Genomic DNA, 117,726 nt, shown 5'->3' with positions numbered 1-117,726 from the left:
TTTCTGACAAACAGTGGGTGGAATGATGACTCAGTGGTTAGCACAGCTGCCTCACAGTGTTGAAGACCTGGGTTCAATTCTAGCCTTGGGTGAGTGTGTGAAGTTTGCATGTTCTCTACATGGGTTTCCTCCAGATGCTCCGATTTCCTCCCATAGTCCAAAGAGTGCATGATAGGTGGATTGGCACTGCTACAATGCCGAGGGATGTGTAAGTTAGGTGAATTAGCCATGGGAAATGTAGGGTAGTGGGGTTGAGTCTGGGTGGGATGCTCTTTGGAGAGTTGACATGGGCTTGTTAGGCCAAATGGCCTGTTCCTACGCTGTAGGGATTCTATGAAATATTTACCAGGGGAACTGAGACAGCAGCTGCGATAAGTGAGGTTTTATTCAGTTGGGGCAATGACAAGTGTAAATCCCCATCTAATCTGCTGCTCAAAGTCAACTCCAGTCAGTTTCCCAAGTTTCAGGAAACTCATATTGCTACAGATATATCTAAAGCAATTTTAATTTTAAACAATGTTCCACAAGATGCGTAAAATGTTTTATGCCCAAAATTCTTTATTTAATTTGGATGAAATCAAAGTGACATGAATATGGAAAGCTGAAAATATTACCTATTCTAACATTCCCTTTTCATTTTAAAAATTGCATGCACCATAGTTTAAGTTACTCTCTGTACATTTTCTTGAATTAAAATCACATATGAAAACAAATCTTGTTTCTTTCATGTCTTTCCAACTTTGTCAGCCACCAAGCAGCGCGCACACAATTTTTAAAGTGTTCAGATCTTCTTATGTTATATGTGAGCTGTTACACATTCAGCTGATGTCTGCTGGTTCCTGAGGTAATATTGTTGTTCTGGGAAATGTTGTTGACATAATAATATTACACTTCTTGAGGAACAAATGATTTCTGAGGCCGATGGTCATTCAGTTCCTGACTTGGTTAGTGAAATCAAGTAGACTTCATCAGCTGTTGGCTGCAAAGGAGCAGATTCTTCAGTTGCAACATTCACTTACACCACGCATGATGGAGGTGACAACTTCTTGACACAGGCCCATGTTTCCAAGTGGACTAATTTTCAATGAGTATGTTGAATGTCCCCATTTTGACTAGTTTCCAAATTCTGAGTCCTGGCAAATATTTTGTAGATTTATCAAAGTTAAATACGGATTTTTGTTGTTTCATTTGATTTTGTCACACATTCATGTTGTTATTTCTGGCCTCAACAATATTTTAGTTTTTGAAGGGGTGGTATGGGTCTGTATGACCTTTAGTTACTGGACTGGACAACTTGCCCAGCCTTTAGTCAGTGTGTTTCTCACTCCAAAATTGCCTTGTACAAATCTCTTACGGATTTGTAGGCTTTTTTTGATGATGCCTTTGCAATTTCCACCCCTTCCATTTGAATGGGGACAATGTGGAAATTATGTGTAGTGCTGAATTTTCCAATCATGCAGGAAGTGGCCAAATTCTTCACTTATGAATTCAGGTCACTGTCACTGATCCCAATGTTAGGAATATCATGATGACTGAACTGTGTTTTCAGACACTCTACGATCCCACTGAGAGTCAGTGACATCAGCTGCTGTATTTTCCCACTGTCTGATTAGTAGTCAACTATGATGAGAAAATCGTTCCACTGAGTTTGAAGACTCTACTCCCACCTTCATCCATGGGTTTCTGAGATGTCATGAGCCATGAGCAACTTTTTGTCTTGTTTAGGATGATGTTCATGACAAGCACTGCCCTGGCTATGTCATCCTTCATTTCATTGCTCATGATTGGCAAGTAGATCACTTCTCCTATCTTTCTCAGATTGGACTGGATTATTTGATGGTTTATGTGGAATGTGTTTCAGCATTTCATTTCTCATCTCTTCAGAGATTATTAGCCTGCTCCCTTTGTACAAGATGACATCTTGGGCTATTATCTCATTTCTGTCCAATACTCTTTTACAGTCACAGGAGTGTCCTTGATGGTTTCAGTCCATCCTTTCATCAAAACTTCCTGTAACACCTGAACAGTTGCACATCATTATAAAATTTGTTTGATGTGAGAAAGATGCCTACCTGTCAGATTAAATTTCTCCACTGAGTTAATGATTTCCAGAGCAGGTTGAGCTGCTGCTTATTGAATTTCACACACTGTATCAGCAAGAAACCTGTTCAAGGAAAGTGCAGCTTTTGACATCATGTTATTTGATTCCTGTGCAAAAACTTTAGAGCAGATAAAAAATGACTTGAAAAAGATGCACTGAATTGTCTTGTAGTCAGACTCTTATTTCTTTCTCTCTCTTAAACAGGTACTGGTAGTAAAGTTCACAATCAAAGACATTACGCAGACCATCTTTCTCAATGTGTGTACAGTGTTGTTCAGTTTGTGTTAATGTTCTGGATACAAACACAACGGGTTGTCCTCATTGCATGGGGGTTAGTTCAAGTCCTGTTTCACTGACACCACACTGCAGTGACTCCATTGCTGACATCATAATCCCTCAGCACTGGTGATGTCATCACTAGTTGTTTGATGGGAGTGAAAGCTGCTTCTTGTTCTGTGTCCCAGTCCCACTGAACATCCTGCAGAATGAGAACTGCGTACAGGTTCACACACCAGGACAGATTGGGAAGAACCTGACAAGGTAGTCCCCAAGTGAGTTTGTTCCGCTCCTTTGTGAGCACAACGATTAATCAGCAGACATGCTGACTGTATAAAAACCTTGTCACTAATGTTAACAGTTTCTCCCCTGTGTGAATGCATTGGTATTTGTGGAGATTAGTGAGAAGAAAGAATTCTCACATATGCCACATGTGAAAGGTTTCTATCCTCTGAATGTGTTAGTGCACAAGGAGTGTGGATGACGAGGATAATGATTTATCACACACTTCACAGGTGAATAGCTTCCTCTCTGTGAATTCTCTGGTGGGCTAGGAGGTTTGATAACCTTGAGAATGATTTATCACACACCTCACACATGAATGGTTTCTCCCCTGTGTGAATCCTCTGATGGACCAGGAGGTTTGATAACATTGAGAAGGATTTGTCGCATACCTCACATGTGAATGGTTTTTCTCCTGTATGAATACGTTTGTGTCTTCGAAGGTTTGATAGCCTTGAGAACCATTTCTCACATACATCGCAGGTGAATGGTTTCTCCCCTGTGTGAATCCTCTGATGGAACAGCAGGTCTGAAGACCTTGAGAATGATTTGCCACAAAGATCACACATGAATGGTCTCTCTGCTGTGTGAATACGTTGGTGAACATGAAGATGTGATGATGATGAGAATGATTTCTCACAAACATCACAAATGAACAGTTTCTCCCCTGTGTGAATGTGTTGGTGTTTGTGGAGGTTTGATGACTGCGCAAATGATTTGTTGCAAACCTTACATATGAATGGCTTCTCTCCTGTGTGTATGCGTTGGTGAGTGCGGAGTGTTGATGACTGTGAGAATGATTTGTTGCATACTTTGCACGTGAATGGTTTCTCCCCTGTGTGAACGCGTTGGTGCTCAAGAAGGGTTGATGACTGTGAGAATGACTTGTTGCACACCTCACACAGGAATGGTTTCTTAATTGTTTGGATACATTGGTGATTTCCCAATCCCAATAACTGTGCACAGCCCTGGTTGGACACCTCACACTTGTAAGGCTTCTCCCGACTATGTATGTATCGGTGGCTCACGAGCATTGATTTGTGTTTGAAAACTTGGTTGCACACTTCACACTTGTACTGCTTCTCTTCCATGAAGATGGTCTTGTGTAAACAGTTGGACAACAGATGCACTTTGTATGTTCAGAAAATTTACAAGCCTGTGACGTCCTTCTCACACCTCACACTTCAATAGACTCTCCCCAATAGGAATAGTGGTTCATGAGGCTCAATGAAATGACTGAAACTCTTACCAGACTTGCAGCCACTCACACTTCTTCTCAGCCCTACCTTGACGGATCACCCACAGCCAGACCTTGAGAAAGATTGGTTCTGATGGAAGGCTCCGCATCTCTGACCAGTTGCAGCTCTGATGACATGTCAGAGCTCCCTGACCCAACTGATTTGCAGATGATGGTTTCACTGCCAAACCTTCTCTGTGTTGAGCAATGCTGTGAAGGAATTGGATGTCTTCCCACAGTTGAGTTCTTCCTTGGGTGATAGTCAGGATCTATCTGCAGTGTCTGTCCATTCTGCAACCTTTGGTGTAGTCCTTCTGTGAAACAGGAAAAGGAAACATGATTTTCTTCACCTTCTCTCCTCCTTTACAAAAGGGGTTGATTCCTCAGTTCAAAAAAATTCCACAGTGAGTGTCAATCTGCTATCTCTTTGCTTTTCCTCACTTGTCACACACAGCAGGGTCACAGGATAGTAACCAAGAACAGACAATATGGCTAGTTTTGTTCTTGATGCAGACCCCCATCTTCCCAAGCACCATGAGGCAATGGAAAAGATAATCATGCAGAGTATGAACAAGCTATCAATTTACAATAAGCTGGTATCACTGATTCATATCAATCTGGAATCATCCCAGACCCCTCCCCCCATCACCACCACCGTCATCTGACTGAAAGATGGGGGATGTCCTCAACATTGACTGCGTGGAGTCTCATGGTGTCAGGTAAAACGACTTCAAGGAAACCTACCACTTCCCTCCCAACTGATGAATGAGTCCTTCACCATGTTAATCATCACGAGGGAAGTAGACTAAGGACAGATATGAAAAATGGGTGTCCGTGAGCCATCAGCAGCAGCAGGATTGTATTCCATCACAATCTCACAGCCTTCCACAGACCTCATTCCAGGATTGTCATCAAACCAGTAGATAGGCAGGGAAGGAACAGAACTGGGAACTTTAGAGTTCAGGTTTTAAACAAGTCAGTGTACTACTGAGGGCTATATGCAAACTAAGCACAGAGTGTAAGAAGTGATAAACGGCAAACCAGCCAGTCAACCAACAGATGAGAGAAAATGTCTGTTATCCTTTCACGTTTTATTGAGAATTGTGAATAATCAGCTCAGGGTTGGCTCCCTCATTACATCCATTCTCAATCCCGTCAGAGCCAGTGCAGGATACAATGCTGACTTCAATGAACAGTCGTGAATACACGATCAAACTGAATGTCCTCCTTTGGTGCTGGGTGAACCCATTTCAAATACACAAATTCTCCTACTATCAAGCAAGCTGAGGTCAGGTGTGACTTACTGGTTAGAGATTTGTAAAATTGTTATATTTTAAATTGCAGTTAAGAAAAACAAGATCATGAGGGTTGCTATGAGATTGTATAGGCAAAAGTGAGGACTGCAAATGCTGGAAATTAGAGTTTACATTAGAGTGGTGCTGGAAAAACACAGCAGGTCAGGCAGCAACCGAGGAGCAGGAAAATCGACGTTTCGGGCAAAAGCCCTTCATCAGGAATCTATTCCTGAAGGGCTTTTGCCCAAAACGTCGATTTTCCTGCTTTTCGGATGCTGCCTGACCTGCTGTGCTTTTCCAGCACCACTCTAATCTAAACACATGAGATTGTATAGCTCTTCCCAGCAACAGGCTAAGTGGGTTGGTTACCACGGGGACAGGTTGGAACTTGCTGAGCAAGATGACAAGTTATCACAACTGAAAACAAAAGCAAGAACAGCTGGAACTGAGTGGACAGACTTTCTGTCACTGAGATTATGGACAAAGAAAGACAGAACATGAGCAAGAGACAGGTCTGAGAGAGAGAGAGAGAGAGAGAGAGAGACAGCACGTACTGTAGCCAGTGTCGTCAGCAGAGATGAAAGGATGTCCTTTTTGTGGTCTGCTAGGCAGAATGTGAGAGGGAACACATTAAAGAGACACAACCTAAAGACTCCAGATGATTTGTCCTGACGAGGCTGGAGAGCAGACAGTGTTGGCAGTCACTTCAGAACTTCTCTGGAAAGTGACAGGAGTGCCTTTTGATGGTCACTCAAATTCAGTAAAACAGTGTGAAGCAAACCTCCTTATAGCTGAGATTGGCATTGGGCAAGTTCCTCAAAACTACATGCTTCTGGAGAAAATGAAACCTAAGTTATGTGTGTGGTATAGAGTGTTCAGTTGTGTTGTCCACATTACTTACACTACAGATGGTAGTAGAACTTGGAGAAATTTGAAAAGACCAGGAAACATCCAGATTCCAACACAAATAGAGAACTGACCATTTACAGTCCACCGGATAACAATCAGCTCCCAAACACATACAATTCAACAACAGAAAATCAATAAGAATCCTTAGACACTCTGCATCTCCCGGATAATTACACCTCACCTTCTCATATTCAGGAATGAACCATCAACAAAGCTCAGTCTGGAAATCAGAGGGAAATGCTTCCAATAAACACACTCAATATCCAACACAAAGCACCGAGTAAACAGCTCTCTCAGCTGGATCTTCTCACACAGCATAAGGGACATTTCCACCCCTGATTACCCACAGGATAGTCAGACTGCCGGAAGATTGGTGTGGATATCATGGGATACAATTTGTATAAAAGCTGCTCCTTCACTCACCATCTCCTCACTTGGTTTTCAGTCCCTATAGGAAGTGAACCAGCTCTGGAAGAGGAAGAGGAGACAATGTGCAGAGTGGGTGGACTCTCTGATTGACGTCTCTCACAGTCAATCCAAATATTTCTGGAGCAACATGAGTTTCCTGAAACTTGGGAAACTGACCGGGGAAATGGAGGTGACTTTGAGCAGCAGATCAGGTGGGGATTCAAACTTGTCATTGTCCCATCTGAAAAAAACCTCACTTATTGCAGCTGCTGTCTCAGTTCGTCTGGTAAATGTTTGACAGAGATTTCGAGTGTCGGAATAGCATTCTTCATCCTTGAAAGCGTTCAAACTGACAACATCAGTGTGGAATGTGTAGCCTCGGAAGTGTTTGACAGTAAATCAGAAGAGGAAGACCTACAGCACTCTTAGGAGACAGATACCATACGTTTAGATACCATACGTTTAAACACAGGAGGGAACAGGTTCAAGGAGTACCTCTGTGCTTGGGGCACGCCTGTAATTGGAAATGACTACACCAGAGGTTTAATCTGTGACTTGGGGAGTTAACCCTCATTCTCACCAGACCTTTCTGTTGACTCTCATCCTTTGACGGACACCACACACTGCTTAACCCCTCACTCTCCGCGCGCGCATCTCCCCCATTCCAATTGCAATTTCAGGATTTGGGAGGTGACAACACATTCAAGGTCATTGCTCAGGAATGATTTAGAGATGCCGGTGTACAAAGTTAAAAATCACACAACACCAGGTTTATTTGGAAGCACGACTCCACCTGATGAAGGAGCAGTGCTCCGAAAGTTAGTGTTTCCAAATAAACCTGTTAGACTATAATCCGATGTTGTGTGATTTTTAACATTGCTGAGGAAAGGGAGGTTGGAGTTAGAATTGGCACATAGAATCTCTGCAACCTGGTAAGAGGACATTGGTCTGTGCAATCCTCTGAACATCTCACGGAGCCCTCTATTCTAGTGCTATAACCCCATTCATGGCTAACCCACCAAGCTTGCACATTCTGGACAATTTAGCATGGCCATTCTACCTTACCTGCACATTTTTGGACGGTGTGAGGAAACCAGAGCACCCGGCGGAAACCCACACAGACATGGAGAGAACGCATAAATGCCACACGACACCCGATGCAGGAATCGAACCCGGATCTGTGGTACTGTGAAGCAGCAGTGCTAGTCACTGAGCCACAGTTTCCAGGAATCAAGTTTTTTTTAGGTGGGCCAGTGAGAAGGAAAGAAGTGGCAGGGGCAGCTGATAGAATTGTTTCAACCTTATTTCCCTGAGCAGAAAAGAATAACCTGGGAACAGAGGTTTAAAGTCACTGATGGAAGAATTAGAAGGGAGTTAAGGAGTAACATTTTCAACAGTATATGGGGAAGTTCTGGAATACACTGTCTGAAAAGGCAGAAACCTTCATCACATTAAAACAATCTGATGTAAACTTGAAAGAGTAATTTATCCACATTTAAAATGAAGATTGAAATAACTTCTCCATATTGGCACTATCCAATCAAACACTCAGAAACAGGTACATAGAGTAGTGGGTTTGGGAGCAGGACCGGGGTAAATAGGGAGTTCTGTGGGCAGGGTACACTGCAGCTTAGACCCATTGACGAATACCAGGGATTTTCAGATAAGAGGAGTCTTTTGTCAAGTGACTGTGCTTGAACCAGTAGGCATGATTGCAGGTGCAGGTGTTGGATTGGAGAGTACAATGTTAAAAATAACAAAACACTACGTTATAGTCCCAACAGGTTTATTTAGAGTCATAGAAATGTACAGCACAGAAACAGACCCTTCATCCATGCCGACCAGATATCCTAACCCAATCTAGTCCCACCTCCCAGCACACGGCCCATTTCCCTTCACCCCCTTCTTATTCATATAACCAACTAGATGCCTTTCAAATGTTGTAATTGTACTAGCCTCCACCACTTTCTCTGGTAACTCATTCTATACATGTACCACCTTCTGAATGAAAAAGTTTCCCCTCAGGTATCTATAATACCTTTTTCCTCTCAACCTAAACCTATACCCTCTTGTTCTGGACTCTCCAATCCCAGGGAAAGACTTTGTCTATTTATCCTATCCATGCCCCTCATGATTTTACAAAGCTCTATAAGGTCGCCCCTCAGCCTCCGACACTCCAGGGAAAACAGCCCCAGCCTGTTCAGCCCCTCCCTATAGCTCAGATCCTCCAACCCTGGCAACATCCTTGTAAATCTTTTCTGAAGCCTTTCAAGTTTCACAACATCTTTCCGAAAGGAAGGAGACCAGAATTGCATGCAATATTTCAAAAATAGCCTAACCAATGTCCTGTACAGCCGTAACATGACCTCCCAACTCCTATACTCAATATTCTGACCAATAAAGGAAAGCATACCAAACGCCTTCTTCACTATCCTATCTACCTGCAACTCCACTTTCAAGGAGTTGTGAACCTGCACTCCAAGGTCTCTTTGTTCAGCAACACCTTATCATGAAGTCTAAGTCTTGCTAAGATTTACTTTCCCAAAAGGCAGCACCTCGCATTTATTTAAATTAAACTCTACCTGCTACTTCTCAGCCCATTGGCCCATCTGATCAAGACCCTTTTGTAATCTGAGGTAACCTTCTTCACTCTCCACTACACCTCCAATTTTGGTGTCACCAGCAAACTTACTAACTATATGTCTTATGCTCACATCAAAATCATATATTTAAATTATGAAAAATAGTAGACCCAACACCAATCCCTGTGGCATTCCCCTGGTCACAGGCCTCCAGTCTGAAAAACAACTTTCCACCACCACTCTGTCTTCTACCTTTAAGCCAGTTCTGTGTCCAAATGGCTAGTTCTCCCTGTATTCCATGAGATCTAACCTTGCTAACCAGTCTCCTATGGGGAATGTTGTTGAATGCCTTACTGAAGTCCATATAGATCACGTCAACCATTCTGCCCTCATCAATCCTCCTTATTACTTCCTCAAAAAACTCAATCAAGTTTGTGGGACATGATTTCCCACGCACAAAGCCATGCTGACTATCCTCAATCAGTCCTTGCCTTTCCAAATACATTTACATCCTGTCCCTCAGGATTCGCTCCAACAACTTGCCCATCACCAATGCCAGACTCACTGGTCTATAGTTCCTTGGCCTGTCCCTACCACCCTTCCTAAACAGTGGCACCATGTTAGCCAACCTCCAGTCTTCCGGCACCTCACCTGTGACTATTGACAATACAAATAATTCAGCAAGGGGCCCAGCAATCACTTCCCTAGCTTCCTACTAAGTTTCAGGATACACCTGATCATGTCCCAGGGACCCATCCACTTTTATGTGTTTCAAGACATCCAGCACTTCTTCCTCTGTAGTATGGACATTTTTCAAGATGTCACCATCTATTTTCCTACATTCTATATGTTCCATGTCCTTTTCCACAGTAAACACTGATGCAAAATACCCACCTCGTCTCTTCCCCCATCTCATGTGGCTCCACACAAAGGCAGCCTTGCTGATCTTTGAGGGCCCTATTCTCTCCCTAGCTAACCCCACCACGCCCCCCTCCACCCTGTCTGAGCTCCCAGAGGAAGTGGTGGAGGCTGCTACAATTGCAACATTTAAAAGGCAATTGGATGGGTATATGAATAGAAAGGGTTTGGAGGGATATGGGCCGGGTGCTGACAGGTGGGACTAGATCGGGTTGGGATATCTGGTCAGCGTGGACCGAAGAGTCTGTGTCCATGCTGTTCATCTCTATGACTCTATGACCTGTAAAAACCCTTTGGAATCTCCCCAATTCAATTCGCCAAAGCTATCTCATGTCTCCCTTTTGCCCTCCTGACTTCCCTCTTAAGTATACTCCTACCGCCTACATACCCTTCCAATGATTCATTCAATCTATCTTGTCGAGCACTAGCTTTCAGAGCGCTGCTCCTTCATCAGGTGGTTCTGGAGTATAAGATTGTAAGACACAAAATTTATAGCAAAAGTTTACAGTGTAATGCAATTTAAATTATATATTGAAAAAGACCTGGATTCTTTGTTAAGTCTCTCATCTTTTAGAATGACCATGTTGGTTTCAGTTCTTTCATATGTAAATCCCAGAACTTTCTTAAAGTTATAAAGTTACATTCTCAAGTGAACTTTACCAATAGGTGTCATGTCGGTCCAGATAATGCATTGAAGGTGTGAGGTGCACTGTGTAAGGCTGTCTGTGCCCCAATGTTTAGACTGATTTTATTTCTAAAAAAGGGATTTACAGAATCTTACATTGATTCACGCAGTTTTTGAGCAAAATAAAATGTAACCCTGCAAGTACAAATTAACTCCACAAACTTATATGTATGTGTGTGCATGTGGGTGTGTGTGGGGGGGGATATGACTGTCTGTGAGAGACTACGTGCATGTGTGTGAGTGTAAAGTGGTACAAGTCTGTGAGTGGGTGTATGTGTGGATGAGAGTGTGGGAGTGTATATGTGAGTGTATGAGAGAGAGCTTGTGTATGAAAGAGAGTGTCTGTGAGAGTGTATGGATCTGTAAGAGTGTGTGTGTGTATGAGATTGTGTGATTTAGTGTCTGTGTGTGTAGTGCAGTGGAGTTACCTGAACCCAAGATCCCGGTTGAGACCATCCCCATAGGTACCGAACCTGGCTATCAGCCTCTGTTCGACCACTTTGCATTATTGCCTGTCCTGAAGTCCGCCTTGAAGGATGGTCACCCGAAGGTCTGAGGTCGAATATCCCGGGATGCTGAAGTGTTCTCTGACTGGAGGGAACACTCCTGTCTGTTGACTGTTGTGTAGTGTCCATTCATCCATTGCTGTAGTCTCTGCTCAGTCTCATCAACGTACCATTCCTCAGGGCATCCTTGCCTGCAGTGTATCAGGTAGACAACGTTGGCCGAGTCATGAGTACCTGCCGCATACAAGATGGATGGCCTCCCCACCTGTAAAGGTGGTATCCGTGTTGACCGGATATCGTGGGTTTTCGGATGTTTGGGTCTTTTTGCTGTACAGATCTTTTATCACTCCTGGAGGTAAAAACAATGACTGCAGATGCTGGAAACCAGATTCTGGATTAGTGGTGCTGGAAGAGCACAGCAGTTCAGGCAGCATCCAACGAGCAGCGAAATCGATGTTTCGGGCAAAAGCCCTTCATCAGGAATAAAGGCAGTGAGCCTGAAGCGTGGAGAGATAATCTAGAGGAGGGTGGGGGTGGGGAGAAAGTAGCATAGAGTACAATGGGTGAGTGGGGGAGGAGATGAAGGTGATAGGTCAAGGAGGAGAGGGTGGAGTGGATAGGTGGAAAAGAAGATAGGCAGGTCGGACAAGTCCGGACAAGTCATGGAGACAGTTGCTGAGCTGGAAGTTTAGAACTCGGGTGAGGTGGGGGAAGGGGAAATGAGGAAACTGTTCAAGTCCAGCCTTCCACATCCATCAAAGTTTTACTTGCACATCCACTAATATCATTTATTGTATCCGTTGCTCCCGATGCGGTCTCCTCTACATTGGGGAGACTGGGCGCCTCCTAGCAGAGCGCTTTAGGGAACATCTCCGGGACACCTGCACCAATCAACCACACCGCCCCCATGGCCCAACATTTCAACTCCCCCTCCCACTATGCCGAGGACATGGAGGTCCTGGGCCTCCTTCACCGCCGCTCCCTCACACCAGACGCCTGGAGGAAGAACGCCTCATCTTCTGCCTCGGAACACTTCAACCCCAGGGCATCAATGTGGACTTCAACAGTTTCCTCATTTCCCCTTCCCCCACCTCACCCTAGTTCCAAACTTCCAGCTCAGCAACTGTCTCCATGACTTGTCCACTTGTCAAGGAGGAGGAGAGGGTGGAGTGGATAGGTGGAAAAGATGGATGGCCTCCCCACCTGTAAAGGTGGTATCCGTGTTGACCGGATATCGTGGGTTTTCGGATGTTTGGGTCTTTTTGCTGTACAGATCCTCTATCACTCCTGGAGGTAAAAACAATGACTGCAGATGCTGGAAACCAGATTCTGGATTAGTGGTGCTGGAAGAGCACAGCAGTTCAGGCAGCATCCAAGTAGCTTCGAAATCGACGTTTCGGGCAAAAGCCCTTCATCAGGAGGGCAACCTCCACCCCACTATCCACTCCACCCTCTCCTCCTTGACCTATCACCTTCATCCCCTCCCCCACTCACCCATTGTACTCTATGCTACTTTCTCCCGACCCCTACCCTCCTCTAGCTTATCACTCCTGGAGTCAACCCACTTTTCTCCATCAGTTTTACTTCTCCTTATAGCAAGAAATTTACCACCTTTCACAGCCTCAAGAACCCAAATACAAAGACAACACTGAAATCTACAGCTCTAACCAGTTACCACTTCAACTTAAATCAAACTTTCAGGCTGCCAGTTTATAGTGGGAAAAGTACTCTGTACACAGCCTTGGGACCTAGCCCCTTAGAAACTGGATTAATACACAGAAATATTGTCCTTTATTATCAAGTCATGGCTTAGTTATCATTCTTATCTCTGAGTCGCTCCAGAGACCTGAGCAATGAGGCTGTCATGTCACTCTCTGTGTGAGCAAACAATTTATGACATTCAGACATTCACAAATGGAACTTTATTTGCTATGGAGGACTTTTTATGGCCTGGGATTTAACACATGATGTAAAAATGTGAATCATTCTTTCTTTCTTTGGAAAATGCTCTGACTCTTGTGATTTGGAAAATGCAAACTCAACCCATTTCAACCCACAATGACATTGACCAATATACTATATGTAGGACATTCTTACTGTGGAATCCAGGATGATATGTCACTTCTCTGATACCATTGTCAAGTATGTCGCTGAACAGCTGCATGAGTCAGTGGCAGAACATTTTTAGACAGTGATCATTTTATTATTATGGTCATTTGTTAAAATGCATTCATAGAATGTGAGCATCTCTGGCTGAGTAAGCATTGATTACCAATCCCTAAACGCCTTTGAGAAGGTGGTGGGGAGCTGTCTTTTTGAACTTTGCAATGCATGTGCTGTCGGTAGACCACAAGGTTGCGAGGGAGGAAATTCCAGGATTTTGACCCAGGGCCAGGGAAGGAATGGCGACATATTTCCAAGACAGGATGGTGAATGGCTTGGAGGGGATTTTGCAGATGGTGATGTTCCCTTGTATCTACTACCCTTGTCCTTCCAGATGAAAGTGGTCGTGTGTTTGGAAAAGATATTCAAGGATCTTTAGTGAATTTCTGCAGTGAGTCTTGTCAATAGTATGCAGTGCTGCTACTGACTGTTGGTGGTGGAGGGAATGAATGTTTATAGACATGGTGCCAATCAAGCAGGATGCTTTGTCCTGGATGGTGTCAAGCTTCTTGAGCTTATCCAGATAAGTGATGAATATTCTGTTACACTCCTGACTTATCCTTGTCTGTGGTAGACAGGCTTTATGGAGTCAGGAGATGAGTTACTCATTGCAGCATACCTAGACTCTGGCCTGCTGTTGTAGTCATTGTACTGAAGTGGTTAGTTCAGGTTCTGGTCAATGGTAACAGAATTTTGATAGTGAGGGATTCAGTGATGGTAACACTGTTGAATCTCAAGGGGCAGTGGTTAGATTGCATTTTACTGGAGATGGTCATTGCCTGGCATTTTGTATAAAGTGAATGGTAATTGCTAAATTTTGACCCAAGGCTGGATATTGTCAGATTTTGCTGAACACTGCGCAGCCATCAGTAAACATCCCATTTCTGACCTTATGACATAGAGGTCACTGATGAAGCAGCAGAAGATGGCTGAGTCTAGGACACTACCCTGAGGAACTTCTGCATAAATACCGTGCAGCTTGGGTGACTGATCTTCAACAATCTTGACCATCTTCCCCTGTGATGACTCCAGTCAACAGAGGATTTTGCCCTAGGCCAAGCCATGAGGTTGTAGATTGTGTTGGAGTACAATTTTGCTGCTGCTAATGGCCCACAGTACCTCATGGATGTCCAGTCTTGAATTGTCAGATTTGTTTGAAGTCCATCCTACGTTAGCACAACAATAGAGAGTATTCTCTTTGGGTCTCAAGCTCCACAAGAACTGTGTGGTATGCACTCTTACCAACATTGTCACGTACAGATGTATCTGCAGGTAGATTGGTGAGGATGAGCTCAAATATGTTTCTGTCTCTTGTTGGTTCCCTCACTACCTGTTGCAGACCCAGTCTAACAGCAGTTGTTTAGTTCTTGAATAACTCAATAAGTAGTGGAGCAGCACAGTGATTAGCACTGCTGCCTCACAGCACCAGGGACCCGGGTTCAATTCCCGCCTCAGGCAACTGTCTGTGTGGAGTTTGCACATTCTCCCCGTGTCTGCGTGGGTTTCCTCCGGGTGCTCCGGTTTCCTCCCACAGTCCAAAGATGTGCAGGTTAGGTGAATTGGCCATGTAGTGCTAGGTGCAGGGGTAAATGTAGGGGAATGGGTCTGGATGGGTTGCTCTTCGGAGGGTCGGTGTGGACTTGGTGGGCTGAAGGGCCTGTTTCCACACTGAAGGGAATCTAATCTAAAAAAAAATCTAATCTAGTGCTTGTGCTGAGCCACTCTCGGTGGTGTACATTCAAATACCTCGCTCAAGGTACATTCTGTGACCTTCCTACACCTCAGTGCTTCCTCCAAATGTTGCCGACTGAGTATAGTCTGTGGTGACCAGCAGGAAGTTTTCTTTGCAGTCACCTCTATTGGATCAGGGATAGTGATGGTGGTAGTTCTCCCATTGTCTGTAAGGTATGAATCTGATAAGTGTGACTATGTCAGGCTGGTGCTTGACTAGTTTGTGAGACAGCTTTCCCAATTTTAGCACTAACCCCTGATATTAGTAAGGAAACTTTGCAGAGTCGACAGGACTATTTATGCCATTTTCATTTCTGATGCCTAAGTTGATGTCAGGTGATCCATCCAGTTTCATTCCTCATTTAGACTTTCTACATTATTACAACTGGGTGGCTTGCTATGCCATTTCAGAGGGCTGTTAAGAGTCAACCACATATAGGCCAGACTAGGATAGGACTGCAGTTTCTTTCCATTCAGGGGATTCATGAAACAACTTTTTTTCCTGATAATTGATACTGGTGATCACTAGATTCCTCACTCCAGGTTTCCATGAATTCAATGTTCACTGTCTGCCATGGCGACATTCAAACTAGGATTCCCAGAACATTTGCTGGATCTCTGGACTCAATCTTGTGATATACCTTTAGACCATACACCCCTCTTTCATTTTATTGAAAATTAACAATTTGGAGTAAGAATATTTAATTTATTGAAACTCACCCATGGATCGTCCCAGAAAAATTTAAAAATCCAAGGTTGTCAGGCAACACAGTCACTGTACAATCTGATGCCTTTAAAGAGATTGTTCAGGTACAGTAGGAGTACTGAGAGTGGAAACTGCAGAGGCATTAGCCATAATTTTCAATCGTCCTTGAATTCAGGATGATGCCAGAGGACTGGAGAATTGTAAATATTTCTCCTCATACATACTGCCAGACCTACTGGGTTTCTCCAGGTTTATTTGTTCCTATTGCAAACACAGCCTTGCTCAAAACAAGACAAGCCTAGCAACTACAGGCCAGTCAGTTTAATATTGAAGTGGCAGTTTCTAGAAACAATAGTTCAGGATAAAATTAAGTCACTTGGTCAGATGTGTGTTAATTAAGGACAGGCAACATTGATTTGGAAAGAGCAATGCACGTTTAACTCATTTTCCTAAGTTTCTTGAGGTCACAGAGGGGATTGATGAGGGGAACTTTGATGATGTGACACACATGGACTTCCAAAAGGCTTTTGACAATGTGCCATACAATAGATTTGCTGAATACTTAGAACTCATGGAATCAAAGGGAAAATAGTTTCATAGATACAAAGTTGACTGAGTGACAAAGAACAGCGAGGAATGGATAATGAATGTTTCTCAAGCTGGAGGAAGGTTTATAGTGAATTTCTCCAGGGGTCAGTGTTACAACACAGCTCTTCCTGAGAGATAATTAATGACCTTGGTGTTATGGCACATTAAAACATTTACACTATATTCGGAGGTGTTGTGAACTGTGAGGAGAATGATATGGCATTTCAAAAGGAGATAAGATTTGTGAAATGGATGAACACGTAGCAGATTAAATTTAATGCAGAGAAGTTTGAAGTGATTATGTTGTTGGAAAACCTCGGACAGACAATATAAACTAAAGATACAATTCTAAAAGGGTGCAGAGAAAGAGGGATCTTGATGTATCTCTGCAAAATCAGCAAAGGTAACAAGGCATGTTGCAAGTGAGGTTATTAAAATTAAGGTATCCTGGACTCTATCAGTAAGGGGACAGACTACAAAAGCAGGACAATTATACCAAAAATCTGATAAAATACTAGCTTATCCTCAGCTCTGCATCCAGCTCTAGCAGCACTATTGCCATTGGCGGGAGGCTGGCAAGGCTGGGACATTTTTCACTGGAGCCTAGGAGGTTGAGAGGTGACCTTATAGAGGTTTATAAAGTCATGAGAGGTATAGATAAAGTCAATGGAAGGTGTCTTTTCCTTAGGATGGGGGATTTCAAGACTAGGAGGCATATTTTTAAGGTGAGAGGAGAAAGATTTAAAAAAGACTTGGGGGCGATTTATTTTACGTAGAGTGGTTCATGTGTGGAATGAACTTTCAGAGGAAGCAGTGGATGTGTGCATAGTTACACATCTGAAAGGCATTTGGATAAGTACATGAATAAGAAATGTTTGGAAAGATACAAGCAAACGCAGGTAGGTGGGTCTAGTTTAGTTTGGGATTATGGGCAGCATGGACTGGTTGGACCAAAGGGTCTGGTTCCATGCTGTATGATTCTATTCAGCCTCTTGCTTTAACTCAAACTCTCCAGTGCTGGCAACATCCTAGTATCTCTCTTCTGAACCCTCTCCAGCTTTTTAATAATATCCTTCCTGGACAACCATTATGGACACAGTACTTTAAGACAGGCCTCATCAACATTCCAACTTCTAAACTCAAAGGACTAAGCAATGAAGGCAAGTGTGCTAAACATCTTTTTTTTTAAACCAGCCGATCTATACAGTATATGACACAAACTTCAAATAATTATATTCCTGAATCCTGAGGTCTCTCTGTTCTACAACACTGCCCAAGACCTTACTTTGAATTGTATAAGTCCTGCCCTTGTTTACTTTACCTTACGTTTATCCAAATTAAACTCCATCTTCCAACCTTCAGCCCATTGACCCAGTTGATCAAGATCTCTTTGTAATCTTAAATAATCTTCTTTATTGACCATTATACCACTAATTTTGGTGTCATTCGCAAACTTACTCACCATGCCTTCTCTATTCTCATCTAAATAATTTATACAAATGCTCAGTTATCTGTAAAATAATAGGGTAGTTATGGTCGGGGATTTGAACTTTTCAAACATCGACTGGGACTGCCATAGTGTTAAAGGCTTAGATGGAGAGGAATTTCTTTAGTGCATACAAAACAATTTTCTGATTCAGTATGTGGATGTACCTACTAGAAAAGGTGCAAAACTTGACCTACTCTTGGGAAATAAGGCAGGGCAGGTGACTGAGGTGTCAGTGGGGGAGCACTTTGGGGCCAGCGACCATAATTCTATTCATTTTAAAGTAGTGATGGAAAAGGATAGAGCAGATCTAAAAGTTGAAGTTCTAAATTAGAGAAAGGCCAATTTTGACGGTATTAGGCAAGAACTGTCGAAAGCTGATTGGAGGCATATGTTTGCAGGTAAAGGGACGGCTGGAAAATGGGAAGCCTTCAGAAATGAGATAACAAGAATCCAGAGAAAGTATATTCCTGTTAGGGTGAAAGGGAAGGCTGATAGGTATAGGGAATGCTGGATGACTAAAGAAATTGAGGGTTTGGTTAAGAAAAAGAAGGAAGCATATGTCAGGTATAGACAGGGTAGATCGAGTGAATCTTTCAAAGAGTATAAAGGAAGTAGGAGTATTCTTAAGAGGGAAATCAGGAGGGCAAAAAGGGGACATGAGATAGCTTTGGCAAATAGAAGTAAGGAGAATCCAAAGGGTTTTTACAAATATATTAAGGACAAAAGGGTAACTAGGGAGAGAATACGGCCCCTCAAAGATCAGCAAGGCGGCCTTTGTGTGGAGCCACAGAAAATAGGGGAGATACTAAATGAATATTTTGCATCAGTATTTACTGTAAAAAAGGATATGGAAGATATAGACTATAGGGAAATAGATGGTGACATCTTGCAAAATGTCCAGATTACAGAGGAGGAAGTGCTGGATGTCTTGAAATGGTTAAAAGTGGATAAATCCCCAGGACCTGATCAGGTGTATCCGAGAACTCTGTGGGAAGCTAGAGAAGTAATTGCTGGGCCTCTTGCTGAGATATTTGTATCATCAATAGTCACAGGTGAGGTGCGAGAAGACTGGAGGCTGGCTAACGCGGTGCCATTGTTTAAGAAGGGCGGTAAAGACAAGCCAGGGAACTATTAGAACAGTGAGCCTGACCTCAGTGGTGGGCAGGTTGTTGGAGGGAATCCTGAGGGACAGGATGTACATGTATTTGGAAAGACAAGGACTGATTAGGGATAGTCAACATGGCTTTGTGCGTGGGAAATCATGTCTCACCAACTTGATTGAGTTTTCCGAAGAAATAACAAAGAGGATTGATGAGGGCAGAGCAGTAGATGTGATCTATATGGACTTCATTAAGGTGTTCAACAAGGTTCCCCATGGGAGACTGATTAGCAAGGTTAGATCTCATGGAATACAGGGAGAACTAGCCATTTGGATATAGAACTGGCTCAAAGGTAGAAGGTGGTGGTGGAGGGTTGTTTTTCAGACTGGAGACCTGTGACCACTGGAGTGCCACAAGGATCGGTGCTAAGCCCTCTACTTTTTGTCTTTTACATAAATGATTTGGATGCGAGCATAAGACGTATGGTTCGTAAGTTTTCAGATGACACCAAAATTGGAGGTATAGTGGACAGCGAAGAGGGTTACCTCAGATTACAACAGGATCTGGACCAGATGGGCCAATGGGCTGAGAAATGGCAGACGGAGTTTAATTCAGATAAATGCGAGGTGCTGTATTTTGGGAAAGCAAATCTGAGCTGGACTTATACACTTAATGGTCAGGTCCTAGAGAGTGTTGCTGAACAAAGAGACCTTGGAGTGCAGGTTCATAGCTCCTTGAAAGTGGAATCGCAGGTAGATAGGATAGTGAAGGCGGCGTTGGTATGCTTTCCTTTATTGGTCAGAGTATTGAGTTCAGGAGTTGGGAGGTCATGTTGCAGCTGTACAGGACGTTGGTTAGGCCACTGTTGGAATATTGCGTGCAATTCCGGTCTCCTTCCTTTTGCAAAGATGTTGTGAAAATTGAAAGGGTTCAGAAAAGATTTACAAGGACGTTGCCAGGGTTGAAGGATTTGAGCTATAGGGAGAGGCTGAACAGGCTGGGGCTGTTTTCCCTGGAGTGTCGGAGGCTGAGGGGTGAACTTTATAGAGGTATACAAAATTATGAGGGGCATGGATAGGATAAATCGACAAAGTCTTTTCCCTGGGGTCAGGGAGGCAAGAATTAGAGGGGAAAGGTTTCGGGTGAGAGGGGAAAGATATAAGAGGGACCTAAGGGGCCACTTGTTCACCCAAACGGTGGTACGTGTATGGAATGAGCTGCCAGAGGATGTGGTGGAGGCTGGTACAATTGCAACATTTAAGAGGCATTTGGATGGGTAAATGAATAGGAAGGGTTTGGAGGGATATGGGCCACGTGCTGGCAGGTGGGACTAGATTGGGTTGAGATATCTGGTTGGACCGAAGGGTCTGTTTCCATGCTGTACATCTCTATGACTCTATGTCAAACAAAAGTAGACACAGTACAGATTCTGTAGAACACATCTGGTCACAGGCATCCAGTCTGAAGAACAACCCTCTATAATCACTTTCTGTCTCTTGTCATTAGGCTAATTTTGTACCCAATTGGCAAGCTTATCCTAAATCTTATGTGGTCTATCTTTACTAATTAGTCTCTCCATGCAGAACCTTGTCAAAGGCTTTACTAAAGTCCAATTCAACAATGTCTATTGCTCTTCTCTCATCAATTCTCTTGGTTACTTCCTCAAAAAACTCAATCAGATTTGTTAGGCACAACTTTACTCGACCAAAACCATGCTGACTATCCCTGATCATTCCTTGCTTCTCCAAATGCATATAAGTCCCTTCCTTCTGAATCACTTCCAATAGCTTACCCATGACCCATGACCAAAGAAAGAAGTCAAAAGTTTACTCAGAAGTTTGAAAATCGTGTGAACTCTATTTTTCAATTCTGTGCTATAAAAAGCTTGTTGTCAAAATATGTAGATAAGCTGCACTGTGGAAGGCATCTGATTTAAACCCAGAAGGAGAAATATTTTGTTCATATATTTGCATTATTTATTGAATGTAATCTTAAAAACAATTTATAAGATTTTCTTTAAGACATTAAAAATTAAAATGTCAGTTTGAAATTCAGAAGATTTCAATAGTTTCTTCAAACTAAACATGTAAAAGTACAACATCTTCTTCCAGTGCCATGGTAAATATTTGTTTTTGCATTTTTAACAGGTTTCAAGAATATTGTGAGACCCCCAACAAACTGGCTGAGACAAAGTGAAAGAGAACAGGAGAACCCTAATCTGACTGAGATCACTCCTGTCTCCAATACAGTATAAAAACACTCTTTAAAATTACCAATCCAGCACATAATTAGTGAAATTATGAAATCTGAATTTGGAATTGATAGAATATATTGATACAAGTTGCTCTTTCAAGATCATGATGGGCCATTTAATTAATGTTTAAAGGGACAAATACATTTTCATTTCAACATTTTAATTTAAAACAAGAGCCAGTAGAAACAGCTGAGGTGATTTTAATTTGTATTTTAAAAAATGGAAAATATTGTTTGGGAAGAAATTAATTGACCACCAACAAAACTTATCAGCCCATTGAATACGGGTGAACACAAAAGAAACCCTCATGTCTGTTGTGGCCATATTTGAATTTGTGATTTTTTAATATAAAAAGAAACATTAAGCATAAACTGGCAAACTACTTTTGAGAAAATTGTAGGTATTTTTGTAAGAACGAACAAACAAGTAGAATTTGGTAATGCTTGAAATTATACAGTAATGTTTGATTTTCATTTTAAAGATACTACAAAAACAACTTTTTTTTTAAACGGGACAGTTAGGTTTCTCCAGTGCTCTTGAATCACTTAGAACATCAAAAGAAGAGTGATTCAGAAAAAGTGACACATCATCAAATGGGAATTGGAATAAGGTGCAGTTAAATGAATATATCAACTGAAAGGAAAGTGTAGATGAAATTAATTACTTGATCACTTTCTTTGCCTTTCTCATTGTACTTTGTCCTCTCATATTTCTTCCAAACTTCAAGATACTGACCTGGACTCTAGTGCTCTGGTCGAGTGGCCGTTCAGCACGTGGACAGTCAGACAGTGAATGTGGCGAGTCAATTGAAACTGTCACAGCTGAGACACATTCTGCCAATTGTTATGATCCCAGCTGATGTTCATATTGGATGTGTCAGATCCAAGACTGAAACCTGGCTTTAGAGATCATATTTTCATTTTTTTTGGTTTTAACAAAATGGTCTCTTGCTAAAGCATAAGCATACATTGCAGATTTGGCTTTAACAATAAAGCAGATGTTAATTAACAAATGAAATGAAATTAAAATAGAATAAACCAAATTATCCAATTATAACATATGTGCAAAGACTTTTAAACAGACAGCAAAAGTATAATCCCACAAATCACAAAATATTCCTTTATAAACTAAGAAAATAAAGGAACAGCTTTTGTATCGCACTCAAAAGACACCCCAGTACAGTACCCAAATGCCCCACTTGTACAGGACTCACACTAGAGTTCTTGTTTCTAACACCTCAATGATTTTAAGTCACTTTCAACTTTGGTATATAAACCATAATGGCAGATAGCTTCTCCCTGGATCCATTATGGATGTTTTCCATATTAGCTTGTTCAGAGATCTATTACACCTCTGGAGCAAGTGGGAATTTAACCTGGCTCAGAGGTGGAGACACCAGCATAAGAGCCCTTCTGGAGCTTTATATATACCTGCGTTTGAACATAACTCACTTTAAATAACATGTTCAGGGTTTATCCTAACACTACAGATCTGGGACAAACATGAACTGTTCACTCTCAGGTAATCACTACAGGTATACCCATTTCTTCTCAGGAACACTGGGCTATATAGCCATGTTCATCCAAGAGCATTACATAACTGCTCAAAACTCAAAGTAAAAAATTCTCTTTCCAAGCTACGGGGTGTTTCCTTTAAGTGCAAGAAACAAATAAGTTCTAGAAATTTATAACAAACATGAAGGTCCTATTCTTTACCTTACAGGGTGGCAAAACAATCTAAAATCAATGAAAGTCCCTTAGTGGTGCAGATACATCCATTAACTCCAAAGCTAGACCACAAAAACTGTTTTAACAGAAATTACCATGGCGACAGAAATACTTCCAAATTAATTATTAACAGAAAATCCACATTACTAATTCAAAAAGCAACAATCCAAATTCACAATAGATGACATTAAAAGTAATTATAAATCATACCCTCCCCCTGACTTCCCAGCCAGGCTTACTGATGAGGAACAGGACTCCTGGCTGATTCTCACCCTCCATTAACTAGACACTGAGGCTAATTGAAGTACCTCCATTACTACCCCAGGAACCTGTGCTAATAGATCAGAAGCTGAAGCTTTTCCAACCACGAAGAATGTGATTGTCTTCTTGGTCAGAGTAAGAGCCAATGAGTGACTTTTATCAGATGCTGAGTTTATACAAGGGGTTCTGTACATATAGATGTTTTCCTTTAATGGTGTTTTGTGATCAGGATTAAAGATTAAATTGGCCTTCTTGAAATGATGGGACTGAATGTGTGAGATGTTTGAGACAGCAAGTGCTTTGGAATGACTGCTCTCCTTTGTGAACACTGGAGAGTGAAAAGAGAGATAGCTCTCAATGCAAAAGCAGCAGCTGAGTCCTTGTGGAGATGTCAGTGTTTGGTGAGGGAGGAGGAGATGAAATAATTCTGTCAGACATCACACTGGATGGATTTGTTTCCTATGTGGGTTCACTGACGTTCCAGGATATGCAACAATAATGTGAATAATGTGTAATATTACAGAAATCAGAGTGTTTCTCTCCTGTGCGAATGCTCTGATGAACCAGATGCTCACACTTGGATTTTTTTTATTATATTCATTCATGGAATGAATGCATCACTGGCTGGGCCAGCATTTTTTGCCAGCTCCTAATTGCCCACTGTGAGATTTGTATGATGTGTTTCAGAGGTTAGCTACATTGCTGTAGGTCTGGAATCATATGCGGCCAGACATGGAGAGGACAACAAATTTCCTTCCCTAAGGGTAAGGAAGGGGAAGTACTCAGCATGATGTTTCCTTCCCTAAAGGTGAACCATTAATGAACCAGAAAATATTTTCACAAAAATCAACAGCAGCTAGTTTTTAATTCAGTTTTTTACCAATTGAATTCAAAATTCACTATCTGCATTGGTGGGATATGAACGCAGAATATCAACCTGTGGCTCTGGATTGCTAGTCCAGTAAATTTAGTAGTGTGCCACTATCTCCCCACCTGTGTGAATGCACACGAAGGTTCATGACTACCTGAAGAATTTGTGAAGCATCTCATAGGTGAATAGTTGCTTCTATGCTAATGTATTGTTGTACACAGAAAGTTGATGACTCCAAGACTGATGTACCACACCAGTCACACATGAGTAGGTTTTCATGGGTTCAACAAATGTCCACAATCCCTCAGTAAACACTTCGCATTTGAAGGGTTTCTCCTGTGTGGATTGTCTGATGCCTCAGGAGGCTAGATGACTGTGTGAATGCTCGGTCACATACCTCACAATTGAAGGGTTTCTCCCCTGTGTGGACTGTCTGATGTCGCAGGAGGCTTGATGAATAAGTGAAAGCTCGGTCACACATTTCACACTTGAAGGGTTTCTCCCCAGTGTGGATTATCTGATGTTGTATCAGGTTCGATGAATGTGTGAAGGCTCGGTCACACAGCTCACACTTGAAGGATTTCTCTCCTGTGTGAAGTGCCTGATGTCGCAGGAGGTGTGATGATTGTATGAAGGCTCGATTGCACACCTCACATTTAAAAGGTTTCTCTCCTGTGTGGATTCGTTGATGTCTGCGGAGGTCTGTTAACTTTGAAAATGATTTCTCACACACTTTGCATGTGAATGGTTTCTCCCCTGTGTGAATGCGCTGGTGAGCACGTAGGCTTGATGATTTTGAGAATGGTTTGTCACACACATCACAGCAGATAAGTTTCTCCTCAGTGTGGGTGCTTTTGTGTCTCAGGAGTGTTGACGATTGGTTGAATGCTCGGTTGCACAATTCACATTTGAAGGGTTTCTCCCCTGTGTGAATTGTCTGGTGTCGCAGAAGGCTTGATGAATGCGTGAAGGCTCGACTGCACACTTCACACCTGAAGGGTTTCTCCCCCGTGTGAAGTGCCTGATGCTGCAGAAGACTAGAGGAATGTGTGAAGGCTCGATCACACACCTCACACTTGAAGGGTTTCTCCCCTGTGTGAGTTGTCTGATGTTGTAAGAGGTGCGAAGACTGTGTAAAAGCTCGGTCACACACTTCACACTTGAAGGGTTTCTCCCCAGTGTGGATACGTTGGTGCCTGCAGAGGTTCGTTAACTTCGAAAATGATTTGTCACAAACCTCACAGGTGAACGGTTTCTCCCCTGTGTGAATGCGCTGGTGAGTACGGAGGCTTGATGACTGTGAAAATGATTTATCACACACTTCACACGTGAATGGTTTTTCCCCTGTGTGAATACGCTGGTGAGTTCTGAGGTTTGATAACTGTGAGAATGATTTATCACACACTTCACATGAGATAGGTTTCTCTCCAGTTTGGGTGCCTTTTTGGCTCAGGACTGTCGATGACAGTGTGAAATCCTGGTCCCATACCGCAACTGTAAAGGGTTTCACTTCCATGTGGCTCTTCAAAAGATAAGCCCTGTGTATTAGCAGTTGTCATGAGCCTATGGAGTCCTCCTCACACATGAGCAGCCACCAACCTGCAGGAATGAATCAGTGGTTCATGAGGCTTGATGAACAAGGAAGCTCTTACCGCACTTGAAGCAAAACACACTTCTTCCCAGTCTCACCCTGAATAATCACCCATGGCTAAACCTTCAGAAAGGCTGGTTCTGATGGAAGGCACCACACGACTGACTGATTTCCAGATGATAGCTTCACTGCCCAACCTACCCTGTATTGAACAATGCTGTTAAGGGATTGGATGTCTTCCTACAGTTGTGCAGTTGTTCCTTGGGGAACAGTCTGGATCTATCAGTAATGTCTATTTTCTCCATATTCTCTGGTGTAGCAAGGTACAATCATTCTGTAAAACAAATAAAGTAAACATAATTTCCTCCAACTACCTCTCCTCCTTTGCTGAAGGAGCTGACTGTCACATACTTGACTGTCACAGTCTCTGTTTCCAGCAGGGACTCTGGATAGTGACCAGGATCAAACAATGATGCTACTTTCTTTCCTTCACCTTGACTCCATCTCCCCAGACACTGTGAGGGCAACGCGAAAGACAGCTGGGCACAGTGTAAAACAGGCTATCGATTCACTAGTTGCTCAACTCATTCTGGCGAATTCCAGTTTTTCCCTTTAAGACTGTGTGTAAATAAATCACTCAGGAAAAATGTTAATTGAATGGACATTTTGAAATTTATTTGAGGTAAACAAACTGGGCAGGAAGCAAGGAAAACATCATTTCAGTGTAGTTAACTGAAGGTTTATTTGAAGGCCAAGGCTTTCAGGGCACATATTAAAAGAAAGCTTTCCAAAACATTTCAAGATTTTAGCCTTTCTGCAACAGGCAAACTACATATACACCCTTTTAACAAGGCTCCGTCTACAAATTAACACACTTTATAGTTCCACAATACAAATGAATCACCAGGAAACAAGACAAACAGCGCGTCAGACATTTCTCTCCATCAGATTCCATTCGCTTCCTCCCTACACATTCAAGTCAAAGGACAACCTCAGTTCTGAGCACTGACCCAGCTTTTCAACCAGTCACAATGATTTTCGAGCATTAACTGCTGAGGCAGCTGCTGCAAAACCTGAAGTAATTCTGCACCTCCCACATAAATACACCTCACCTTCTCACATTCAGGAATGGGCCATCAACAAAACTCAGTCTGGAAATCAGAGGGAAATGCTTCCAATAAACACACTCATTATCCAACACTCAGCTCCAGTCAAACAGTTCAGCACAAAGCACCGAGTAAACAGCTCACTCAGCTGGATCTTCTCACAGCATAAGGGACATTTCCACCCCTGATTACCCACAGGATAGTCAGACTGCCTGAAGATTGGTGTGGATATTATGGGATACAATTTGTATAAAAGCTGCTCCTTCACTCACCATCTCCTCACTTGGTTTTCAGTCCCAATAGGAAGTGAACCAGCTCTGGAAGAGGAAGAGGAGACAATGGGCAGAGTGGGTGGGCTCTCTGATTGACGTCTCTCACAGTCAATCCAAATATTTCTGGAGCAACATGAGTTTCCTGAAACTTGGGAAACCGACAAGTGTAATGGAGATGACTTTGAGCAGCAGTCAGGTGGAGATTTAAACTGGTCATTGTAGCATCTAAATAAACTCTCACTCCTTGGGATATGTAACCTTTGACGTATTTGACAATTATGTCCCTTGGCAGTTTGGTTAAAAATAGGAGCTTAAAAGTTAATCTCTTGTCTTCTTAAAATTAATTGCTGGCATTTCCTTGTTAAGATCAACTGTTTAATTTGGATTAATTTGAAAGGTAGACATTTAAGTATCTTATCGGCCGACAGGGAATTTTTAAAAAAATCTCCCAATGGGGGTTGGTGCTGCCGAAGCTTGGGTAGTTCATTGGATTACCAATTGAAAGCTGGGTAAAATTGATCTTGAAACATTAGAGGCAGACTATAAAAACAATGCTTTGAGTGCAATCATCTTGGAATGAAGCTACAAAGATGTAAAACTTGAGAGTTTCATAAAAATGAGAGTTCAGCAACTTGGTGATGGGGGTATTGTTATGTTCTGTTTTCCAAACTTCTTCCACAGGTCAGTGGGGGCTAGAGTAGATCAAGATCTGAGAGATGGGAGATAAACCACAGCAGTTCTGCAACATAAGGTGAACATGCCAAGGGACATCACATGTAGGTGGTTCGTAGTTGAGTATTTCTTTCTGCTACCTATTCTGACTAGTTTTCAGATCAAAGGCCAAATAGGAGAAATATATCCAGATTGAAAACTAAAGATTAGTTGTAAAAGAAAAAATAAATTAAAAATCTAATTAAATAAAGATACAGGGCCAGGTAATGTGTTGCAGCTGCAACCAGAGTGTGATGTACTCTTGCTCTTTGTAAATGAGTACTGTGAATAGCCAGTCAGCACCAAGCACTACAACTTTCACAAGATGTTTCAGTACGTTAACAATGAATGTGATTAGCTACTTTTAGAATACTGCGTACAATTCTGGTCACCCTTCTTTTGTTTTACTATTCATTCACAGCATGAGGGCATCACTGGCCAGGCAACATTTATTACTCATCCCTAATTGCCCAGAGGGCGGTTAAGAGTCAACCACTTTGCTGGGGGCCTGGAGTCACACGTAGGCCAAACCGGATCAGGATGGCAGTTTCCTTCTCTAAAGGACATTAGTGAACCAAAAGGGTTTTTTTCTGAGCAATCAGCAATGGATTCATGGACATCATTAGACTCTTAATTCCAGATATTTACTCAATTCAAATTCTGCTATCTGCCATGGCGGGATTCAAACCCACATCTCCAGAACATTATCTGATTCTCTAGGTTAGCCGACAAGTGATAATACCACGAGGTGACCACCTCCCCTGTAGGAAGGATGTTGTTAAATGTGAGAGGATGCAGAGAGGATTTACAGCAACGTTGTCGTGACTGGAGGGTTTGAGTTATACAGAGAGGCTGAAGAGGCTGGGGCTATTTTCCCTGGAGTGTCAAAGGTTGAGGGGTGACCTTACAGAAGTTTATAAAATCAGGAGGGGCATGAATAGCGTGAATTGCCAAGGTCTTCTTCCTAGGCTAGAGGAATCCAAAACTAGAGAGCATAGGTTTAACATGTGGAAATGCCAGTGTTGGACTAGGGTGGACAAGGTCAGAAGTTACACGACACCAGATTATAGTCCAACAGATTTATTTGATATCACAAGCATTTAGAGCGCTGCCCCTTCGTCAAGTTGGAATGTACAGCTGGTATGGATGGGTTGGATCAAAGGATCTGTTTCCATGCTGTATGATGCTATGACTTGATGGAGGTGGTGGACCCTATTGTCGTTCATAATGACCATATCAAATGTTGGTTGTCTGACAAAGTTCAGCTCAGTTGGAAAAAGTGAGCACTGCAGATGCTGGAGATCAGAGTCAAGAGTGTGGTGCTGGAAAAGCACAGTAGGTCAGGCAGCATCTGAGGAGCAGGAGAGTCGATGTTTCAGGCAAAAGCCCTTCATCAGGCTTGTGAGCCAAGGAGATGGAGATAAATGGGAGTGGGGGTGGGGCAGGGGGAAGATAGCTGAGAGTGTGATAGGTAAATGAAGGTGAGTGTAATGGTGATAGGTCAGAGAGGAATGTTGAGCGGATAGGTGGGAATGAAGATGGACAGGTAGGACAGGTCATGAGGGCGGTGCCGAGTGGGAAGGTTGGATCTGGGATAAGTTAGGGGGAGGGGAAATGAGGAAACTGGTGAAATCCACATTTATCCTGTGCAGTTAGAGGGTCCTAAGGCGAAAGATGAGGTGTTCTTCCTCTAGATGTTGGGTGATTATGGTTTAGCAATGGAGGAGGCACATCTCATCCACTTCCTGTACCTCTGCCCTCTAACCCCACCCCTCCAACCTTAACAAGGACAGAACCCCCCTGATCCTCAAGAGGCAGTCACACTCTAAGTTAGCTACCTCAAATTCAGTCAATGACCCTTGATCTTGCTCATTAGGTTTGAGACTCTTGGTCTTTGTGTGGCTGAGTGTGGGAACTGTAGGGAGGATGAGAAATCTGACCTTAGCACCAGGGTATAAGGAGCCATTTAAATTGGGTAAAAAGGAGAAATGTAGTTATAATTGTGGATAGTATGGTTAGGGGCAAAGGTATTGTTCTTCATTGCCAGGATTGAGAAACGTAAAGGCTGTGAAAACTACCTGGTGCCAAGTTTAAGGATCCCTCATCTGGGCTGCAATGAGACTTGGATTTGGGAGAGGCAAGATACAAGTAGATGTGCAATTAAAAAGCAAAACTACCAAGGTAATAATGTCTGGATTACTATCTGGGCTACAAGTTAATTGGTACTGGGTCAATAAGATGGAAGAGGCATATCTGAAAGATTGGTGTGAAATAAATGAGTTTGGATTCATGGGACATTGATTCTGTCAAAGAGAGAACTGTTCTGTTGGGGTGGGCTCCACTTGAATCATACTGGAATTATAGACCAGGAAAATCACATAACTAGGACTATAGATAGGTCTTTAAACCAAATAGTAGGGGGAGGGTTCAGTTGCATGGAAAACCCAAAAAAAATCCAAGTGTAGGAAAACGTAGGTGTGCAAGTTGGTGATGAGACTGATTGTTACCAGAAAATTAAAGGAAGGAACACAGTATGTGAACATCATTATGCATTAAGGAATCAAACAGGAGTGGGGAAGATTGAATAAACCTAGAGGCTCTGCATCAGAATGCATATAGCAAATGAAATAAAATTAATGAGTTAAGAGGTAAATAGGTATGATTCAATGGTGCTTACTGAGACAAGAGAGAGGCCAGGTCCAGAAGTTGCATATCCAAGGACATTCACTGCTTTGGAAGAATAGAGAGAAAGGAAAAGGGAAGGTGGTGGAGCTCTTCATAAAGGAAAAGAATAGTGCTGTAATGAGGAATGATTTTGGCATTGGAGACGTAGAATCAGTCTAGGCAGAAATAAGAAACAGCAAGGGAAACAAGTCCCTTGCAGAAGTAATGCAAAGGACCCCTAACAGTAGTTTCATAGTCGAACACAGTAAAAAATTAGGAAATACTGGAGGCTTGTAAAAAAGGAATGATAATCAGAAGTGATTTCAATTGGCATATAGATAAACCAATCAAACTGTCAAGAGTAGCCCAGTGGATGAATGTATAAGGAATTGGTTCCCCAACATATTGCTGCAAGGTTCAATCAGGGAGCAGGCTATTCTGGATTTAATATGGTGTAATGAGATGGGATTAATGATCCCATTCTAAAGGTTTCTCCAGGGAAGAGATCATAGTATGCTGGAATTTCAAATTCTGTTTGAGGACAACAAACTGTAGTTCCACACTGGTGTTCTGCATAGTGCATAGGCATGAGGACAATCTACATTTAGTAGATTGGGCAGGAAGACCAACAATTTAGACAGTTGATCACAGTGTAGACATTCTGGGAGATATTTAATTCTTTCAAACTAAAATATATTCCAGAAAGGGAGAAAGATTGTGAGAAGGGGTGGGTGTGAGGGTAAAAGCATCTATGGTTAAGCAAAGAAGTCCAAGGCAACAACAACAAAATTCTGGATTAGTGGTGCTGGAAGAGCACAGCAGTTCAGGCAGCATCCAAGTAGCTTCGAAATCGACGTTTCGGGCAAAAGCCCTCGAAGCTACTTGGATGCTGCCTGAACTGCTGTGCTCTTCCAGCACCACTAATCCAGAATCTGGTTTCCAGCATCTGCAGTCATTGTTTTTACCTCAACAACAACAAAAGCATACCATTTTACAAAGGTCAATGACAGGCTAGAGGTTCAGCAAACCTTTAAAGATCAATCAGGATTACTAAAGAAGTGATGAAAAGAGAAAAGGTAAATTATGAAAGTAAACTAGCACAAAATAAAACTGATTAGCAAAAGCTTTAACTGTATATTAAAAAAAAGAGTAGCTAAAGTGAATGATGGTCCCTTAGAGATGAGACTGGGAAGTTAATAATGGGGAGCACAGAAATATCAGAAACACTAAATTGATATTTTGCTTCAGTTTTTATGATGGAGCACACTGAAACCATTCTAATAGGAACAGGTAATGCAGAGGTTAAAAATGCAAAGAACTTAAAACAATCATCATTACTTGGGAGAAAATACTGAGCAAAGAATTGGGATTAAAGGCAGACACGTCCTCAGAGACTGATGGCCTACATTCTCGGACCTTTAAGGAAATGGCAGCCAATATAGCAGATGCATGAGTTATAATATTCCCAAATTCCTGGGATTCTGAAAAGGAGAAAGGATGTAACTATTTAGAAGCAGTGCAGGGAAGGTTCATGGGATTAAATTTCAAAGATAAAAGATTTGTCTTAAAAAGACATACTTTCTAGAGTTTAGAAGAATGGGAAGAGATTTAATTGAGGTATATAAGATGCAAAATGAGATTGACAAAGTAGATGTAGAATGAATATTTCCTGTTGTGGGGAAATCTAGAATGTGACGTCATAGTTTTAGGATAAGGAGTGGCAAATTCAAAAATATGAGGAGGAATTATTCCTCTCAAAGGATGGTGAAACTGAAATTCACTACCCCACACTGTGGTGGATATTGGGCAATTCACTACATTTTTTAGAAGACAGATCCAGATTTTTAATCAATAACAGGTTCAAGGGTTATGGCAGCAGGCAGGAAAGTGGAATAGAGGCCAAGATGAAAGCAGCCATGATTGTCTTAAATAGTGGCGCAGGCTTGAGGGGCTGAATTGCTGACCCCAGCTTTAAGTTATCATGTTGTTGCAGTTGCTGCCACTGTTCTCCTTGTAAATGCATGACAGATATTTCTTGTGTGGATTAGCATTCTACATCCTCAGAGACTTTCAATCTGACAACACCAGTGTGGAATGTGCAATCTTGGATGTGTTTGACAGTGATTAGAAGAGGAAAACTCACAGCAAACAAGGCAGTGATGACACAAAGTGGTAGGAACAGCACAGGCACCAGAGAGAACGACATAACTGTATTATAGACCAGACCAAACCCCTTCAAACCACATCACGGAGATAGCCCAAACCCTAATTTTTTTCTTATTTTAAAAGGCAAGTGCCATGCTTTGCATTCTGGATTCAATTAGATTGGTCAAACTACCAGTCTTGAAGCAAAACATACTTTTTCATACAATATAGTTAAAAATACAGACAAAATAGAAGAATTGGCTTAACTGTAACTCTATTGAAATACTTAACAAAATAATAAATTACTCATTAACTGTTCCAATATAGTAACATCCCATACGCACACCCTTGGCAGAGGCAATGTCAGTAAGACAGATTGGCTCACACGCAATTCTAGCAGCTGGAAGAGAACCCCAGCTTTCAGCTGTCACAGAGAGAAGAAAAACAGCTTCCACATCCAGCTTCAAGACCCTAGTAACTGCTACTGAAAGCTAAAACTAAAATCTTGGGAGCTTGGCCCGCATCCATTCAGGCTGCTTCTATTGTTCTAACTTTAAAAAAAACACAAGGCCTCAAGCTGTTTATTGGCTTGAAGCAGACTGCTCAAAACCTCTGTCTCAACCTTTTTCAAAAAAGGACAAAATACACCTGTTAAAGCCACTGTATTGACACAGGAGGGAGAGGGACTCTATGTTCTGAACTGTTCAAATTATATTGCCTCCCAAAAATTGTCAAATATCTGATTTATTTCTCCCCCAGAAGTGTTTCTATATTGTTGCCCATATTTTGGACACTTTGACTAGTTTATGCATTAAAAACACAGTACCCAAGCGCTGTTGTTAGTGAGGCAAACAAAGGGACACTGAATTTGGTTTGTGATTAAACTCTACTTTATTAACAAAATATTCCTTACTAAAATCACCATGTGAGCATTTCTCAAATTCCCACAATATTTACTCTTTTTATCCAACTCTATCTGTCTGAGAAAGGATATCATCCAAAACAATTCATGCCTGAGCTGGGCCATTGGAATCTCCTCCTATCTGATATAGGGCTGGCTCTCTTCCAGGACAGTGGATCCTGTAGGTCAGGCCAGATATTCTCCTGAGAATTCTTGGGTTGCAGCTTGATTGTCTGCCATATGCCTTGTAGTAACTGTGGAGGTGGCATCCATGTGTTTTTTCTTATTCCCTCCCCTTGCCCCTGACCTTCCTGAATGTTCTGTGGCCTTTAATAGATTGACACTATTTTATTCACTCATGGGATGTGGGTATTGCTGGCTGGGACACATTTATTGCCCATTCCTGGTTACCATTGAAGTGGTGGTGGTGAGCTGTCTTCTTGCAATGCTGCTGGAGCTGCAAAGATTACTGAAATTTACCCTGACATGAGTGAACATTTCAGAACTGATTAACAACAGACTCACCATTACCAGATTGAGAAATTAACCTAAAAACAATCTACAAAAATAATTACCCACATTGAAATAACGAATCTGAATAATGCACAACAATGGGTGGCACGATGGGTTAGCATTGTGCTCGGGACCCGTGTTTCATTCTACCTTCGGGTGACTGTATGGAATTTGCACAATTCTCCCTGTGTCTGCGTAGATTTCCTCCGAGTGCTCTGGTTTCTTTCCACAATCCATATATGTGGAGATTAGGTGGATTGGTAGTGCTAATTTGACATAGCATTTGAGGATGTGGGTTAGGTTAGGTGGATTAGCCATGGAAAAGACAGACTTACAAAGATTGGGTACAGGGATGGGTCTGGCTGGGATGTTTGGTGTGGACCTGATGAGCCAAATGGCTTATTTCCACACTTGTAGGATTCTATGAATAGTTCTCCATAAGCTGTGCAAGAGTGTGTGTACCCTCCACAATTCTGAGATGTAAAATCCAGGATTGTGGTGCACTCCTTTCTGACATGCTCTGTACCTGGAGACCAAACCAACCAGGGGTTCAGCTCCAAACCCCAAGCTCGAGCCCCTTACCTTGCTGCTGAAAATACCGAAAGTTAAAAGGACACATTTACTATAAAACCTCATCAACTAACATGGGGATGTAATTTATCTGGTGGGACAACAATGGACATTGGACACTGACTATGTCTCTATAAAAGCTGTGTCCACAACTTCCACATCACAGTGACCATTACAGCAGGTTTCACACAAAACAATCAAAAAATTCAACACCGTCCTCACAAAACTGTTCCTATGATTAGTGTCAAACTGTTTTATACTGAGATATTAACATCCCTTATTGAAGAATAGATGCCAACATTTATCAAATCTGTCCCAACATCTCCTGAGAAATCTTGGAAATTGCACCAAAAACTCACATTTTGTGAAAAAATGTTGGAGAGATTTTCTCTGAAAGTGAAGATTTTCTCTGTGTTTAGAGGGAAGGACAGACCATCTCCTCAAACATGACTGAATTACAGCCCCAAGCCCAGAAAACTCCTCCTTCACTGAGGTTGTTTAAAACCCCCACAGGGTCTCAGCGCAATTCATCCAAACCGCTCACAATCCCGCTCTGAACTACATTACCCATGCTGCATATGGAACTACGCGTGTGCGGCGAAGGACTACAGTATACAATCGGGGAGAGCCCACCCTCAGTGCCCGACGGAAATTGTAGCTCTTAACAGCACAGAAGCAGTTAGCTCCCAACGTTCAGGAGTTCAAATGAAGAACACGTCAGTTCGAACGGCTGTCGCGTGGAAAGTGCTGCAATTGGATTTACGTTCCTGTGCATGGTGGCGGGAAGTGGAATCGCTGGCTTCCCGATTGGTTCTCTCATGGGTTTGCCTCATAATAACCCACAAGAACTAGACATTCTGGTTCTGCTACCTGTGCCCCATTCTTGATTGTGATTGTCAGGGCCCGAAAGTGGACTTCTCTGCGAGTTCTGGGGGTTGGAGATGTAAATATATGACTTACTTGTAAAATAGAAGGCTGGCTAGGGGTGTAAATATACTCGGCATTCAGAAGCCTTTGGGGATGATGCGTTATGCGCGCGTGCGCCCAGGTTAAGGTCACGTGGTGCCTCTCCGTTGCAGAGCAAGGTCATGTGATACTCTTGCAAGCGCCGGAGGTGTGCGGGGAGGTCACGTGATGCTCTGTTTCGCGCCCCGGAGGAGTGCGGAGCGGTCACGTGATGCTCCTGATGAAGGGCTTTTGCCCGAAACGTCGATTTCGCTGCTCCTTGGACGTTGCCTGAACTGCTGTGCTCTTCCAGCACCACTAATCCAGTATTTGGTTTTTCAGCATCTGCAGTCATTGTTTTTACTCCGTTTCGCAGACCGAGGGGGGGTCATGTGATGCTCCGTTTCGCGGGCCGAGGAGGTCACGTGATGCGCCGTATCGCGGGTAAAAGAAAGTCACGTGGGGTCGAACATCCGGGAATGTGAGGAGGCAGAGAATGGAGTCAGATCAATAGCCAATCAGAAGATAATTCTACCTCAGTGTTTGTATGACGTCTTCTAATGTGTAAAAGAGTGGGTCAGGGACAGAACTGGGTCTTACTTTTTGAACTGGCACACTTTGTAGTTTGTCAGGGACAAAAAGGTTTAGACCTAGAGCTCTGAATGCTTTGTCCACTGAGTGTGAGACTGAATGTCTTCTCCTATTGCTTCATTTAAAAGAACACACAGGACTTGGCTCACACATAGAAGAAAGTAAGTTGGTAGATTGAGCCAAAGTCCTACAGAGGAAAGCCCCAAGGTCAGGAAAGAGGGAGCCTCATCAAGTTATATGGTCATACAACACAGAAACAGACCCTTGGGTCCAACCAGACCATAATCCCAAACTAAACTATTCCCACCTGTGCTTGAACCATATCCCTCCAAACATTTCTTATTTATGTACTTATCCAAATGTCTTTTAAACAATATACTGCACCCACATCCACCACTTCCTCTGGAAACACTGTCTTCCCAAAAACTGCCATTACTACCAAGTGTGAGAAAGAGAGCTCACAATATAATAAATTTCAGTCCGAGTCAAATTCTGAAGCAGCGAATTTTATTGAAATGTTCTTGCAAGAAAGGGTGACTAGCAAGTAGCCATACTGATCCAGAGATTACTCCACAATTTATACAGTTTAATTCTTGGTACTTCCCAGTTTACTTCATTGGCCTTCAAACCTATCAATATTCCTTATTGTGTTCTACCCCTACCCAGCTGCGCTCTGCCCATGTTTACTTCTTCCCCCTACTCCAAGGCGGGCATCCCTCCCCTCTATAAGTGACTTGGCTCACTTCAATGCTGACATGAGGGAAATTTGCTGAGCTTGGAATATCTTGATGTTCTTTTTCAACTTATCTATTTGACTGTAAGATCTTCCACTATTTGCAGGCATGTTCCATTCTTGTATGCACATTTTACCTAACTCAGACGAAACTATGTATCCCTTTACATAGTCTTCATTCTTGTATGCACATTTTAGCTAACTCAGCTCTTTGCTGAAACAATTATAAACTGGCGTAGGTTAGTTCATTCACCTTGCATAAGCAATTGTGGTTGCAGAAGTAACACTGCTTTACATATATCCCAATCAAGGAAATTGGTGCAATTGCTGTAACTGGGGAGAAGGTATCATGTAAACTGATGGGATTAAAGGCAAATAATTCCCCAGGGCCTGATGGCCTGCACCCAGAGGTATAAAAGGATTTGTCAACAGAGAAAGCAGATGCATTAGTTGAGATATTCCAAAATTCCCTGGATTCTGGAAATGTGCCAGTGAATTGGAAACATACTAATGTGACACACTTAATCAAAAAGGAGATAGGCAATAAGTGGGAAACTGTAGACCAGTTTGAGCTTTGTAGTGGGGAAGTTGCTGAAGCCAATCATAAAGGAGGAGATAACTGAACATTTGGATAAATGAAGCTCAATTCACCAGTGTCCAGTGGATGTGGTATATCTAGACTTCCAGAAGGCATTTGACAACGTGCTGCACAAAAGACTGATCCAAATGATTAGATCCTAGACGGTTAAAGGTAGAGGATTGGTTTGGATAAAGGATTGGCTGACTGACAGAAAACAGAAGATCAGTAAAAATGGGTCCTTCTCTGCATTGCGAACTGAAACTAGTCTTGTGCTGCACGGTTCAGTTCTCAGACTTCAACTATCTACAATCTGTATAAATGAACTGCAAGCAGAGACAGACTGTATCATAGTTAAATGCATGGTTGATACTAATATTGGTGGGAAACCAGGATATGATGAGGAGATAATATGTTTCCAGATGGATATTGGCTAGGGGAATGGGCCAGACTCTGACAGGTGGAGGTTAATTGGATATGTATGGGGTTGTTCATTTTGGCTGGAAAATAAGACAAATTGTCATTTCAATGGGAAGCAGATTCACAGTGTGTCAGTGCAGAGGGATCTGGGTGTTTTTGGGCATGAATTGCAGAAAGTGGATATGCAGGTGCAGCATATAATAAGAAAGGCAAATCGAAAGCAAATCTTAGCAGGACTTTACACTTGATGGTAAGGTCCTAGGGAGTGTTGCTGATCAAAGAGACCTTGGAGTGCAGGTTCATAGCTCCTTGAAAATGGAGGTGCAGGTAGATAGTGAAGAAGGCGTTTGGTATGCTTTCCTTTATCAGTCAGAGTTCTGAGTACAGGAGTTGGGAGGCCATGTTGCGGCTGTACAGGACATTAGTTAGGCCACTGTTGGAATATTGCGTGCAATTCTGGTCTCCTTCCTATCGGAAAGATGTTGTGAAACTTGAAAGGATTCAGAAAAGATTTACAAGGATGTTGCCAGGGTTGGAGGATTTGAACTATAGGGAGAGACTGAACAGGCTGGGTCTGTTTTTCCCTGGAGCATTGGAGGCCTAGGGGTGACCTTATAGAGGTTTACAAAATTATGAGGGACATGGATAGGATAAATAGACAAAGTCTTTTCCCTGGGGTTGGGGAGTCGAGAACAAGAGGGCATAGGTTTAGGGTGAGAGGGGAAAGATATAAAAGAGACCTAAGGGGCAACTTTTTCACACAGAGGGTGGTACATGTATGGAATGAACTGCCAGAGGAAGTGGTGGAGGCTGGTACAATTGCAACATTTTAAAAGGTATTTGGATGGGTATATGAATCGGAAAGGTTTGGAGGGGTATGGGTGGGTGCTGGCAGGTGGGACTATCTGGTCAGCATGGACTGGTTGGACCGAAAGGTCTGTTGCCATGCTGTCATTTCTATGGCTCGATGACTCTAAGTTCATTCCACACATGAACCACTCTCTATGTAAAAAACAGTTGCTCCTCACTGGCATCTCCAAATCACATACACTTAATGGTAAGGACCTAGGGAGTGTTGCTGAACAAAGAGATCTTGCAGTGCAAGTTCATAGCTCCTTGAAAGTGGAGTCGCAGGTAGATAGGATAGTGAAGAAGGTGTTTGGTATGCTTTGTGTTATTGGTCAGAGTATTGATTACAGGAGTTTGGAGGTCATGTTGCGGCTCCACTGTTGGAATATTGCATGCAGTTCTGGTCTCCTTCCTATCGGAAAGATGTTGTGAAACATGAAAGGGTTCAGAAAGATTTACAAAGAAGTTGCCAGGTTTGGAGGATTGTATGGAATGAGCTGCCAGAGGAAGTGGTGGAGGCTGGTACAATTGCAACATTTAAAAGGTATTTTGATGAGTATATGAACAGGAAGGGTTTGGAGAGATATGGGCTGGGTGCTGGCAGGTGGAACTAGATTGGTCGGCATATACAGGTTGGACCAAAGGGTCTGTTTCCATGCTGTACATTTCTATGACTCTATGTCTTTTTAAAATCGTTCTCTCCTTTAAAAATATGTCCCTCATCTTGAAATTCCCCACTGTAGGGAAAAGACAGTTTCCATTCACCTTATCTATACCCCTCGTGATTTTATAAACCTGAATAAGGTCACCCCTCATTGTCACAGCCTCCATTCCTGGCAACATCCTGGTAAATCTCTTTCAGAAAAGGACTCACCAATGTTCTGTACAACCTCAACATGACATCCCAACTCTTGTGCTCAAAGGTCTGAGCAATGAAAACAAGCAAGCTGAATACCTCTTTAATCATCCTGTCTACATGTGACATGAGCTTCAAATAATTATGTTCCTGAACCCCCATATGCCTCTGCTCTACAGCACTGCCCAAGGTCCTTTGGATTGTATAAATCCTGCTCTTGTTTGTGTTATCAAAATGTAATTCCTTGCAGTTATCTAAATGTGACTCCATCTGCCACTCCTCAGCTTATTGACCCAATTGATCAAGATCTCTTTGAAATCTTAGATAACCTTCTTCACTGTCCACTATACCACCAATTTCGGTGCAAACTTACTAACCATACCTTCTATATTCTCACCTAAATAATTTATGTAAATGATAAACAAAACAAGACCCAGCACTGATCCCTCTGCAACACTGTGACAGGCCTCCAGTCCCCAAAACAACCCTCCACCACTACTGTCAACTCCTACCATTATTATCCATCTTTAAATTCTTCTAATATGCCTGTGTGGTAAGTGGTAATAGTGGGAGAATCTCCTGATTGGCCATGCTTGATGCAGATTGATGTCCCTCAAGCTGTATCTTCTGGTGACCTCTTCCAGGGAGCTTCACCATGGAATGGACATCAGTATCTGCTTTGCCTGACTTGGAGGGCTCCAGAAGTGGAAAGGGAATTGAAGAAGATAAAGCCTACAGTGACACTAACCAGTATATTGTGCACAGACCTCTTGCTGTAGGATCCTGAGTGTTTCAGTGAATAGGAACACACCATGATGACAAATCAGACAGTATGGATTCAGCTAAAAAGTTAATTTATTGGGAGTTTGACACAGAAGATTAGTAAAACAGACAATACAGTCTGCATAAACCAAGTTAGTACCAATCAAAGCAACAAAATATTTGAAAATGATCTTTCCCAGATCACAGCATTAATCTTGGAAGAGTCCAAGGTGAAAATATCACACTGCCATTAAATTGAAGTTTGATGGACTGAGGGAATGCAAGTCTACAGACCTGTCCCCACTCTCTCACCATACTCAGGATAGTGGTCCTCCCAGACAGGAGAGTACAAACTTTCCCCATAGAATTAGTCAAACATCTGTCACCTGAAGAGGATCACCAACTAATGGAGGGTTTGAATCCAATTCATAGCCACTCCTGAGAGCTGGGTCATGTTACCAGCATATAAATATCAGGGGAAGCTCAGAATATTTTTAAATCCCTGTTCCTTACTCTGATTCCCAATTCCAATAATCAGAAATGACACTGAACTTTAGTGACACGTGGTCGAGTTCATTTCCATCATATAAACCACCAATCATTACAGAGATCCTGTGATCATGAGGGTGCAGGTGCAAATCAGTTTCCATTCCTGGAAGACTCTCCTTCCCAGGTTAGTTGGACAGTGCTTTCTAATTGCCAACTCTCTGCCCTTTATCCCTCCATTCACCACAATGCTTCTGAGCTGTCAACCTGTTTTAATCAATCCCTCATCTGAATTCTACATCCTCATTTTGAAAATTATTACTCAATCTTCTCTTTCTCAACTCCAAGGAATGAAAACTTGAATGTATCCAGGACACAATTAGTTTATCTATTGATTGCCAGATCTGATTGGATCACATCAAACACTAGTAGTCCTGCTTTCCTCTTGTCAAAACTGCTCAATGCTGCAGGATCATCTTAAAGAGTAAGGATAACCCCCAATTCTCCTCCTCAGAAATCAACTGTGTCAGTGTGTATGTTCCAATACCCCTTTACTTCCTTCCTCTTCTCTTTCCAAGGCTCCAACACACAGTGAAGCAGTGATTTACTAATGCTACTTTCAATGTTGTTGTCTGTACTCACTGATCCCAATGCGGTATTCCTACACCGAGGAAATCAAATTCAAACTGTTCAGTCAGTAAGAATGATACCACCATTTCAACACATCATCTCACACTCATGTCAACATTTCCATCCTAGGCTCACTGCAGTTTTCCAGTGAAGCCCACTGCAAACTGGTTCACAGAAAATAATTTAACACTGAATTCAACAATTTCTATCCTGTATTTTGACTTCCATTGAAAGATATGTTGATTGTGGGACTCACAGGAATTAGAATAGGTATATTCCTGTCTAATATTTCTAAGATAATATCCTGGGTATTCAGCTAAATGTGTGAGACTGTACAAAATCTCTGACTGTAAGTCAGAGGTGGAGTCTTTTCAGAGAATCCCAGGGAGTTCAAACTTTCCAGGCAATTCCAAAGAGTCAGTGCATTTGATAGACAAGGAGGCACAAAACATCCCACAAATTCAGTGACTGGAATATTGGCCTGATGTCTCTGCTGGTTTGATGATTTCTACAGTATTTGTTGTTGCTTCTTGTTGAATCCAGAAGACTTCACACCCTATACCAGCATCAACTTCCTTCTAAGAGTGATATATACATCTGCTTTCTTTACATGGTACGTCACTTTCAAATGGTATCTCCAGAAATGAAGTAACATCCATTCGAAACAGTTTGGAACAGACAGAAGTGGCTTGAATAACATGCTTTAAAGCGACTTGATGTCAGAATCAAACATCATGTCCTTTCTCCCAAATGGGTATTGGTTGAAATCCTCACAAGCAAAAACGACAGCTAAACTCTTTCTCAATCTGTGTAGCGTTGTTCAGTTTGTATTAACACTCTGAATACAAACACAGCGGGTTGTCCTCACTGCCTGGGGGTTACTCCAAGTCCTGTTTCACTGACATCACACTGCAGGGTGACTCCATTGTTACATCACAATCCCTCAGCACTGGTGATGTCATCACTAGTTGTTTGATGGGAGTGAAAGCTGCTTCTTGTTCTGTGTCCCAGTCCCACTGAACACCCTACACAGTGAGACATTCAGAACATCCAATGCCAGAACATCCTTTCTCAAGTAAGACCAAAACTGTACACAGTACTCTAGGTGTGGTCTCACCAGCATCCTATGTCACTGCAGCATAACCTCCATTTTAAACTTCATCGCTCGAGCAATGAAGGACAATATTCCATTTGCCTTCTTAATTGTCTGCTGCACCTGCAAACCAACCTTTTGTGATTCATGCACACGGACACCCAGGTCTCTCACACAGCAGCATGCTGCAATTTTTCACCATTTAAATAAAAGTCCATTTTGTTGCTGTTCCAACCAAAATAGATGACCTCATATTTACCAACATTGCACTCTATCTGCCAGACACTTGCCCACTCACTTAACCGATCTATATCCCTCTGCAGACTTTCAGTTTCCACTGCACACTTTGTTCTACCATTTTTCTGAGTGTCATCTGCGGACTTTGACACACTACACCTGGTCCTCAACTCTAAATCATCTATGTAAATTGTAAACAATTGCAGTCCGAACACTGATCCCCTGAGGCACATTACTAACCACTAATTGCCAGCTAGAAAACACTCATTTATCCCTACTCTTTGCTTTCTGTTAGTTAGTCAATCTTCTGTCCATGCTAATACATTACCCATGACACTGCGCACCTTTATCTTATATAGCAGACTTTTGTGTGATACCTTGTCAAATGCCTTCTGGAAATCCAGGTACACCACGTTCATAATGTCCTCAAAGAATTCAAGTAAATTAGTTAAACATGATCTGCCTTTCATGAAACCATGCTGCATCTGCCCAACTGGACACTTTCTATAGATGCCTCACTATTTCTTCCTTAATGACAATTTCAAGCATTTTCCCCACTACCAAAGTTAAGCTAACAAGCGCATAGTTATCTGCCTTTTGTCAACCTTTTAAAACAGTGGCAGCACATTTGCTGATTTCCAATCTATTGAAACAGCCCGAGAGTCCAGGAAATTTTGGTAAATTATCATTATTAGCATTTGCTATTTCCCCCACCATTTCTTTTAGTACCCTGGGATGCATTCCATCAGGGCCAGGAGACTTGACTACCTTTAGCCCCATTAGCTTGCCCAACACCACCTCTTTAATGATAATGATTGTTTCTAGTCTTCACCTTCCATAGCCTCTTTGTCATCAATTACTGCACTGTGAACACTAATACTAAATACCTGTTCAACACCTCGGCCATTTCCTCATATCCCATTATTAAATCCACCTTCTTATACTCTAAAGAACTAAACTTTACTTTAGCCACTTGTCCTCATTTTACATGTTTGTAGAAACTTTTACTGTTTTTATATTCTGAGCTGGTTTACTCTCATAACCCATTTTACTTTTCTTCATAGCTTTTCTCTGGCTTTCTGTTGATCTTTATAGTTTCCCACTAATCGTTGCCATTTTGTATGCATTTGTTCTCAATTTAACACCCTCCCTTATTTTCTTTAGTTATACATGGCTGATTATCCCTTTTCCCACAGTCTTTCCTTTTCACTGGTATATACTTTTGCTAAGCACTGTGAAAAATCACTTTGAAGGTTCTCAACTGTGTCTCTGGAAGTTCAACAGGTTTTGGACAGCCCAAAGAGTGTCCTTCACCGAGTTGATGATCCTCCAGGCGCAGTTGATGTTCGTCTCGGTGTGCGTCCTGGGGAACAGGCCGTAGAGCACGGAGTCCCGCGTCACGGCGCTGCTGGGGACGAACCTCGACAAACACCACTGCATTCCTCTCCAGATTTCTTCTGCATAGGCACATTCCAGAAGGAAGTGTGTGACTGTCTCGTTCCTCCCGCAGTCGCTTTGAGGGCAGCGTGCGGTGCGGCTCAGAGTCCAGGCGTGCATGAAGGATCTCACAGGCACAGCCCTTCTCACCACCAGCCAAGCCATGTCTTGGTGCTTGTTGGAAAGTTCTGGCGATGAGTCATTCTGCCAAATGGCTTTGACAGTGTGCTCAGGGAACTGCTCGACAGGATCCGCCCTCTCCTTTTCCCGAAGGGTCTCAAGGACACTACGTGCTGACCACTTCCTGATGGACTTGTGGTCAAAGGTGTTTTTCCTCATAAACTTCTCCACGAAGGACAGGTGATACGGAACGGTCCAACTACTCGGAGCGTTCCGTGGCAGCGAGGCCAGGCCCATCCTTCGCAACACCGGGGACAGGTAGAACCTCAGTACGTAGTGACACTTGGTGTTTGCGTACCGGGGATCCACGCACAGCTTGATGCAGCCACACACAAAGGTGGCTATCAGGGTGAGGGTGGCATTGGGTGTATTTTTTCCCCCCGTTGCCCAGATCTTTGTACAGTGAGTCCCTTCGGACCCCGTCCATCTTTGACCTCCATATAAATTGGAAGATGGCCCGGGTGACTGCAGCGGCACAGGTTCTGGGAATAGTCCAGACCTGTGCCACGTATAATAGCAATGACAGTGCCTCACACCTGATGACCAGACTTTTTCCCGCAATGGAGAGCGACCGTAGCTTCCATCTGCCCAGTTTCTGCCTCACTTTGCTGATACGCTTCCCTCAAGACTTGGCGCACGCCCCAGCCTCCCCCCCGAACCAATTACCCAGCACGTTCAGGTGGTCAGTCCTGACGGTGAAGGGGATAGAGGATTGGTCGGCCCAGTTCCCGAAGAGCATGGCCTCGCTCTTCCCTCGGTTGACCTTGGCCCCCGAGGCCCGTTCGAACTGGTCACATATGCACATGAGTCTGCGCACGGACGAGCAGAAAACGGCGGCGTCATCCATGTACAGGGAGGCATTAACCTGCAGGCCCCCGCTGCCAGGAATAGTCACCCCTCTCAGGCTCACATCCTTCCTGATGGATTCGGCAAATGGCTCTATGCAGCACACAAACAAGGCAGGAGAGAGAGGGCACCCCTGCCTGACTCCCGATCTTACAGGGAAGCTATCTGATTCCCAACCATTGATTGAGACTGCACTGACAATGTTGGTGTAGAGCAGTCTGATCCAATTGCAGATTCTTTCCCCAAAGCCCATTTTGGAGAGAATATCTCTCATATACGTGTGTGATATTCTGTCAAAGGCTTTCTCCTGGTCCAGGCTGATCAGGCAGGTGTCCAACCCTCTGTCCTGCACGTAGGCGATCGTATCCCTGAGGAGTGCAAGACTCTTAGCGATCTTCCTGCCCGGTACAGCACAGGTTTGATCAGGGTGAATCACCAACCCCAGAGCAGACCTGACCCGGTTGGCGATTACCTTTGACAGAATTTTGTAATCCGCATTCAACAGTGAGATTGGTCTCCAATTTTTGAGTTCCTCCCTCTCCCCCTTCCGCTTGTAGATGAGGGTGATGATGCCTTTCCTCATGGATTCACTCATGGTACCTGCCCGAAGCATACTGACATACACCTCCAGCAGGTCCTGGCCGATCAAGTCCCACAGAGCGGAATAGAGCTCGACCGCTAAGCTGTCGCTTCTGGGAGTTTTATTCTTTTCGAAGGACTCGAGGGCCTTGGTCAGCTCGTCCAGAGATAGCGGCTGGTCCAGCCTCTTACGTGTTATGTCGTCTAGGACCTCCGTGACAGAGGACAGGAACCACTGGGAGGCCGCGCTGTCGGTCGGCTTCGCGTCATACAGACTGGCGTAGAAGGATTTACTGATCCTCATGATGTCAGCCTGAGATGACGTTATCGAGCCATCTTCTTCCTTCAGGCTGGTGATGACAGAGCTCTCTTTGTGCACCTTCTGGAAGAAGAAACGTGAGCACATCTCGTCCTGCTCCACCAAGCGGACCCTGGAACGGAAGATTATCTTGGAGGCCTCCGAGGCAAAGAGCGAGGTTTGCTGGCCCTTCACCTCCTTGAGGTACTCCGTGACATCGACCCCCATCGTCTGCAGCAGGAGCAAGTTCTGCATACTTTCCTGGAGCTGGGACAGTTTTCCCCGCCTCTCTCTTGCCTCCTGAACACCTTTGAGGATGAAGAACCTCTTGATGTTCCATTTTACTGTTTCCCATCAGTCCGCTGGGGACTCAAAGAGGAGCTTCACGGTTCTCCAACCTGCGTAGTCCCTCTTGAGCTCTTCGATGTTTCCTGGGGTCAACAGCTTAGTGTTCAGTTTCCACGTTCCCTTGCCCGCCCGCTGCTCATCCTGTAGGTGACAGTCGGCCATCAGGAGGCAGTGGTCAGAGAAGAACACCGGCTTGATGTCGGTGGACCTGACCAAGAGCGGTCGGGACACAAACAGGTAATCTATCCTTCAGCGGATAGACCCGTCTGCCTGTGACCAGGTGTATCTACGCTGCGCTCCATCTGCAGGGGCGCTGAAGACATCGTGCAGCTTGGCATCTTTTACCGTGTCCATCAGGGCTCTGGACGTGGCGTCCAATTTACTGTCCCCCCCGCCGGATCGTCCATCTGCATCAATGATGCAGTTGAAGTCTCCGGCCAGAATGACCGGCCTGGACGTAGCCAGCAACAGTGGAAGCTGTTGCAGGACGGCCAACCGTTCACTCTTACCCATTGGGGCGTACACGTTGATTAGTCTCACGGGAGCGTTTCTGTATTTAACGTCCGCGACAAGGAGGCGCCCGCCCACCACCTCCTTAACCTCGGAGATGGTGAAGTTGCCTCCCCGCAACAGGATACTCAGGTCGGAGGCGCGGCTATCGTTTCCCCCCCGACCACACTGACGGCCCATGGGCCCACAAGCTCGACCATCTCCTATTGCTGCTGAGGTGCGGTATCCCACCTCCTGCAGAAACAGGACGTCGGCTTTAACGTTGGCCAGGAAGGCCATCGTAGAAACACATCGCGTAGCCGATTTGATGCTACGCACATTGATGCTGGCAATTTTTAACCCCATTTTAACAGTTTACGAGGTTAACAGTGTCCATTTTCTTCTGGCCTTGCCCCTCTGGGGTAGCTGTGTGCATCCCCGTGGTGACGGCAAACTGCTGGACCTCCCAGGGCTGAGGTAGTTGTCCAGCTCCACGCTGGAGCCATTTCCCCGCTCTGGTGTCTTCGGGTCGGGCCCAGGGTCCGCATCGTCCAGTTCTCCAGCGGGGCTGTCACAGGACTGCTGCTCCTAGTTACCTGGAGCTGTGGGCCGGTGGGTACCTCTTGGTTCTCACCGGGTGGGGGGAGGCTTTTACCCATCCCCTCAGAGGGATCGTCTTTTCCTGTTTGGGCGGTGCTGCCCTCCTGTTTGCCCATGGTGCTCTGTCTTCCTCTGGTGACGACCTTCCTTGCGCCCGTCCTCACTGTCGGAAGAGCTGCCTGTATCCTCGTCGTGTAGGTGTCTCTTCCCCCTTCGCTGGGTGGATTTGGGGCCCTTGAGAGGTTTCCTCTTCCTGCTTTTGACAGTAATCCAATCCTCTGTCTCCTTTGATCCCTCCTCTTCCATTTCCTCCGTCTGTCTTGAAGGAGTTTGGATCGGCTGCTGCATCTCCCCGCTGTCTGCCGCCTGCTCCTCTACAACCTGCCCTTCCTTCTGGGTGCCTCCAGACACCGTTCCTGTGCTGTTTTGTGGCACCTTGCTGGTCTTAGGCGGTCCACGGCTCGTGTTGCCACCTCCGGCCATCTGTGCGCAGGTGGCGGCCCCTTGTCTTGGGCAGGCCTTGTACATGTGGCCCACCTCTCCGCACAGATTACAGTTCTTGGCCTCCTTACATTCCTTGGACAGGTGGCCTTCCTGCTTGCAGTTTCGGCAGAAGATCAACAGTGGACTTGATCACTGTGTAAAGTCCTTTCTAAACACCTACATTCAAATGGTTTCTTCCCATATGGATAGATTGGTGTGTAGAAACTGTCAGATTGTGAGAGTGAGCATTTATGTGCAAAATAATGGATGACATCCGTGAGAATGATGAGTTGCAGTTCTCACATGTGGAAGTTTCTTCCCTTGTGAATATGTCAGTGATTCACCAGTCCTGATGACTGTGCAAAGTGTTTCTTACACATCTCACATTTAAATGGTTTCTCCCCTATGTGGTTCTGTTGGTGTTTGTGGAGGCTGTCTGACTATGCAAATGATTTGTTGCAAACCTCACCCTTGAATGCTCACTCCCCACTTTGAACACAATGGTGCTTAGAGAGTTTTGATGACTGCAAGAATTATTTGTACAGGAATGGTTTTCCATGTGTGATTGCACTGCTGATCCAACAGTCCTGATTAACAGCATAAAGCCATTTTACGAATCTCACAAAACTCAGCCTGGAAAGGAAATATTTCTGGCCCCCTTCCTGCGATATTTGTATCATCAAAAGCTACAGGTGAGGTACTGGAAGACTTGAGGTTGGCTAATATGGTGCCATTATTTAAGAAAGGCTGTAGGGGAAAGCCAGGGGATTCTGGAATGGTGAGCCATATGTCAGTGGTAGGTAAGGTGTTGAAGGAATTCTGAGGGACAGGATTACATTCATTTGGAAAGGTAAGGACTGAGTAGGGATAATCAGGGTTTGTGCACGGAAAATCATGTCTCACTAACTTGCCTGAGTTTTCTGAAGAGGTAATAAGATGCTTGATGAAGGACAGGGTTGTAGATGGTGTCCATTGGACTTAAGCAAAGCGTTTGACAAGATTTTGTAGGGTAGACTGGTTAGTAAGGTTACATTGCATGGGAATCCAGGGGAGCTAGCAAGTTACACACAAAATTGGTTTGAAAGTGAGAGAATATTTTGCAGCAGCAACAGGAGCGGTGAGAGTGAGGACCGGGGGCTACCAGGAAGGTAAATTAATCCTTTAAAAACTTATCTCGTGAATAGGCGAGCACACATTGAGCAGGAGCAGACATGGGACGGCTAAGAAAGTGAGATAATATATTTGGGCTGTTGCTTTACCCAAAACAGTACTTAGGTAGTGTCTCCCGCCCATTCTCCTCCTCTAACAAAAGAAAGGTTCTGTGCACTGATTAGATTAGAGGCCACATTAGATTTGGTACTGGGTAATGAACCCGGCCAGGTGTTACATTAGGAGGTAGGTGAGTACTTTGGTGATAGTGACCACAATCCAGTTACATTTATTTTAGTGATGGAAAAGGATAGGTATATACTGCAGGACAAGAGTTATAACTGGGGGGGAAACAATTATGATGTGATTAGGCAAGATTTAGGATGCATAGAATGGGGAAGGAAACTGCAGGGATTGGGCACAATTGAAATGTGGAGCTCATTCAAGGTACAACTACTGTGTATCCTTGATAAGTATGTGCCTGTCAGGCAGGGAGGAAGTGGTCGAACAAGGGAACTGTGATTTACTAAAGGAGTTGAATTTCTTGTCAAGAGGAAGAAGGAGGCTTCTGTAAAGATGAGACATGAAGGCTCAGTTAGCCACTTGAGAGTTACAAGTTAACCAGGAAGGACCTAAAGAGAGAGCTCAGAAGAGGGGACATGAGAAGTCTTTGACGAGTAGGATGAAGGAAAATCCTAGAGCTTTCTATAGATATCTCAGGAATAAAAGAATGACTAGAGTAAGATTAGGACCAGTCAAAGACAGTAGTTGGACGTTGTGTGTGGAATCCGAGAAGATAGGAGAGGTGCAAAATGAATATTTTTCATCAGTATTTACAGAGGTAAAAGACAATGTTGTCGAGAATACTGAGATACATGCTATTAGACTAAATAGGATTGAGGTTCATATGGAAGAAGTGTTAGCAATTCTGGAAAGTGTGAAAATAGATAAGTCCCCTGGCCAGATGGGATTTAACCTAAGATTCTCTGGTAAGCTATGGAGGAGATAGAAGAGTCTTTGGTTTTGATCTTTATGTTATTTTCTACAGGAATAGTGCTAGAAGACCAGATGATAGCAAATGTTGTCCCCTTGTTTAAGAAGGGGAGTAGAGACAACCCTGGTAATTAAAGACCAGTGAGCCTTACTTCAGTTGTGGGTAAAGTGTTGGGAAGAATTATAATCATCTAGAAAGAAATAATTTTATTAGGGATAGTCAACACAATTTTGTGAAGTGTAGGTCGTGCTTCACAAACCTTATTGTGAACGACCAGGGCAATTTGTACCGATAGGATGGTCTCCACCTGAACCAATCTGGAACCAGTGTTCTTGAAAAAGGGTAAATAGGCTGGTCACTAGGATTTTAAACTTGTGAGTCAGGCGGGGAAAGGAAAGGAAAAGCAATAGGGAATATGGAATCAAGTAGAAAGATAAGCAGCAGGTTAGCATGTATGCAGGGTTTAAGTTCAAGGCAGACTAGGAATGAGGCAAAAAGGATAACTTAGGACATATTACGAGAGATGATGGAAATCACAAGGATAAGAAAATTAGCATTAAGGCGCTTTACCTGAATGCTCGTGGTATTTGTAACAAAGTAGATGAATTAACAGCACAAATCATCATGAATGATTGTAATGTGGTAGACATCACAGAGACGTGGTTGAAATGGGTTCAGGACTGGCATTTAAACATTCAAGGATTTACAACTTATCGAAAATGCAGGGAGGTGGGCAGAGGGGCAGGCTTACCGTGTTAGTCAAGAATGAAAATAAATCTATGGTACTGAATGACATAGGGTCAGATGATGTGAAGCCTGTGTGGGTGGAGTTGAGGAAACACAAAGGCAAAAAAAAAATAATGAGAGTTATGGACAGACCTCCCAGCACTGGTCAGGACCAGGGGTGCAAGATGTACCAGGAAATAGATGGGCATGTCAGAAAGGCAGGGTCACGGTGATCATGGGGGACTTCAATATGCAAATGCACTGGGAGAACAATGTTGCCAGTGAATCCAAAGAAAGGGAATTAATGGAATGCTTACAGGCTGGCTTTTTGGAAGAGCTTGTGATGGAGTCCACAAGGGAACAGGTTATTCTGGATTTAGTGCTATGTAATGTGCAAGACTATATATAAGATCGTAAAGTAAGGAAGTAGCAATCATAATATGGTAGAATTCAGTCTGCATTTTGGAAGGGAGAAGACAAAATCAGATGTAATGATGTTACAGTTAAGTAAAGGTAATGACAAGGGCATGAGAGAGGAACTGATGAAAATCGACTGGAAGCAAAGCCTAGTGGGGAAGACAGTAGAGCAACAATGGCAGGAGTTTCTGGGTGTAATTGAGGACACAGTGCAGAGGCTTATCCCAAAGAAAAAGTTATCTGGTGGGGGGGATTGGAATTAGACAGCCATGGCTGATGAAGGAAGTCAGCAAATGTATCAAAGAAAAAGAGAGAGTCTATAAAGTGGCCAACAGTATGGGAAATCAAAAGATTGGGAAGACTACAAAAACAAACAGAGGATAACAAAGAAAAGTAAGGAAGAAGAGGATCAAACATGAAGGCAAGCTAGCCAGTAATATTAGAAATTATAGTAAAAGCTTTTTTCAATACATAAGAAACAAACAAGAGGCAAAAGTAGAAATTGGGCCACTCCAAATTGATGCAGGAAGGCTCGTGTTGGGAGATAAGGAAATAACTGAAGAGCACAATAAGTACTTGGTGTCAATTTTCACAGTGAAAGACATGAGTAATATCTCAACAATTAAGGAGAGTCTGGGCAACAGGGCAGAGTTGAGTATGGGAGTATAGTCAACTAGGAGAAAGAGAGGACTGCAGATGCTGGAGTACCAGAGTAGGAAAAAGGTGGTGCTGGGAAAACACAGCAGGCCAGGCAGCATCCGAGGAGCAGGAGAATCGACGTTTCGGGCATAAGCCCTTGTTCAGGAATTTGGCTGGTGTGCCAAGCGGGCTGAGATAAAAGGTAGGGGGGGAGGGAATTTGGGGGAGGGGCGCTGGGAATATGATAGGTGGAAGGAGGTGAGGGTGAGGGTGATAGGCTGGAGAGAGGGTGGTGGCGGAGAGGTCGGGAAGAAGATTGCAGGTCAAGAGGGCAGTGCTGAATCAGAGGGTTGGGACTGAGATAAGGTGGGGGGAGGGGAAATGAGGAAGCTGGAGAAATTTACATTCATCCCGTGTGGTTGGAGGGTTCCTAGGCGGAAGATGAGGCGCTCTTCCTCCAGGCGTCGTGTGGGCAGGGTCAGGTGATGAAGGAGGCCAAGGACCTGTATGTCATTGGCAGAGTGGGAGGGGGAGTTAAAGTGTTCAGCCACGGGGCGGTTGGGTTGGTTGGTGCGGGTGTCCCAGAGGTGTTCCCGGAAACGTTCCGCAAGTAGGCATGTCTACCCAATATAGCGGAGACCACGTTGGGTGCAGCGGATACAGTAAATGATGTGTGTGGAGGTGCAGGTGAATTTGCAAAGGATATAGAAGGATCCACTGTGGCCTTGGAGGGAGGTGAGGGGGGAGGTGTGGGCGTAAGTTTTGTACTTCTTACGGTTGCAGGGGAAGGTGCCGGGAGTGGAGGTTGGGTTGGTGGGGGGTGTGAACCTGACGAGGGAGTCGTGAAGGGAGTGGTCTCTCCGGAACGCTGATAGGGGTGGGGAGGGAAATATATCCCTGTGGTGGGGTCTGTCTGGAGGTAGTGGAAATGACGGAGGATGATACAATATATTCGGAGTTTGGTGGGGTGGAAGGTGAGGTCCAGTGGTGTTCTGTCCTGGTGGCGATTGGAGGGGCGGGGTTCAAGGGCGGATGTGCGGGAAGTGGAGGAGATGAGGTGGAGAGTGTCGTCGACCACGTCGGAGGGGAAATTGAAGTCTTTGAAGAAGGAGGCCATTTGAGTTGTTCGGTAGTGGAATTGGTCCTCCTGGGAGCAGATGCGGTGGAGGCGGAGGAATTGGGAATATTGGCCTTCGTGATGGGGGATGGAAGTGCATAGGGACTGGATGTCCATTGTGAAGATAAGGCGCTGGGGGCCGGAGAAGCGAAAATCATGGAGGAGGTGGAGATGTGGGTGGTGTCCTGAACATAGGTGGGGAATTCATGGACGAAGGGGGCTCTTGAGGTATGCAGAGATGAGTTCGGTGGGGCAGGAGCAGGCTGAGACAATGGGTCGGCCGGGGCAATCGGATTTGTGGATTTTGGGTAGGAGGTAGAGACGGGCAGTACAGGGTTGTGGGACTATGAGGTTGGAGGCAGTGGATGGGAGATCTTCTGAGGTGATGAGGTTATGGATGGTCTGGGAGATGATGGTTTGGTGGTGTGAGGTGCAGTCATGATCAAGGGGGCAGTAGGAGGAGGTGTCCGCCTACACTTCCATCCCCCATCATGAAGGCCTCCAAGCCCTCCATTTCTTCATCTCCTGCCGACCCAACCAGTACCCTTCCACTGACACCCTCCTTCGGCTGACTGAACTGGTCCTCACTCTTGACAACTTCTCTTTCCAATCCTCCCACTTCCTCCAAACCAAAGGAGTAGCTATGGGCACCCGCATGGGCCCCAGCTATGCCTGCCTCTTTGTCGGATATGTGGAACAGTCCATCTTCCGCAGCTACACTGGCATCTCCCCCCACCTTTTCCTCCGCTACATCAATGATTGTATTGGCGCTACCTCGTGCTCCCACGAGGAGGTTGAATAGTTCATCCACTTTACTAACACCTTCCACCCCGACCTCAAATTTACCTGGACTGTCTCGGACTTCTCCCTCCCCTTCCTAGACCTCTCCATTTCTATCTCGGGCAACCGACTCAACAGAGACATTTACTACAAACCGACTGATTCCCACAGCTACCTAGATTACAACTCCTTCCACCCTGCCCCCTGTAAAAACGTCATCTCATATTCCCAATTCCTCTGCCTCCACCGCATCTGCTCCCAGGAGGACTAATTCCACTACCGAACAACTCAAATGGCCTCCTTCTTCAAAGACTACAATTTCCCCTGCGACGTGGTCGACGACACTCTCCACCGCATCTCCTCCACTTCCCGCACATCCGCCCTTGAACCCCGCCCCTCCAATCGCCACCAGGACAGAACCCCACTGGTCCTCATCTTCCACCCCACCAACCTCCAAATACATCGTATCATCCTCCGTCATTTCCACCACCTCCAGACAGACCCCACTACCAGGGATATATTTCCCTCTCCACCCCTATCAGCATTCAAGAGAGACCACTCCATCCGCAACTCCCTCGTCAGGTCCACACCCCCCACCAACCCAACCTCCACTCCCGGCACCTTCCCCTGCAACTGCAAGAAGTGCAAAACTTGTGCTCACACCTCCCCCCCACCTCCCTCCAAGGCCCCAATGGATCCTTCTATATCCATCACAAATTCACCTGCACCTCCACACACATAATTTACTGTTTCCACTGCACCCGATATGGTCTCCTCTACATTGGGGAGACAGGCCGCCTACTTGCGAAACTGCCAGATTCTGCCAGTACAGTACCTGGCTCGCAGCTTCATGTACATGTCAGGTTAGGGTTTGGGCAGCAGCTTACCGACCGGTTCAAGTTGCCTCCAAACACGTCCAGGACGTGCCGGTGACCTCAGGCAGCTGACCCACCGCCTCGCTCCTTCTTCCCCCTTCTTCTTCCCCCTTCTACTTCTTTCCCCTTCTCCTCTCTCCTTCTTCCCCCTCTAATTCGTTTCCCCCTCCTTTTTCCCCATCTCCTTCTTCCCCCTCCTTCTACCCTCTCTCTGTCTTCCCCTTCTCCTTCTTCCCCCCTCCTTTCTACCCCCTTCTTCTTCCGCCCTCTCCTCTTCCCCTCCTTCTACCCCCTCTCCGTCTTCCCCATCTCCTTCCTCCCCTTCTTTTTCTCCTCTCCATCTTGCCCCTCTTTTCTCCCCCTTCATCTTCACCCTCTCCTTCCCCCTCCATTTTCACCCTCTCTTTCTTCCCCCTCCATCTTCACCCTCCTTCCCACTCTCCTTCCTCCCCCCCCCTTTGGTCACCTTCTTCAGCTATCTCCTTCCGCCCTCTCTTTCTTCCCTCTCTCCTTCTCCCCCCTCCTTCTTAACCCCTCTCCTTTTCCCCTTTGCTTCTTTCCCCCTTTCTTTCTTCTCCCCTCCTTCTTACCCCTTCTCCTGCTTCCCCTCTCTCCTTCTCCCCCCTCCTTCTTACCCCCTCTCCTTTTCCCCTTTCCTTCTTCTCCCCTCGTTCTTACCCCTTCTCCTGCTTCCCCTCTCTCCTTCTTCCCCTTGCTCCTTCTTACTCTGTCTCGTTTCCCCCCTCCTTGTTCCCCCCTACTTCTTCCCCTCGCTCCTTCTTACCCTGTCTCATTTCCCCCCTCCTCGTTGCCCCTACTTCTTACCCTGTCTCGTTTCCCCCCCTCCTCCTTCCCCCCCCCGCACTTCTTCCCCTCGCTCCTTCTTACCCTGTCTCGTTTCCCCCCTCCTCGTTGCCCCTACTTCTTACCCTGTCTCGTTTCCCCCCCTCCTCCTTCCCCCCCGCACTTCTTCCCCTCGCTCCTTCTTACCCTGTCTCGTTTCCCCCCACTTCTTCCCCTCGCTCCTTTTTACCCTGTCTCGTTTCCCCCCTCCTTGTTCCCCCGTCTTCCCCTCTCCTTCCTCCCCCATCCTTTTTCTGCTCTCCTTCTTCCCCCACTCGTCTCCCCCTCCTTCTTCTGCTCTTTCCTTCTTACGCCCTCTTCTTTCTTCCCCTCTCTCCTTCTTATCCCCTCTCCTTTTCCCCTTGCTTTCTCCCCCTCCCACTCCGCTAATGACATGCAGGTCCTTGGCCTCCTCCATCGCCAGACCCTGGCCAAACGACGCCTGGAGGAAGAGTGCCTCATCTTCTGCCTAGGAACCCTCCAACCACATGGGATGAATGTAGATTTCTCCAGCTTCCTCATTTCCCCTCCCCCCACCTTATCTCAGTCCCAACCCTCGGATTCAGCACCGCCCTCTTGACCTGCAATCTTCTTCCCGACCTCTTCCAGGACCCCCTCTCCGGCCTATCACCCTCACCTCCTTCCATCTATCGTATTCCCAGCGCCCCTCCCCCAAATTCCCTCTCCCCTACCTTTTATCTCAGCCCGCTTGGCACACCAGCCGAATTCCTGAACAAGGGCTTATGCCCGAAACGTCAATTCTCCTGCTCCTCGGATGCTGCCTGGCCTGCTGTGTTTTTCCAGCACATTTTTCAACTATGGGAGTATGGTAGCCATTACAAAACAGAAAATGCTAGGAAACCTAAAAGGTCTAAAAATTGATAAACCATTGACCCCGATGGGCTTCATCCTAGAGTTTCGAGGGAGGTGGCTGAGGAAATAGTGGAAACGTTGGTTGTGATCTTTCAAAAATTACTGGAGTCAGGTAAAATCCCAGACTATTGGAAAATCACTGTTGTAACCCCCTTCTTCAAGAAAGGGTCAAGACAAATGATAGAAAAATTATAGAATTAGCTTAACCTTGGTTGTAGGCAAAATTCTAAAATCCATTGTTAAGGATGAGATTTCTAAATTCCTCGAAGTGCAGGATCGGATTAAAACAAGTCAGCATGGATTTAGTAAGGGGGAGGGTATGCCTGACAAACCTGCTAGAATTCTTTGAAGAGGTAACAAGTAGATTAGACCAGGGGAACCAGGGGATGTTATCTATCTAGACTTCCAAAAGGCCTTTGATAAGGTGCCTCACGGGAGGCTGCTGAGTAAGGTGAGGGCCCATGGTGTTCGAGGTGAGCTACTGGCATGGTTTGAGAATTGGCTGTCTGACAGTTGGGATAAAAGGTTCTTTTTTGGAATGGCAGCTAGTGACAAGTGGTGCCCTGCAGGGTTCAGTGTTGGGGCCGCAGCTGTTCACTTTATATATTAATGACCTGGGTGAAAGGACTGGGGGCATTCTGGTGAAGTTCACTGATGATACAAAGTTAGGCAGACAGACAGGTAGTTCTGAGGAAGTGGGGAGGCTGCAGAAACATTTAGACAGTTTAGGAGCGTGGTCCAGGAATAGGCTGATGAAATTCAATGTGAGCAAACGCGAGGTCTTGCACTTTGGAAAAAAATAATACAGGCATGGACTATTTTCTAAACGGTGAGAAAGTTCATAAAGCCAAATTACAAAGGGATCTGGGAGTGCTAGTTCAGGATTCTCTAAAGATTGACTTGCAGGTTGAGTCCGTGATTAAGAAAGCAAATGTAATGTTGTCATTTATCTCAAGAGGGTTGGAATATAAAAGCAGCGATGTGCTACTGAGAGTTTATAAAGCTCTAGTTAGGCACAATTTAGAATACTGTGTCCCATTTTGGGCACCACACCTCAGGAATGACATACTGGCACTGGAGTGTGACCAGCAAAGATTCACATGGATGATCCCTGGAATGGTAGACCTAACATATGACGAACGGCTGAGGATCCTGGGATTGTATTCATTCGAGTTTAGAAGGCTCAGGGGAGATCTAAAACAAACTTACATGATAGTGCATGGCCTAGAAAGGGTGGACACTGGGAATTTGTTTCTGTTAGGCGGGGAGACTAGGATCTGTGTGCACAGGCTTAGAATTAGAGGGGGGTCAATTTAGAATGGAAACATATCTTCAGCCAGAGAGTGGTAGGCCTGTGGAATTCATTGCCATGGAGCACAGTGGAGGTCAGGACGTTGATTGTCTTCAAGGCAGAGATTGATAAATTCTTGATCTAACAAGGAATTAAGGGCTACGGGGAGGTGCGGGTAAGTGGAGTTGAAACACTCATCAGCCATGATTGAATAGTGGAGTGGACTTGATGGGCCGAATGGCCTTACTTCCACCCATATGCCTTTTGTCTTATTGAATTCTTTGAGAAGGTTACCAAACAGTTGGATGAGGGTAAAGTGGTTGATGTGACGTACATGGATTTCAGTAAAGCATTTGTTAATGTTCCCCATGGTAGGCTATTGCAGAAAATATGGAGGCATGGAATTGAGGGTGATTTAGCAGTTTGGATCAGTAACTGGCTAGCTGAAAGAAGACAGAGTGATGGTTGATGGGAAATGTTCATCCTGGAGTTCAGTTACTAGTGGTGTATCGCAAGGATCTGTTTTGGGGCCACTGCTGTTTGTCATTTTTATAAATGATCTGGTTGAAGGTGTAGAAGGATGGGTTAGTAAATGGTACGATTCCTGCTAGAGTGGATGAGCAGAGAGATCTCTGTGTCCATGTGCAAAGATCCCTGAAAGTTGCCACCCCGGTTGATAGGGTTGTTAAGCAGGTTTACGGTGTGCTTGCTTTTATTGGTAGAGAGATTGAGTTTGGGAGCCATGAGGTTATGTTGCAGCTGTACAAAACTCTGGTGCGGCCGCACTTGGAGTATTGTGTACCGTTCTGGTCACTGCATTATAGGAAGGATGTGGAAGCATTGGAAAGGGTGCAGAGGAGATTTACCAGGATGTTGCCTGGTCTGGAGGGAAGGTCTTATGATGAAAGGCTGAGATACTTGAGGCTGTTTTTGTTAGAGAGAAGAAGGTTAAGTGGTGACTTTACAGAGACATATAAAATGATCAGAGGATTAGATAGGGTGGACAGTGAGAGCCTTTTTTCTCGGATGACGATGGTTGGCACAAGAGGGCATAACTTTAAATTGAGGGGTGATAGATATAGGTCAATGTCAGAGGTAGTTTTATTACCCAGAGAGTAGTAAGAGTGTAGATTACCCTGCCTGCAACAGTCATAAACTCGCCAACTTTAAGGGCATTTAAATGGTTATTTGAAAAATATATGGATGATAATAGAATAGTGTAGGATAAATGGGCTTCAGATGATTTCACAGGTTGACGCAACATCAAGGGCCGAAGGGCTTGTACTGCACTGTAACTATGACAGAGAGAGGATAGTGGTAGATGGTTGCTTTTTGGACTGGAGACCTGTTACCAGTGGTGTGCAACAAGGATCAGTGCTGGGTCCACTGCTTGTCGTCTTTTTTATAAAAAAATTGGATGTGGATATAGGAGGTATGTTTAGTAAGTTTGCAGATGATACCAAAATAGATGGTGTAGCAGACAGTGTAGAAGATTATGTTGTCGATACAATGGGACCTTGATCAGATGAGCTAATGGGCTGAGGAGTGGCAGATGGAATTTAATTCAGATAAACGTGAGGTTCTGCATTTTAGTAAGGCAAACCAGGGGTCGAATTCTACAGTTAATGACAGGGCCCTGGGAAGTGTGGCTGAAAAAAGAAACTTGGGAGGTGCAATTTGCATAGTTCGTCAAAAGCGGAGTTGCAGGTAGACAGGGTGGTGAAGAAAGCATTTGGCATGTGTGCCTTCATTGGTCAGAACACTGACCTTGAAGAGGCTCTATTCTCTCCTTCATGACTCTTTTGGTTGTCATGCACGCTTAGAAAGTCTTTGGATTATCCCTAACCTTCCCTGTCAAGGTTATCTCATATCCCATATTTATCCTCCCGATTTCCCTCTTAATATAACCCCTACTCCCCTGATATTCTTCAAGGGTTCCTTTGATCCCAGTTATACTGAATAGTAATCTAATAATACACAAAGAATCAACCAAGTTATTGCTCGAAGGAACAACAGGTTAAATTTCTCAATCATGTCAAAGTGAGAAATGTAGTCACAACCACAGCTGTGCAGCATTTCCCCCAGGTTTCCCACATTAGCAACCAGATTGATTAATTTAAATTCACAACTGGACAAACACTCAAGAGAGGACAGTAAGCCAAGTGCACTGGGAAACTCAATCCATACCTTCCTGACTCCAGGCAGTGATAACAGATAGCATTGAATCATTCAGCAGAGTTAGAATATATACAAAATTAGACTGAACAATGAAGCCTGGTATCCATTTCTTTTCTGTTGAAGTAAAGAAGATCATTGTTGAGATGGAAGATACATCCTCAACCATCCAGAAAATTGAAGAGGGGATCTTATCAATGGAAGCCAGTGAGCAAGAGGCAGCAATACAAATAATCTCTGAGTTGCTAGTGGTTTATTCAAAGACATTCGATGTCAGCACTTCATTTGGAGTTAATCTCTCATCACGAGGTAAAATGTCGGGTTCTATGAGGGATAACCACTTTGGCCTCACAGAACCTGACAGATCCTCCCCCACCCAGGGAGGAGTTCACCTGGGCTGTATGGAGACCAGCATCTGAGGATACAGACTGCTTGGTGAGTGCTAACAAACATCCTGTGTATTCACTCCAGAGAATAACCTGTCCCATCAGTTGGGACATGTACACGGCCAATGTTTCCCTGACTGCCATTCACAGCCTATATCAAATTCTCACTCAGCCCAGGAATGGCAGGCATGGTGACCACATTGTTCCCACACATATTCAGCGGCCTACTTGTGCCTGTCACCAATGGGGTGAGTTACTTTCTATCCAATGATTTAGATACTGAATCACAACAGAGAGGTTTCATGGTGAAGTTTGATCTTGAAACAAGTCAGTCACTGAATGAAAAATGTGTGAGGTCACTTGAGGCCCTGTTTAATCAGGGTGATTGAAGTGACATCTATGGTGACAGTAGGAGGCTGGCAACAGCTAGTGGGGATTGCATTTGATCAGGGGTGGTTCTGCTGGCCAGAGCTGGAGATACCAGGACATACACATTTCACATCAACTGGTTTATGATTTCCTTGACATGGTGAATTCTCCACTAATTCAATTAATTGCATCTACTGACCTTTGGTATTTCATGGATGGGTGACACTGCTTGTCTCGTTACCTTATTGTCCCATTTTTAGAAACAGGTTAGCAAACTGAAATGGGGCCAAGTAAGTTAAAATGCCATTTGCAGACAAAATCTCAATTCAGCTAAAAAAAAGTGTGCTGTTTGTCTCATTGAAATGTGCAGAGTCACTGTAGAATCACTACTTGAGGAAATGTGAGTTTTGGAGACCTAATGGCTACAGAACATTCTGAAGAGAGAAACAGTTTGAGAAACAGTTCACATTCATACCAATGACATAGGTAGAAAGAGAGAAGTTGCAACAAGAATTTGGGAAGCTATGCAACAGAATAAAAACTTGGATCTCAAGGTCTCTGGATTACTATCAGTGTGACATGTTAGTGAATACAGTAATAGGCCAATAGAATAAACAAATGCATGGCTGATGAGTTGGCATAGATGAAAGGCTTGAGATCACTGGCTTCATTTCTGGGGAATGTAGGACCTGAACCAGAATGAAAGCAACATCCATATGGAAAAGATTACTCGTGCAGGTGGTGGGGGTTTAAACTAATTTGGCAGATGGATGTCATACAAAATGGAGGCACAGTAGGGGAAGAGGTGAATTCATAAAGACTATTTCTACAATGAATGGCAAAACTGGTTAACCACTAAGCTACTGTTTAGAATTAAATTACAAACCCTTTCACCCCAAATCTGCACCAATTATCCAAAACTCTTAGAATGAGTCATAGAATTGTCCAACACGGAAACAGACACTTCGTCCAGCATGCCCGTGCTGACCAAACATCCCAATCTGACCTCATCCCATTTGCCTGCACATCCCTCTAAATCCAAAATTAAAAAAAAGGAAAATGGTAAGAAACAGCCAAATGGGGCCAAGCTTAACAGATTAAAAAAACAGATTCCTGCCATTGAGAGAACAACGCTGACAGTTTTAGAATTGATGAGATCTTCAGTTCAGTTGGTAAGTCAGTTAGACTTAGGTCTTTGACTGAAGTAACAGTTCAACTTTCACAGCTTAAGACAATGTTAAAGGTACTGATTTCTGGAACTCACCAAGATGGATGTGTGCACCTTGTTAAGTTTCAGAATTTTTCTTTTCCAGGAGAGAGATTTTTTTTCTGTCAAAAAGCATGACGTTCTGCCATTAACTGATACAGCTCATGTTTACTGGAAAACACATCTGTAGTCCAAAAGCTGTTGCTAGGCAACCTTCAGCGCAGAATCTTCCAAATCTTCCAAGCCAAGTCTACCAAGCAATTAAAGCCATAAACCTATTTTTTTGTCTCTCTTAAAAGCTTTGGCTTGTCTTTTCCACACAGTTATTTGACTTCCAACCAAAACAATGGGATATTAACAGCTCACATCAATTTTTGAGTTTTGTAATTACTGCTGAATACAACGCTTAGAAATTACATGTCTATTCAAAACTCTTTCAACATAGAATGTCCAAAAACTTCCATATTCCAGTTCCTCACAGTCCTTGAATAAAATTTGTATTCCCTAAAAATTGTCCAATGTGAATGTTAGTGAATGGGGAAGTGGATGAATGAGTGAATGGAACAGGTGACAGGGTACAGTAAGAGGCAGAATGGTGAGGTATGTGGCCAGGTTTAAGTGGTAGGGTGGCAGCGTATGAAATGGGTGAATGCTTGGGTGCTCTTGGATAGTCAGGTCACGAGATCTTATAGGATTGTAAGGTAGTCTGGTTGTGAGATTTTATAGAACTATGGGTTACTAAGGTCAGGCTGGGGGTCAGTTAGGTTGTGATAGTTTATAGGTTTCAGGGCTAGGCAGGCTAGGTTGTGTAGAGGACATAGTGGGGCTGTGAGATTTTGTCAAGTTGCAAAGTACTCAGGTCAGGTTAAGTTGGTTTGGGAGAGGGGCAGCAGGTTGTGAAATTTTACAGAGCTGCAGAGGTAAACATGCTGGGTTGAGGGGTTCTTCGGGTTGTGAAATTTTATTAGGTTTGGGGCTATTCAGGTCTGTTAGGGAGGGGATAGTCAGGTTTTGAAGTTTCGAAGTTTCATAGGTTTGGGGACGGGCCAGGTCTTTTTGAAGGGATAGTCCAGTGGACTTTAGTCATGAGGTGAGAACTGGTCAGTTTGGGCCAGTCACTGAGTCAGGTTGGGCTGCAGAGAATCAGGGTGATGTGGGGAGTACTCAGAAGGTTGTAGGGACTGAGCAGTGTGTCAAAGTGAGCAATTTAGGGAGTCAAGTGTAAGTGTACCCAGGAGTTAGAGGAGTTTATTTTTCCGTCTTAGAATTCCTGTGTAATTATCCAGGTAAGAAAAATCAGAACTGTCCAAAATCTTGCATGCTGACTCAGACTCTTGTTCGAATCTCCAATCTTTCCAGTAATTTCTATGGAGTCAGTCTGTCTAGAATATTTCACACTTTGTATGAACAACAACTTCCTTCAGAGAGAGTGCAGCACTCAACAGCATGCCATTGATGTCATCTGCTTCCCTTGCTGTATTTCACTTCTGAGTGATATCTCTGCAAACAAAGAAACATCCTTTCTGAATGCTTTAGAGTTCTGAAGAAGGGTCACTGTACTCAAAACATCATTCTACTTTCTCTCCAAACCTGCAGCCAAACCAGCTGAGTTTCTTCAGTAATTTCTGTTTTTATTTTCAACCAAATGCAAATGGTTTGAGAAAGATGTTTTTAATTGGCATGTGGTCAGACTCTATTACCACTTTCTTTCTCCCAGACAGGTGCAACTTTTCAATCAGCAAAGAATCTCTTTCTCAATCTGTGTACAGTGTTGTTCAATTTGTGTAAATCCTCTGAATACAAACACAGTGGGTTGTCCTCACTGCCTGGGGGTTACTCCAAGTCCTGTTTCACTGACATCACACTGCAGGGTGACTCCATTGTTACATCATAATCCCTCAGCACTGGTGATGTCATCACTAGTTGTTTGGTGGGAGTGAAAGCTGCTTCTTGTTCTGTGTCCCAGTCCCACTGAACACCCTGCACAGTGAGACTGTGAATAGGTAAACACTCTGAGGTTGGACTGGGCAAGAACCTGGCCAGGTAGGTCCTGTATGGGTTCACTGATATTCCAGATGGTTCAATAACTGTGTGAAGGCTTTATGACAGAACCCACACTGATAGAGTTTATCCCTTATGTGAGTAAATTGGCCAATGTTACGCTGACTGTGAAAGCACTGTCACAAGCATTGCAATGGAAGAGAGATTCTCTATGAATCCTATGATGTCCCAGATGGTTAATGACATCACAATATGTTCATTACAAACCTCATAATTGAAAGGTTACTCCCCTGTGTGGATCCTCTGATGGAGCAGGAGGTTCCATGACCTTGAGAATGATTTGGTGCACAATTCACACCTAAAGGGTTTCTCGCCAGTGTGGATGCATTGGTGTCTGCGGAGGCTATCTGAGTACAAGAATGACTTCTCACACACCTCACACTTGAATAATTTCTCCCCTGTGTGAATGCGTTCATGCCTGCGGAGACTAGATGAAACTGAGAATGATTTGTCACAGTCCTTGCATATGAACGGTTTCATCCCTGTGTGAATGCGTTGGTGTGCACAGAGGCTCGATGACTGTGAGAATGATTTGTCACACACCTCACACACGAATGGTTTCTCACCTGTGTGAATGCGTTGGTGTCTGCGGAGGGTAGATGAATCCAAAAATGATTTGAGACATCCATTGCATCTGAATGGTTTCTCCCCTGTGTGAATGCGTTCATGTGTACAGAGGATTGATGAGTGTGAGAATGATTTACTACATACCTTGCACATGAATGGTTTCTCCCCTGTGTGATTACTTAGATGTACATGGAGTTTCATTGATGATGAAAATGATTTGCCACACACCTCACACTTGAACAGTTTCTCCCCAGTGTGGATGCGTTGATGAGTCCGGAGGTTCCCTGAACGTGAGAATGATTTGTCACACACTTCACATGTAAATGGTTTCTCGCCTGTGTGAATTCGTTGGTGTGTGTGGAGGGCTCCTAACTGTGAGAACGATTTGTTGCACACCTCACATGTGAATGGTCTCTCTCCTGTATGAATACGTTGGTGTTTGCGGAGGGTGGATGAGACTGAGAATGACTTATCACACTCCTCACAGGTGAATGGTTTCTCCCCTGTGTGAATGCGTTCGTGTCTTTGAAAGGCTGATGAATCTGAGAATGATTTGTTACATATCTTGCAAGAGAATGGTTTCTCCTTTGTGTGAGTACGTTCATGTATGAGGAATTTTGATGACTGTGAGAATGATTTGTCACACACCTTGCATACAAATGGTTTCTTCCCAGTATGAATAGGCTGGTGATTCACCAGGCCCGATAATTGTGAAAAGTTCTTGTTACATTCCTCACATTTGAATGGCTTCTCCCCACTGTGAATGCGGCGGTGATTCACAAGTGTCGATGACTTTGCAAACATTTGGTCACATACTTCACACTTAAATGGTTTCTCTTCCATGAAGCTGCCCTTCTGTTAATAGTTGTACAGCAGATGTTCCTTGTGCCTGGGAGTATTTTATTAAACCTGCGAAGCCTCCTTCCCCCCCTCACACTTGAACCTGTAAGAATGAGTCATTGGTTCATGAGGCTTACTGAATAACTGAAGTTCTCATCACACTTGGAGCCACCAGCACTTTTTCCCAGCCGCACCCTGACCAATCACCCACAGCCGAACCTTCAGAAAGGTTGGTTCTGTTGAAAGGCTCCACACCACTGACCAGTTTCAGATCTAATGATGCATCCCCTGAACCAACCCATTTCCAGATGATGGTTTCAGTGCCCAACCTTCTCTGTATTGAGCAATGCTATGAAGGGCCTGGATTCTTCTCACAGTTGTGCAGTTAAGTTTGTTGGGTGATGGTCAGAAACTCCCTGTAGTGTTTATCCTCTCTGTATGCTCTGATGTACTGTGGCACAATTTCTCTGTAAAACATGAAAGAAGACATGATTTTCTCGAATACTCCCTCCTCCTGTATTGATGTTACTGGAGCAGGCAGAGAGTAGCTGAGCGACCACTAGGAAAGACAAAGGGAGTAGGCAGAGAGTGCATGAATCCCCTGTGACCATTCCCCTCAAAAAATAGTACACCATTTTGGATGCTGTTGGGGGGGATGACCGTTCAGGGGAAATCAGCAGTAGCCAGGTTGGTGGCACTATAACTGGCTCTGGCGCACTGCAGGAAATGGTAAAGGTAAACAGGCAGTTAGTGATTGAAGACCTGATAGTTAGGGGAACAGACAGGAGATTCTGTGGACGGAAAAGAGAATCCAAAATAGTGTGTTGCCTCCCAGGTGCCATGGTCCAGGATGTCTCAGAGTGGCTGCAGAATGTTCTCAAGGGTGAGGGTGAGCAGACAGAAATCATTGCGCACTTTGGCACAAATGACATAGATAGAAATAGGAATGAGGTCCTACAGAGTGATTATAGAGAGCTAGGAAAAAAGTTAAAAACCAGGACCTCATTGGTGATAATCTCCGGATTACGTCCAGTGCCATGTGCTAGTGAGGGTAAGAACAGGAGGATATGGCAGATGAATCCGTGGCTAAAGAATTGGTGCAGGTGGCAGGGATTCAGACTTTTAGATCATTTGGATCTTTTCTGGGGCAGAGGTGACATGTTCAAGAGGGACGAGTCACATTTGAACTAGAAGGGGACCAATATCTTGGCGGCCAGGTTTGCTTGTTCTGCAAGGGAAAGTTTAAACTAGATTTGCAGGGGCTGGGATCCTCAACAGCAGGGAGGCTTGAAGGAGATACAGTAGTCAGAAATAGTAAGTTGAAGAGACAGGTCAGGCTGAAACATGACAGGGAGCAAGGAACGCCTTTTGGATTAAATTGCATCTATTTCAATATCAAGGGGGCTGACAGGTAAGGCCGATGAACTCAGGGTATGGATAGGTACATGGGACTGGGATATTATAGCCATTACAGAAACATGGCTAAGGGAGGGACAGTACTGGCAACTTAATGTGCCAGGGTACGGCTGCTTTTGGCAGGACAGAGGTGGTGGGAAGAGGAAAGGGGGTATTGCATTTTTGATTAAAGCAAATATCACAGCAGTAATCAGAGATGAAATTATTGAAGGATCACCCAGTGAGACTTTGTGGGTGGAGATAATAAATAAGAATGTGATGGGGTTGTACTAGGCCCCCAAATAGTCAACGGGAAATAGAGGAACAAATATGCAGGGAGATTGGGAGACTTGCAGGAGCAATAAAGTTGTCATAGTTCAAAGTTTGGGAGAAGATTTGTAGTCGGGTGCTCGTTGTTGTGGTTCTGTTCTCTGAGCTGGGAATTTGTCTTGCAAACATTTCGTCCCCTGTCTAGGTGACATCCTCAGTGCTTGGGAGCCTCCTGTGAAGCGCTTCTGTGCTGTTTTCTCCGGCATTTATAGTGGCCTGTCTCTGCCGCTTCCGGTTGTCAGTTCGAGCTGTCCGCTGTAGTGGCCGGTATATTGGGTCCAGGTCGATGTGTTTGTTGTCATAGTAGGGGATTTTAATTTTCCTAACATAGACTGGGACTGCCAGAGTGTTAAAGGCTTAGATGCAGTGGAATTTGTTAAGTGTGTTCAGGAAAATTTCCTCAAGCAGCATACAGAGGATCCTACTCAGGACGGGGCAAAATTCGACCTATGCTTGGGAAATAGGGCAGGACAGGTGAGTGAGGTGACAATGGGGGAGCACTTTAGGACCAGTGACCATAGTTCTGTTAATTTTAAAGTTATGGAGAAGGACAAAACTGGTCCACAGGTTCTAGTTCTAAATTGGAACAAGGTGAATTTTAATGGGATTAAACATGAGCTTGCAGGTGTTGATTACAGTAGTTTGTTTGCAGCCAAAGAGACCTCCAGCAAGTGGAAGGCCTTTGAAAAGTGAGATAGTTAGAGTTCAAGGTCTATATGTTCCTGTGAGGGTGAAGGAATAGGGAACCCTGGATGACAAGAGATATTGAGGCTTTGGGCAGAAAAAAGGAGGCATGTCTCAGTTACAGGCAGCTGGGAATCCCTGGAGGTAGACAGGGAATACAGAAGTTTACTGAAGAAGAAAATCAGGAGGGTGAAAATGGGCACGAGATAGCCTGGGCTGAGAAGATTAAGGTGAATCCAGAGAGGTACTTGAAGTATTTTAGTGAAAAAGGATAACTAGAGAGAGAATAGGGCCCCTCAAGGACAAAAGTGGACCCACAGCTTCTATGTGTAGAACCACAGGAGATAGACGAAGTTCTCAATGAATATTTCTCCTTTGTTTTTATCATAGAGAAAGACATGAAGACTTGGGAACTTGGAGAAATTAGTGGTGATATCTTGTGGACAGTGCATAACACTGTAAATTTATATCCAAGAGGCTAGAGAAGAAATTGGAAGGGCAATTGATGATTTTTACATCATCGTTAGCCACAGGTGAGGTCCCGGAAGACGAGAGGATAGCAAATATTGTGCCCTTATTCAAGGAGGGCTGCAAAGAAAAACCTGGGAACAAATGAACAGTAATCCTAACATCTGTGGTCACTAAGTTACTTGGGAAGATTCTGAGGGACAAGATATACATGCATGTGGAAACACAGGGCTTGATTAGGAGTAGTCAGCATGGCTTTGTGAGTGGGAGATCTCACAATTTTGTTCGAGTTCTTTGATGAAGTGACCAGGAAGGTTTATGAGGGCAAGACGGTAGACATAGTCTATATGGATTTTAGTAAAGCCTTTGATTAGATTCCACATTGTGGGCTGTCCCAGAAGGTTAGATCACATGGAACCTAGGGTGAGCTGGCAAGTTACATACAAATTGGCTTGATGATAAGAAGCAGAGGGTAATAATGGAAGGATGCTTGTTGCACTGGAGGCCTGTGACTAGTGGGGTGCCTTGGGGGTTGGTGCTGGGCCCACTGCTATTTGTTACCTACATTAATGATTTGGATGAGAATGCACAAGGCATGATTAGCAGGTTTGCAGATGACACTAAAATAGGCTGTATCGTGGACAATGAGGAAGGTGATCGGAATTTGCAGCAGGACTTTGATCAGTTGGGGAAGTGGGTCAAGAAATGGCAAATGGAGTTTAATATAGACAAGTGTGTGGTCTTGCATTTTGGAAAATTAAATCAAGGTAGGAGTGTTATGTGAAGAGTAAGGCCTTAAAGAGTGTAGTCGGGCCTTAAAGAGTGTAGTGAAACAGAGGGATCTTGAAGTTCAGGTTCACAGTTCTCTGAAAGTGATGTCACAGGTAGACAGGGCAGTGAAGAAGGCTTTTGGCAAACTGGCCTTCATCAGTCAGGGCACTGAGTATGGAAATAGGGAAGTTATGTTGCAGTCATACAGGATGTTGGTGAGGCCGCACTTAAAGTATTGTGTTCAGTTTTGGTCAACTTGCTATAGGAAGGATCTTATTAAACTGGAAAGAGTGCAGAAGAAATTTACAAAGGATGTTGTCTGGACTCAATGGTCTGAGTTATAGGGAGAGGTTGGACAAGCTAGGACTTTTCTATTTTGAGTGTACAAGACTTGAGGGGGGGATCTTATAGAGGTGTATAAGATCATAAGAAGCATGAATAGGGTGAATGCACTCAATGCTTTTCCCAGGGGTGGGGAATCGAGGACTAAAGGGCATCATTTTAAGGTTAGATTAGATTAGATTAGATTAGATTACTTACAGTGTGGAAACAGGCCCTTCGGCCCAACAAGTCCACACCGCCCCGCCGAAGCGTAACCCACCCATACCCCTACATCTACATCTACCCCTTACCTAACACTACGGGCAATTTAGCATGGCCAATTCACCTGACCTGCACATCTTTGGAGTGTGGGAGGAAACCGGAGCACCCGGAGGAAACCCACGCAGACACGGGGAGAACGTGCAAACTCCACACAGTCAGTCGCCTGAGGCGGGAATTGAACCCGGGTCTCTGGCGCTGTGAGGCAGCAGTGCTAACCACTGTGCCACCGTGCCGCCGTTAGAGGGGAAAGAATAAAAGGGAATCTGAGTGACAACTTTTTTACACAGAGGGTGATACACATATGGAATGAACTGCCAACAGAAGTGGTTGAGATGGGTACATTAACAACATTTAAAAGACATTTGGATTAGAAGGACATGGGTCACCTGCAGGGAAATGGGGTTAGTGTAGATGGACATTTTGGCTAGCTTAGAGAAGTTTGGGCCAAAGGGTCTGTCTCCGGGTTGTAGGACTCTATAACTACTCAGGTTTGATTTGTTTGTACTTTTACAGGCTGTGGGTGCCATTTGCTAGGCCGGCATTTATTGCCCATTCCTTTGAGAAGGTGGTTATGAGTCCCTTTTTGAACTGCCTTCGTCATACAGATAGGTACACCAACGGGGAATTATCAGATTTTAACCCACCAAGTGCCATTATAGTTCCATATGTGGCTTTCGATGGCAATATGGAAATAGTCACCTTCCTATGCATTTGATACCATTGTTATGAAGGTGGTAGAAGTTGTGGGTTTGTGAGGTACTGTCAAATCAGTTTTGGTGAATTGGTACCATATGTATTTATAGATGATACACACAGCAGCCATTCTCATAAGTGCTGGAAGGAGAGAATATTCAAGTTGGCAGATATGGTGCCAAGTGGGCTACTTTGCCCTGTATGGTGTCAAGCTTTCTGAGTGTTGTTGAAGCTGCAGTCACCCAAGCAAGTGCAGCGTATTCCATCACACTCATGACTTGCGCCTTGTAGCTGAATAACATAACAAAGTTCATGCAATCTGACCTGGTTTTATAGCTACAATATTTATAAGGCTGGATCCTTTTCGGCTTCTGGGCAATGGTAACCCCAAGATGTTGACTGAGGAGATTCGGCTGTGGCAAGTCCATTCAATATTAAAGTTAGATTCTGTCTTGTTGAAGATGGTCATTGCTTGCCACTTGTGCAATGCGAATGTTACATGCCACTAACCAGCCCGAGCCAGGCAATGTTCCAGGTCTTGCTGCATATTTTTTTTTTAGATTACTTACAGTGTGGAAACAGGCCCTTCGGCCCAACAAGTCCACATCGACCTGCCGAAGTGCACCCACCCACACCCATTCCCCTACATTTACCCTGCACCTAACACTATGGGCAATTTAGCATAGCCAATTCACCTAACCTGCACATTTTTGGACTGTGGGAGGAAACCGGAGCACCCGGAGGAAACCCACGCAGACACGGGGAGAACGTGCAAACTCCACACAGAGAGTCGCCTGAGGCAGGAATTGAACCCAGGTCTCTGGCGCTGTGAGGCAGCAGTGCTAACCACTGTGCCACCGTGCCGCCATATGTATATGGACTGAGGTAGTGGGTATGTTTGCCGAGCTGGGAATTTGGTTTGCCTTCGATAATGCACCAGAACAAAGACCCAATACTCATCATGTACAGGACAAATGTGGTGTATAAGATTCCATGTAGAGATCGCATGGAAATACTACATAGGACAAACAGGCAGACAATTCGCGATCCGCATTCATGAACATCAACTAGCCACTAAACACTATGACCAGCTATCCTTAGTATTTATACACACAGATGACAAAGACCACAAATTTGACTGGGACAACACAACAATAATAGGACAAGACAAACAGAGGACAGCCAGAGAATTCCTAGAAGCTTGGCACTCACCCACGGGCTCCATCAATAAATACATTGACCTAGATCCAATATACCTATTACTGCTATGAACAACCGAATCAGCAACTGGAAGTAGCGGGAATGAAAGCAAATAAATTTCAACCGAAACAGTATAGCAGCGCTTCACAGGAGGCTCCACAGCACTGAGGATGTCACCTAGAAGGGACAAAACGTCTGCAAACCAAATTCCCACACCCAAGCTACAAACCTTTACACAAAACATTTATATGGACTGTTTCCTCATTATCTGAGGAAACATGAATAGTGCTGAACATCATGGAAGCATCATGAAATATCCCCATTTTTTGACTTTATGGTGGGTGGAAGGTCTCAGATGAGCAGCTGATCAAGGTCAGGCCTTGGACATTACATAAGGAATTCATGCAGTGATGTCCCAGGACAGGGATAACTGGCCTCTAACCACCATAATTGCTTTCCTTTGTGTTAGATATGAATCCAAACACTGGAGAGTTTTCCTCTTATTCCCACTGACTCGAGTTTTGCTTGGACACTTTGATGCCACACTTGGAATAGGGATCTTTACTATGGTGTCCTGGTCAATATTATTCCCTCAATCAACACAGCTGATTGTCTGATCATCATCACAATGCTGTTTGTGGGAGCTTGCTATGAAAAGAATGGCTGCCCCACTTCAAAAGTGCCTCAACGGCTGTAAAGAACTTCAGAAATTCTACTGTTTGGGAAAGGCTTCCTACAATTGAAAATCTTTATAATCTTTTCCGATGCTGTCACAGAGACAGGGTAATGGGAGAGCTTGGAGGCACCAAAGGACGGGCCACATTCAGATTCCAACAGAAAGACAGAACTGACCAATTCAAAATCCAAAGGACAATAACAAGCTCCCAGCACACACACAAACACACACACACAAAGAACTCAATAGGAAATCAGTAAGAATCCCCCTACACTCTGCATCTCCCGGATAATTACACCTCACCTTCTCATATTCAGGAATGAACCATCAAACTCAGCCTGGAAATCAGAGGGAAATGCTTCCAATAAACACACTCAATATCCAACACACAGCTGCAACACAAAACACCGAGTAAACAGCTCTCTCAGCTGGATCTTCTCACACAGCATAAGGAACATTTCTACCCCGATTGCCCACAGGATAGTCAGACTGCCTGAAGATTGGTGTGGATATTATGGGATACAATTTGTATAAAAGCTGCTCCTTCACTCACCATCTCCTCACTTGGTTTTCAGTCCCTATAGGAAGTGAACCAGCTCTGGAAGAGGAAGAGGAGACAATGGGCAGAGTGGGTGGACTCTCTGATTGACGTCTCTCACAGTCAATCCAAATATTTCTGGAGTAACATGAGTTTCCTGAAACTTGGGAAACTGACCGGGGAAATGGAGGTGACTTTGAGCAGCAAATCATGAATTGGAGGCCTCAGCACCACACTCTACCACAAACCCACAGACAATCTCACAATGCTACACTTCTCCAGCTTCCACCAAAAACATATTAAAACAGCCATCCCCTATGGACAAGCTCTACGCATACACCGGATCTGCTCAGATGAGGAGGAACGTGACGGACACCTGGAAGTACTCAGGGATGCCCTCACAAGAACGGGGTACGATGCCCAACTCATCGAACACCAATTCCAACGCGCCACAGCAAGGAACCGTAATGACCTCCTCAGGAGACAGACACGTGCTGCAACCGACAGGGCAACCTTCATTGTTCAGTATTTCCCAGGAGTTGAAAAACTATGCCATGTTATTCGTGACCTGCAACACATTATCAATGAGGATGAGCACCATACCAAGACCTTCCCCACTCCTCCACTACTTGCCCTTAAACAACTGCCAAACCTCAAACAGATCATTGGTCTCAGGACAACTCATACAACCCTGTCACAGTAGGTGCTGCAAGACGTGTTAGAGTGTGGACATAGATACCACCATTATGCATGGGGACACCTCCCACCTTGCACGTGGCAGGTACTCATGTGACTCAGTCAATGTTGTCTATCTTATACGTTGCAGGCAAGGATGCCCGGAGGCATGGTACATTGGGGAAACCGAGCAAAGGCTACGACAACGGATGAATGGACACCGCACAACAATCAACAGATAGGAGTGTTCCCTCCCAGTTGGGGAACACTTCTGTGATCCAAGACATTCGACCTCGGACCTTCGGGTGACCATCCTCCAAGGCGGACTTCAGGACAGGCAGCAGCAAAAAGTGGCCGAGCAGAGACTGATAGCTAAGTTCAGTACCCATAGGAAGGGCCTCAACCGGGACCTTGGGTTCATGTCACATTACAGGTGACCACCATTGCACTATACACACACACACACAGGCACTCCTGTACACATACACACATATACACAGATGCGCACACAGACACCCACACATCCTTACAGACACACATACTCCCACACTCACACATGCACCCTCTCACAGACTTAAGACACACTACACACACACATACACTTTCTCACACTCACAACCCCCAACCCAGACAGACACACACAGACAAACAGACAAAGACCCACATATATTTTGTGGGGTGAATTTGTACTTGCAGGGTTACATTATACTTTGCTCAAAAACTGCATGAATTAATGTAAAACTCCGTTATCCCACTTTTTAGATTAGAATCAATCTAAACATCATGACATAGACAGAGAACACAGGGGGCTAACACTTTTAACATATTCTGGATTAGTGGTGCTGGAAGAGCACAGCAGTTCAGGCAGCATCCAAGTTGCTTCGAAATCGACGTTTCGGGCAAAAGCCCTTCATCAGTATTCCTGACGAAGGGCTTTTGTCCGAAAAGTCGATTTCGAAACTACTTGGATGCTGCCTGAACTGCTGTGCTCTTCCAGCACCACTAATCCAGAATCTGGTTTCCAGCATCTGCAGTAATTGTTTTTACCTTTAACATATTGTCTAGCTATCACCCATTGTTAACAGCTAACCTGAGAATTCAACTTTTAAAAAAAAGGTTTTGTGATTTACACATGAAAGAAGTGAAACTATCATGGTATTCATACAGATGAAAGACTCAACAATCAATTTTTCAATGTATAATTTCAGTTACATCACACTGTGAATTTTTGCTATAAATTCTGTGTTAGGATTGAGCCCTCCACTATCACCTGATGAAGGAGTGATGCTCCGAAAGCTAGTGTGCTTCCAATTAAACCTGTTGGACTATAACCTGGTGTTGTGTGATTTTTAGCAGCAAATCAGGTGGGGATTTAAACTTGTCACTGTCCCATCTGAACAAAACCTCATTTATTGCAGCTGCTGTCTCAATTCCGTGATAAATCTGAATAGTGCGGTACATCCTTGGAGAACTGAATCTTGTGGTATCTGCTAGGAAAGACAAATGGACTGGAATATCACAGAACAAATGAACATACCAGGACATCGTGGAAGAGGAACCACAAAAGGACAACCACCTGATGAGGAAGCAGTGCTTCGAAAGCTAGTGCCTCAGAAAAAAACCTGTTGGTCTATAACCTGGTGTTTTGTGACTTTTAACTTTGTCACCTGGTAAATGTTTGACAGAGATTTCTAATGTGGGAATAACATTTTTCATCCTCGGAGGCTTTCAATCTGACAACATCAGGAGACAGAGAGACAGGAGGGAGATTGATCTAACCTGGGGGATTGTCACTGTGACTGTGAGAGTGAGAGGAGACACTTACTCCTTGAGCTGTTAACTGAAATTGCTGCCCTGACCAGATGTCGCTTGTGAAGATTCAGCATCTCAGTTCGAATGTCCGAGGCTCAATTTTCACCTTTTCTGGTTCCTCTCCCATGATGTCCTGATACATTCATTTGTTCCGCAGTCTCCCAGCCCGCTTATCTTTCCTAACATTTAGTTCTCCTGGGACATCCCGGACTTTTCACCTCTCTTGAACTGTCCCAGTTTAGATCATTTTTGAGAGTGATAATGTTCAGTGTACAGTACAGTTCAATGATTGCAACCATTTTTTCTCTCTGAAAAATACTGTGATCCACCCCCAGGTGTAACTAATTTCTTAATCACTCTTCAATATCCCAAATTAAAAATCACACAACACTAGGTTATGGTCCAACAGGTTTTTTGGAAGCACTAGCTTTCAGAGTGTTGCTCCTTCATCAGGTGGTTGTGGAGATTAAGATCGGAAGACACAGAATTTATCGCATAAGTTTACAGTGTGATGTAACTGAAATTATATACTGAAAAAGACCTGGATTGTTTGTTAAGCCTCTCATCTTTTAGAATGGGCATGTTGGTTTCAGTTTTTTCACATGTAAATCCCTGAACTTTCTTAAAGTTACATTCTCAAGTAAACTTTAATAATAGGTGCCATGTTGATCCAGATAATGCATTGAAGGTGTGAGGTGCCCTGTGTGAGGCTGTCTGTGCCCCAATGTTCAGACTGATTCTAATCTAAAAAAGGGATTTACAGAATCTTACATGGATTCATGCAGTTTTTGAGCAAAATAAAATATGATCCTGCAAGTACAAATTCACCCCACAAACTGATATATGCATGTGTGTAAGTGTGTGCGTGTGAGGTGGGGGTAGGCACGAGTGTCTGTGACAGAGTGTGTATATGTGTATGAGTGTGAGTGTAAACAGGTAGAAGTCTGTGAGAAGTTGTATGCGTGAGTGTATATGAGAGACAGCTTGATGAGAGAGGGTCTGCAGGAGTGTGTGTAGTGCAGTGGGGTCACCTGTAGTGTGACATGAACCCAACGTCCTGGTTGAGGCCATCTCCATAGGTACCAAATTTGGCTATCAGCCTCTCTTGGCCACTTTGCATTGTTGCCTGTCCCAAAATCCGCCTTGGAGGATGGTCACCTGAAGGTCCGAGGTCGAATGTCCCAGACTGCTGAAGTGTTCTGCGACTGGGAGGGAACACACGTCTGTTGATTGTTGTGTGGTGTGCATTCACCATTGCCGTAGCCTCTGCTCGGTCTTACCAATGTACCATGCCTCAGGGCATCCTTGCCTGCAGCGTATGAGATAGACAACGTTGGCCAAGTCACATGAGTTCCTGCCATGTACATGGTGGGAGGTGTCACTCTGACACCATGATGTGTCATAATAAGTCTGAAAAGGTTGATTGCTAATTTATTGTTAGCTTTCCAAATTGTTTGCTGCACTTGCATGTTAACTTGCAAAGACGTATTGATGAGGACTCTCAGGTCCCTTTGTACAACTACCCTTTTTAAACCCTTACCATTTAAGAAATACTCTGCACATCTGTTCCTCCTACCAATATGGATAACTGCACATTTTCCCACATTGTATTTCATCTGCCATGCTCTCACCCACTCATTAAGTCTTGTACCTGCTTTGTATTTTCCTCACGGCACACATTCTCATTGAGCATGTGTCATCCATAAACTTAGAAACATTATATTTGGTCCCCAGATCCAAATCATCGATATATTGTTACACCTTGCTGGGTAGCAAGTAAAAGTAAAGTTGTGTAGTCATCACAAAAGTTAAAGATTTCAAAATGTATGCAGAATTGCTGAATTTACCGGTCTTTGAGTTCAAGTTGATGGAAAGCATGGACCATGTTTTCATACTGGACAAAAATGACGGGGTATTACAAATAAATAGAATCTAGCTACAGGTAACTAATTATAAATTGTCATGATATAACTCAACTAATTAAAACTCTACTCCCGTTATAAACTTCCCCTCTACACATACAGTCAGACAATTATACATGGGTGTTATAGGCAGATGGAAACAGGTGAGCAGCTCAATGGTCCCTGTTCACAAGGCTGCTGAGATAACTATATTGCTGATCAGAATGTTGCTTTTTGATCTTCCTTTTCTGGTAGCTTTCACTTGTTTATAATAGGTACAGGCTGACAGGATCATATTTGTAAAGTCTCCAGTTTACTGTTGTGGGAGAAAGTGCTGCGTTTTTCCAGCAACACATTTTCAGCAGTTTACTGTTGTGGTTCTATTCGCCGAGCTGGGGATTTGTGTTGCAGAAGTTTCGTCCCCTGTCTAGGTGACATCCTCGGTGCTTGGGAACCTCCTGTGAAGCGCTTCTGTGATGTTTCTTCCGGCATTTATAGTGGTTTGTATCTGCTGATTCCGGTTGTCAGATCCAGCTGTCTGTTGCAGTGGTCGGTATATTGGGTCCAGGTCGGTGTGTTTGTTGATAGAATCTTTGGATGAGTGCCATGCCTCTAGGAATTCCCTGGCTGTTCTCTGTTTGGCTTGTCCAATAATAGTAGTGTTGTCCCAGTCGAACTCATGTTGCTTGTCATCTGCGTGTGTGGCTACTAAGGATAGCTGATCGTGTCGTTTCGCGGCTAGTTGGTGTTCATGGATGCGGATCGTTAGCTGTCTAGAGGCATGGCACTCATCCACAGATTCAATCAATAAGCACATCGACCTGGACCCAATATACCGACCACTGCAACGGACAGCTGGAACTGACAATCGGAAACGACAGAGACAAACCACTATAAATGCCGGAGGAAACATCACAGAAGCGCTTCACAGGAGGGTCCCAAGCACCGAGGATGCCACCCTGACAGGGGACGAAACATCTGCAATACAAATCCCCAGCTCGGCGAACAGAGCCACAATGAGCACCCGAGCTACAAATCTTCTCACAAACTTTGCACACCTACGGGCGAGAGACGCGAAGACAAGCCAGGAAATGGGAATTCCTTGCTAACCGCCTAAGCACCACATACGAACAACTCTGGTTCCGGCATGAATGCCAAAAGAATCGAATCCATCCACCATGTGTCAGATACAGACTACCAGTCAACAATCCACAAGCCAGGGACACAGCCAGACAGAACGGATTCAGGATGATCCAGGTAATGATTACAGACGCTCACAACAGACTTCACAAATACAGACAAGAAATTGTGTGCCAAAAATCATTAATTTCAAAAACCACCAATCAGGAATGGACCCGGACCATAGAACAGGCCGTCACCATAGGACAGAACAGGACCACACACCGCAAAAAAACGGCACTAAAAGAAAAAATGGCCAAACTAACACACAACAGAGAGGACACCACAACACATACCTGGGTTAGAAACCTCTCCCACAGACAGGTCACAGACACGGAAAAAACAATACTGGCCAAGGGACTCAACTACAACCACAGGGACGCCAAGACAGCAGACTTCCTAGCAGCACTAGAATGCACACTCAGGAACAATGGACTGACAGAAGAGACACAACAAACTGTGAGACAAAGTATCGTACCTCTGATAACAAGGAAAAGTCAAACACATAATCTCAACACCAAGGAGAGGGAAGCACTAAAATCACTAAGAAACAATAAGAACATAATCATACTCCCAGCAGACAAAGGCAGAATGACAGTCATCCTAGACAAAGCAGAGTACATCCAAAAAGTGCAACAACTACTTGCAGATACCAACACCTACCAAAAGAGGGAGTTTGACCCCACCCCACAGCTCACCAATAGGATAAATAACACACTGACGAACCTATAAAAAAAATGGACAGATAACCAGGTTTGACCTACAAAGAATGAAACCTGAATGCAACAACACCCCCAGATTCTATGGACTACCTAAAGTGCACAAACCAGACATCCCACTCAGACCAATAGTATCACTACCAGGGACACCATCACACAAACTGGCTAAAGAACTACAGCAGAAACTGAAACACCTGATCAGCGGATCCAGACACTCTATACAATCAACACAGGAATTCTTGGACATCATCAGAAATATACACATAGACAAGGAAGAAACTATGGTCTCATTCGATGTAACGGCACTGTTCACCTCTATCGACAAAACCCTACCTAGAGAAACAATAGCCAACCTGCTGGACATACAGAACAGACAACAGGACGGTGAACCTATCAACAAAGACGGCATACTCAAACTACTGAACCTGTGCCTCACAACACACCACATTCAACAACCAAATATATGAACAAATCAACGGCACATCCATGGGCTCAAACATCTCTGGACTCATAGCAGAAGCGGTAATGCAAAGATTAGAACAAACAGTCTTACCGCAAATTCAACCCAAACTCTTGGACATATATGTGGATGACACCTTTGTAATCATTAAAAACACAAAAATAGAGAACACACACCGGATCATCAACGCCACACTCACAGGAATCCGATTCACTAGAGAGGAAGAAATGGACAACCAACTCCCATTCCGAGACGTGATGGTACAGAGAACACCTAATAGAGAATTCACCACAAAGGTTTACAGGAAAGCCACACACACAGACCAAGTCCTGAACTACGAAAGCAACCACCCCAACACACACAAAAGAAGTTGCATCAAGACACTGTTCAAAAGGGCCACAACACACTGCAGTACACCAGAACTACAAAAAGAGGAAGAAGAACACCTATACAATGTATTCGCCAAAAACAGATACCCACGCAATTTCACCAACAGATGCCTAAGGGAAAGACAACGGAACGAGGACATGCCGCAACCCAAAGGACTAGCCACACTACCGTACATCAAGAGCATTTCCGAACTGACAGCCAGACTACTGCGACCACTAGGACTCATAACAGCACACAAACCAACAGCCACTCTCAGACAACAACTCACCAGAACAAAGAACCCGACACCCAGCATGAGCAAAACCAATGTACTGTACAAAATCCCATGCAAGGACTGCACAAAATACTACATAGGACAAACAGGAAGACAGCTAACGATCCATATCCATGAACACCAACTAGCCACGAAACGATACGACCAGCTATCATTAGTAGCCACACACGCAGATGACAAGCAACATGAATTCGACTGGGACAACACTACTATTATAGGACAAGCCAAACAGAGAACAGCCAGGGAATTCCAAGAGGCATGGCACTCATCCACAGATTCAATCAATAAGCACATCGACCTGGACCCAATATACCGACCACTGCAACGGACAGCTGGAACTGACAACCGGAACCGGCAGAGACAAACCACTATAAATGCGGGAGTAAACAACACAGAAGCGCTTCACAGGAGACTCTCAAGCACTGAGGATGTCACCTAGATAGGGGACGAAACTTCTGCAACACAAATTCCCAGCTCGGCGAACAGAACCACAACAACGAGCATCCGAGCTACAAATCTTCTAGCAAACTTTGATCTCCAGTTTACTGTTCAAGAAACCTGCTGAGGAAAAAAAACTGCTATCTTCATGCTTGAGATGCATTTTACTGCAGAGTAAAAAATTGCTCCTTGCTCCTCCAGAGATCTGATGGTTTCTGCCAAAACATCACACCCTCAAGCAATTCAGCTACCTGGTAGCCCATCATGTAGCTATTGGCAAGCAGAGAGTTTATATCAACATTTACCAGTCACTGGACCAGAAACTAATCAGTTACTTTTCACTGGCTGAAATTCCATTCATACACACAGCTCTATCACCAGTTCATCAGTAACCTTCATCCACGACTGCTTACATCTGTACACTCCACTTACAAGTGTCAAGATACTTGCCTTTAAAAGTGCTCTGGTCCTCCAACAATTCTGGTTTTCAAAATAGCTCTTTACTCATTTTAGTCCACAATTAAAAACACAGAAAATGAAAATACATAGTTTTCACATAATAATGTGAAGAACTTGATTGAATTTTTTGAAGAAGTGACAAGGAGGATTGATGAGAGAAGAGCGGTAGATGTGATCCAAATGAACGTCAGTAAGGCGATCAACAAGGTTCCCCATGGGAGACTGATTAGCAAGGTTAGATCTCACAGAATAAAGGGAAAACTAGTCTTTTGGATACAGAACTGGCTTGAAGAAGAAGGTGGTGGTGGAGGGTTGTTTTTCAGACTGGAGGCCTGTGACCAGTGGAGTGCCACAAGGATCAGTGCTGGGTCCACTACTTTTCATCATTTATATAAATGATTTGGATGTGAGCATAAGCAGTATAGTTAGTAAGTTTGCAGATGACACCAAAATTGGAGGCGCAGTGGACAGCAAAGAAGGTTACCTCAGATTTCAACAGGATCTTGATCAGATGGGCCAATGGGCTTAGAAGTGGCAGATGGAGTTTAATTTAGATAAATTCGAAGTGCTGCATTTTGAGAAAGCAAACCTTCGCAGGACTTATACACTTAATGGTAAGGTCCTAGAGAGTGTTACTGAACAAAGAGACCTTGGAGTGCAGGTTCACAGCTCCTTGAAAGTAGAGTCGCAGGTAGATAGGAGATTGAAGAAGGCGTTTGGTATGCTTTCCTTTATTGGTCAGAGTATTGAGTACAGGAGTTCAGAGGACATGTTGCAGCTGTTCAGGACATTGGTTAGGCCACTTTTGGAGTACTGCGTGGAATTCTGGTCTCCATCCTATCGGAAAGATGTTGTGAAACTTGAAAGGGTTAGATTAGATTATCTATAATATGGAAACAGGCCCTTCGGCCCAACAAGTCCACACTGACCCTCTGAAGAGTAAAAAGGTAAAAACAATGACTGCAGATGCTGAAAACCAAATACTGGATTAGTGGTGCTGGAAGAGCACAGCAGTTCAGGCAGCATCCAACGAGCAGTGAAATCGACGTTTCGGGCAAAAGCCCTTCATCAGGAATAAAGGCAGTGAGCCTGAAGCATGGAGAGATAAGCTAGAGGAGGGTGGGGGTGGGGAGAAAGTAGCATAGAGTACAATGGGTGAGTGGGGGAGGAGGTGAAGGTGATAGGTCAAGGAGGAGAGGGTGGAGTGGATAGGTGGAAAAGAAGATAGGCAGGTCGGACAAGTCCGAACAAGTCAAGGAGACAGTTACTGAGCTGGAAGTTTGAAACTAGGATGAGGTGGGGGAAGGGGAAATGAGGAAGCTGTTGAAGTCCACATTGATGCCCTGGGGTTGAAGTGTTACGAGGCGGAAGATGAGGCGTTCTTCCTCCAGGCGTCTGGTGGTGAGAGAGCGGCGGTGAAGGAGGCCCAGGACCTCCATGTCCTCGGCAGAGTGGGTGGGGGAGTTGAAATGTTGAGCCACGGGGCGGTTTGGTTGATTGGTGCGGGTGTCTCGGAGATGTTCCCAAAAGCGCTCTGCTAGGAGGCGCCCAGTCTCCCCAATGTAGAGAAGACCACATCGGGAGCAACGGATACAATAAATGATATTAGTGGATGTGCAGGTGAAACTTTGATGGATGTGGAAGGCTCCTTTAGGGCCTTGGATAGAGGTGAGGGAGGAGGTGTGGGCGCAGGTTTTACAGTTCCTGCGGTGGCAGGGCAAAGTGCCAGAATGGGAGGGTGGGTCGTAGGGGGGTGTGGACCTGACCAGGTAGTCACGGAGGGAATGGTCTTTGCGGAAGGCGGAAAGGGGTGGGGAGGGAAATATATCCCTGGTGGTGGGGTCTTTTTGGAGGTGGCGGAAATGTTAGCGGATGATTTGGTTGATGCGAAGGTTTGTAGGGTGGAAGGTGAGCACCAGGGGCGTTCTGTCTTTGTTACGGTTGGAGGGGTGGGGTCTGAGGGCGGAGGTGCGGGATGTGGACGAGATGCGTTGGAGGGCACCTTTAACCATGTGGGAAGGGAAATTGCGGTCTCTAAAGAAGGAGGCCATCTGGTGTGTTCTATGGTGGAACTGGTCCTCCTGGGAGCAGATACGGCGGAGGTGGAGAAATTGGGAATACGGGATGGCATTTTTGCAAGAGATAGGGTGGGAAGAGGTGTAATCCAGGTAGCTATGGGAGTCGGTGGGTTTGTAAAAAATGTCAGTGTCAAGTCAGTCATCACTAATGGAGATGGAGAGGTCCAGGAAGGGGAGCGAGGTGTCAGAGATGGTCCAGGTAAATTTAAGGTCAGGGTGGAATGTGTTGGTGAAGTTGATGAATTGCTCAACCTCCTCGCGGGAGCATGAGGTGGCGCCAATGCAGTCATCAATGTAGCGGAGGAAGAGGTGGGGAGTGGTGCCGGTGTAATTACGGAAGATCAACTGTTCTACATGGCCAACAAAGAGACAGGCATAGCTGGGGCCCATACGTGTGCCCATGGCTATGCCTTTGGTCTGGAGGAAGTGGGAGGATTCAAAGGAGAAATTGTTAAGGGTGAGGACCAGTTCGGCCAAACGAATGAGAGTGTCAGTGGAAGGGTACTGTTGGGGACGTCTGGAGAGGAAAAAACGGAGGGCTTGGAGGCCCTGGTCATGGCACATGGAGGTGTAGAGGGATTGGATATCCATGGTGAAGATAAGGCGTTGGGGGCCGGGGAAACGGAAGTCTTGGAGGAGGTGGAGGGCGTGGGTGGTGTCTCGAACGTATGTGGGGAGTTCCTGGACTGGGGGGGGATAGGACAGTGTCAAGGTAGGTAGAGATGAGTTTAGTGGGGCAGGAGCATGCTGAGACAATGGGTCGGCCAGGGTGGTCAGGCTTGTGGATCTTGGGAAGGAGGTAGAACCGAGCACTGCGGGGTTCCCGGAGGTTGGAAGCTGTGGGTAGGAGATCTCCTGAGGTGATGAGGTTCTCTATGGTCTGGGAGATGATGGTTTGGTGATGGGGGGTGGGGTCATGGTCGAGGGAGCAGTAGGAAGGGGTGTCCTCGAGTTGGCGTTTGGCTTCAGCGGTGTAGAGGTCAGTTCACCAGACTACCACTGCGCCCCCTTTATCCGCTGGCTTAATTGTGAGGTTGGGATTGAAGCAGAGGGATTGGAGGGCTGCACGTTGTGAGGGTGAGAGGTTGGAGTGGGGGAGGGGGGACAACAGGTTGAGGCAGTTAATGTCCCGGCGGCAGTTGGAAATGAAGAGGTCGAGGGCAGGTAATAGGCCAGCGTGGGGTGTCCAGGTGGATGCAGTGTGTTGGAGGTGGGCGAAGGGGTCCTCGGAAGGTGGGCGGGAGTCCTGATTGTGAAAGTAAGCTCGGAGGCGGGGGCAACGGAAGAATTGTTCGATGTCACGTCGTGTATTAAATTCATTGATGCGTGGATGGAGGGGGATGAAGGTGAGTCCTTTGCTGAGGACTGATCGTTCGTCCTCAACCCACCCAGACCCATTCCCATACCCTGTATTTATCCCTGCCGAATGCACCTAACACTATGGGCAATTTAACATAGCCAATTCACCTAACCTACACATCTTTGTGACTGTGGGAGGAAACCGGAGCACCTGGAGGAAACCCACACAGACACGGGGAGAATGTGCAAACTCCACACAGACGGTCGCCCAAGGGTGGAATCGAACTCAGGTCCCTGGCGCTGTGAGGCAGCTGTGCTAACCACTGAGCCACCGTGCCATCCCACGTGGATGATTTGCCTGTCATCAGCAACAGGGCATCCACCTGCAAAACTGATACCTCTGTATTACTGACCTTTTTGCACTCCCTAGGATATGTCATCCCACCCCACAAGGTAAAACGCTCCCAGGATGAGGTTCAGTTTCTGGGAGTTGTACTCTTAGTGGAAGAACGGAAGTTAACAAAGGATTGAATATGACCCTTTGCCAATACTCTGCTGCCTTCGACTCCTAAGCAGATGTGTGCCTTTTTTTGGGCTACTGAATTTCTGTAGACAATGGATACTGAACATTGCTATCCACACCCGCCTACTCAAACCACTGGCGTCCTCCAATGCCCCCCCACCAACTTTACATTAACAACTGCATTTACTGAATTGAAAAACAGCTTCCTGTAGGCCCTGGCCTTGGGTCAATCCTTATACGACTGACCATTCCAGTTATATGTCACCATAAAGCATGGTTGGGAATTTTGGGGCATGTTGTTACATTTCAGGATTATAATACTTATTGTCATTGCCTGCATTCTTGTCTTAAGATACTTGTGGCCACTGATAGCCAATTGCTATAGTTAGAGGCTTTAGCAATATTCTGTGTTATCATGAAATGATCAAAAGGAGGAAATGACAGAGTATTGCAGAAGCAATTGTTAAAAGTTTTGCTGAAAAAAAAGTACCATAAATTTTGAAACTATGTGTGTCTGTGTCTGCAACTAGCTGAAGATTTGCAGCTGCTTTTGCTTAACCACCCCTCCAACCATGGCTTGCGCAAACTCCTTTACTCAATGGAGCATTGATAACCGTATTGCTTATCTGCTTATGACTCGTGAAAAGTATTGGTTGATAGGTATGTAGGCTATAAACTGTATTGTTTTTATGCTATATACAGAGATCCAATGAGAGTCCATCAAGTGAGAGCCTGACTGTTACACTGGTGTTGACTCCAGACCTCTAGCCAGCTAAGCTAAAATAAAGAGATTAATGAAACTTACATTGCTGTTTGTGGGATTTTCCTATGTGCACATTTGGCTGCCAGTTTTCCTTAAAAAAAACCTTCAGGACATCAGGTTGTTCTGGAAAGCGCTATATAAATGCAAGTCTTCCTTTTACATCTGTCCTGAGGATTGTATAGATATTGAGTAAGCTTGCATGGATCACTTCAGAAAAGATTTACAAGGATGTTGTCAGGGTCGGATGATTTGAGCTTTGGGGAGAGGTTAAATAGGCTGGGGCTGTTTTCCCTGGAGCGTCGGAGGCTGAGGGGTGACTTTATAGAGATTTATAAAATCATGAGGGTCATGAATAGGATAAATAGACAAGGTCTCTTCCCTGGGGGGGGGGGGGAGTCCAGAACCAGATGGCATAGGTTTAGGATGAGAAAGGAAAGATATAACAGAGCCCTAAGGGGCAACTCTTTCACGCAGAGGGTGGTATGTGTATGGAATGAGCTGCCAGAGGAAATGGTGGAGGCTAGTACAATTGCAACATTTAAAAGGCATCTGGATGGGTACATGAATAGGAAGGGCTTGGAGGGATATGGGCCAGGTGCTGGTAGGTGAGAGTAGATTGGGTTGGGATATCTGGTCAGCATGGACAAGTTGGATCGAAGGGTCTGTTTCCATGCTGTACATCTCTGTGACTCGATGACCAACATTGAACCAACTACTGTTCCTGTGGTACCTCACTAATCACAACCTGCCAACATGTGAATGACATCTTTCTTCCTATTTTCTGATTTTTGCCTGTAAATTGATCCTTAATCCATGTCAGTAAATTATCTTTTATGTGTTTTAATTTTGCTCACCAACCTCCTGTGCAGGCTTCATCAAAAGCCTTCTGAAAATCTAAGTATATCATGTCCATTGATTCCCTTTTATTAATTCTGTTAATAAAGTCTTCAGAAAAACTCCAACAGGTTTGTCAAAAATCATTTCCCATTCACAAATCTAAGCTGACAATGCTCAATTAGATTATTCTTATCTAAGTGTTCATTTATCACATGGTTTTAATAGATTCTAGTATTCTTGTTCCCACTACTGATGTAAGGCTAACAGGTTATAGTTTCCAGTTTTCTTTCTTGTCCCCTTCTTAAACTTTGACACAATATTTGCTATCTTCCAATCTGCAGAACCATTCCAGAATTTTGGAAGACAATCACCAATGCACTCACTATCGCAATTGTGTTACAATTCTACGATTGGACAAGTCGGATCACAGGATGAAATCTGATAAGGCAGATAATGAGATTCATTAAAATTCCAGCTAATTTGGTGGTCAGTCACTAAAATATAGTCACATGAGACTGCAAAGTTTATTTAACAAAACAGAAGATTATTACACAAAAGACTAGAACAAAACTAAACAAACCAAGCTATATGTAGAAGATAATTAGAAAAAAATTAAAATGCACTGCAACACAAAGTTTACAGAGGTAGAAGACAGAGGCTGGTGGTAGAGGGTTGCTTTTCAGACTGGAGGCCTGTGACCAGTGGAGTGTCACAGGATCGGTGCTGGGTCCACTGCTTTTCATCATTTATATAAATGATTTGGATATGAGCATAGGAGGTATGGTTAGTAAGTTTGCACTAAAATTGAATGTGTAGTGGACAGCGAAGAAGGTTACCTTAGAGTACAAAGGGATTTGATCAGATGGGCCAATGGGCCTAGGAGTGGCAGATGGAGTTTAACTTAGATAAATGTGAGGTTGTGTCGCAAAATCTTACCAGACCATAGAGGTTGCTCCCTCTCATGAGAGAAAAGTGACTGGTGGTGATTTAACGTGACCTCCACCAGACCTCAGGTGAGGGAAGAGGTTGAGAAGGAGAGTCCTTCATAATAACCTCAGACCAGTGATGGGAATTGAACCCACACTGTTGGCATCACACTGCTCTGTAAGCCAACAATCCGGCCAACTGAGCTAAACTGATTCCCAAATGTGATGTGCTGCATTTTGGAAAGGCAAATCAAGGCAGGACTTATACACTTAATGGTAAGGTCCTGGGTGGTGTTGCTAAACAAAGAGACATTGGAGACATTGCAGGTTCATAGTTCCTTGGAAGTGGAGCCGCAGGTAGTCAGGATAGTGAAGGAGGTGTTTGGTACGTTTGCCTTTTTTGGTTACAGCCTTGAGTATAGGAATTGGGAGGTCATGGGACAAGATTGGTATGTGAGCTGTGAGAGGAAGTAGTGGAGGCTGGTACAATTACAACATTTAATACACATCTGGATGGGTACACGAATAGGAAGGGATATGGGCTAAATGCTGGCAAGTGGGACTAAATTAATTTACGTTATCTGGTCAGCATGGATAAGTTGGACTAAAGCATCTGTTTTGGTGCTGTGCAGCTCTGTGACACAATTTAATTTCCAATACCATCAATCCAAGTCCAGAGCATGCTGTATAAAATCTTTAGGCCTTACTTAATTGATTGTCCCAGCTTCCTTCCTCTGGATTGTTGAATCTTCTTATATGAATACTCATTGAATTGAGAGCTTGAACTTTCTAAGTGTCTAACTTACACATCTTGTTTGGAAGGTGCACAAACTACACTGTTGAACTGATATGATTGTATTTTTCTTGAACTGTTCTAAACTCCTTTAAAGAGAGAAACCACAATTGCTTCTGACCCCACAAACTGCTACAAAGGAAAACTTTCACTTGCTGGTATTGAAAACTAAAATCAATCCTTGACTTCACCTAATGAAGGAGCAGCTTCAGAAGATTTCAAATAAACCTGTTGAACTGTAACCTGGTGTCATGTGACTTCGACTTCATCCACCCTCATCCAACACTGGCACCTCCACGTCTTGATTTTTCCGAACTGACAATAAGCAAATTTTAAACATTTATCTAGCTGTCGCAAACCAATGGCCTTCAATGTTATCCACTTGTCATAAACCATCACAGCATTCACAGTTTTCCATTAAAAAATTATAGGTGTCTGTAGCCATATGGATTCTGAGCAAGGACATTGAACTTAATTTTATTTAAAAGAAACCTTGGTAGAAAAGACCCACATTCATCTCTGCTTCTTTGTAAACTTTAGCATCCAAACACGATATTAAAATGGACATGAAGTGTTTCAACTCAACAAAATAGGTGGTAGCCATTTCCTGGTTCATTTCACATGGGAGTGACCTGACCAATCAGAATCAACATGTTTTGAAATTAAAATAAAACCTGGCAGTTAATTGTCAACCAGCATTAATGGGTGCACACTCGGTGGCAATGTCTGCCAAGTGAGTGCACTTGCCAAACAATAAGCACTCTCATCTCATGCAGTATCAATTTTCGTTTTCCCCTTGAACTGATATTCTTCAGAATTGACCTGATAAGTGCAAGAAGAAAAGCTTCCGCAAAATATCTTTTCAGCAATATTAATATTTGTATAAGTTAGATATCCTTCTTCATAATAGCTACCGTTTTCAACATTCTGGAATTAGACGATAAGGTCCTGGTAACTTATCATTAATTTGTCCAGTAAAGACTTATTGCAAATTCTAATTTCATTCAATTCCACATTCTTCCTTGACTCTAATGCTGGGAGGTTTCTAATATCTTCCTCAGTGAAGACAGACTCAAAGTAATCATGCAATCAACCAGGAAACACACTGACTATGTAAATGCCTTTCACACATTTTGCACATGACTGATTTCTCATCAGTGTGGATTCTTCAGGATTCTGATGCTTCAGGAGATGGGAGTTTGCATTAAAGCTTTTCACAAGCATTGCATTTGAAGGGTTTCTCTCCTGAGTGAAATTTTTGATGTCTATAGTAAATGAACCATAGAATTTTACTTTACAAAAGGAGGCCATTTGATCCATTGTATCTGTTCTAGCTCCCAAAAACATAATTGCAAATCTTGCAGTTGAAAGCTTACTCCCATTTATGGATCCTCTATTGGAGCAGGAGCTATGATGGCATTAAGAAGGATTTGGTGCACACATTACACAACAATAATGTGGTATTTGCAGAGTATCATGACTGTCTGAAGGTTTTGTTACACGTCAAACCTGAAGGGTTTCTGCACTGTGTGAATCTTCTGGTTTATCAGTAGGCATATAGACATCTTAAAAGCTTGATTCCAAACTTCACTTTGATGGGTCTCTCCCCTGTAGATTGCCTGATGGTGCAACAGGCTTCTTAAATCTGCCAAGCTTTTATCTCAACACCTCATACTTATCTAGTTTCTCCCTTGTATGGATGTGTTCGAGTGTTTACAGATTTATTCAATGCACAAATGATACATCTCAAGACTCAGATGACTAGCATCTCTCCTTCGTGGAAATGTTGATGTGCACAAAGGTTTGTTAAATGTGACAAGGAATTGTCACATATCTCACATATTCTCTCTATGTGAATCATATGCAGTATCAGGAACCTTGACGATGTCACAAAAACTTTGTTGAAACCTTGGATGTGAAGACTTTCTTTCCAGCGTGGATCTTCTGATAGACGTCAATAACCAGCGAAGGCTTTGTCACATACCTCTCATTTGAAGGGTTTTTCCCCTTCATGAATCCTCTGGTGTCTCAAGAAAGTACAAGAGTCAGTGAAAGTCTTCTCACAAACCTCACATCTGAATGGTCTCTCCCCTGTGTGCAAACGCTGGTGTCTCCTGAGTTTAGATGACTGTGAGAATGATTTGTCACACATTTTGCAAGTGTATGGTTTCTCTCCAGTGTGAATGCGTCGATGCACGCGGAGGGTCGATGAGTCTGAGAATGATTTGTCGCATACCTTGCATGTGTACGGTTTCTCTCCGGTGTGAATGCGTTGGTGGGTGAGGAGGGTTGACGACCGTGAAAATGACTTATTACACAAGCTGCATGTGAATGGTTTGTCCCCTGTATGTATGCGTTGGTGATTTAGGAGACGGGATGAGCGTGAAAATGACTTGTTACACACCTCACAAGTGAATGGTTTTTCCCCGGTGTGAATGCGTTGGTGGAGGCGGAGGTGTGATGAATGCGAGAATGATTTGTCACAGAACTCGCATGTGAATGGTTTCTCCCCAGTGTGAATGCGTTGGTGTGTACGGAGGTTAGACGACTGAGTGAATGATTTGTCACAGAACTCACACTTGAATGGTTTCTCCCCAGTGTGAAAGCGTTGGTGCAAGCGGAGGTGTGATGAACGCGAGAATGATTTGTCACACAACTCACACGTGAATGGCTTCTCCCCTGTGTGAATACGTTGGTGGAGGCTGAAGTTTGATAAACGTGAGAATGATTTGTCACAGAACTTGCAAGTGAACGGTTTCTCCCCAGTGTGAACACGTTGGTGTACACAAAGTTGAGATGAGTGTAAAAATGATTTGTCACACACCTCACACCTGAAGGGTTTCTCTCCTGTGTGAATGCGTTGGTGAGTCAGGAGGATTGTAGATGTCGCAAAAGCTTTATCACAAACTTCACATTTGAAAGGTTTCTCCCCTGTATGAACATATCGATGTGTGCGGAGTTGTGATGACTGCGAGAATGATTTATCACACACCTCACAGCTGAAGGGTTTCTCTCCTGTGTGAAGACGTTGGTGAGTCAGGAGAGTTGTAGATGTTGTGAAAGCTTTATCACAAACTTCACACCTGAATGGTTTCTCCCCTGTATGAATGTATCGATGTGTGCGGAGGTGTGATGACTGCGAAAATGATTTGTTGCAAACTTCACAAGTGAATGGCTTCTCCAGGCTGTGGATACTTTGGTGTTGCATGAGCATTGAAAACTGCATGAAATCTTGGTTGCACACCTCACACTTGAAAAGTTTCTCTTCCATGAGTGTGTTCAGCAGATGCACTTTGGGCGTGAGGAGATCCTTTGAGCTCGTGGAGTACTCTTCACACACCTCAGACTTGAACAGCCTCTCCCCTGTAGGAATGGGTCAGTGGTTCATGAGGTTCGATGAATGATTGAAGCTCTCACCACACTTGGAGCCACTCACACTTCTTCCCAGCCTTATCCTGACCGATCACCCACAGCCCAACCTTCAGAAAGGTTGGTTCTGATGGAAGCTCCACACCACTGACCAGTTTCAGATCTGATGATATGTCAAAGCTTCTCTGACTCAACCAATTTCCAGATAATGGTTTCACTGCCCAACCTTCTCTGCATTAAGCAATGCTGCGAAGGGACGGGACATCTTCCCACAATTGTGTAGGTATTCCGAGAGTGATGGTCAGGATCCATTTGCAGTGTCTACATTTATGTTGCCTTGTGTACTACAGTGCATTCCTTCTGTAAAATAGGAAAAATAAACATGAAGCCCAGCTTTCCCAGTTTTAGGTATACAACATGTCCTGAGCTCTCCATCGTGACAATGTGCAGCCTCTCCCTCTGCACTAACATACAATCAAGTCAAAAGGCTGGCAGTCTGTACGTCAATGCTAAAGTCAATGACATTCACTTAGCAAGAAATGTGAATTGAAGACAGGCTGGGAGCATATAAATTAATGCAAAGTGAGTGAAGGCTAAGAAAGCAAGCTAAGGACCATAACAGGAACCATGTTTTAATGCATAAAATAGCTTAGCAGAAAAATATAAATCATAGGTGTCCATGAGCTCCAAAGAAAAAAACTGATGATTAAAGAGCTGAAATGCATTGGTCCGTGAGCAGATGTGATGCTGGTGATTTGAAGACACTGACTTATGTGGACAAGCGATCATGATGATGGTGGTCATGGAACATGCAGGGACATTGCTGCAAAGAAACATTTGGTGATGCGTGGGGTAGGCATTCAGCAAGTTGCAGGAACCAGGCAGCGTTCTCTCCAAGTTGGGTGACTGTTGGGAAGCTCCACTCACTTTGGTTGTTGCTGACGAATAGTTTCAACTTCAAGAAAACTCTGTTCTCTACAGACCTTGAAAGTCCTTGCATCAGCAAAACAAATTACAGGGAACTTGCTGCCAGATACCTACTCCGACTTACATAGAGTCATAGAGATGTACAGCATGGAAACAGACCCTTCAGTCCAACCCGTCCATGCCAACCAAATATCCCAACCCAATCGAGTCCCACCTGCCAGCACCCGGCCCAAATCCCTACAAACCCTTCCTATTCATATACCCATCCAAATGCCACTTAAATGTTGCAATTGTACTAGCCTCCACCACTTCCTCTGGCAGTTCATTCCATACACATACCACCCTCTGCGTGAAAAGGTTGTCCCTTAGGTCTCTTTTATATCTTTCCCCTCTCACCCTAAACCTATGCCCTCTAGTTCTGGACTCCCCGACCCCAGGGAAAAGACTTTGTCTATTTATCCTATCCATGCCCCTCATAATTTTGTAAACCAGATAAGGTCATCCCTCAGCCTCCAAAGCTCCAGGGAAAACAGCCCCAGCCTGTTCAGCCTCTCCCTATAGCTCAAATCCTCCTACCCTGGCAACATCCTTGTAAACCTTTTCTGAGCCCATTCAAATTTCACAACATCTTTCCGATAGGAAGGAGACCAGAACTGCACGCAACATTCCAACAGTGGCCTAACCAGTGTCCTGTACAGCCGCAACATGACCTCCCAACTCCTGTACTCAGTACTCTGACCAATAAAGGAAAGCATACAAAACGCCTTCTTCACTATCCTATCTACCTGCGATTCCACTTTCAAGGAGCTATGAACCTGCACTCCAAGGTCTCTTTGTTCAGCAACTCACGTTACCATTAAATGTACAAGTCCTGCTAAGATTTTCTTTCCCAAAATGCAGCACCTCGCATTTATCTGAATTAAACTCCATCTGCCACTTCTTAGACCATTGGCCCATCTGGTCCAGATCCTGTTGTAATCTGAGGTAACCTTCTTCACTGTCCACTGCATCTCCAATTTTGGTGTCATCTGCAAACTTACTAACTGTACCTCTTATGCTCGCATCCAAATCATTTATGTAAATTACAAAAAGTAGAGGACCCGGCACTGATTCTTTGGTCCAGCACTCCATTGGTCACAAGCCTCCAGTCTGAAAAACAATCCTCTACCACCACCCTCTGTCTTCTACCTTTGAGCCAGTTCTGTATCCAAATGGCTAGTTCTCCCTGTATTCCATGAGATCTAACCTTGCTAATCAGTCTCCCATGGGGAACCTTGTCGAATGCCTTACTGAAGTCCACATAGATCACATCTACTGCTCTACCCTCATCAATTACTTCTTCAAAAAACTCAATTAAGTTTGTGAGACATGGTTTCCCATGCACAAAGCCATTTTGACTATCCCTAATCAGTCCTTGCCCTTTCAAATACATGTACATCCTGTCCCTCAGGATTCCCTCCAACAACTTGCCCATCACCGAGGTCAGGCTCACCAGTCTATAGTTCCCTGGCTTGTCCTTACCGCCCTTCTTAAACAGTGGCACCATGTTTGCCAACCTCCAGTCTTCCGGCACCTCACCTGTAACTATCGATGATACAAATTTATCAGCAAGCGGCCCAGCAATCATTTCTCTAGCTTCCCACAGAGCTCTTGGGTACAGGTCCCAGGGATTTATCCACCTTTACCCGTTTCAAGACATCCAGCACTTCCTCCTCTGTAATCTGGACATTTTGCAAGATGTCACCATCTATTTCCCTACAGTCTATATCTTCCATGTCCTTTTCCACAGTAAATATTGATGAAAAATACTCATGTAGTATCTCCCCCATTTTCTGTGGCTCCATACAAAGGCCGCCTTGCTGACCTTTCAGGGGCCCTATTCTCTCCCTAGTTACCCTTTTGTCCTTAATGTATTAGTAAAAACCCTTTGGATTCTCCTTAATTGTATTTGCCAAAGCTATCTCATGTCCCCTTTTTGCCCTCCTGATTTCCTTCTTAAGTATACTCCTACTTCCTTTATAGTCTTCTAAGGATTCACTTGATCTATCCTAACCTTACATATGTTTCCTTCTTTTTCTTAACCAAACCCTCAATTTCTTTAGTCATCCAGCATTCACTATACTTACCAGCCTTTCCTTTCACCCTGACAGGAATATACTTTTGCTGGATTCTCGATTCTCGTTATCTCATTTCTGAAGGCTTCCCATTTTCCAGCCGTCCCTTTACCTGCGAACATCTGCCCCCAATCAGCTTTCAACAGTTCTTGCCTAATACCGTCAAAATTGCTCTTTCTCCAATTTAGAACTTCAACTTTTAGATCTGGTCTATCCTTTTGCATCACTATTTTAAAATGAATAAAATTATGGTCGCTGGCCCCAAAGTGCTCCCCCACTGACACCTCAGTCACCTGCCCTGCCTTATTTCCCAAGAGTAGGTCAGGTTTTGCACCTTCTCTAGTAGGTACATCCACATACTGACTCAGAAAATTGTCTTGCACGCACTTAACAAATTCCTCTCTATCTAAACCTTTAACACTATGGCAGTCCCAGTCGATGTTTGGAAGGTTAAAATCCCCTACTATAACCACCCTATTATTCTTACAGATAGCTGAGATCTCCTTACAAGTTTGTTTCTCAATTTCCCTCTGACTATTGGGGGGGTCTATATTACAATCCCAATAAGGTGATCATCCCTTTCTTATTTCTCAGCTCCACCCAAATAACCTCCCTGGATGTATTTCCGGGAATATCCTCCCTCAGCACAGCTGTAATGCTATCCCTTATCAAAAATGCCACTCCCCCTCCTCTCTTGCCTTCCCTTTCTATAGCATTTGTATCCTGGAACATTAAGCTGCCAGTCTTGCCCATCCCTGAGCCACGTTTCTGTAATTGCTATGATATCCCAGTCCCATGTTCCTATCCATGCCCTGAGTTCATCTGCCTTCCCTGTTAGGCCCCTTGCATTGAAATAACAGCAGTTTAATTTATTAGTCCTACCTTACAGTTGGGAATTTGCATCGTGAAAGGAGAGGAAAATTCGAAGTGATAGTTGAATACGATAGATTAGAATGCCCCATCTCTCAGACTGTGCCCCCTAATTCTAGAATTCCCAATGAATGCAAAAAGATTACTTTTATCTACCCTGTCTTTTCAAAATAATAATTTGAAGACTTTGATCAGATCATCCCTTAACCTTCTAAATTCTCTAGAAAACAGGCCTAAACAAGTCTTTGCTTTCTTTTTTGATACGTTTACAGAGATAGGGTGGTCGAAGATCCTGCAAAGACGTGAAAAGACAGGCAACATGCAAATCCCAGTACACGTAGTGAACTGACTGTTCACTGTCCGCAGTATAATAACCAGCTACTAAAACATACAGAACTCAACAATAGGAAATCAGTAGGAATCCTCACTCTGCACCTCTTAGATAATTAGACCTCACCTTCTCATATTCAGGAATGAGTCACCAACAAAACCCGGCTTGGAAATCAGAGCGAAATGCTTCCAATAAACACACTCAATACCTAAGACAGCTCCAGTCACACAGTTCAGCACAAAGCACCGCGTAAACTGCTCTCTCAGCTGGATCTTCTCACACAGCATAAGGGACACCTCCACCCCTGATTGCCCACAGGATAGTCAGACTGCCTGAAGATTGGTGTGGATATTATGGGATACAATTTGTATTAAAGCTGCTCCTTCACTCACCATCTCTCCTCACTTGGTTTTCAGTCCCTATAGGAAGTGAACCAGCTCTGGAAGAGGAAGAGGAGACAATGTGCAGAGTGGGTGGACTCTCTGATTGACGTCTCTCACAGTCAATCCAAATATTTCTGGAGCAACATGAATTTCCTGAAACTTGGGAAACTGACCGAGGAAATGCAGATGCAGATCTGGGGTATTTAAACTTGATAGTGATCCACCTGAATAAAAACTCATTTAGTCATGAGGGGCATAAATACGGTGAATAGTCAAGATCATTTTTTTCGGGATATATATATACAAAAGCTGGAAGGCATGGGTTTAAGGTGGAAAGATTTAAAGGGACCTGAGGGGCAACTTATTCACACAGATATTTTGTGTATGGAATGAGTTGCCAGAGGAAGTTGTAGAGGCGCGTACAATTGCTGCATTTGAAAAGTCCCTGAATGGGTACGTGAATAGGAAGGGTTTAGAGAGATATGGGCCAAACACAGGCAACAGGGACTAAATCAGCTGAGGATAACTGGTCGGCGCGGACGGGTTGAACTAAAGGGTCTGTTTCCCTGCTATATGAGTCTATGCCGTCTGTGTTCTCTTGGTAAACCTTTGATGGAGATTTCTAGTGTGCAAATGACAGAAGATATTAAGAGAGGAACAGTAAAGGTTTGGTCAAAGTGGTGAGGCTGAACGAGACTGCAAATCTGTTTTTATATTCAGGCATGAGGTGGAGGCATTGCTGGCTGAGGCAGCATATATTGTCCATCCTGACTGCCCTTGGGAATGTGGCGGTAAGCTATCTTTTTCAACTGGTACTGTTTTTGGGAACAGGTATACACAGAATGCAGTATGGGAGTTCCAGGATTTTGAGTCAGTGACACTGAAGAAATGACAATATAGATCCAAATCCGGATTCTGGATTAGTGGTGCTGGAAGAGCACAGCAGTTCAGGCAGCATCCAAGGAGCAGCGAAATCGACGTTTCGGGCAAAAGCCCTTCATCTGGAGCTGAGTGGCTTGGAGGGGAACTTTCAGGTGGTGGTGTTCCTATGTATTTGTTGCCTTTGTCTTTCCAGATGATAGTAGTTGTGGGTTTTGAAGGTGCAGAGGAGTCTTGGTAAATTTCTACAGTGCATTTTGTAGATGATACACTTAATGTCAGTGGTGGAGAGAGTAAATGTTTGTGGATGTGGTGCCAATCATATGAGTTGCTTTATCCTGGATGGTGTCAAGATTTTTGAACGTTGTTGGAGCTGCACCCATCCTGTCAAATGGGGTGTATTCCATCACACACCACTTATAGCTTGTAGATAATGGACGGGAACTGGGGAGTCAGGAGGTGAGTTACTTGCTGCAGTATTTCCAGCCTCTGAAGTGCTCTTGTAGCCATTGCATTTAGACAGTGGGTCCAGTGGCATTTCTGGTCAATAGTCACTCCCAGGATGTTAATAGTCAATAATATGAATTTCAAGGGGTGATAGTTTGATCATCTTTTAGAGGAGATGTGTGACTAAATTTAAAATAAAGAGAGATCAAAATGCAGAGAGGATTAAGAAATGAATTCACAAAGTAGACCCGATATCTCTCTTCTTAGGTCTACCAAATTTACCATCTTTAGACGGACATGGGAAGAAACTATACAATATTCTTGCATTCTGTTCACGGAAGTATATTCTGATGAACTGGGTGTCTGACAATCTGCCAGGCTTGCTGGGATAGCAGAAATTAATTATGGAGCACATTCCCTTGGACTTTTACAAACATGGTGCACCACACAACAGACCATTTTTATAAGACATGGCAGGCCTACTTGGGTTATTTGGATTTAGATTTGTCAGCTACCTTACCTAGGGCATTTGTTTAACCAGGACAGTTAGGTTTGTCGAGTCCTGAGCCCTGGAGGGGGTCTCCTGAGTTAATATGGGTATATATACAATACTTCCATTCTTTTGTTTGGGAGCTTTGCGCCGAACATAACTGTTCTGCATTCAGTGATTTTTTTTTGCTTTCCTTTCGTTTTTTTGGATCTATTGGTTATTTACTTATTTATTGGTGTTGCTTTGCACAGTGTTAGGGTTTGTTTTGTATTATAGAGTAGGTTAGTAGTAGACAGTAGTTATATTGTAATTTGTTTTTTTTCCTTTTACTATACTGATATTTGTTATTGATTGTATTTTTCAATAATTTTATATGTTTGTAAAGTTAAAAAAATTGCTAATAAATATATTTACAAAAAAAATGAATTCATGGTTATGGAACCTGAACGGCTTACATTACAGCCATCAATGGTGAAGAAAGTGGACAGATTCACTAAACACCAGAATTTGACGTCCATAGCAATCTTGGTTGGAGATGGGGCAAAGGCTGACAGAGATATGAAGAGATGAGGTCAGGGAATAATTTGTACTTGAGTGTAATAATTTTAATTGGAGGCAGTGGGGCATGGGGTCAGTGCAAGTCAGTGAGCACAGGGGTGATAGATATGAGAATTAAGATAGGGAGGGCAGAGATTTAGCTGGTTTGAAGATTATGGTGGGGGGAGATCAGAAGGAGGACAGAATATCATTGGAATGGTCTACTCTAGAAGAAACAACACATGGATGAAGATTTCAACAATAGAAGATCAATGTAGGAATGGAGGGAGGGGGAGATTGATGTTACAGAGGGGGAAGTACGTGAACTTTATAATGGAGAGGTTTAAGGAAAGAATTCATGATCATGAGCCTTATGTTACAACCATCAATGGCAAAGAAAATGGATGGACGTACTAAACACTAGAATCCGGACTGGAGGCCTGTGACCAGTGGAGTGCCTCGGGGATTGGTGCTGGGCCCATTACTGTTTGTTATCTATATCAATTATTTGGACAGGAATGTACAAGTTTACTGAATACACTAAAATAAGCAGTATTGTGAACAGTAAGGAAGGTTATCAGAAATTGCAGGAATTTGATCAGCTGTGGAAGTGGGCTGATAAATGGCAAATGATGTTTAATATAGATAAGTGTGAGGTCTTGCATTTTGGAAAGTCAAATCAAGCCAGGAGTTTCATGGTAGGGCCTTAAGGAGTGAAGTGGAACAGAGGAATCTTGGGGTTCAGGTTCACAGTTCTCTGAAAGTGGAGTCACAGGTAGACAGGGCAGTGAAGAAGGCTTTTGCCACACTGGCCTTTTTTTAGTCAGGGTATTGAGTATAGAAGTTGGGAAGTTATGTTGCAATTATACAGGAAGTTGGTCACTTTGCACTTGGAGTACTATGTTCAGTTTTGGTACTATGTTCAGTTTTGGTCACCTTGCTATCGGAAGGATGTTATTAAACTGGAAAGAGTGCAGAAGAAATTTACAAGGTTATTGCCTAGACTCAATGGTCTAAGTTATAGGCAGAGGTTGGACAAGCTAGGACTTTTTCTTTCAAGCATAGGAGACTGAGGGGGCATCTTACAGAGGTGTATAAGATCATGACAGGCAAGGATAGAGTGAATGCACTCAATGTTTTTTTCCCCAGAGTTGGGGAATCAGTTTAAGGTAAAAGGGGAAAGAATAAAAGGGAACCTGAGGGACAACGTTTTTACTCAGAGGGTGGTATGCATTCAGAATGAGCTGCCAGAGGAAGTGGTTGAGGTGGGTACATTAACAACATATAAAGGGCATTTGAACAAATACATGGAGAGGAAAAGATTGGAAGGATATGGGCCAAGTGTAGGGAAATGGGGTTAGTGTGGACGTACAGTTTGGTCGGCATGAACCAGTTTGGGCCAAAGGACCTGTCACCATGCTGTAGGACTCTATGTGAGTGTATGGAGTTGGGATCTCAGCTGGAGTTTGAAGAGGATGCTAATCAATTGTTGATGGAATTGAGAGTGGAGAGGACAATTGAGAGGAATTTAAGCAATGTACAAACTGGAATAATCCTTTAGACTCATTTTGCCATTCAGTTCAAGCATGGCTAATCTGTACCTTAAATCTATGTTGACTCTAATCCTTAATCCTCTTGTCTAACAATAAACCTATTTATTGCAGTTTAGAAATTTTTAATTGATTCCCAGCCTCAACTTAATTTTTGTCCCCTTTTGTCAAGAAGTGTCTGCTAACATCATGCTGAACAGCCTCACTCTAATTTTAATGTCATTCTCGACTCTCCCACCAGAGGAATATTTCTAACTGTTTTATTCTGAGAGTTCCACCTGATGTGGGTGTGTGTTAATAAAGTGAGCCAGCTCTGACGAGTGAATATGGGGTAGAATCAGATCCTGCTTTAGTTGGTGATGTGAATTATAAACAGATCCTCTTCAGGTAATGGGTGTTTGACTGACTATGGGGAATGTTCGTACTCTCTCATTTGGTATGACGACAATTCTGAGTAAGGGGGCGTGGTCGGTGAGTCGCTACAGATCTGCATTCCCTCAGCCGATTATCATACCTCGATGTAATAACTTTGCGATATGTTCATCTTACTCTCTTCCAAGATTTATTTCATGTTCTGGGAAAGATCTTGAATTACTTTGAAATGCCTTGTTATTTTGATGTAAGCTGAATATTGTGTTGTCTGTTTTTTAAAGCTTCTATATATCCATAATAAAACATGTTTTCTCATTACCTAAACTACCCTGATTTGTCAGGATTATGTGTTTCTATTTGATCCTTTTAAGAATTGTTTGTCAACACCCCTGTAAACTGGGATACTTTCTCATCAATGTGTTGAAAATTTCCTGTTCACATGAAACAGAAGATTGCCCTCAGAAAGAAAAATCACATTCAAATATATAAACATCACATTCACAGGGTGCCTGCAAACACTTTATAGCCAATGAAGTACTTTTTGAATTGTGGTCACTGTTGTAATGGAGAAAACATTGTGGCTAATGTATGTACACCAAACTGCTATACATCCCACAAACTGCAATATAACAAGACCAATAATCAGTTTTGATGATTGTCAGAATGGGATCCATATTGGCAGAGATCATCCATAACTCCAGTGGTTTCCATCTGAAAGGGTAGGTGGGACTTTGGATTAGCTCATCTGAACAATACCACCTCTGATAGTGCAGCACTCCATCAGTACTGCACTGGAGAATGATCCTAAGCTTCAGTCTCTGCAGCAAGATTAGCCCCCCACAACTTTCTCACTTGGAGATTAGAGTGCTAACTAAGCCACAGCTGACAATGATTTATAACATTTCATAGGAAGAAAGAAAAATAGGAACATAATTAAGCCATTTGGCCCATTGTGCTGCTCCTCTAATCAAACAGATGACTTATTTCTATGCCATTTTCCCTGACTATCCCTAAATTTCTTTCTGTCTCAAGCATCCAAAAATCTAATGATTTCTGTCTTGAGTAGGCTCAAAGATTTCAGTATTTGATTCAATTTCTAAGGAGTTAAGTCCCAAGACTGTGTACCCAATGCTTTTTCTCCTGTAAACCGGAAGCCTGAAGTTTGATTTGAGTTAAAATGGAACAAGTTAGAGCGATAGACTGCAATGTTATTCTGTGTGTCTGGTTTTGTGAAGCTAGAGTCAGAAAGTCAAGACAGATTCAAGGCATCTTCTGCACCACCAGACAGTTCACAAGGGAGAGCTCCTTCAGGTGTGAGTTTTGCAATGAAACTCTGTGATGTGACATCGATGACACTCCTAATCAATGGTTCCCCCTCTTTTTAACCTCTTAGATATCTGCATCCTTTGCATGTTGTGTGTTTAAATTGAAGTAGAAGTATACAGTGGAAGATTAGCAAGTGAACATATGGTTTCCAAATGGCTACATGGCCATACAGACCCCAGGGAAAATTGCTCCTGAGAAATCAGAACATTCACAATGCTGTCACAACTCACTGGGGCAGTATACTGGAATTAAGTCTGCACTATTCCCAGTCGTCTTAACTGTGAAAATATTCAATTGAATACGCGAAAGTTCCCAATTTATTTTACTGACAAGAATTTTACATTATCACTGACGATTACAAGAACTCACTCATCAGATTTCAGAATGAAACAGAAAATGTATTTATTTCAAACGAATTGTTTTTAACTGAAGGCAGAAATGAAACACGAATGACAACTTAGAACTCCCTACAACTTAAATTCTACCCTTTTGAAAAATTTCCCATAAATGTACAAACAGGCTCACAAAGAGACAAGTCACAAATATTAAGCTGGGGTTGGGGGAAGGATGGTGTTGCTTGGATCAGTTGACTGGACAGCTGGTTAGTAATGCAGAGAAGCCAACAGCCCAGGTTCAATTCATACACCAGCTGAGGTTTACCATGAAGGTCTCAAACTCACCACTTTCCTGAGGTGTGGTGCCCCTCAGATTAAATTGCCACCAGTCATCTCTCTCTAATGAGAGAGCAGCCCTCTGGTCCTCTTGGTCAATGTTGACTTTACTCCCTTATATTAAAGGTTGTGGAGAAGAAACAAAAGTCAGTGAAGCACAGTTCTGGCACCAGTGCAGATCTGAAGCAGCTGAGATTCTTGTCTTCAGTTTCCTTTTGACTTTTCGATGAAAACGAGGAGGTAGACACAATGATTCTCACCCTTTCATTCACTGGTTGAGGTTTTACCCTTTCAGGGTCTCTGAAGATGGTTTCCCCTTTTCCTTCCAAGAAGGGAATTTGCACAGAGGGGAAGTAGCTAACTGCTTGGAATGTCCTTTTACTTCTACACTTACAGAACAGAGGCCAAGAAAACTGTTTTATCCTTCACAGACTGAATGTTCCTGCTGTATTCTCCAAACACAAAGCTGTAGTCACTGGCCAGGAACTAACCAATAAATTGTGCAATGCTAAGTATTTCTGATCACACACATTTAGAGTCACAGTCAAACAGCATGGAAACAGACTCTTCTGTCTAGCTAGTCTACACCAACCAAGTTACCAAACTAAACTAGTCCCATTTGCCTGTGTTTGGCCCATATCCCTTCAAACCTTTACTATTCGTATTTATCTAAATGTCTTTTAACTGTACCTGCATCCACCACGTCCTCTGGTGTAAAAATAAAGTTGGCCCTTACATCCTTTTTAAACTTTCTTCTCTCACCTTAAAAATATGCCCCCTTAACAATACAAAGAACCTATTAAAAGTCTGTCTCAAGACAAATTGTTCCTGGATATAAACCCACAGAGCAAGGTGTCTGACAGCCACTCCCACTGCCTGAGAAAGGCCACAGTGTATACACAACTTACGAGTCCTCCTTATTCATTCTTTCCATCCTTTAACATTTTCTTCTACAGTTCCTTGTTTTTCCCATTTTAAGTCCACCATCCAAAAAAATGCAGCCACCACAACATTGAACAGGGTTGGGGTGAGCATTGACCAAACTTCTCCATACATGTCTCCCTTGTCCAAGGTATACTCAGAACAGCCTGTTGTGAAAGAATGTTACAACAACTATCCTGATCCCTGTTGGAACCATATTGGACATATTTTTGGTGCAGGCAAGTGACCATGTGAAATACGGTGTAGTCCCTGGTGTCAGGTGGAATGGACATCTTAAGGATTATCTTCAATCAGTATTCTGCTTTCATTCACTCAGGAACTTCTATTGTTTAGACTCTTCTAAATGTGTCAGGAATAAATCTTGAGGAATAACCCACTCTTGAGGAAAGCTCAGTGTTTGGGTTTTGTGAGGTTTTGAGCCTATTTTCAGATCCCTTCATGTCCTCATCCCTCTTATCTCTGTAATCTCTTCTACCTCTCTGTTCTGCTCACACAGATCCAAAGTTTCAGTTTTGTTTTCAGCTGAAATTGGGGTTTGAAGGTGCTAGACACAGCTGACTCTGCTGCAGTTAAAATTTTTGAGTTGTTTCTTTGTTGCTAGATGGTTTGTTTTGGTGTTCCTTTCTCCAGGATTGGAGATAGCACATGAAACAATGTTTTACTGAAATTGCCTTTGCCAAAAGTGTGTTTATGGGAGGCTACCTATATTGGATTATTAGTAATTAAATAACATATTCTTTTGTTAAGTATTTCAATAGTTAATGTTCCGTAAATTCTTTTTGTTTCTATTTTAACTGGGCATAAAAATAAAGTGTGTTTTGCTTAAAGCTCAGTAGTTTGACCACTCGAATCACATCTGGACACATCGCTTTACAGTTGTCTTTAAATAAAATAAGAAGTTAGAGTCTATGCTAGCTCCTTGATATATTTTTGGGAAGTGGGTGGGGGAGGGTTGGCCTGCTCCATAACAAGTCACTGTTGCCTTCCTCTCCTCAACCACCCTTTTGTCCATTGCCCACGTGGGATAGTAGAGACCTGTCTACAGTTGAGAGTAGAAGTACAAAAGCCACTACAGACATTAATAAAAATGAGCACACCAATTAAAAAATCTAAGAAGCAAAAGAAAACTAATACTATGAAGAATGAAGACTGGGAAATTTTGAATATATTCCAACTCTTACAAAATTATCTAATTTATGATTACAAAATGCATTGATCATGAAGACAACTGGATGATTCCATTATGTTTCCGTTGGTCTCACAATTGCTTTTCAAAGTTTGATTTCATAAATTCCTTAAAAATAGGTACCAACGACAAGTGTATTGGTTCTGCCTGAATGTTTGTGTTTTTTTTCCAGCATAATCCATCTCAAATTGACTGCATTAGGAATTAATAATGGAATTTTTGTGAAGTGTAAATTGACCTTTGTGATGTTCAACACTGATTTATTAAACATCAGACAAGAAGCTGGTTCCAATCAAAGAAATGATGGGAATAATGCGGGTGGTGAGTTTCTGCCAATTGGGCCTGTTTGAGGTAGCTCTTCACATTACAGGTTTTTAGGTGTTTGGGTACCAACAGTCAGTCATATTCATGACACCATGCTGTGGCCAGTAACTATTTCAGAAAACTGCAGGCCTACAGATGATAACTTATTTCAATTCTGTCAGATAAACCAGAAAAGTAGTTAAAATAATCTAATATAATCACAATGACACTACTATCTCAATTAATTGGAGTTTCTGCTTTCATTCTGCTTATGATAACTTTTAAGATGGTTCACTCTCTGTCACTTTGATCTTGAGATGGCTGGAGGAGAAGAGATAGAGAAAGCAGGAAAGACAAAAAAGAGAATGAAGGACAAAGGGGTCGAAGGCAGGTCAAAGTGAAGAATGGAGGAAGAAAGCAGAAGTAGGAGTGGAGAAGAAGAATAGAGGAAATTGCTCCCATTCCTCCCTCCTCAGTACGTTCCTCCAAACTCAATCCCCCATTTATTCCTCACTCCTGTGTTCTTCTCCAGTGCATGTGCTGATTCCACCACTGCACAGCTTCACTACACTGGATGATGTGTCTTCCTCTTCTGATCTGCTATCAAATACATCCCGTGGCTAAACATCCCACACTGATGTCAATTTGAAAGCCTCCGAAGATGACGAATGCTATTCCCATACTAGAAATCTCTGTCAAACATTTACCAGGGGAACAGAGACAGCAGTTGTAATAAGTGAGGTTTTATTCAGATGGGACAATGACAAATTTAAATCCCTACCCAATCTTCTGCTCAAAATCTCCTCCATTTCACCAATCAGTTTCAGGAGCTTCAGGAAATTAATGTTGCTCCAGAAATAATTGGAGCAATTTGAACTTCAAACAATGTTACATATAGTGTACAAAATGGTCACTGTCCTTAAACCTGTATTTACATATGATGACACCAAATATCACATTCATACAGCAAGACATTGTGTGTAAAGGTACTTCTCCAAAAATACTTGATTCATTAAAAAACAAACTCGTATGCACTGTTATTTGCAGGTTACTCCACATAAAAACCTATCAAGAAAAGTTATCACATGAATATAAAAACCATATTCTTATTCATTCATTTCATTTTTATCTGCTCATATGCATATTGCACACATGATACTTTTAAGCATTCAAATCTATTTGTAGTGTATATACACAAGTTTACATAAATTGTTCATCTCATGTCTGGTCTCAGGAGAATGTTGCCATTACAGCATGTGTTGTTACTATAGTATGTGTTGTTGTTGATCTGTTGGGGAATTTGTTGGGGAGTGGTCCACCTGTGGGAATGATGGTTGTTCATTTCTGCTCTCACTCAGTGAATTCAGATCAGCCTCATCAGCTATCTGCTGAGAATCAGTGGCACACAAATATCTGCATTTGCAACAACATGTCTGGTCATTCACTTACAGTGTATATAATTGAAGTGAGATCTCTCTATAAGTTCCCAAGTTACTTCACTTTTGTTGAGTGTGCATATTGACACTCTGACCAGCTCAACATAGAGTCATAGAGATGTACAGCATGGAAACAGACCCTTCAGTCCAAACCCGTCCAAGCCGACCAGATATCTCAACCCAATCTAGTCCCACCTGCCAGCACCCGGCCCATATCCCTACAAACCCTTCCTATTCATATACCCATCCAAATGCCTCTTAAATGTTGAAATTGTACCAGCCTCCACCACATCCTCTGGCAGCTCATTCCAAACATGTACCACCCTCTGCGTGAAAAAGTTGCCCCTTAGGTCTCTTTTATATCTTTCCCCTCTCACCCTAAACCTATGCCCTCTAGTTCCAGACTCCCCAAACCCAGGGAAAAGACTTTGCCTATTTATCCTATCCATGCCCCTCATAATTTTGTAAACCTCTATAAGGTCACCCCTCAGCCTCCGACACTCCAGGGAAAACAGCCCCAGCCTGTTCTGCCTCTCCCTAACTCTCAGTTCAACTAATAATTCGTCTGTCTCCAAAATGGGATTTTGGCTTTCATTTCATTTTGATCTTGTCACTCACTCGTTATTTTCTTCGGCCTCAGTAGATATTCAGGTATTGGAAGAGCAGTTTAATTGTAGCAAAATCAGGTTGTAAGTTTGCTTGCTGAGCTGGTAGGTTTGCCTTCAATGTTTCATCACCATGCTAGGTAACATCATCAGTCAGCCTCTGTTGAAGCATTTGTGTTCTGTCCTGCTTTCTATTTATGTGTCTTCGTCTGTTTAGATGGGTGATATCATTTCCAGTTCTTTTTCTCAGAGGTTGGTGAATGAGATCCAAATCTATGCGTTTATTGATGAAGTTTTGGTTTGAATGCTAAGCCTCTAGGAATTCCCATGCATTTCTCTGTTTAGCTGTCCTAGGATGGATATGTTGTCCCAGTTGAAGTGGTGTCCTCCTTCGTCTGCTTGTAAGGATACCAGTGAGAGCTGGTCATGTCTTTTAGTGACGAGTTGGTGCTCATGTATCCTGGTGGCTAGTTTCCTGCCTGTCTGTCTGATGTAGTATTTGTTGCAGTCCTTGCAGGGTATTTTGTATATGACATTCATTTTGCCGGTTGTTGATACAGGGTCCTTTAGGTTAATCAGTAGCTGTTTCAGTGTGTTGGTAGGTTTGTGGACTACCATGATGCTAAGGAGTCAGAATAATCTGGTAGTCATCTCCAAGATGTCTTTGATGTAGGGTAGTGTGGCTAGAACCTCTGGGTGTGTTGTGTCTTCTTGTTTGGGTTTGTTGTTTAAGAATCAGTGGACTGTGTTCATCAGGTACCCGTTGTTCTTTAATTATACTATATAGATTTTTTTTTCTGCTCGTAATTCCTGGGTGCTGCAGTGTGTTGTGGCCTGTTTAAATAATGTCCTAAGAACAGCAGAAGAAAAATACCCTGCAAGGAATGCAACAAACACTCCATCGGATAGACAGGCAGGAAACTAGTCACCAGGATACACAAGCACCAACTAGCCACCCACTATCACTATCACTAATATCCTTACACACCAACAAAGAAGGACACCACTTCAACTGTGACAACACATCCATCTTAGGACAGGATGAACAGAGACATGCTTCGGAATTCCTGGAGGTCTGGCATTCAAACTGGAACTCCATCAATAAACTTAAAGATTTGGACCCCATTCACCAAACTGAGAGAAAGAATTGGAAACGATATCACTCACCTAAACAGACAAGACACACAAATAAAAGCAGGACCGAACACTAGTGCTTTATCGGAGGCTCACTGATGATGTTACCTAGCATGGTGATAAAACATCTGAGAACAAATCTACCCACCTCAGCGAGCAAACTTATAAGCTGAACCTCAACCTGAGCTACAAATCTTCTCAAAAATCACAGGTCATTAGTTGCTGGACTGGACAACAATCCACTTTTTCAGGACATACCTGCTACATTCTAAGACTGTCTCATATACATCAATGAAGGATTCAATTGGTTTGTCAGAGGATGAAATGGGGAGTTGTAAGGCTTCGGTGTGTGTAATTAGGAGGTTAGTTACACAGCTGCCTAGGAGGTGACCACATTTGTACCTGTCTAATCTTTCCAGGGTAAAGGTTCCTCTACATAATCTAATTCAGAGTCAAGAAACTTTGTCACAGGGTCTTGGGGAATTATAATTGTCTGTCAACAATGTCTATCTGCTCCCTGGAACTTCATTTCCAAGTGATATCTCTACAAAGTAACATTCTGTGCAAATCCTATAGAACAGATACTATGTCATCATGCAAATCTCTATACCAAGTAAGGATTTACAGTGGTATTGGGTACAGAAGAAAAAACTGCTTTCACTCACATCAAACAATGAATGAGAATAGCCTGAAATGAAAAAGATGCTTTGAATTGGCTTGTGGTCAGACACCACCATTTCTTGCACTCTCAAAAACAGGTGGTGGAAGGAATCTTCAAAACGAATTTCTAAATCTGTGTACGGTGTTGTTCAGTTTGTGTAAACCCTCTGGATACAAACACAATGGGTTATCCTCAATGCATGGGGGTTACTCCAAGTCCTGTTTCACTGACATCACACTGCAGGGTGACTCCATTGTTACATCATAATCCCTCAGCACTGGTGATGTCATCATTAGTTGTTTGATGGGAGTGAAAGCTGCTTCTTGTTCTGTGTCCCAGTCCCACTGAACACCCTGCACAGTGAGACTGGGTACAGTTAAACACTCTGATCCCAGATTGGTAGGAATTTGTTTGGGTTCGCTCATATTCGATGAATTCCAACAACTATGTGAGAGTTTTATTACAGAAGTAAGAGCAACAGACTTCCTTCCATGTTAGTACATTGATGGACAAGGACATCCCCTAACTCTGGGAAAGCCTAGTCATAAACATTGCACCTGAAAAGTTTCATCGTATGAATTCTGTGTTTTTACAAAGTCATAGCAAAAAGTTCGCAAACATCAAATGCTTACTTCCCCATGTGGATTCTTTTATGGAGGAGAAGGCTCCATGACCTTGAGAATGATTTGTCACAAACCTCACAAGTAAATGGTTTCTCCCCTGTGTGAATGCGTTGGTGTGCATAGAGGTTCCCTGATCGCGAAAATGATTTATCACACACCTCACATTTGAATGGTTTCTCACCAGTGTGAATGCGTTGGTGTGTATGGAAGGTAGATGACTGAGAGAACGATTTGTCACACACCTCACACGTGAATGGTCTCTCCCCTGTGTGAATTCGTTGGTGTTTTCGCAGTTCTGCTAATGTTGAAAACGCTTTATCACACACGTCACATCTGAATGGTTTCTCTCCAGTATGAATGCGTTGGTGTACAAGGAGGCTGGATGACTGTGAGAAAGATTTGTCACAAACCTCACATCTGAATGGTTTGTCTCCTGTGTGAATGGGCCTGTGTTTCACCAGGCCTGACAACTGTGTGAAGCCCTTGTTACAAACCTCACATTTGAATGGCTTCTCCCCAGTGTGAATGCGTCGGTGATTTGTGAGTGTCAATGGCCTTGCAAAAGTTCGATCACAAACCTCACACTTGAATGGTTTCTCTTCCATTTAGCTGGCCTTGCGTTATTAGTAGTATGGCAGGTACATCTGCTCTGTACCAAATCCTCACAAGATTGGGTAACCTCCTCATAGATCTCTCATTTGAACAGCCTCACACCTGCAGGAATGAGAGAGTGGTTAATGATATGTCAAAGCTTCCCTTATCCAAACGATTTCCAGATGATGGTTTGAATGCCCAACCTTCTCACTGTTGAGCAATGGTTTGAAGGAACCGAATGCCTTCCCACAACTGTGCAGATGTTCCCTGGGTGATGGTCAGGATCAATCTGCAGTGTCTATCCTCTCTGTATTCTCTGGTGTAGTATGGTGCAATCCTTCTGTAAAATAGGAAATAGAAACATGATTTCCTCCAACCCCTTCTCCTCCTTTGCTGAAGATCTGACTCCTCAGTTCTTTATCATACTTTTAGAGAATGTTGGGGTCACGAGCTAGGTCAGCATTTGTGCCCATCCCTAACTGCCCTTGGTGATGATCTACCTTCTTGAACCATGACAGTTAATTGCATTATAATTACTCTGCTGGTCAGAAGAGAGTTCCAGGACTTTGCCTCAATGATAGCGAAAGAATGTCGATATAGTTCCAAGTCAGAATGGTGTGTTGCTTCTCAGGGAACTTATACAATGTGGTATTCCCATTCATCTGTTGCCTTTCTTTGAGTCAAGGAGATTTACTGCACAGAAAGATGCCCCTTGGCCATTGTGCCCATGTTACATGTTACTTATCAAGCACCTATCTGCTCAAATCATATTTACTAGCACATGGCTTATATCCTCCAATGCTGTGATGTTTCAAGTAATCATCTAAGTACTTCATAAATGTTGTGAAGGCTTCCAACATTCTTTCACACAGTGAATTCTAGATATCTCCCAACATCTGGTGAAAACTTTAGTAACTCAAATCCCTTATAAAGCCTCGTCCCCTTCCCGCAGATCTATGATCCTGGTTACTAAGCTCTCTATAAAGGAAAATGTTTCTTCCAATGCAGCGTATGGCCCCCCCCAATAACTTGTACACCCCGATTAGGTCGCCCCCACCCCCTCAGCCTTCTCTGTTGTGAGGAATACAATGTCAGTATATCTAGTCTCTATTCATAGGTGAAACACCCCAGCCCAGGCAACATCCTAGTAAATCTCCTCTGCACCCTCTCTAATGCAAACACATCCTTCCAATATCGTGGCAATAAGAACTGGACACAGCACTCCAACCTAACCAACCTTGTATAGCTCAAGGCTTCTTTAGTCAATATGTTAACTTATAAAGGCAAGTATTCCATTTGCCTTTTTAACCACATTATCTACCTGTACTGCTGCCTTCAAGGATCTATGGACATCCACACCAATGTCCCTCAGATCCTCTGTATTTCCTGGACACCGATCACTTATCATGTACTCTCTTGCCTTGTTAGTCCACCGAAAACTCATCACCTTACCCTTTTCAGGATTAAATTCAGTTTACCTCCTGTTCTACCCATCCGACCAATCCAACTGTATGGATCCCATATGTTCCTTCCTCCTTAGCCAATCTCCCATTTGAGATCTTGTCAAAAGCCAATATCAAGTCTTGAAAAATGCAATCAAATTTGTGATACATGATCTCCCCTGAAAAAAAATCACACTTACATCACTAGATTATTCCTTGCCTCTTCAGAGAGAGATTAATTCAGTCCCCCAGAATGTTTTTCCAATTGTTTCCCTACCACTGATATTACATACAGTGGCCTGTTATTCCTCGATTTATCTCTCCCGTTCTTACTGAATAAGAGTAATTATCACACCATAAGGCACAGGAGTAGGCCATTTAGCCCATCAGATCTGCTCTGCCATTCAATGAGATCATGCTGGTCTGATAATCCTCAGCTCCATTTTCCTGCCTCTTCCATATAACACTTAATTCCCGGGCTGATTAAAAAAATTCTCCTACTGATCTCCATCTGAATCTCTTTCAAGATCCAACCTTGACATCCTCCTGTCGGAAAGAATTCCACATGTTCACTACCCTCACAAGAAATTCCTCCTCATCTGTCAAAAATGTGTGTTCTCTTATTTTGAAATTATTCCCTTTGGTCATAGATACCTCACAATGGGAAACAACTTTTCCTCATTTAACCTGTTGAATGTCCCAAGAATCTTACGCATTTCAACAAGGACGCTTCTATTCTTCTAGATTCCAATGAGTACAGGCCCAACCTACTAAACACCTCCTCATAAGACACTCCCTCCATACCTGGTATCTGCCCAGTAACGTTCTTTGAACTGCCTCCAATACCAGTACATCTTTACTTAGATAAGGGACCTAAAACTGTTCACAGTCTTCCTGCTGTTGTCTCATTAGTGCCTTTTCAGCACAATCTCCTACTCTTATATTCCAATGCCTTTGCAATGAAGGCCAAGATATATTTTGCCTTCCCTATTACCTGAACTTGGATGCAAACTTTTTGTCATTCTTGGACAAGAAATCACAAATCCCTCTGTTCTGCAGTTTTCTGCAGTCTTTCTCCACTTAAATAATGTTTAGCTCCTCTATTCTTCCTGTCAAAGTGCTTAACTTCACATTTTCCCATATTATTTTCGATCTAAGAAGTTTCTGCACACTCTCTTAAACTGTCTATATCCACTTGGTGCCTTTTTGCGTTATCCTCACAACTTGCCTTCCCACCTATTTTGGTGCCATCCACAAATTTGGCTATAGTGCATTAAATTTCTTTATCCAAATGATGTTATAATATATATAGGATATAACTGTAGCCCAGCACTGATTTTTGTGGCATGCCGTAGTGAAAGGTAACTGTCCTGAAAATTCTCCCCTTATGACAACTCTGGTTTCTATTAGTTAGCTAATCATCTATCCACGCTAATATACTGTCATGGGCTCTTATCTTATTCAATAGCCTGACGTGGTACCATCTCAAATGCCTTTTGAAAATCCAAATATATTGCATGCACTGCTTCCCCCTTATTTATCTTGCTTATCACCTCCTTAAAGAACTCTAGTAAATTTGTCAGGCATTCTTTCCCCCCTCATGAAGTTGTGATAACTGTTTGATTATACTACATATGTCTAAATGAATAGGGTGCAGGTTTGCTCGCTGAGCTGTAGGTTTGATATCCAGACGTTTCATTACCTGGCTAGGTAACATCATCAGTGGCAACCTCCAAGTGAAGCGAAGCTGTTGTCTCCTGCTTTCTATTTATATGTTTGTCCTGGATGGGGTTCCTGGGGTTTGTGGTGATGTAATTTCCTGTTCGTTTTCTAAGGGGTTGATAGGTGATACCTCGATCTATGTGTTTGTTTATGGCATTGTGGTTGGAGTGCCAGGCCTCTAGGAATTCTCTGGCATGTCTTTGCTTAACCTGTCCCAGGATAGATGTGTTGTCCCAGTCGAATTGGTGCTTTTTGTTCACCCGTGTGTAGGGCTACGACGAAGAGGGGGTCGTGTCTTTTTGTGGCTAGCTGGTATTCATGTATCCTGGTGGCTAACTTCCTTCCTGTTTGTCCTACGTAGTGTTTGTGGCAGTCCTTGCATAGAATTTTGTAGATGACGTTGGTTTTGTCCATGGGTTGTACTGGGTCTTTTAAGTTTGTTAGTTTTTTTTTGAGAGTGTTGGTGGGTTTGTGTGCTACACATCTATCCTGGGACAGGCTAAGCAAAGACATGCCAGAGAATTGTCTGCGTGGGTTTCCTCCGGGTGCTCCGGTTTCCTCCCACAGTCCAAAGATGTGTAGATCAGGTGAATTGGCCATGCTAAATTGCCCGTAGTGTTAGGTAAGGGGTAGATGTAGGGGTATGGGTGGGTTGCGCTTCAGCAGGGCGGTGTGGACTTGTTGGGCCGAAGGGCCTGTTTCCACACTGTAAGTAATCTAATCTAATCTAATTCCTAGAGGCCTGGCACTCCAACCACAATGCCATAAACAAACTCATAGATCTAGATACCATCTATCAACCCCTCAAAAAAACGAGCAGGAAATGACATCACCACAAACCCCAGGAACCCCATCCAGCACAAACATATAAATAGAAAGCAGGAGACAACAGCTTCACTTCACTTGGAGGTCACCACTGATGATGTTACTTAGCCAGGTAATGAAACGTCTGGATATCAAACCTACAGCTCAGCGAGCAAACCTACACCCTAAACCTCAACCTGAGCTACAAACTTCACAAACCTTGTCTAAATGAATGCTATTACATTCTTATTAATAGACTGTGACATTTTCCCAATAACAGACATTAAATTAACTAGCCTATAGATTACTGCTTTATATCTCCATTCCTTTTTTAAATAAAGGTATTACATGAGAAGTTTTCCAATTCTCTAGGACTTCACCACAAACTAAGGATTTTTAGAAAATTATTTTATTACTTCCACCATCTCTGTAGTGACTTCCTTTAATATCCTAAGATGCATCCCATCAGGTCTATGATCTTTGGCCCTACTAGTTTCCCTAGCACTTCTTCTCCAGTGACAGTTATTATATTTATTTCCTCTCTTCCTCTTGCCCCTTGATTATTCAGTAATTTTGGAAAGCTATTAATACCTTCTACTGTGAAGACTGATGCAAAGTATTTCTTCAACTCCCTTGCCATTTTCTGGTTCCCCATTATACCTTCCCAGCCTTGTTCTCTAAGGTGTTTATATTCACTTTAAAGAAACTCTTGCTGTCTGTTTTTATATGACTCGCAAGTTTACCCTCAAAGATTACTTTCTCCATTTTTTTTGGTCATCTTTTGTTGGCTTTTAAGACCTTTGGCTGACTAGTAATCTTTGTCACATTGAAAGAAATTAAAACATAATTTGTTGCTATCCTCAACTACCCTGGTTAATCATGTTTGGCTCAGCCACTTCAGAGAGCACTTCTTCCTCACTGGGCCATGAGGAAGAGCCATGAAATTTTCTTCAACATCTGCTATTGTTTCTCTAACATCTTTGCTGCTAAACTCTTTTCCCAGTCCTCTCCAGCCAGCTTTGCCCTCTTTCCTTGACAATTAGCTTTATTTAAGCTTGGCACAGTTGTTGCTGAATGAATATTCTCCCATTCAAACTGAATGTGAAATTCTATCAATATACAGTCACTGTTTCCGATGAGATTATTTATCCTGGTATCATTCATTAAGCCTGACTCATTACACATCACCAGCTCAAAACAGCCTGATACATGGTTGAATATACTACATATTGTTCTGGAAAACAGTCCTGATTACACTCTCTGCATTCTTCTGAAGCAAATCTGACTATCCCAATCTACAAGAAGATTAAAGTCAACCATGTTTAATGTACTGCATGTGTTGCATGCCTTCATTACCTTATAATTTATTGTCTTATACTGTATAGCTATTATTAGGGGTCCTATGGATTACTCCTACCAATGTCTTACATCCACTCATGTGGATTCTGCATCTTTTGATCCAAGATTATTTCTTGCTATAGTGCTTATTCTTTCGACACTGACAATGCTATCCTACCACTTTTACCTTCCTGTCTGTACCTTGGAAAAGTCACCAAAAGCTGAATATTTAGTACCCAGCTATGACCTCCTTGTAACACCCTCCAGTACTCCAGTGTCTCTCCTGTGATCAGAGAAAATTTGAGAATTAATGGCAGAACCCCTGCAATTTCCCCTTCTGACTCCCACTGCAGTTTGGGATACGCTATATCTAGGCCTGGGGTTAATCCATTTTTAAGACTGCTAAAATTGCTAATACCTCCTCACTATCAATGTGAATCAACATACAGACTATATCACAGTATATTGACATCTACATTGTTCTTCTCTAAATGGAATACAGACACAATACATTCATTTAAACCTCAAAATGGGGACTCGGCAAGGTGATGGCGATTCTGTAAAACTGCTGTGGACAGCTCTGCCTAACAGCCAAGGCATACTGGTGTTTTTTGCCATCCCTGGCCAACTTATGTGGTGGAATTATTAGTTTAAAACCTTACAGAACACATATTTGTTAATATTTGGGAATAGGAAGGATACCAAAGGGAAAAGGAACAAGCAAACAGCAGCAGGGAGGACACTCACCTGCAGCACCTACAATACCAGAGACTGCAGCAGCAGCAGCCTCTCCTGACCCCGCTGGGGACCTGACAAGACTCACATGAATTGGCTGCGGCAATGGAGAGACTTACTTTGAAAGTTGAGGCTGCGATTGAGGAGATCCATGGGGAGATTCGTGCCCAGGTCAAACCTATCGCATCCATGCTGCAGAGGCATGAGCAGGAGATCCAGGGCCTTGGGGAGAGGCTGGAGGAGGTGGAGGGTCAAACTAAGGCCTCGGAAGCTGCGATGGAATCCTCGTCCAGTTGGATCCAGGTGCTGGAGTGAGAGGTACGGGCCTTGAGAGACCATATCGACGACCTCAAAAATCAAGGTCGGAGGATAAATCTCCGAATTGTTGGGCTCCCTGAAGGTGAGGAAAGTGAGCAGCCATTCAATTTCTTTGAAAACTGGCTGCCGAAGTTTTTGGGCCTTCACATGGAGTACATCAGGCTACAGATTGAAAGGGCTTATCGGGTTACAGTGCACAGGTCAGGGCCGGTGCAGCATCCCCGCCCTAGTGCACTTCCATTCATATAAGGACAAGCAAAAAGTCATAGAAGCTTCCAGATCCCTGGGGAAAGATCTGCAGGCACTGCTGTACAAGGGGTCAAAATCATGTTTTTCCAGGTTTTCTTTGCAGCTGTAATTCGAAAGAGGTAGCCTTTTGATGAAGTTAAAAAGAGGCTGAGGAACCTGGGCATCCAGTACTCCATTAGATACCCCGCAGTGCTCCATTTCAGCCACAAGGACTCAGTTTATAAATTTGACTCAGCGGATAATGCTAAAATCTTTGTAGATGCTTTAAAATAGACGGAATGGCCTGCAGAATATGGTTAATGTTTGTTCTCTTTTCTATCTTTCCCCATGTTTTCCCTTCCTTTTTTTAAAATTCCTTTCTTTCTCCCTAATAATTTCCTTTTTGGAAAGGGGGGAAATGACCTTGGAATAAGTTGTTCCTTTTTTTTAATAACTGGATTTTCTGATGGGAAATTTTGTGGCTGTTCTTTGTTGTTTCCCCCCTTTTTTTTGTTTCTCTTTTAGTCACAAGTGGGGGTGACATGAAGCCAGGGATGGGTGGAGTGCTCATCCTGACTCTGTCTTTTTTCTGTTGATTTAAGGATCATCTCCTTGCTTTTTTTTCTGGCCTAAGGCTGGGGCACAGTCCAGGTTTGAAGGAGCTGTGAAAGAGGGGATGGGCAGGGGGAAGAGTCTTCCATTCAAGGTTTTATAGTTGTTTTTTTGTAGTTTTTTGGTAGTAATAGTTACTTATAGCTATGATAGAGTAGTTTTTGTATATATAGTTCTTCGACTCTATGAGTCTTTATTTACTTATGTTCAGTGCTTTGTAAACAGGGTTCTCCCTCCCAGGGGTTCAAGGGTCTCTGAAAGGGGATATGACTAAGCGTCTAATTAAATGGAACATTAAGGGAAGTCATTTGCCTGTTAAAAGGAAAAACGTGCTTTCTAGCCTTAAGAAAGAAAGGGTTGATATTGTTTTGTTGCAGGAAACCCATCTTGATGATGGGGAACACCTGAAATTACAACGGGGGGTTATGACCTGGTATTCTTTTCATCCTTTACTACTAAAAGTAGGGGAGTGGTGATACTTATCCAGAAAAATCTTCCATTCACATTATTAGAGCAGGTGAAAGATGAGCAGGGACGGTTTGTGATACTTAAAGCCCTGATACATGGGGAGAAATATGGCATT

At 43.6% G+C, this 117,726-nt stretch overlaps 2 protein-coding genes across 9 annotated transcripts; both read right to left on the bottom strand.

Annotated features, from left to right (window-relative positions):
- Positions 1-20,929: 20,929 nt before the first annotated feature.
- LOC140455633 (uncharacterized) lies at positions 20,930-72,831 on the bottom strand. 8 transcript variants are annotated; one of them, XM_072550592.1, is made up of 4 exons: positions 72,684-72,831; positions 64,130-65,777; position 63,854; positions 20,930-25,512 (listed from the first exon to the last, which is right to left on the bottom strand). In XM_072550592.1, the coding sequence occupies exons 2-4, from the start codon at positions 65,311-65,313 to the stop codon at positions 24,394-24,396; spliced, it is 2,304 nt and encodes a 767-aa protein (XP_072406693.1). In that variant the 5' UTR covers positions 65,314-65,777; positions 72,684-72,831; the 3' UTR covers positions 20,930-24,393. The 8 variants fall into 8 exon arrangements, with proteins under 8 accessions (XP_072406693.1, XP_072406686.1, XP_072406690.1 ...); XM_072550585.1 differs by lacking the exons at position 63,854; positions 64,130-65,777; positions 72,684-72,831 and adding an exon at positions 35,196-35,911 and having other exon boundaries at positions 20,930-26,014; XM_072550589.1 differs by lacking the exons at position 63,854; positions 64,130-65,777; positions 72,684-72,831 and adding an exon at positions 35,196-35,911 and having other exon boundaries at positions 20,930-25,688.
- A 14,140-nt stretch (positions 72,832-86,971) lies between these two features.
- LOC140455626 (uncharacterized) lies at positions 86,972-96,195 on the bottom strand. Its single transcript, XM_072550568.1, has 2 exons — positions 95,932-96,195; positions 86,972-91,923 (listed from the first exon to the last, which is right to left on the bottom strand). Exon 2 carries the CDS (start codon positions 91,463-91,465, stop codon positions 90,182-90,184), a length of 1,284 nt encoding a protein of 427 aa, XP_072406669.1. The 5' UTR covers positions 91,466-91,923; positions 95,932-96,195; the 3' UTR covers positions 86,972-90,181.
- Positions 96,196-117,726: the final 21,531 nt, after the last annotated feature.

Source organism: Chiloscyllium punctatum, chromosome 30 (assembly GCF_047496795.1).
Source record: "Chiloscyllium punctatum isolate Juve2018m chromosome 30, sChiPun1.3, whole genome shotgun sequence".
NCBI lineage: Eukaryota > Metazoa > Chordata > Chondrichthyes > Orectolobiformes > Hemiscylliidae > Chiloscyllium > Chiloscyllium punctatum.
Note: the sequence above shows the minus strand (reverse complement) of the source record. Positions and strands in the feature narration are given on the sequence as shown.

What these genes read in the sequence shown, in the direction of transcription:
- LOC140455626 (XM_072550568.1), bottom strand. Translation starts at nt 91,465, where the DNA reads ATGGAAGAGAAACTTTTCAAGTGTGAGGTGTGCAACCAAGATTTCATG.
- LOC140455633 (XM_072550592.1), bottom strand. Translation starts at nt 65,313, where the DNA reads ATGGAAGAGAAACCATTTAAGTGTGAAGTATGTGACCAAATGTTTGCA.